A 136,413-nucleotide genomic window follows, 5' to 3' on the forward strand; every position below is an offset into this window, starting at 1 on the left:
AAAAGCAAAAACGGATAGTCTTATCACAATGAATTAGTTACAATGTATTAACTGTACAAATATCTGTGATTTTAACATTCATACTACAATAAAGTAATTTTAATAATAATTATTAAAACTAAGTGCAGTACATAATTCAGTTCAGCTTTATTTAAGCTGTAAGTCACAAAATACCACTTTAGCATACTTTTTATAAAAAAAATTAAAGCAACGGTTAAAACTTAACAAAAATATATTTAGTTCAAAGTCTTTTTTAATTTTGGTACTGAATACACTCTTTATTGAAATGTTACTTTTTCTACTTTTGATAGACTGTTTACTCTTTGGTAGATTCTTTTCTGTTTTATTTTAATAATTTTGGGCACACAGCTGATCTGATAGCTGATGTCAGTTACCGAATCGACTGTTGTGTGTGTAGATTTGCAGAAGGAAATAGACAGAAAAGAAAATAGAGAGAAAGTGTGATTGTACAGTTTTGATTTATGTTGACGTAATTTATGATTTTAAGTCGTTATCTAAGTAGATGTACAGGAACAGCAAGCTAAGTGACACTATGAGTCCAATTTTAAAGTCATTTTGAAAGTGTAGCATATTCTAACAGTTTAAAAAAAGATGCTTTAAATATCAATTATTGAAATGGACTTGCTACAAATTAAGACTTCCAGAAGTAAATATGTCAAGATGTTTTGACACAACTGAACTTCTGTGTATTTGGAAATTTGCTTTCGAAGTTGTATAGGCTCACATTTAACGGACTTCCACAATGAGGTAAAGTTGTGACTTATGTACAGAGTTAATATTAATTTTTCAATGTTATTTGGTACAGTTGAGATTCATGTTATAAAAAATGGTTAAGAGCAATTTATTTTTAGTTTTTAATTTAAATTAAGTTTAGAATATCTCTTAAAATGTTACGAGTTGATGAAATAAAAAAAAATGCATAATTCTCTCAATGATTCAGGTGACCTTAAATTATAAACTAGATTACAACAAATTCAGTAACATATAATTGAACTCTTATTCATCAATGATTCAAGAGCCTATGATCTGTTGTTTTTATAAAATGTGAAACAGGCTTAGGCTTTATTATTCTGTGATAATTATATACAGTAAGTGTTAAGTCAAAGGTCAAATATGGAATTCATGATGAAACACCAGTTATTCTATCAATATAAAAGCAATAAAAAATAAGTAGGCCTATGTACAGTATGAATTAATAGTGGGTATTACTAAGATTGGCTTTTTCTTATGGTGATAAATACCATAAAATAATTACATTTTTATGGTTGATAGCAGGTGTGGAAACATCACTTTACGGCCAATCAGTTAATAAATGCATTCTTTTACAACATAGCTCCTGGACTATTTTTACATCTTTATTTAGGGCAAACCCCCCTATGCTTTTGTTTACCTATTGACTTGACCTAGTTCTGGAACAACAAAGTTAATAATAATTATTTTTAATTTTTCATACAATTTATAATGAGTTTTAATTACTTAAGGGGAGATGTCACCGAAACGTCGCTCCATAAGAAACACATGTAAACTTAAGGAACTTAAGATTGTCCTAGAAGCTTGAAATTTTTACCACACAACAATCATGTTGTTTTGCATGCTCCGTAGCAAAATTATTACTCTATTATAAAAATAATCAGTTTAAAAAAATTTTTTAAATGTTGTATTTTTTTAGTCTACTTTTTTTCTAAATATAAATTTATAAATGCAAAATTTATGAGGGAAAAATTGTTATTTTGCTACCCAGCCTAGGCACTAAGTCAACATATAAGCACAAAAAATTTCAGAGATGTATCTATTATAGGTTCTGAGAAAAGTGTTCCTAAAGTTAAAAAATACAACTTTCGAGAAATCAAGAAAAACTAAAAATTTTTTAATCTTACTTTTAAAATGCACCAGGTTCATAAGATTGAGTGTCTGCTGATTCCTTATCTTCACATTTTCTCTTCTGGGATCTTCTTTTTTGCCTAGCTTCTTTTGTCAGTTGAAGAACAGCAATTTCAGCTTTTTTTAGTCGATCAGTGTCCGCTTTTGCGAATCCGTCAATCGCGTTGACACCTGGAGTAATTCCAATTTCTTTAAGAACTTTTGCACGAGCCATTGCTCCGTCATTAAATGTAATTACTGCATCTAAGACTCCTATTCTTAATGTGTTTAGACCAACAAATGTTGACTTTGGAATCCTAGACCATATGATGTTGTTTAAACTTTCGTTTGGATTTTGCGTTTTCCCATGCTTACATTTAGATAGTAAATCTTTATGGGACAAATCTCTAAATATAGGTTTTATAGTTTTTAAAACTTCTGGTGCAAGAGCATTTTTGTGGTCATAACTTTCATTTGCATTTGTTGCTGCCAATCTATTGTATTTGCACCAACTTTCTTTTCCCGTTGGGCAAAGGCCATGTTCTGATTTGTCGTTTGTTGAGTTCTTGTGAAAATATATCGCCCACACTTCTCTTTGCATTTTTTCAACATCTCCAGCATTTCTCCTAATTGCCAGTCCATAATAGTTTTGTAATCTATCAATTTCTGCGTCAGTTAATCTCCCCTTACCCTTCCCACCTAATACTTTATTATCTGCTAATTTTACACCTTGCATTTTAGTTTTAAGTCGCCTCAACCTTGAGCCTAGCCACTTCTGCACGTGTCCGATACATTCTAATTTGTCAACAGTAACTAAGTTTCCATAAGGTTTTTTTTTCACAAACTAAATTATAACTGTTCGAGTCACCGTCTCCCAAGTATTTTAAATATCGAACACCTCGAGTTTGTTCTGACCGTGAAAAAATTGTAAGCACACCTTTACCTTCCATGCCGCCACTTGAGCCACTATAATTTTTTATGCAGTCCTCTTCTTTACACACAGTTTTATTTAAAGTACACTTTTGGCAATATTTGGTCAAACACTCAACATCTATTACTTTTCCACTATCAAATGATGTTGTAGTCACTACACCATTTAGCGAAGTATGCCCCCTACGCTGCCAGGTGCCGTCAAAGCATGCTGCAATATCCGTTAGCCCTTCATTTTCTTTTACTGCATCTAATGCAGCTTCACGCATTGAATTCTCACTAACAACAGTAATAGCATTGGCTATGTGCTTATTGTGGATTTTGAAGGTGATTGATTGTTTGGAGGTGGCAGATTCATAATAGCGCAAAGAGTCCTACCAGCTGCTTCACCTTTTCCGATAGCCCGTAATCCATAAACATACCTGGTATTAATTTCATAAAGTCTATGTTTGGTAAGTTTAGAAGACATAGCTGTCTTGTTTTCCATGCACTGTATGCATTTCAGAACAAGGTTAGTGGCTAAACATTTTCTAAGTATTTTATTTTCTTACAGAACAACAGAATTCTCCGCACCACAATATTTACATTTTACAAATCCCCTTATAAGCTCAGAAACAATGTCTAGGTTTATAATTATATTTTGGCCTACCTGAAGGTTCTCAGTTTGAGAATTGTCAATAAATTCTGGGATATAAGCCAATTTCTTTTTAGAACTTGAAATAGGTTTTGTAGTAGTTGGCAAATCAGTAGTCAGCCTAGGTGAAGCTTCATTAGAATCAGTATTTTGTTCACAGGTTATATCACTACACTGTCTGCCACTAAAATTAGTATCTGTAACATATTGATTGCCTCTAAATTTCCTTTTCCAAGATGATTTAGCTCGTGGCATTGTAATGTATCACTTAGAAACACTCAACAATCAAAACTAAACACTTGAATTGAAATTAATCATCAAAACACAAGCAGAATGTAAACAAAACAGCAGGGAAAGTACAATCCAGTCAGTTAGAAGAATACAGTACAGTCACGACAACTACAGCTGACTGCTTTATTAGTAAAACAGTACTATATAACATACATAAGAGGCATGCAAGCAGTTCTCTGTCATGGAGCGCGCAAACTTGGTGTGCATACAATCTTTATAATTTATTTTTCAATAATAAATAATATTTTACTATGCATGTATTATATATATTTTTACTCAGGAAAACTCAGAGAAAAATATAAAAAAATAAAAAAAATTTGAAAAAAATTACATTTTCAGTGACATCTCCCCTTAAATACATTTTAATATAATTAATAAATTCCTTAGGTATCAGGAGACTGTTATTCTTGGACGTCAGAGAATAATCTGAACAAACCTTCTTTTATGTAATTCATGTATTATGTATTCACAAAGAATATGATGTCTTTAGTTAGTCGGTGCAAGCATTTCGGATGCCTCAGACGTACATTTGCAACCATTTTAGTATACATTTTTGTTTTACTAAAATATAATTCATACCTGGGTACTGGCATTAACCACAGTGTAAAAATAGTTTAGGCAATGAATATTAAGACTTAAGGTTCTTTATAACGACTATCCTTTATGCCACAACTTACCAGTATCCCTTACTATGACTCTAAAGTTATTCTGTTTTACTAATGACATTTAAAATAGGCTATATAGCCAACAGAAAATACAAAACAGCAAACTTAGTGAAGCAACTGTTGGAGCATTGACTGATGATCATTTCTATTACTATAATTGACAAGACCTAGCAGATCACTGGTGAGATCTGTGGATAGGTCCTAGTTCTACTAACCCTGTGCTCAATACATCTTTGTTTCATTGAGTCTTACATAACCTATTGGATGACAAATAATAATTGTTATCTTTGAGAATTATATGGCCATACATAAGTCTCCTCTAGATATTTAACATTCACAGTTATAGTTGTACTGTTCAATATTGCAGACAAAACAATGACAATTTTGATTGGTTTCTGAAAACATCTCTAGGCTGCTAATAAAGTACTGTAGAATAATTTTTGTTATTACTATTTTAAAAGATAGTTGTTAATCCAGTACATGTAGATTATGAAAATTTTAAAAATTATTTTTAGTATAGGGAGTAATATTATAGGCTACTCTTACTACATTACTGTAAAGTCAAGCTTTTTTAAATAATTATGTTCTGTTTAGATATTCACCTAATTGAATTTCATTTCTAATCACATATAAATATAAACAACTGTACATAACTAAGCCTATCTAGTCATAAAAATAGGTGTAGGCTACCACAACGTACAAGAAACTAATTTTCCCCAATTTATTAAAAGATTACTATTGCCTTAACCCCTTCACGGTTTTCGACATAATATTATGTTCATATTGGGTAAACATATGCGATGTAGTATTATGCATTGTTATATTGTTCCTGTTGTCTGCCGTAATATTACACAAACAACATTTCTATGACAACCGGTGGTTGTGGAAGTAGTTCTGGCATTTTCTACTACATCTCAGTACTTCCTTGGTCCTCAGTCATGAGTGTGTACTTTGGCGAGTTCGCTATAGTCACGCAGTGCAGACAGCTGTTCCGTGTTATTTGTGCATGTCAACTGTCCTGGAATATTTTATTGTCTTATTTTTATTGTTTTTTGTTCCATGGATATTTACAGAAAACAACAAAACAAAACACAACATTACATTAAATTTCATTTTATTTCTTTTTTGTGGTTCATTGTACAAATAGACGAATGTTTTCGTTTGCGTGATGATGAGAAACAAGGATAGTGAAAATGACAGTAGACAATATATAACAAATTTGTGTGCTATAAAAAAATAAGGAGAATTTTATAGCAGTTTGCATGAAGTCAGTTAAAGTTAACTTGGCTGCTCACATTTCTGTATGTTCACTGGAACTGCAACACAGGAATACTGTTCAAGTTTTGCATTATTGTAACCTGTTGAAAACAGACCAGGCTTCGCCGGTGTTGGATGTAAAATTTTAAGTCCTTGCTCATTTCATTCCTGAGAATTCCTGGGGCCATACAGACAGAGAAATATACACATAGAAAAATAATTTTTACATTTTCCCAGCAGACAAAAGAGAAATTGTGTCTGCTTACTGTGTAATAGGCTTCAATGATGCTTGGCCAAATCCCATGGATGCATATGCACCATCATAGAATTCATTTTTGCCTAAGTAGAATGTTTGATGCAAATTTAAAGCCTACAGATGTTATCTTTCTCTTGATGTCTTGAGTATAGTAAGTTAGGTTACATGGTTATGTTTACAAATTTATATATTCCACAATTTCTCATTGCTATCATAGTTTGATTTGATGGAAAATATGGGTAGCTCACAAGTTAAGTGACATGTTTGGTCACTGCCAGGTCAGCTGTCTCATTGCCTGTAAGCCCAAGATGTCCCGACACCCCCAGTACAACTGAACATTGTTCAGAGAGCCGAGCACCGACAAGGTTTGGAAACATTCCAAGACTAATTTCGAGGTGATTGGAGTGGAATCAAGAGCCAGTAAAGCTGCTTGGCTATCAGAGAATATCAATGTGTGCTTGTTGTGGTATTCTCTCCTTAATCGTAGTGAAGCACAAGCAGAGAAAGCACAGATCTCCACCTGAAATATAGTGCAGTGGTGGCCAAGACATTGCAAAATGCCTGTCCCCGGATCGACTACACTAAAACCTGAATTGCTGTTCATAACAGAGCCATCTAATAATCTAAACTATTTGATCCTTTGTGTTTTGAGGTGTTTGGTTGCATTCCTAATTGGATTGTGTCACAAGATGCACAAAATTCAGTTTTATGAAATCAAATTCAGTCTGCAAAGCATCTGGTGTTGTGACCAAGATTGAATTTGGAAGAACTTTGTTGACTACGGTGGAGTGACCCATATCCTTTACAGGTCCTCTACAAAAGTCATCAATCTTTAAGATGCCCTCCTAACCTCCGCTCTGAAATTGATATCAACGGAAAATAGGTCCAGAAGGACCTCTAGTACGTCAGTTGGCATACTAGTAAATGCCCCTGAAATGCTGACATATGTTAACCTCTGAAGAGTGGTTATTCTGTTGCGTGTGTCTATTTGGCATGATTTTGGCTACCACACTAAAGCTCCATAAGTGATTTGTGGCCTGATGATTCCATTGTAGATCCATTTTATCCATACCTGGCTTCAGACCCCAAGAATAGTCTATTAGGTGCTTTGTTTGTCATCATGGTTATCCATTTGACAAAAGATTAAAATATTTGCTAAATCTCACTTAAATCCCAAGTAGTGACACATGTAAAATCATTGATCTTATTATTGCCTGCATTGAAATAAAGCTTTATTTCAAGTCTGAAAATCAATTCGTTCTCTAGACAGACAGGCAGAAATGAAATTTTTCCATCTACTTGAGTGATAGGCGTCACTCAGCTCAGCCAATTTTATTGCAAAAAAAGATGCACACTGTAAACCTTGTTATTAAATATAATCACAGCGTGGTCTGTGGTCCATCTGTTGAGTTGGCTACTCTTAACTTCAAATTCTACAAATATTAATATCTTACTGCTAAATAAAAATTGTATACAAAATTTATTTACTGAGTATTTACAAATAATAAGCTTCTAAAAAACTACCAAACAATTTAACTGAGTAAATATTACAATTAAAAGTAATTTTTTTAACGTTTAATGTAAGGTATCATAAATTAAAAGATTAAGTTGTGACAGCATTAGTTGTTATTTTGTTTACAACAGTGTAGTAAAAAGATCAGACTAGAAAACCATTTTTACCTGTGGTACCATAAGCTGTTGTGTAATGAGAGCACAATAGAAAATACAATTTTTGTATAAGTGACCATTCATTGTTTTTTAACTGCATTCAGAAATCCTGCAATGGCCTGCCAATTAATTCCTCTGATTCTACCTTATTCAAGAAAGTTTTTATTTTTTCATAAAAGTTTCCTTATTTAGCTACTATAGGACATATTGAAGTATAGGATGCAAATGGAAAAAATGTTTCATCTTCCCATTAATAGGGACAAAGTAAAATTGTCTTCTTCATTCAAGGTTTATAAATTGAAAAATTCAAAATTCAAATTATTTATTTATATATTATTTATAAAAGCAATTTAATAAAGTATACAACCATATCATTGTATAAAATATCCACAATTATTGAAGCCTACATTCCAATAAGCTTACAATGCCTCATCTACTTACTTACATAACATACTTATTATAAATAACTAATCCCTCCAAACCACGCTTTTAGGGAGAGGTAAATGTTTTTTTAGGTGCCTAAACACATCTTAACACCTAATTTTATTGGGTTTCATAAAAATAGAGATTAGTGCAAATGTAAGACCTATAAGTTGACTATCCAGTAAAAAGCAAAAGGTGAAATTAGAATTTTACCTTTGTTCAACCATTCCCCATTTTAAGCAAATGGTCTCATGAGAATTTGTTGTATTGTCTCTTTAAGACAATGAATTTTAATTATAATCCTATAAATCGTCACTTCTAAGACTTTTGATTTGTTCTTCAACTCATTTTGGAGAAGTGGAAGGGCAATTTAAAAATATCCCACTCAAAAACATTCTTTGGTGATGGTATGTAAAATATCATCACCAAAGAATGTTTTTGAGTGGAGTATTTTTAAATTTCAATTAATTTATATAATCAAAAGGGGATTGAAATTGGTCAACTATTCAAAAGTTTTGATAGGGATGGATCTATTGGGACAGCTGGTAATACTTCCTGAAATAGCCAAAGGTGTATTTATTATTTGTAAACTGCAATTCACTGAATCAGAAGAATATCAATAGTATAGTATTATTTTGTAGGCCGTCTCGTTTAAAGTTGTAGAATTGTCTCCCACACCCCACTACGGTAAGTAGGGTAGTAATTTAAAAATCTATCTAAAATGCCCTCAGGTAATGCCATTACATATTCCCATAGAAAGAGATGTGGTAGTTAATTGTGGACCATTCATAAGTTGGAGAGGTGGGACTTTTTGTACACCCAGGATAATTTAGATGGGCTTGCCAGCCTAAATCATTCTGTAGCAAAAGCGAAAAAACAATATTGAGGCCCTAAATTTTCTCTTTAAACAGAAATATAAAACTTTCAAATGATTATACTTGGAAGTCCTGATCATGATTAATTGTGTAACATACTGAGTAAATATTTTTTTTTAATTCATGGTTTTTGTGTATTCTGTTTCTTTATTATATTTCTGTATTCTGTTTCCGCATTCTGTTCAATGATAAAATGAGTTCTTTTTTAATCATTTTAGTTCCATGGTTTTATTTATCAGACAGCTCCCTATTTTTCAGGCGACATATAAGCCTTTGTAGTCCAAGCATAATACCTAATGCATATATTTCAGGGAAGGCCATAAAATTTTGTATGCATGTTAGAAAACCGCCTAATAACCAAATAGGGACATTTGAGTGGTTTTTATATTTTTGTTCTTAAGCATTTGGGAAACAAATTAAAAACGTTAAAAGTTTTAAGAATGTTTTAATAACAAAATTTTAAATATTAGATGAATTTGAAATGTCTAATTTATTGTCATTTTTAGAAAGTCTACTTAGTTACTTATAAAAAAAATTATAAATTTTATAAACTACTACTTCACATGATAATTTATGCATTTTGGGTTAAATATGTTTTGGATACTTTTAGCTAACTAACAAAAAAGTAGCTACTTAAGAGTTACTTGAGCTATTATCAATACAATAATAATAATAATAATAATAAGTCCCATATGACTTAAAAGCTAATTAATTTGTATGTCTTACACAGATTGAGAAAAAGTTTGTATTACACTGATCTCTCAAAAGACAGTAACCCTGTATAAAGAATAAACCCATATATGTCAGGTGTAGTAGATACATAAACAGATATAATCAGCATATTATGAATAATAATCTACACAATCAATTGAAATGTAACTAGTCAATGTCCGTTTATTATACATTAATTTCTAATCTTTTTGTGATATTTCAAATGATGAATCATACTGTTTGCATATGTTGTGATAAAAATATATTGAAAACCATAGAAATGAAAAATGTTGGTTCTGTTAAAAAGGAACATCCTGTCTGATAATATTGAAATAAGAAACAAAGTTGAACACCTACAAAGTGTTTTATTATAATACTAAAACATATTTTACAATTATTTATACGTGGACAAAATATTTTGGAGTGGCTTTGCATTACATGAACTTTACATACTCAAACATTAATTATATAAAAATAAATTTGTGACTTGTAAAATAATTTTGTATTTGGTAGTTCTTTAAATATCTTAAACTTAACAGTAAGATAACCGATACACCATTGAGTAGCTTTCAAAACATATATACAGAGGACAGAGAAACTTTGAAAATATGCTCACTGTTTATATCCTATACAGGGTGTCCCAAAATTACAGGACCAAACTTCATCAAATTGTTCAGGAGGTCAAACTGAACCAAAATGTTATATAATGTATATTCTAAACATTTTTTGATAAAACGGTTGGTTTTCAAGTTATTTAAGTTTTAATATTTTAATGGTCGCCATTTTGAAAATACACATAAGATTTTTTTTTAAATATTTTTTTACAACTTATGTTCATGTTTATAATATTTATGCCAAGTTTCAACAAAATTGGTAAACCCGTATTAAAAATAAAATTGTATGTAAAAAACAAAATGGTCGATCTAAGGTAAACGAAGCAAGATAGGACTACATTATATAACATTTTTTGTTCAGTTTGACCTCCTGAACAATTTGGTGAAGTTTGGTCCTGTAATTTTGGGGCACCCTGTATAAAGAGAATAATAACAAACTTAAATACTGTCTGGTGAGTGTGATTTATATTTTTTGTTTGTGTGTATGTTACTGTTTTTTTGTGTTTGTTTTATTTTTGTCAAGGGTTAACTTAGTGGCATAAAATCCCTTTCTAATTGAATCAAACAAAGTAAACAATGATTTTATCTAATATACAGGTGCATTGTTTTTCCTTTGAATGAATTGAATTTTTATGAAGGATTTTAAAGTAAGTTAACTTAAATTTAAAATATTTATTTAATTCAGTCTGCGTTTAACAAATAAAACAAATTTAATTAAACTTTTTGTAACAATGGGGTTATTCCCTTTTTTGCATTATTCTATCCGTCCTCAAATGGGTCACTGGTCTGTGCGAATATCTTATCAAACAGAATAAGAGAGAGAGTGTTGGTGTAGTATAAGGTGGATGGTACTGATCTAAAGTGCAACGGTTCAAGACAGGATTCGAACCTGCACCACCTTCAACTCAGATCCAAAGTTTGACGCCTTACATTATGTAGTCGTAGGCTCTCTAGTAAAAATGTGTTTGTTTCTGTGATGAATGTGAATGAAACATTTCATTTTCATTTATCTTACTAAAAGTGTTAATACCAAAAGAAAAAGAAATATTTAAGAGGATTGGTGTTGTAGGCTATATCTAATTAAAACAGGTTTTATTACATGAATTCTGGATAACTAATTAATGTATTAATGAACTTGGCCTTATTTATAATATTTTTAAACATATTTTAGGTGGAGGTGGACTTTAAACCAAAAATATTTACTAGTTAAATGTTAAAACCTGTATTGCTAAAGTTCAGCTTGGTTTAGGAAGTATAAAATAACATTGGAAAACTTTGAACAAATTCCATTTTTGTTTGTGGTAGACACACTGGAACAAAAAGTATCTCATTTACTGTATTGTGGAATAATTGCCTGGATTCTCCAGAGAGATAATTTAACCATCTGACTAGTTTAAGTAGGGAATGTTAACCCTCTCGTCCTCACGCAATAACCTGGTGTTTATTCTCTTTATGCTAGTTCCTCTGTGGCAAGTAAAGGATGTCCAGTATAATGAAAGGATGTCGTTCGTAAATTAGATAAAATGCTTTTATCTCAACCTTCTACTAGTTAACTTTAATTAATTAATTACTCTAATTAACATTAACTCCTTGTTTATTTTTTAGGACACATTCTGTACTTTTACATATGCTCAAACATATTAGTTACTGTTATATTTAGTTTAAAATCCACTTTTTATTTTAGACGTGTGAAATAAAATTAATAAATAAAATTAAAAAAATAAAATAACTTGTTAATTTTTAAATTGTGAAAAAGAGAAAATTTATTATTGAGTAATCAGCAGGAGAGTTTTCCTTGTGCACGCAAGTGATTGTTCTGCTCTAGTTCCCTTGGTTTGCAACACAATACAACCTGCCTGAAAATCAAGGTGAAAGTTGGGAAGAAGTAGTATTTATCACACTTGTCTGTTACGTAATGTGTAGACAAAAGTACGAAACACAGTTTGTTAACATATTGTGTTAAATGTTTATTTATGGTGTCAATGTTTAATCTTTATTGTCTGTGACGAGCATTTGTTTCTTTGTGTATTTTGAAAATCCCTTGATTTTTACAAATATAATATAAAAACAATGTGTTAGAAAATTTTGGGTCAGAAATCTTGGAATCAAAATCCATAAAAGAGCTTTTAATGATTTGGTTCTTTTTAACATATCATCTGAAGTTCGCACTATTTCAATATCTATTTAATAAAATTGTATCAATAAATGTTATTGTTATATTGATTTAGTCAGTCTTAATATTTTCATTATTTTATTTTTTATAAACAGTAACTAATTTTGAACTGTGTACAACAAAATCTTGATAACAAGTATTCATAAAAAATTGGTGCTATTAAGAAATTTGGGTTTGTTAGGTTTTCATTATCGAGGTGAAAATAGCAAAACTTATTGGTATTGAAATTAAAGACTTTTATGACAATAAAATGGGAGATAAATGAGTGATGCAATAGCCTTGCCTAATGCCCATTAGCTTTCCTTCATTCTTGAAACTAACAACAGTACATTGTACCACAGTATTCATAATATAAATCTAATAAATTCAATAGTTGTGTGCTTCCTGTATTATTGAGGAAATAATATTCTCTAAAAATTGTAAGATTTTATACCATGCCTGTGTAGAATTAGTTCTTAGATACAGCATTATTGTTGTATGGGCATAAAAAAAAAAATTTGGACACAGACAAGTTTCCTTAGGTAGTAGTGCTACTAACCGCAGGAAGAGAAATATTTCCTTCAGCAAACCTCTGCTTATATAGATGTATATAGATATGAACTCTGAAGAATTGTTGTATCTATCTCTTCTTATTTATTTCACATTACATTTCATTCTCAACAAAACTAAATAGTGTTTGTTTGTGAAGGAAACAGGATTTTTCCGAACATTTGCCATCATTTAGTGAAATAAAAAATCAGTAACACTACGTTTTGAGATCTGCAATCTGATCTCTTCTTCAGGTAATAACAGTAATAATAGTATTAGGTTAGTTATTTACCTGAAGAAGAGATCAGATTGCAGATCTCGAAACGTAGCGTTACAGATTATTTATTTCACTGAATTACGGCAAATGTCCGGAAAAATCATTTTTCCTTCACAATCCTTCCATCGTCAAAAATAAACTTCAAACAAAGAAGTGTTTGTTTATTCTTATATAAAATATGTAATGTTTTCTTAATCTATTATAATTGTCTCAGATGTTATCTTCCTTTTTATTTACCACACAGTTTTAACACTACATTGATAAATTTGTACTTATATTTTTTAAAACTAATTGTTAAATTCAGTTGATAAGTTGTCAGTTAGCCCTGAATCAATCTAAACCATCAATGTTTTGTAAGAGAAATAAGAGAAACCTCTTCTTAGTTAATCAGAACAACTAATTCATAAATATTTATTTTTGCAGATAAATTTGCAGATTACTGAATATCAGAAGTATATAATCATGGCTTCCGGCAATAATTCAATGGATGGAAGTATCAACAATGGTAAGCTTGAAAAATATGAATGTCAATGAATGTTAATATTAATCCCTTCAGTGAACTTCCATGCTCCTTGACACTACCTTAGACGTTCCTCACAGTCTACATGAGGCTCAGACAATTCAGTGGTTAATTTTACTTGTTTGCTACGGACTGGTCAACATTTGAGACACTTAAGATCATAAATAAAGCGTATGTAAAGATATAATGAAAATTTTACCGTGTACAAGTTGCGTAATCATTTTTATAAAAGTTGCACTAACATCGAAGATGACCTTCAGACATCAGATTAAACAATTAGTAACTTTCACTGCAGATGACAACGTGATGTTAAAGATAATTTTGATGTCTTTTGGGTCCTCACATTTTTCTAATTATTTTATATCTGCTCTACTTACTAGATGTATCTAAATTGTCGTCATGATCCATATTAAATAGCCTGTCTATTTTAACAGGTGATATTTAATATAATACACAGAAAAATTATCTGTGTAACCATGTAGCTGCATTCAATGTATTTTAATGTATCGATTAATGACTGATTTTATTTTGTTTTTTCCTCGTAGGTCTTTGGAATGATAATTAACTATGGTCTGCGTTTGGCTATTATCACTGTTTACTTCGTTCCATAGTTGTGTTTTGATGTAAAAACAATTCATAAAGCAGTGCACAATTTACAAATTAAATAGCAGCAAGCTTTTGTTTACTTTATTGTTTCCAGTATTGCTGCCAAGTGCATAAAAGTTTAACAATTTATTGTTGACATTAGTTTATTTTGTAAGTAGTGTTATTTTGTGCTATCTGATCTCTTATTATAACAATAAATGAGGAAAACTTTGCAGACAATAAAGACGTCTGTTACAGGCTTTAGACAAGGGTATTAACTGAACATTTTTCAGCAGTAGGCCGGGTGGTGCTGGTGATCAAGCGAATGTTTTTATAAATTGTTTTTCATTTTGTTTTTATTCTAAAAAATATAATATTAAACATGAATTTTTTTTGTAATTTCATGGACTGTTCAAAAAATCTAAAAAAATAATATACTGTATATGAACAATTTTGAACAAAGTTCAAAACTTTATAAAAAGTAAAAACAAATGTACTTACAACACATATTAGAGATGTGTGTAAAACACAAATGTTTTTTTTTTTTACTAGGAAAAATGTATTGTATTCCTAATTTTATTGCAAAAAAGTAAAAATCTCTCAAGTGCTTTTTGAACAACAATTCTTTTCTGAAAAGTTTGGAAATATACAAGTCAGTCCAGTAATTCAAGGCGGTAACACAGCAAAATAGCTACGGCACTCAAAACACAAATCAAATAATATGTCTGACAATAACATTGTCCAGGTTGTCTTTTGTTGGAGAAAAGTCAATCAGTAAACTTAAAGAGATTTATAACTAATTATAAGATTATAAAAATTGCTTTCTACTTATTTATCAGTATTATAAACAAACAGCGGCATAACGTTGACTGTAAACAAATTTCCAAGAATGAACAAATTTCAACAATTAACAGGGAGTGGAGCACAGGAAGTGCTCGGTAATAAAGATTTAGATAACAATTAATTCTACCTTATTTCATACTGTTAAAATAGGCAAAGCTACTATAAATGGGTTATGGACAATAATTCATATGTGACGTAAGTATGTAGACAGTACTGGAGAAAGTTTATAATAGTAAGAAAAATATGGGGAAATAATGCAAAAATCCTACATTTTCTGCCCAAACAGTCAAACAACTATCAATACTGCTAGTTCTAAATTGGTGTTCATAGTAGTTTTCATGATGGTTTGAATAAGCACCATGAATATATAAATAAGCATTGTGTTTATTTGTGCATGGTTCTGGAATTATTTCCTAAATAAAAAGAAGTAAGAGAAAACTTGTTCAGAGGCTTAATTGACGTGACTGAGAAGATGGCAGCTTCTCAAAGAAACTTTTGACTTGTGATTGGACGTTGTGGCTTTTTGACCTTGACAAAACATCAATCATCTGAATGGAAGCGAAAAGCGGAATAAAAAATCCAACAAATAAACACAACCCTTTGTCAGAAACTTCCTTCACGTTTCAACAGCAGTAAAGGAAAGAATGTCAAACTGCTCTATGCTTTCACCATAAATGCTGATAATTTCAAGAAATGTACCTTTCAGCAAACACCTGTTGAAAACTTGTAATTATTCTTAAAACTCTAGGAATCTAACCCATATTCAGCCTTTGCTAAAATGCAAGTAAAACATAAAAATAAAATAACAACTCTGAACAATGTTTTAATTCCACTACGTTCTTATTAACAATTCATCAGTAATTTTCATAAATTATTTAATATTTTGATCTGAAAGTCTCTGGCTTGTCAGTCTGTTTCTTTTGGATGGTGGTAATATTTGAAAATTATCTGTATATTTTTAAAACACACATAAGTACTTGTTTATATCCAGTCAGTATTAATCCCCTATTAAATAAATGTGAAACTTTAATGAGTGATGACATTTTTAACATACAAAAAATCAGAATTCTCACAATACTCAAAATTCAAGCTATTAAATTCCGTTGACAGCTGTAAATAGAATTGTATTGGATGTTTCATTAAGTAACCTGGATCTAAAAGAATGTCATCTTTTAACAAACATAGTTATCTAAGACTGGTATTGATGGTATTAAGAACCAATATTATTTTGTTACGGACACTTTTGTATTATGATTTAAGCTTAAATTGGCTGTGATTTATTTGCTAAATTCCTTTTTTTAAACTTACCTTACATTTACAATGCTTTTGTTTGGTTTTATGGTCAAACTTACTTTACTCGTATTTATTTATCAAGTGAAATTGTTTTCATATTCTAAAATATGACTGTCAGTTCCAAAAATGTAATTTCAAACTTCAATGGCTGGCTTCTGTATAGTGACGAGATGAAGGATTTTAGTGAAATAACAATGTATTTCATTCTTTTTTTCTTATGTTTTATGATATAACGTGATATTTCATTGAATAATTTTGCTTCCTACCACCGTTTTAGATAGAATTAGTAGAAAAACAAAAAATACTTGGATCCATTCTTTAAGTAACTTATTGAATATACCATAAAGCTTCTGATGTAATTGTTGTTTTTAAAATGTTAAAAAGTTACTTTATTTTCATATTTTTAACCTGCAGAATTAAATTAATGAAAGACCATTTTATGAAAGACATGAACCCAGCCTTTATCAATTCCAGTTTGGTTGGATGCGGTATGAATTTTATGAACCAGCCTGACTTTGTTCCTTATTGTTATTGTACTTAAAATTTGGGAACCTTGGAATATCAAAACAACTCATTATTAATTTATAATGTAGTATTAAACCCGTAATTTAAGAGTGAATGTATAAATATTGCATTTCATTTGAAGAAAATTGAGCTTTCAGAAATGATCAGTTTTTACAAAATAATTACAAATGTTTATATTTTGAAGTTTAGGTTTTGCTTTTAAGTATTTGGGTTCAACAAATGCACTGGGTTACACAAGCTGACTATTGTATCTGTCATTGCCTCAATACGTTGTTTGGTAGCCAGAGTGTTAAATAATTAATCATTGTGAATATCACGTATTCATGGGAAGAAAGTTTTATATACTCTTACTCTTCTAAACTGATGGGTATTGATTTAAAATTTAAAATTGTATAGTATAATTCTTGTAAGAATGGCATACACATAACTCTGATGCCTACATGATGGTATGTAGTAGTTTTATTCATATTAATCCTTAAAACGTGGCATATCGATAGGTCAGTACAATTGAATTGATGTAAAACACGGTATACAGCAATATCTGTATAATCTTGTAAGTATGGCATACACATAACTATGATGCCTACATGATGGTATTAATCCTTAAAACGTGGCATATCGATAGGTCTGCATAATTGGATTGATGTAAAACATGGTATACAGCAATATCTGTATAATCTTGTACATTATAATCCACGAAAGTGCTGTGTATATGTCAAAATGCCTAAATATAATGATTTATAGCTTTTGGGAAGCAAAATTGGATTGTGTGTTGTGCCAAAAATAAATCAATAACCAATAATATTCTTTTATCATCGATATATGGCATGGCATGTGGGTATATCTGTATAACACACCTATGTATACGGCATGTTTACATGTATAACGCTGTCACCAGTCAGTACTGTAATAGTTTTTTCCAAAAAATATTTGCTTGTTATTTCTTCTTCCAATAAACAGAAAATAAACTTAAATTTGACAAAACAGAATGCACGCTAATTGAACCCAGACTCAATTTTCTTCAGTGCTTTAAGGGTTAAGTAGACATCAGAATTTGTGGTGTGGCATACAAATTTCAGCTTTGTGAAAAGTTTGTGGGTGCTGACTAATGGTTGTTTTGTGACAGACAACTTGCCTCGGAACTACGTCGGTGGGTCTGCAGAGCGAGAGCGAGGAAGGGACTACGATGCTCTCAAACAGCAATGTGAGAAAGCAAATAGTGAACTTCAGTTACTCAGAAGGTGAGCCTAATCATAGCTCAGATCTTGTGTGGTTGTAACACACAAGTGATTAATTTTTACTCGGGGCATTAAACATGCTCAGGTGAAATTAAAGCCATTGTGAAAAAGAAAATTAATTCATCTCGCAGCGCACAAGCACTGACATAAATGTGATGAATATCTATTACTTGCTATTATCCATGGCTTCTCATGCTTTTTCCCGCATTATAAAAAGCAGATGTCATAAATTCATTCCTGAGATAAGAAATCCTCATATCATATCCATAACCATTTCTAAATCGTTGAAACATTTACCTAAAATTTGTGAGTGTGTTCATAGTTTTTGTACCAACTCACACTTCACTAGATTAAGGATCAAAGGTTAGTAGATCTCTAAACACTTAAACTGAACATTTTAACACCAAAAATTAAGTAACCATTTTTGTAACTTGAGTCATGAATCCTGTAATAAGTACCGTGTTTTACCTGTGGCACTTGAAGATGTGGATATGAAAATACAGTATATAAAGTGAAAACATTTTATGAGAAGAAAAATATTTATTTGACACTGAAAGGATTAATATACGCTCATATTTATGACACACTTAATAACTGTATTTTAACTATTCAAGTATTTTTATATAACCCTCTGAACTAGAAATTTTACATAGGACATTGGTTGCGATTCATCTCGTCCACTTTTACATCGCTTGGGACTCATAGGATTAAATTTGTTGGATATGATGAATTGGTTATGTTGCTGATAATCATTTTGTAGTAAAATATAGCTTTTGCAGATACAAATTTATTATTTACTTTTGAAACAGTTTTGTCGGTTTATGTTAAATACGAGAACACTCTAGCCTATTGAAGTACCGTAGTGTTGCCATGTGTAGGCAACACAGCGAGGCAGTACGGCGTTGTGAGCACACGATGAAAGATCTTGATTATTACCGAGGACAGCACCACGCGGCCATGACACAGCTGGAGGCTGCGGCTCAGGAGACCTCTACACTGCGGTCCAAGTACGGAGACCTGGCCGCCGACAAGCAGAGGCTGGAACGGGAGTTGGCTGTCCACCAGGTACATATTCTGTCCCACGCAACAAATGTATTTCAAATACTAAGACTTAGCTGATCATTAGCAGAATCTTGGTGTACATTTATATTATATTGTGTCTGTAACATTGAATTATTTTCCCTTTATTCATATTCTACAGCACCTTAGTAAATATGAATATTCAATTTTTTGAGCTACTTCTTTAATTTTACTCTAATATTTTTAGCTTGACATTTGTCCAGACGTCTTAACACTTTGACTGATATGCAACGATATATCATTGTTACATGATAAATTCTTACTACAGCATTGTTTTCTTGCCAAATAAATCTTATCTTTATCTCAAATAATAGACAAATATATCTGCATACAAATAAAAATAACAATTATAACAAAATATTAACATTAATATAAAAAATTCAATGTGACTTCCCGGTTTTCCTAAAAACTGATCTCATTCATGTAAGTAAATGTTAAGTACTATAGCAGTAAGGGGGGCATTTTATCTTATATGCTTAAAATTATTTAGATTTAGTTGACAGTAATTTACCTTTATAATAAATTACTGACAATAGAAATATAACAAAATATTGCTAGTTTATTAGGGACAAAATAAGGAAAAATTAATATTTGTTAAAAATATAAAAATATAAACTATTTAAAAAAGTTTTTGTAAATGATTTTTTAGGCCAATTTATATCTTTACCTAGTAAGACATTTTAATTTAAGATGTAGAGAACAAGACTAATTTCAAGTGTCTATTTTATTATTTAATAAAGCTACAATTATTTTGGTAGTAGAATGCTACAAAAATGCTAATTTGAACCTATCGCTTTAGGAATCCCCATGTAAAAATTGTGTCAATTTTTAAGATAAAAAAATTGTTTTATTGATTAGTCAAAGGAAATTCAATGTTTCTTATAATTTTGGACCACGGAGCATTCCACATACTTGCTCAGTTTGTGTCAGACTGACTGGAGACATGGTAGACTAGACTCTACTTGAACTGAGAAAGTCGTACAAACTCAGTTATTATTTTTGTTATGTTTTGTTGTGTTGATTGTTATTTAATCTCTGCAACTGTAATGTACAGGATAGCAACTTAACAGAGGCTGGAAATACTGACACTCTGAACCAACATTACATGACAACTCGCAGCAAGTATGAGGCAATCAAGGAGGAGTACGATGCACTGAGGAAACGCTATGATGATCTGATAACTTCTCACTCATCAACAGTCGATAAACTAGAGTTAGCTCAGGTCAGTCTATCATAAGAAATATGGCAAACTTAATAAAAAGTTAACTTTATTTTCTTTTATTTCAATGAACAAGTTTTGTTTAGCCTCTTTACTCTCGAGATTACTACTATAATACTAATATGTCTCATTTTGTAGTAAACACACCTCCATAGATAAAAGCTAGGAAAGTATTAGGTAAAACTGGATCTGCAACTGATCAAACTTGACTTTATTTAAGGATACAATACAGATGTTATAGTAATAATTCAAGTATAGCTTGTTTGCAGCACCAATAAAAGAAAAATCATAGCTTGATGTTCTTAATTGAGGATTTTAATTGGTATTTCTATTGAGGATGATAGTCAGCAGGCAACCCATAGTTTCACAACTGTTTACTCAAAAATAGAGCAGATTGCGAGTTGCATACACTTACGCGTGGAGCAGTGAGGACTCAACCTGTAGAAACGGATGGAGCGGTGAAGATTCAACCAGTAGAAACGCATAACACTAGCAAAGTGATTAACTAGAGTGTAATTGTCCATTGTTCTGGGGTATCCAAAATACATTTATAACAAGTAATCTTTTTCTTGTAACCCGCATTATTGGTATAAACGTTATTTAACAATGTTTTTTGTCAACTGAAACTTTTTATGAGTTGTTTTATATATTACTACAGCATGAAAATTGTACTGTCTGACTACACGTGAGTCTCATCAAAATGAATGTGATGCTGCTTAAAGCCAGAGTGTCGAGCATAGTGATGTTTCCGTGCACACCAGTATATTGTTACATTCTAAGTTTAACAAGTAAATTTGTGTTGATTTATAACCTTTCCCACAACATAGTTAGACTTGGTGCTGTACATATTGTTAAACTACTAACTTGGAGTTGATTACATTCTAAGGCTATACATAGTAAACATTGACCTTCAATGAAGACATGTATGTGCATGATACCGCTACACACCGCTTTTCAATATAAACACCAGCCAGAAGTAAGTTTTTAATAAAGACCTGCCTTATCTGACATTTGGATTATTCATATTATTATTATATAATAGCCTGCACAGGGTTCGTTCACAAAGTCTTCATCAATAAAACAGTTTAATTTAGTTTTATCTCAGTTCGACATGTGCCAATGTTTGCCTGGCAAAAGTTCAAACAAAACCTATTACCTCTTCTGATACTTTAATAAGACGTCCTGGTGTAACTGATTTAAGTAAAACTTGGATCCATTGCTTCAATAGTTCTTTATATTGATTATTTACAGCACAAACTTAATTTTGACGCTGTCCTGAGGTAAGGGTAAACGTGTACACACACACATCGTCCTGTCCTACTTTCAGGAAATGCAGTTTCATAATATCACAAACTATTTTGACATAGTGGAGTGGTGCCCCGAGAAGGCAGAATTATCAGTTTCAATTTGTAGAAGAAACAGAGTTTCAGTTCCAACGTTTCAAGGTAGATTTACTCTGTTGATAGTATTTTCAGCCGATTAATATCGATAGTACATCTTTAGACAAAACACAAATGTTTATTTTTGGTGAGTCACACAAATATTCAACAAGGTTTTGTGATTTTCTATAAATATGAAAGACGTTCTCATAACTATACATAGGGCAATTGAGAAAATGTTTATTACTATAGGGCACTAGAAGACGTGATTGGAACCAAAATAATTTAAAAAATTGTAGTCATTTAATATTTTTCAAAGTTGTACTTTATTTTATGAAGATTTATCATACAAAATCAATATTTCACAGGAGGAGATAGGGAGAGTGAAGAAGAAATGTGAAGAGATGATGCAGGAAAGGAATGTGGCTATACGGGAACGCAATGGTCTGAAACAGCAATGCACCGCTGCGATCAGGCAGTGGGACATTGCCCTCCGGGAGAGGAACGAGTACCAGGAGGCACTGACCAAGGTATTTCACGTTTAAAACTCAAAATGATTTTTAACTGTTCTTTATTTGTAATCTACACTGAAATAGAATACACAAAATAATCCAAACCAACTTTTGTTGGGATTTTCATGACAAGTTGGTACCTTAGACTTTAGTAAACAATTTTATTCATACTTATTCTTTGTAAATTTTAATGAATTGCTAAAACCAAAGTATACATAAAAATAAAAAAATATATTTATCAACAAAATTGGAACTTAGCTGGGATAACATGGAGGCATGCTAGTTCAAAATAATAAACATAGCCATTTTCTGAATTTAGGCTTTTTAATTTGTGCTAAGGAAGATATTTTTTTATTTTAATGAGGTGAACTAACTGCAATAATTTCAATTTTGTATATCTTAACTTTGATAAACAAATGTTGTTTTTACAAATAAAGCACATGAAGCACCTGACTGAGGAGGCATTTATGTTGTGTTAAAGGTGCAGCAGCAACATGAGGAGGCAGTGAAGGAGATAAATCAAGTGATGGCAGTGCGGATGAAGGCTAACGAGCACATGAAGCACCTGACTGAGGAGGCATGTATGTTGTGTTAAAGGTGCAGCAGCAGCAGCATGAGGAGGCAGTGAAGAAGATAAATCAGGCGATGGCAGTGCGGATGAAGGCTAACAAGCACATGAAGCACCTGACTGAGGAGGCATGTATGTTGTGTTAAAGGTGCAGCAGCAACATGAGGAGGCAGTGAAGGAGATAAATCAGGCGATGGCAGTGCGGATGAAGGCTAACAAGGACATGAAGCGCCTGACTGAGGAGCGCAATGCAGCTATGCAGGAATATTCACTGGTCATGAGTGAGCGTGACTCTGTACACAAGGAAATGGAGAAACTGTCCGAGGATCTCACGCAGGCATACAAGAAAAACAAATCTCTTGAAATTGAAACCAAAGAAATTTTAGAGGAGGTAAACATTTTATTTTGTTAAAGAGTAATTTAGGTTCTTCTTAACACTGTACATATTTATGTGTGTGAAATAACTGCAGTATTGTGTACTATTCATAGAAAGTCAATATACAGATTCCCTCTTCATTCTATTCCAACGTAGACCTAAATCACTATTAACATAATAAATAATTATGTTAATAGCTTTATTACACATGTCCTCATATGTGGATCTGTATTTAGCTCTTAACATTTAAGTGTACTTGGATACTTTTCCAGTCTGGCTGAAGATTATTAGAATACCTTGTACTGAACTGTCTTATCTCTTTAATGGATACAAAATTAATACTTGTATTTTTTTTTAACGATTATGATATGATTTACACATTAGTTCAGTTGATTAGCAGCCAAGCATTGTTTCAGGCAATTTGCCACTATTATTGTTACCATTTTGTAATATATCAAGGTGGTACATTAAAATAATCTCATATTAGTCCCCTTAAGAATGATGTTAATTGATTTTTTATTATGTTTGAAATTACTCACACAACGGTTTTGAAACATGTCAAAACATGTAATTAAAAACAAAATTTAATAGGTTGTAACTCCTAGAGTAAGTTAAAAAGAAAATTTCCGAGAATACACATGTTTTAGATCCACAATTGCAAGAAAATATAATGGGTTTCATAAGAAATTGTTTAGTTGGCTGCTTTATTGGAAAATAGTGGCCAAATTTTCAAACTCTAAAATCAAATTTTTATCAATTATTAAAAAGTAAATAGAATCCTCCAATTAAACTTTCTTATAAATTTAGCCATTTTTGAGATACCAATGATGGTACAGTTAAAACAGACATCCTGAAAACACAAATGAATTACACCTCTTCTTTGTTTTATTTTTTTATGTTTGTACAATTTGTTATTATGACTGTTGTTATCATTTTGATATAATGTAAGTGAAAATTTACTTGCTTTGAATATTGTATAATAAGAATGTAGTGAATGTACTAATAAGCAGATGATTCAATTCTATGCAGACATTTTGAAATCCATATAAAAGGATGTAGGAATCAAAAAGCTTGCTACATCTTTACACAAATGTGGCTGTATGTAATACTGTGATATTTCAGAAAACCGCTCTCACGTATCATATTGAAACACTAAAAAGAGAAATACAGTCAGCTCTTCACGATAGAGACAAAGCGCTAAAGGAGTGCTACGATCTTCAAGAGAGGTTTGGAGAGTTTACGGCCAAAGAAGAGTCTCAACGTGAAGGATACAAGTCTCGTTTTGAATACGCCTACAACAGAGAAAGGTAAGGAAAGTATATATCATATATTATGTTCCTTGATTTAGAAAATGATTAAATAACTTTGTAACTGCAATAAAACTACATTACTCATTTGGAACATAAAAGCAAAGTTGGTTATGTGCAGAATTTAGCACTACATTTTGAGGATTGAGATCTACCCTATTCTTCAGGTGTCAAAAACCTTAATACATCAAATTTAGGAACTCAAAAGTGTGGAAATCAACTGCCACTCGAAGGTTTAAGTGATACCTGACTGGTACACCAACAACATGAAGACCAGACTGGAGAGAATGAACCCAAGCAATGTTACTGCACTTTAGCAAAGAGCACAAACAGCACATTACACACACTAGCAAAGGTGGAAAACTGATGAGATTGTCAATATTTAAATTTGGCAAAAGTGAATAGAAAGGCAATGGTTGGAAGAGGAAGGGGTAAAGGGCAGCTGCCTCTGGCCTTAGATTTTGGTTCTTGGCCTTAATATCATGGTGTGTGTATAAATTTTATTTGTTGAGGGGTTTGTTTGATTGTTGACATTTTTTAGATCTACTTAATTCTTTTTTAATATTGGTAGCCAAAGTGGGTGGGCCGACCCAAATAAACAGTTTACTTAGTGGTTGGTTAGCTAATTTTATATATGAAGCCTCAATGAGTTTGCATTTGAAAAAATTCTCTCTGTCGATTGTTTTGGCTTCATCTCATTTTATGTGGCGATTTTCAAACCAGCAGTGTTGAGCAATTTTATACTTTTCCACTTGCCCTTTTTCCGTATTTTTTTATATTCTTTGATTCTGACATTTAGTGGTCTTTTGTCTTGCCTATATATTCCCCATACTGTAAACAGTAAACACAGTTTTTTGAGTCCAGTGTGCAATTTTTTGGTTTGGTATATACAAGAATTTACCTAAGAGTGTTTTGTGTTTATAACACGGTTCTATTATTATATTTCTTATATTGGTGATATGTATATACCATTGGTAGATTTTTGTGGAGTTTTGGGTGTGAGCCAACCCCAAAATGTGAGATTAACTGGATTACATAGGTCAGTTGAAAACTCAAATTCTCAAGTTCTCAGACTTAGTCAGATAAGCACTAAAATCACATTTTCAATTATGTGAAGTAATGATAGTACCCTATGATAGTATTTACGAGATCATGATGCACAACGTATATGTTAAGATCACCTCAGTGAGGATTAGCTAAAGATTTTACCAATATTATTTACCATGTTGCCTGGGTGTGTTGTAATTGAGTTGATTGCCTTTGTCTAAACACCGATAGACGTCTGCCACAATAGAGAGAACCAAAAAATTGCTGAAACAGTTTTTGTTATTGATTGCCACATATTTTGATCTAAAAACTTCAACAAGATCTTTAATAATTTATCATATTTGACATTAATGCAACTATATGTATAAGTAGATATGTATACGATTATGATAAATATAAACTAAAGTGGTGTAACTCATAATCATGGTAATAACAATGTGGTGGTGTTACCAAAAGGAAGGATTACATTTTATGGCTGTTGTTGACAATGAAAGGTTTTATTAATTAGTGTTTCTGAGATTGTCTCATTGTCACTAAGAAAGTATGGTAGTACTTGATTAAGTTGTATGCATTTCTTACAAAGTATGTATGTATAAGTATTTACAAGTTGTTACTTGATTTTTATATTCTCAAATGTAAAATATTGTTTGTATTTTCAGGGAGGTAGGGATAAAAGACCCACATGAATTACAGCCGACAACTATGGATCTCTTTGGGAAATGTCAAAAGGAAAGGATGGATAATCTTGACCAAGCAAATCAAGAGTTAGACAAGCTCAGAAAACATGCTGACAAATTGCAGTCTGAGTTACAAGGTATCATTATCAGTTATTTATTATTAGATGATTGATAAAGGGGAGAGGGAATAAGTAGCCTGGGATTTGTGTTCTTCCTGTCAGTAAATACGAGGGCTGTTTTTTTTTCAAGTTCCGATAGGCCATAAATAATAAACACATTGAGATAAAAAGATGATTTTATTACCAAAAGATTCGTAATTTCTTACTTATTTTTCTACGTAGTCACCAAAAATGTTGAGGCACTTGTCGTAGCGAGAGACAAGCTTTCCTATACCCTCCTCGAAGAAGTCTGCCGCCAGTGAGCTCAGGTAGACCCTTACAGTTGCTTGAAGCTCTTCGTTGTCAGCGAAGCGTCGTCCACCTAACCACGCCTTCATTTCTCGAAAGAGGTGATAGTCACTGGGCGCCAAGTCAGGACTATACGGCGGATGGTCGAAAACTTCCCATTTGAACTTTTGCAGAAGTTTTTTTGTGACATTGGCACTATGCGGTCGTGCATTATCGTGGATCAGGACCACGCCGGATGACAGCATTCCTCTCCGTTTGTTTTGTATTGCTCTCCGGAGGCGATGTAGAGTCTCACAGTATGATTCCTTTGTTATCGTTGTTCCCTGTTGCATGAACTCAACCAGAAGCACACCTTTTTGGTCCCAAAACACTGTAGCCATTGTTTTCCTTTTGGTCAAAGTCTGCTTGAATTTTTTGGGCTTGCTAGGGGAGTGAGTGTGCATCCATTGCTTTGATTGTTCCTTGGTTTCTGGATTTTCATACAGGACCCAAGTTTCATCCCCAGTAACAATAGACTTTAAAAAACTGTCTTTCTCGTTGTCATATCGCGTCAGAAAAGTTAGGGCTGACGCCATTCGCTTCGTTTTGTGATCCTCACTCAACATTTTGGGTACCCAACGGGCACACAATTTTCGGTACCCTAGCTCGGTGGTCACAATCTTGTACAAGGAAGACCTTGAAATGGCTGGAAATTCGGTAGAAAGTTCATCAATTGTAAACCTCCGTTTCTCCCGGATCGCTTGGTCAACTCGTTCAACCAAACTTGCAGTAGCGACCGACTTGCGTCCTTGACCGCCTTCGTCATGGACGTCTGTTCGACCTTCAGCAAATAGCCTACACCATTTTCTTATCGCGCTATCACTCATACAGTGTTCACCATACACAACACTCATTCTGCGATGGATTTCAGCAGCACTACATCCTTCAGCTTGAAGGAAACGAATCACACTTCGCAACTCACAACTGGCGGGAGAATTGATCGTAGCGGCCATCTTTACTCGCCCGTAGCTCGGCTACGACTGATGGATTGGAGCCGGCAACGGCGTTGGTTGTAGTGGGGGAGCGGCGCAATTGCACAACACGCAGCCCCGCCTCCCGCCACTACGCTGGTTATTTGGAGAAACAAACGGAACTTGAAAAAAAAACAGCCCTCGTATTTATAATTGTTTGTCCTCATGCTTCCTGGGTAACACTAAATGAACAGTGACAGAGGTAACAGCACTATCACAAACTGTGATATTTGATCTATGCAAACTGTGAGTTCAATTCCAAATGACTTTTCAGGGCCACCATAGTTGTTATATGCCAATAAATGGAGCAGACTTATGTTTGCCTGAGGAACATAAACATGTAAAATACTAACTAAAGTATTATTTAATAAAGTACAATAATTATTTAATTGCGTTGTATATTGGAAAATGTTTAGATAATTTTATATTTATTAACTAAGGTGTCCAAAAGTATAATAGTAAATGTTTCCAAGCCTCCCAACATTCAGTGGCAAAACACTACCAACATTTGAACGTTGGACTTAACAGCCATTCCAACTGGTGGGATTTCTTGTTCATTGCTAATAATAGTATGTCATTGCTAATAAACTGGACAGAAAATGACAACTGTCTCTTAGTACTTAATGTCTAATATACATCTATTTTCTACTCAACTTTTTTTGGGTTTTGGATTTTCTCCTGGCTTGCGCTTAAGTTCATGCGAAACAGCTAATGAAACCAATACCAGTTGGAAGGAAGTGTTTTGTGGATTCTTGCATTCTCTAGCAAAGGCCTATACTGAAATCAGCAGGGTTGATCTATCCCTTTTAAGATGTTTTCCTGTGTCAAGTTGGAATTTTACCACAGCAGATTGGGATCACTTTTCTGAAAAGCTTGAAAAATATCATCAGGTTTATTCCTTTCCACCTAAGAAATGGTGGTTGTCCTAGAAAGGTGATCCTGTATTCCACCAGGATATTATGTATTAATATAATGGTAATCCTTATTTTTTACATAGGCCAATTATCTGTATTTAAATAACTTTAATATCTAAGGCAATAACTTTTAACTGTATGATTAAAATCACCATTTTCTTAACAATTTTAGTAACAATTACTGTAATATTTATTGTTACTTTATTGAAATGTTTCAAGATTGCGCTAATTAAAAAAAAATAAACTATCAGACAAAATGTTATAAATCAACATCTTTATTTAAAATATACCTTGAGAAAAATAGATTGATACTTCAGAATATGGAAAAACTCTTAATATATTATTACTTGACTTAAAAACAGATTTATTATTTGAAAAAAATAATGACATTTCACTATTGAGTTAGTAAAGCAGATTTGGCCAAACTGTAATAGAGCACTTAACAAAAGTTATTTGTTTTATAATGCAGAGGCACTGCAAGAAGCGGAGGTGAGCAAGAGAAGGCGGGACTGGGCTTTCAGTGAGAGAGACAAAATCGTGTTAGAGAGAGAGAGTATTCGGTCTCTGTGTGACCGGCTGCGGAGGGAGCGAGACCGTGCAGTGTCGGATCTGGCTGAGGCACTGCGAGACTCGGATGACATCAAGAAACAGAGGAATGAAACTACCAAAGAACTTAATGTCCTCAAGTGAGTATATACTTATTTTATAATTATTAATAATTGTACATATTTGCTGATAACTCACTGGCTTTAACCAAAGTGCTCAAAAGCCGAACTGAGTCCAACATCGGTACTGTTTTAGTTCCACTCCAATGTCAGTCTCAGTCTGTCATTATGAGTTTCATTGATGTAAAAATCATCGGATTTATGTCTATAGCATCATGTTAATACATTTTATTCATCTTTGGATGTTCTTCTTACTCTGTACACTGTCACCAGAGTACGAACGTCGTCTGAAATGTAATAAAGTGTCTATAACGAAGTGAGATTTCCTGGTTACAAACCAGCTGTAGTCTGCCGTACATTTATTATTGTTTAGGGTTTGTCTTGTTCTTTGTTTATTATTGCGTTGTAAAAAGCGTTTTTTGTGTATTTTTGTATTGTGTTTATTATTCAACTAGTATTTTAGCTTGGCTATTTAGCAGTTGTTTGGATAATGATAAAAAATGAACAGTTATTTTTATTGTGGTTCTTTTAATTAAAGACAGTTTTTGGCTTATTGTACACAAAAACAAGAGTTATATAAGTAATTTTTGTCATATGTATAAAATAATTGTTATTCTAATAACATTTACTTCACATATTTTATGGTTTCATAAATCAAATTTAAGAAATATAATAAATTAATAAAAATGTTTTGCAAAAAGTATTTTTATAATTACTTTTAAATATTGAAATACAAATGTAGGCCTAGTTTATTATGTAAAGAATAATCAAACGGACATATACAAGTATTTTTATTTGCATTACTTACAGAGAAAACACAAGTTGCCACAGCTAAATTGGCCATATTTAATGTGGATTAGTAGCAGCTGCTAATTTAGAAAATAGTTGGAGCCCAAAAGGTAAAGGTATAAAATACAGAGTGAATGAATTTTTAATATAAACTCTGGATAAACACAAACAGTACACATAAAAAATATTTAAATTCAAGATAACTGAGAATTTTTTATGTGTACTATTTTATTTAGCTGTAATTTATTATTGAGTTTTTAATTTGTAATATAAATACAGACTATGTGAATATTGAGTTCATCTCGTTTTCACCTTCCGCTTAGTGTAGCGTATGAAATCAATGCTGTTGCAGACTGGACTCAAGTAATCTGGAATCTGCGACATTGTAAAGAGATTCCAAACAAGTCAGCAACTAAGAAGCTCAAAATGAACTTTATACATTGTTTCAACATCAGAGACACATAGACTATACAATATTAAGTGTAATCTAGATGAAGATGTGTTCTAATTGCCTCATCAGGTGCACTATGATGATCTACTCACAATCCCAAAACATGGCAGAGGGATTTACACACACCATATCTATGGTGTAAAAGGGTTGATACAATGTGAATGTTGAATTCAGCTCCATTTCACATTCCGGTTAGTGCAGCATCAGACTTCAGACATCACACTAAGCAGAAGGTCAAAAAGGAGCTGACTCAACATTCGCATTGAATGTTACCCACAATTCCCTCTGTACTTTCTGATGATGCAGTTGAAAATATGAACTTTGTTGATCAGTTGTTCTGTGACTGTCTCAGGGAAAAGATGGAAGCACAGCTGGAGAAGGAGAGCAGGATGTTACAACTGCACGCGACCAGTCACAACTATAGCCATGACTCTGCCATCGACAATGACCTGCAGGAGTGGGACACTGAAGTCGTCGAAATTGATCTGGTAACTGCACACACATCTTATGTCTTGTTCAGTAAAAGCTTGTTCAAAGTTTCAAAGTATTTTAATTCAGAGAGGTTTTTTAAAAAAATTTGGAATTTTACTGTACAGTAGTATACACATATACATAGGATTCATTCCAAATAAAATGAGATTATAATTATGTATATTGAATAAATTTTAAGGCAGGTATATATATGATCATGTTCAATATTAAATTTTCTGTAATATGTTGTAATTTTTCTAAAGATTCCAATTACAGGTTGGCAGGGTCAAGGTTTATGGTTGTAAATATTTATTAATGTGTAATCAATAATTGTTTCAAATGTTATAATACAATTTTAAATCAGGCATAACTTATATCCTGGTGAAGAACTGTTCCTGTAGCAAGTATAATTTAACTTAATAAGTCGATCTTTTCAATGCTGATTGTGATTGTAGGATGGGAAAGTATGAATTTAATCTGCCATTTGGTAAAAAGTTCTGGCCGGCCAATAAAAATGTTTATTTCCCTCAGGTTGGTCTGGCATCAGATGAGGACCTTGGGCTGGATCTTATTGGTGGGCGAGATGATCCTCAGTACCCTAATGACAGTGGGATTTATGTATCGTGTGTGGCCAAGGGTAGCATCCTGGAGGGCAAGCTCAGGTGAGAGTGTGTCACACTGTTCTTAGCTTATCATATACTTTGAAAATTTACTTTGTGATACATTTTACAGTTATCGTTATTGTCTGATCAACAATAATCGTGTTAACAGGCCGAATGATTGCATCATTAGAGTGAACAACCTAGATTGCACCAATGTGAGCAAGCGAGTGGTGCTGGAAACAATGCGCTCGAGTGGTGGAGCTGCGATCATCGTAGTGCGACGGAGGAAGGTGGGAGCTCGCAGCCTCTACACCACACAGGTACACTCTGTTCACTTGAAATAGTGAGTGACTGAATAAACTGGTTTTTGTAATCAGTTCAGTAGTTTAATTTCAGGTTCCAAAAATAATTAACTTGGAAAAATTTTGAAGATTCATATTTTATAAAAATTTAAACTATTAAAAACTATAAATTTAATTATTATTAATATTTTTACAAGTTTTTAATTTGTGATTTTAGAAAATATTTCTTTGTTTGTATTTGCATGAAAATAAAAATGAAATATAGTAGGTTGAAAAACATGATCTGGACCAGAACAATAACTTGTGTTATTTCAGTTTATTTAAAAAAGATTTAAAAATATTTGTAGCTATTGAGATGAAACTGTAGTAAAGCTATATTTTTCCATAAAATGTGTGGTATATTCAAATTAAATGCTAAAAATATGCAATTTAAAACTTATTGAGACAATAATTTATATTGTTTGTCTTTGATAGCTGCAACTGAGTAATTACGAGCATGGCCTCACCTTGGAGACAGGAATTTACATATCCAAAATCAGTCCTGGGTCATTGGCAGCTAAAGAAGGAAATTTAGCTGTAGGAGACAGAGTGCTCAGTGTAAGTACACATTGTATTGCCATTTTTCTAGGTACCAACTCAGTTAACCCTTGGATGTATTGATGCTTATAGAAGTGAAACTGACCATGTGGTGACACAGTAAAGTATTAGTTATTAAAATAAATTATAAGACTATAGGTCAATGTTTATTAGCCGCCATTTCCCATATAGACTAGAATACATCTATAATAATGTGCCTTTAGTCGACTGTCGAGTCGTCTTTTGTATAGATAAAGTGGTCGTTTGCCAATGGCGTAGTGTAGCGGGTACAACAGTTATCGTAAGATAACCGGATCATGCAACGTCGAGCATGGGTGCTGCTTGGATGGGTGACCACTGAGTGATCCTGTCCTTGCAAGCAGCCCGCATGCCCGGCCATTGGTGGTGGTTCGGAGGTTGCCTTTAAGCCGTTGGTCGCCAGGTTAAGTGTTAGAGAGGGCTTCTTAGCCCTAACTTCGCCTGGTAAAATAAGACTACTTTGCTTTACTTTTTTTTACTTCGTGTGTCAAGCATAAATTTGTCTTAATTTTTTTATATATAGTTACAATTAGTTTATTCTAAAAACAAAGTTACAAGTACTTTACATTGTCTATATTTATTTCTTTGTAGGTTTTGTGATCCAATTTGTGTGTCAAATTTCAGATTTTTTCACAAGCAAATTATTGTGTACATTTTTTATTTGTATTTGTTTTACAAATTGTATTACTCTTCTGAAAGCTGTAGTCTCTGATGCAGTTTTTGAAGTTTTCAAATATTTTAATGTTCATACGAGTGCAAAAATATACTTCAGTTCATTGTTTCCCTTTCACCAATTCAGAGAATACAAAATTAAAATAGATGGTGGAAAATCTGTAAAAACAGTTTCTGAAATATCTTAGCATTTGACCTTGGTTTTAGCTAGTGCTTTAAGAGTTAAAACTGTATGCCTCATCTACATTGTATATCTAAATTTATAATACTAATTAAAATTTGACTGTTTAACAATATTTTTAAAATACAATTTTGTTCTATTTTTAAACTGTAAATAAGCATGTGTAATGTAGGTTGAATGTTTCTTTGAAAGTTCCATATAACAAGAAAACATCAAATGGCTGATTAAATTTGATTGTTAATACTTATATCAGTGGCCCTTTAATTTGTTCTTTGTATTTTAGATAAATAACAAAACTATGGATGGACTGAAAAACAGCAGAGATGCCATGGCCATCTTGAACGAGCCCAGTGACCTTTTGACAATCACAACTCTGAAGTGGGGAAGCGGGTTGATGGACTACAAGAAGACCACACATGCCACAACTCAGACGGAGAGCTTGTTACGAGAGGGGATAATGCGCTATTCCCCGAAACATGATGCCCCACCTGTGTTCAAGTGGAGCAGACGCACCAACAACAAGTGTAACCGTAACTCATCACCCGTCACATTCGAACAGGAGCGTGATGATGCTATAGCGGAACTGGACTCTGTCATTGAGAGTCAGAGTCACCATCCCAGGATCCATCGCCGCACTAAAAACATCGAGAAGAATGGGGGAACGTGGCCTAAAGCAAGGTGAGATTTAGATGTACTAATTACAGTAAATTGTATTACCATTGAAACTGGTGGCCATTTTATGATGTGACAATACTTTTTTTAACATTTACCATTCAATCTGTGGGGGAACCCTGATGTAACTTGCACACACAAGCTCCAATGTTGGGTTCAGTGATGCTTCAAAGCCGAATCTCGAATTCACTGAATCCTCAACAAAGATACAGATTTGAGAAGCAATTGACGGGATTTGGCAATCGAATTTGAGAATTACAGAAATTATTGGTCGCTAAAGCTTTTGCCTTTAATACTTTTGTAAATAATATTTTGCTTGTAGTTCTGTATTTATATGCATGCATCGCCTCAAGTTTGATGTCCAAACTTTATACAGATTAAAGTTATATATTCTGTAAGCCCGAATTATCGAATTACAATATTGAAGTTGAATGTAGAAAATATGACTTAGTTCTTAAAATAAATTCTTTTAAAAGTTGATACTGTAAATATTTATTTTACATAATTATGCAATTGGATACTAATAAAACCAAATATATACCAAATACACCTATATGTTTACCAGATTTCAGTGTTGTTGCTTAAACAATTTTTATAATAAAATTATTTTAAACCACAGTCTTGGAAAATTGATAACAGGTACTGATAATCGGTATGGACACATAAAATGTATTGAATTATTGTAAATATATTTATATTAATTAATAAAATTTGTTTAATACAAAATCTAGTTATTTAACCCTTTTAGAACCAGACCAAAATTTGTTGTGTAAACATTTTTTTAAATAATTTATTCCATCTTTAAAAAACTGTGTGTATGGAAAATATGTGATTTTATATGGTGTTGGAAAAATAATCATATTTTATAATTATTTAGTCAAAAGCTTGGTTTTAGGTCCGTGTAATATATTCTACTGAAAAATATATACTTAGGCCTATAAAAAGTATTTTATATATATATATATATATATATATATATATATATATATATATATATGTATGTCTGAAAATTTACATATACTGTGTGTGTGTGATATATATATATTCTCACTCACACACCAGATTTTAAAGCCATAATCTAATTAGGTATATTTGCTAAAATGAAGTTTTTATTATGATTACAGACAAAACATTATATGGCCTACTTAGAATACTAAGCTGAAAACATACCTGCATGGATATGAGACTGCCTTTCAAATGAAAGAAACAAGTAAACAATTTTTAGGATACATATTGAATACTAAAATTATATTGTTGTGACTGGTGAATCATGAATATATATTACGAAAAACAATAAAATTCTGCTGGCCATAGATCGCATGGCTGGTCCTTAAAGGGTTCATAAAACATATTCTACAAAGTTGTTATACCTAATATTTTAATCCTAGATAGAAAAAGGTGTGAAAATCATAAATAGCTTATTATTAGTAAGGACTCAACAATAATACACCTTCTTAGAATAGTGTAGCTGGCTTTATTTTATAGATTATCTTCTCTTTGGAACTGTTATTTTAATCTATATTAGATGGCAAATAATTACATCCATTGCAGTAGAATTGTTCTGAAATGTGAGAAACAGACATGCATTGTGCCAATAGTTAAAGTGTAACTGACAAGAGTCTGATAAAGTTCAAGAGGATTTTCTATGGATACTATTCAGTATTATCATTTCATTTTCAGTCATTTATTCATTTCAGTCATATGTCATGAAAGGGGGACATAACATAACATAACATAAGTTGGTGCGTTGAGCGTATCCAGTTAGCTGCCACTCTATGTGGCTAAAAAAAAAAATCATTTATCGCAGTATCTGCACTGAACTGACATAGTTTGTGTGCTATAAGTTTCAATATCAACCTACCCTTAACTGAAATATTTTATTCGGATATCTGACAAGTTACATGTAATGGCAGGGGAGGTCCAGTGATCGAACACGGCACAGGGACCATAGTCCACCCCCGGAAGAACAAGGAGCGACTGCCATTGTCCGTGCTGCTCAACAATAGTCCGTCGTACACTCTTCCACCGCCTTGCTGGAACGAGCAGAACCGACGCAGCGTAATGACTCCATCAGATGCTAGCATTGACCTGTCAGTCAAGTCTGGAAACATTGGTAAGGAGGGGTTGGAATACTACGTGAAGAAGCGGCCTAAGTATCTGACCACGGAAGCAGAGAGCACAGCCGAACACAGCCGCATCCACTCACAACTGTATGGCTCGCCCCACTACCCCTTCACACCCTTCCTCCATTCCCACCCCCACCCACACACCAGGTACCCTATCCCCTCCTCCCAAAGTGGGGACTCCGTCAACTCTCGTTCCTTCAGCTTTGAGCCGACTTTCACCCAGGTACTTGTGTGTTTCAAATTTAAATCCTTTTCACTGTATTTTTAATATTCATAGTAACTATTTATGCTTTACTTTATCCAATTCGCTGTGCAGATGGTGTTCATAGTGGGGTTTAACTTATACTAATGGTAATATCGGCCTTGATTTATGCTTCTGAAATTGAATACGGCTTCTTTCTATTAATTATCACATAAACCTTTTTATTTGAGAGTACCAACAACAACTCCTTACAAACCTTTCCCCAGTAAAAATCTTGGTATTCATGAATGGTTTGTCTAAAACAAATTGAATATAAAAATTTGTGGTTAGTTATGTATATGTTAGTTATACATTATTATTATTATTGTCAATTAGTTTTAGTTGTAAGTTAATTCAATATGAAACCGTATAGACATGTTTCTTAAAATTTTAAGAAGAATAAGAATACCAGCTAGTTGTTTAGTTTGGATGGAAAAATTGACTAGGATTGGTGGTATGGTCCTGTCATATTTTAAGAATGTTTTGACAGTAGGGTATAGTCGATATCTCTCTTGATAGTCTTGTCATATCACTTTTGTGTGCCAAAGGGTGGGATTTAAAATTGCATGCTGGAGTTCACAAGTGTACCACCAATATTACAGTTATATGTGTAATTCAAGCTCTACATAAGATATTGGGTTGTCTTTGACTATTAGATGGCTCTTGCTTAGAAACAGAGAATACTACCTATTGTAACAAGGCTATCCCAGACTCATCCACTTCATTCTTGTTTGTGTTAAAATGAACACTTGTTAATATTAGCATCTCAGTAATTCAATTAATATAACATTCCTAAGTACAACTAATTAGTATAAATTACTCTTCGGCTTAGTGTTCTGTCAAAGCTGAATCCTGAATCTCAAATCTTCAACAAAGATTTGGATTCGAAAATCAGTCGTTGGGTCTCAACAATTAAATCTGTGTGGAGATTTGCCATGTCATTGATTACTTGTCTGTTGATCGGCAGTACACATATTACCAATTGCTAAAACTTGATTTGGTTGTAAAATTTGTGTTTAAAAAACCTTTACATAATCTAATTTTGTAAATACAATTTTGCTCACAGTTAGTATTTTCCTGTATTTATGTTCATGCATTGCTGTGTCTGCTATGTATTTTCTCGGATGATAGCTAATTAGCTGTATACAAATTGTTAATTACTAAAATGTGTTTCTTTGTACATTGTATACGAAAAAGTGTAGTAAGATAACCTAATGAACAAGTTATCGTACTTTTATAAATAATATTTTGCTTGCAATTGTATTTGCTATATTAATGTACATTAATCACTGCGATTTTAACTCTTGTGGCGGCAATTGATTGATAATAATTTGTTTTAATCTCACTTAGGCTAAAAATGCTATTATAATTCAAAATTAGAATCGCAAACCAACTTCTCAAGATTTGGAATCGGAATCAAGATTCAAAAATTCCAGATTCGCCCATCACTATTTGGGCACATTCAAACACCCCAATCCTCTTTATTTCCTGCCTTTATATTTCGTAGAAGTACTTCCAAGTAAAGAAGGAGAATAATACAGTCTGTACTGAAATATGTGTAGGAAGGACAGAATTGATTTGGCTATGAAATTATTGTTCTGATACAAGCACTCTAAATTGTGATTCATATACTGTATAATACTTTCTTAAAACTTTTCATAAATACATCCTTTGTCCAAGCATTATAATATTTTTTTATAGTGGTATTAATTGAAAATAAGAACTTACATTTAGCATTGTATTTCTGGTATACATTTTGAAGTAGTAATGTATTATAGCAACAAAATACATTGTCAAATACAATTTTCATCAAAACATCAGTGTTATTGATGATAAGGTCTAAAATACAAAAGTTCTAAAGAATTTCATAGTGAACCCATACAAGATTGATTAAATATATTGCTTAATGTGAATATCGAAGATTTAATGAGATTACCTGTTTAGTAAGACTATTTGTTTTATGGTAGTAATTGTTTAGGAGAAACAACGTTGTTGAAATAAGTTCAATTTAAATGTTAAAACTAATAAATAAAGTCAACTTGAGATTTGTAAATAACCCATTAATAACTTATTTCAGCCAGAGAGGAAAGATTAGCTAAAGTAAGTAATAAATCATGAAGACAAGTTTACTTATAGCATGAAAATTTTTAAACTAGCAATATTCTAGAAAATTTAAAACTAAACAATTACTGTAACATCATTTTGAAAATGAGGTATATGCTTATTAAATTGTTTTAGATAGTGTGTAATCTGTAATTTTAGTCAATTTAGAATGAAGGTAAATTAGAATTTTTATTTTAGTACACTTTTAGGATGAAATATGTTACAGCACTAGCAATGCTTATTGAAAATTTTCAAAATTAATTCCGGATAGAGTACAGCCTGGTAGTAATTGATGTTTATTTAAGCAGTTTATCAGTTATGATAATATTTATGGCTTAAGACTCATTTACGTCTCTGAAAAGTAAAATATTACAAAGTTACAGGTTAATAACTACCTATAACTTATTTAACTTATAACTTATTTTATAGTTTTAAAGTGAACATTTATGACTGATCTTGAAGAACTTTGATGTGGGAAAACTCAGTCAGCTTTTTAAAGTGAAATTATTATAGTTTAGTGCACCAAACCTCATCCAGATTGGGTGTGATGTAATTCAGATATAGAAAAGTACATCTATAAAAAGATTAAGATTTTTTTTATCTAATGATGAACTTTAGACATATATATTAATGACCATCACATGGTGTTGGTAAAGTAACCCTACATGGGAATTCCATGCATACATGCGGTTGACATTTTGTTCCCGAAGTGCAAATGACAGCTATCTGGGACTATAATGGAGGCAATAACGTGGAGTTCCTCAAGGAAGCTGCCTGGGGCTTGTGTTGTTCACTATATGCACTTCTGACCTCCCTAGTTGAGTGCAGAATTGCACTGTGCACCAATATGCAGATGTGTGTCAGCTTCATTTTTTGTATGATCTGAAACTCACTGAAGGGACCGTTATTCAGTTCAATGCTGACTTTGAACGTATATTCACATGGTCAGTCAAAAATGGTCTGGAGCTGAACATGGAGAAGTGTAATGTGCTTCATATAGGTCTGAAAAACTTGGATACAGATGCTCAGTGAGAGTGGTATGAGGATTGAGCTTGATGACAAGTATCTACCTCCTATTATCGTAACAAAACCGTAGGTGCTTGACAGCGACCTTTCATTTTCTAGTCACTTCACTCAAAATGTTATTCAGCGAGCTGTTAGCAGGCGTAAAGGACTATATAGATTTAGGAAATTATTGCCTGAATATATTAAACTACAGCTAATGCAGTCTCTGGTAGTGATGGTTCAAAACCAAATGTCGAATCCACTGATATTTCAACAAAGATTTGAATTCAAGAATCGATCAATTGATTGACGACAGCTGACCACCTTTACTCAAATTACCGATCGCAAAAACGTGTTTTGATTGTACTCTATGTTAGAAAATCTGTAAATAGCTAACCTAATCAACAAATTATCATTTTGTAATTAATATTTTGATTGCAGTTAGTATTTTCTATATTTATATTTGTGCATTGCCCCGAGTTTGCTGCTTCTATTTATGAATGATCAATGATCGGAAGTACACAAATTACCGATTGCTAAAAATAGTTTTGATTGTATGTTGTTCATGAAAATCCATAAATAGATAACTTGTTATAAAAATGTTTGTTCACTTCAAAATAATTGTAGTTGTATAAATGACTGGGTTTGAATATTTTGAAACATTTTACTTTAAAAATACATTTAATAAGTGATATGAATCTATACCCATATTATTGCAGATTAAAATCATACATTCTGGAAGCACATAGTATAATATATCAAATTAAAGTAGGGGTAGGGATTATGACTTTGCTCTTAAAATATAGCTATTTCTCTGAACCTCTGCAAATCCCTTTATAATAGAATTACTTTTAAATTACTTTTTATATTATCAGACAGTCTCTAAAGGTTAGAGAACAACAGAAATTGATAATGATTTTTTTAATTATACTTAGGTAAAAAGCTATTAGAATTCCAAATTCAAGAATCGGATTCAAGATTCAGGAATTCTGGATTTACCCATCACTAGTCCCTAATTTTTTAATTGTTCTTTTCTTGTTACTCCGCATATGGCAACACCTTATCAAGGGAGGACACTTAAAAGGATTAATTAAAAACAGAAATACGCTATGTGTTCAATTTGAGACATTTTGATCAAATGTGTTCTTATCATCAAGACACAATAAAATGCTTGAAATGGAAACACTATACGAGGTACTAACCAGCTGCATGATACATGATGTTCTATAAACCAGAGAACCATAGTACTTGGGCAAGATGCTGTGGTTATGGAATGAGGTCTCCCAGCGTAGCACCCGCCACGATAAACAGTTTTAATTTCGTAAAGTGAGGCTGGAGGTGGGCAGGAGAAGCTTCTCCTATTTTAGACCCATTATGTATAACAACCTCCCTGAATGCTTAAAGAACCTCTCTAGCTGTAAATAAAAAATAAACTATAGTCACTGATATTTCTAGATTATAATGATTACTAATATATATATATATATTATTTTAACTACAATATTAATCATAAGAATAATTTTAGACATTGAGTTCTTCTGTAAACCAGAAATAAATGCATGCAATAAAAGGCATTTTAAAATTTAAAATTATAGAAGTATACTTCAATGTTTGTAAAAATCAATTATAGTTACTTTTTTTATATTTTTGTACCGGTAAAAAAATGCATAGGAATTATTTTTAATGACAAGTTAAAACTAAATAACCATTTCAATTAACTTGCATATCAGTTTGTTTTGAAGGAACTTGTAATAATGAATTGCTTTGTTAGTGTTAAGCTTTTCATTGAACAAATATTACATCTTTAAAAAACCAGAAGATTAGTTACATTAGCCATGTTGTATTATTTCACAAGCCTGGTATGCTTCACATTGAGCCATGTAAGTTTATGGTCTAAGGCTAACAAATCTAAAATAATCTAATCTACAAAACACACACATATATATATATATATATATATATATATATATATAAAATATTTTCCTTATATTATAATTTCCTTATATATTTATAATTTCCTTAAAATTTAAGATATAGTTTTTTAGATTCGTATCTTAAATTTTAGTTTACTTATGCAGCCTATCTGGAACTTCAAAAATGTATGCACAAATGATTGAATTTTAAGGAAATTAGCAAAATATAAACATTTACGATTCCCAGCATGCCATTTCCTCTGATTTTGTCTTTTGTAAAACATATCAAAAGATGGTGGTTGTCTACAAAAATAGACCAGGTTACTAATAAAATTAAGAAAATCAAAACCTGCATACAACCTAAAGAAAGAACTTCTGGCCGTGGTCCATACACAAATATTATAAATCTTAAGTGTTGGGATGTTTTGCAAAACAATTGCATGCATTGTAATTGCATTGCATGCAATTGGCTTTGAAACAAAATATTAAAATTATTATTCCCGCAGTAAATATGTCACATTGGCTGTTTCAGTTCCACCACACCCACTCTCCCTCAGTAGACTCCCATTACCACAAGGGGGCCAGGTCCATCCCCGCCGCCCACTCCCACCCACCCCGGCTACGAGCACGAAGCCTACCACACGTATGAAGGTGGCACATTCCCACGCAAGAAAGAAAACCAACGATTTAGGTCAGTTTGAACATCAATAAGGGAATTTTTTATTTACAAAGTTAAATGTAATCTTTCTATTTAATAATTTTAAGCTGTACTTTAGCTGTAATTTTGAAAAATTGTATGAATTGTATCGATAAAGAATGAATAGTTAATAACACCGTAAGATAACATAATTGGAGCATTTAATTCTAATCTAATTACACTGTGCAATTTCAGGATACCATCAAACCCAAGTGTTACCAGTAAGAGTAGTGGTGGAAAGGTATCTACCGGTAGTATAGAGAAAGCTTCTGATCGAGGGAGCCCCATGCCGACATTTCATGTAGAAGTTCTCAGCCCTGGACTGCGCCAGAACAAGAGGAACTCCCTGCCTGACTACACTTGGTCTCATCAGAAGTAAGTCAGTGACATGAAAACTGTATCATATCTTTGCACAAGTCTAAACTTATCACATGGTTTTATTATTAATTGCTTGAATTATTTGCTCTAAAACAATAAATATACCTTTATCTAAATAGTTGTGATGTTTGTAGACCCTCGCCAGGAGAGCTGCGTCGTGTTCACATCGACAAGTCCGTAGAACCGCTCGGTATCCAGATCTCGTGTCTGGAGAAGAGCGGTGGAGTGTTTGTGTCGACTGTCAGCGAACATAGCCTTGCATCTCAAGTTGGGCTGCAGGTAATCTTACAACTGTATTAAGCTTACTAGATTTTGTAATGACTCATTTCATACACCCATCTCACATTCATTTCAATATTTAATTTAATTTAGAAATTTATTAGTAATAATAATTAAATAATTAAGGAATAATTAATTATAAATTGTCTCAAATTTTAATACAAACAATAATAAATACTAAATTAAATATATCAAAATTAATCAAAATTCACCTTATTACATATAAAACTCAAAAGTTATAAAGTAAACTAAAGTCAGTGATACAGTGCGCAGGGATGATTGTTGAGTGAAGAGAGCAGAGGTTTAAAAGTTTAGAGGAGAAAGGGATATAGAAGAAGTGAAGCAAGATTATTATTTTAAATAAAGAAACTGGTTATATTTTATTCAGCAGTATTTGGTTCAAAAGAAAGGTTAATTTATTAAATTCATATTATCACTGAAGTACAGAGAAGCAGAAGACAGACATTGGGTGAGAAAATTCCTTTTAAATTTAACAGTGATCCATTGGAAGAACATAAAACCCAGGAACATTCGATTTGGCTAACAATTCAAAAGTAATATAATTAAAATTTAACAAAATTATTTTTCAAATTACAATATCTTTTATTAAAAACAATACCTAATATTTCTATTTCATTAAGCCAGCACGACCACCCTGCCCTAAAATTTAAGAACTGTATTTTTTTTTAATTTACCATTATTATATCCTCCATCTTGTTTCAAAATTCAAACCTGTATGTCAATTAATTTGTCATCATTAAAGTTCACATTTGTATCATACTGAGTTATTTATTATTTCTAGCTATTATCATCAGAATACAAATTAAGTTTAACCATTTATTTAAAGTGTATAGTAGTAGTATATTACAATTTTTAACTGTTACTTTACGGAAAATAAAGTGTGGCAAAACCTTAAGAGCCTATAGGTTGGTGATTATTACAGAGACAATGAGTCAAAAACTATTCTGTTAGTTTTCAGGATGAATTAAAAATGTAATCTTGAAATGATATATAAACCAGAATGATGATATGTTTTGATAGCCAAAAAATCAATCAAAACAATACATAGCTACTTAATATTTTATATATAAGACATGATTTGCATTTGCATTGACATGATCTTGCATTTTTTAAATAAAAATAACCAAGAAGTAACAAATTTAAGTTGATAATTGATACAGTTTTTTTTAAACTTATGAAAAGTTAGTATTTTGCATATACATGGTACTGTACCTGTTATAATTTACTCAACATATATATATATATATATATATATATATATATATAATATATATATATAAGTATGTATATGTATATATATATATAAAAGTACATATATAAGTATGACATATATAAAATATATAACATATATATTAGGTTATATAAAAGTCATCATCATCTGGTGGTTCAGGTTTCTGCCAATCCCTCATGTCTCTTTATTAAATAGTTTTTTTTCAAGATTTCTTTCCTGCCAGTTCTTTAAACAAGATTTAAAAATAATAAATGTAATATTTGTTGCTATTTCTCATGGTATTTAATTTGTTTATATGTATTTTTATTTGTACTTAGTCAAATCATGTGTCATTAAAAGCGCTTTTTGTTGCATTGTAACACTTTCTGTTCTTGGTTTATCCTGCTGTCTTGTTGTTGCTGGTTTAGTTTCTTTTAAAAATTTATTGTGCTAGAAAACAAATTCTAATGATTTTTTCAGATGTCACAATTTTCTTGTACAATTGTTAAGATTACAAATAATGTCATCTATTATATTAAATTATCTCTAATATATAGAGATCAAGTTTACATATTGTGACGGTATCTTCAGGAGTGAAATTCATCTATTTTGTATATTGTCCTCTGCATGAACCAGTTTTTCAGCGTTTTCTTCATTTTCATATAACATAAATGATGATGCATTAAACATTGTCATTCCGGCATATGATGGTTTCTTTTCAAAGGCAGCTGTTCTATGAAGTGATAGTGGAAAGTTTGTATGTGTCTACTTTGGTGGTTATGAAGGTCATAGTTTCTTGGAATATTCATTGTCAACCAGTATATAAAATGAGGTAACAATAACAATTTTCAGGTCTCTAAACACATCTAAGCAACTATATCTAGGTCCCAGCTCAGCCATTACACTTACTGCCTTTTTTTGCAATTTCAGGGCATTTAGTACGTTGCCTTCTGAAGAACCTCCCCATGCAGCTATTTCATAGTGAAAATGGCTTTCAAAGAAAGCATAGTTCCCGCTATCTTTGTTGATTCATGGGTGCTGGGAGAGTCCTTAGTTTTGAGTATTACTTTTGCAAAATCTATGTATTTAACTAGCCTTAAAATAATAAAAGTGTTTGTAAAAGCTTATCCTAAGTTATCAGAACAGAGCTATTTCTATGAGAAGGAAAAGAGCTACTAATTGGATCAAAGTTACAGTTTTTTATCTAATATTAAAATCATATTGATTGTGTAAGTATGCTACTGACATAATATTACACATTGTGATATTGTTCCTGTTTTATTCCGTTGTCTGCCATAATATTGTGCAAGAAGCATTTCTATGACAATCACGTGTCGCACAAGTAGTTCTAGTGTTTTCTACTAGATGTCAGCACTTCCTTGTTGTCTGTCATGAGTGTTTGCACCTTGGTGAGTTAACTGTAGTTGCACAGTGCAGTTAGCTACCACGTGCTGTTGCATGTCATCTCTTCTGAAGTATTTTATGGTTTTATTTCTAGTGTTCATTGTACCGTGGAAATGTATAATGCACTCTTAGATGATTGGATTGTTTGTGTGATGATGACATGGGCACGGAGAGTGAAAATGACTTGGTGGGAAATATAAAAATTTGAAAAAATAACATTAATAATAATTATTTTTGTATAAAAAAGTATGTATATCTAAACTCCAAAAACCTGTTTAAGTAAAAAAGCAAGAAGAAAATTTCTGCAAAACAACATAATTTTAGTTACATAAAACTATTAAGGGGTTAATGGTGTGATCATTTAATTCGTGTTTTTGTATTTTTCTCATTACGTACACTTGTGTACCAGGTAGGAGACCAGCTGCTGGAAGTGTGTGGTATCAATATGCGCAGTGCCACGTACCAGCTGGCAGCCAGTGTGTTGCGGCAGTGTGGCAACTCAATCACCATGCTGGTCCAGTACAGTCCAGAGAGTAAGTGATAACAGGACAGTGATTTATTATAATATTCTCTCTAACTATCATTTAAAATTAACATCATCTGGCTTGTAAAAGCTTTTGTGCCAGAGCAATGAAAAATAAATAAACAGTTTTTGTTTTATTTCTGATAATTTCTAAACATTATAAAAATGTATTGTTTTTGCTCTTCTATGTAAATTCTGTTTTATTAAATAAAGTCAATTTTGTAATGTAGAAAGCGAGCTAAAATTAAAGCAGGTAAATTTTGTATGGTTATGTTTGCAGAGTACCACGAACTGGAAGGCACAGCCAGCTCTAGTAGTGGGGGTCATACACGCTCAGGTTCGCCAACTCCTCGCAACTCCCCTCGTACCACTCACAAGTCAGGTGTACCACAGCTCACACAACATCAAATATCGCAGGCCATTTCTACCATTACCAGGCAAAAATGTGACAGGTATTCTTGGCCTTATATCTTATACTAGAAGGCTATTGCTAGGTCTGTTTAATTATCTAACATTCTTCATCACTTGGCATGTCTGCACTGATAGATTGAACTCAAGAATCAAACATTCAACTAAATTTTGTACATTTTAGCCACATGCCACTTTTACTATGAGAGAACTTAGTATACTTATACTACTATCAAAATATCCGGAGACAAGTAATGTAATCAAATTATAATTATTTATTTGTTGATTTACATTACATTTGTACAGATTGTTCCAAAAATAACCACAAACTGGTGGATTGTTATAGTATTTTGTTTTGCAATATAATATGTTATTAATTAAACATGATAAAAGATTGGAAGACAAAATAATTATTACATTAATTATACAAAACATAAAAAACATGATGAAATATTAAAAAATACAAATTGTACTTGGGCACTTATTAAATTATTAACTAATAACTCTTTGACTAGTAATTCGGCTACGGATTCGGGAGCGTCCCACGTGCCTTCTGCAGTAATCCCGATAGCCGTGCAGGAAGCGCTATGCCGCTAAACAGTTTTTACAATAATGTTTTGTGATGAATAATCTCTTGCATGAACATGCATGATCAAGTTATCACTTTACCACAATATCTCGACATTTTTTTCGTGATGATGTGTCGCTTTTGAACGTCATTTAGTTATCCAGAAAATGTAAGAGAAACATTCGTCTTTTCTGTACCCGTCGTGGGATCCGGTGACATTGAAATGGTTTTAATTAAAGACATTCTTTATTTTATGTATAGCCCAGAGCTAACACTATTTGTGCACCAGTCTGTCTCGAATATGTATTGGTAAATGGGTTCGGACTTGGTAATATTATAATGTTGTAATTTATTTTTAAACGACTATGGTTGAAAGTGATGAACGCTTAGTTCTTGGTTCAAGCTATTACATATTCATACAGAGTATATCAAGTTTTATTTGTGACTCTACAGTGCCTCACTTAGGTGGTAACCTTCTCCAAGTTACTTGTTGAATCACTGATATTTTAGGGATCTACATTTTTTTTACATATCCAGTTAATTTGAAGTCATGATGTTTCATCTAAATATTCTAATGAGGTGGTCACTGTTGCAGGCAAACTGATGAGCCAGTGAAATCTCCTGTGTATGATCCCCGTTACTTGATGATAGAGACCCACAAGTGCAGTAACCTTGGCATCAGTCTGGTTGGCGGGAACGCTGTCGGTATATTTGTCCACAGTGTTCAAGTCAACTCTCTTGCGTACAATTCAGGATTGAGGTAATGTTTAGCGATTCAAGTGTGATTAAATATTTAACAGATAAGTGGAAATTGCTTTTACTACCCGTGCATAACATTAATTTATACTAGGTATTTCATCTAATAGTATAATATCAAGGATCAAGATATAGTACTTTTCATTAGAAGCACTAAACAATGTGTGTTATTTAATATTAAATAACACACAAATTTTGTATATTATAGTTTAGTTGAGTTAGAAATTCAATGGTTTAATAGGTGTTTTAATCATTTCAATGTGATCCAATATGAATTAATCCACCTAAACTCCATTCAATTTATGCTCAAATATGACTTTGTTCATATTTTTCCCAATGAATTTTTTCTTTCTGATTTTGAAGCAAATTTATTAGAATTTTGTACAAAATTATTGCTTTATTATTGAATTTTTGTCAATTATAAATGAAGATTTTTAAATAAAGATATTATAATTCTCAATATACAGTACCTGTAATTGAAAAAAATTAGATTGTTCTATTACAGTAAGATTATATCCGGCCTAATATTGCACAGGGATAGACAGGATATCTTTATAGCAAGATATGGAATTGCAATATAAAGTTATTTATAGTAGATGAATTACCAATGTTAAGGTTCTTTTTTAAGGCACTACCTTACTATGAAAATGTTGAATACTGTACTGGAACTGTTTCTCCCTGAAACTTTTATAAATGTATTATTTATCATATTTTAAACTTTAAAATTAAACTGAAGGACATTTTTAGTTACATTTTTGTGGCTTATGTACAATAAAACCCAATTCATTATGGTATGAATACAGTATTATTTTTTACCAAAAACTAAAACATTCAGTAATGTACAGCATTGAAAATTCACATGTCAGATTTCAGACGCTGCACTAAAAAGAAGATGAACTGGAACTAAACTCCACAATCACATTTGAACTAAGATATTGACTGATTGGAAGATAAAAAAACTACAGCAACTCTAATTTTATGGTTTCACCAAGGTCATTGTTTTTTTAAATAATGTAGACGAGATTGTTGGAGAGAGAAACAAAACTCCTCCCATCCCTCTCTTAACCCTCTCCAGCCTCATTTTAGCCTACATGTGGAGAAAGTGATCTTGCCCATGTGGCAATCTTTACTCATAAAGGTTACAGTTACAAAATGTTTCATCAGACCAAATATCAGAGCTGCCGGATATAGCAGAACTAAATATGATAGTTTTTACTGTATGTTCATTTTGTTATCTTGTATTCTCTTAAAAATGTACATTACCTCTCCAATCAACAGAACTGGAGACCAAATCTTGGAGTACAACGGGACAGATTTGCGCCAAGCCACCGCAGAGGAAGCAGCTTACGAGTTGGCAAAGCCTGCTGACAAAGTTACCGTTCTTGCTCAATACAATATTGACAGTAAGTTCTTTTCACATTTTAATCATCTGTATATATATAAATAAAATTGCAAGAATAATTATTTATAGAGAGAGAGAGAGAGACTTAAATACCTATTATCACGTTCCATTTCAAAATAGTGGTATTTACAATTTTTCAAACTTGATATCCCAAAAACTGTTAATGTCACATCAAAATTGCAAGAATAATTATTTATTGCAAATTTAATGATGAAACTAACAATACCAAATTGTTTTAAATCGGTTGGGAAATAAAATGAATTTTAGTTGGTGAGTGTTTATATGCTTTCTTACATGTAGAAAGTATATTTGAAGGTCCTAATTAATTGTTTGTTATTTATTGGTCTTTGCATTGTTAGCTGCTGTTTTCTAGCTAGCAATAAAAAACAATTAATTATTTCTTTATTTATAGTATTAAAGATGTTTTCATTTCAAGGCTACGATGTGTTGTAAGTATTCTTTTAAATTTGGTTTTGATTGGCGTTCACTGGCACCATTTATTACATTACTGTAGTAATGATTTAAAAGGTGGCTATGTACAGCAACAAGGATTATGCTTTTTATGAGGTCACCTGAAGTCTATAATAGTAATAATAATAATAATTCTTCATTGCTGTAAACAATTTAAAAAATTGTATTGCAAAAGTCATTTATAAAGTATTGTTAAAAGAGGACATCACATCGAGCAGCAATTTAACTTTAAATTTTAATGTAAATTCTATGTAAAAGTAAAACTTCTTATCCTTATACAAATGTTTCAATTGATATAAAAACAACTGTTGTCATGCAAAGGCCGATAAATAACAAAAAATTAGGAGTTGTACTTAAGAATATACATTACACATGTAAGAAAGTATAAACAAATTTAGGTGTGTGTGTGTGTGTGCGCATGTGCGTGCGCATGTGTGTGCTTGTGCAATTAGTTGTTTTAGACAATAAATTCTTGATTTAAACCAGTATGTTTTAATTATCACATTAGAAATTATAGATCTTATTGACGTTTTATCTGTTTCAGGATACAATGATATCAAAGACAAGCCTGGAGACAGCTTCTACATACGAGCACTGTTTGACCGCCTGGAGGAGGTGGGGGACGCTCTGCAGCTCAGGTTCCACAAGGACGATGTGCTGTACGTGGACAACACGATGTTCAATGGTGTGCCCGGACACTGGCGAGCCTGGCTGGTCGATGAGGACGGCAACCGCCAACAGTGTGGCATCATCCCCAGCAAATACAAGTAAACCATACATAAGAGATTATACATCACTATTGTATACATACATTGGCATTTTCATTAACTAAATTGATAAAGTATAATCATACAACAATCGTGTAAGAAGTTTGCATTAAAATATGTTAATATAGAGTCAAGTCAGAACAGTGGATTGACTTCACTGTTGAGAAATCCAGCCACTGTATAAAATTGATTATAAACTTATTTATCAATGAATGTTTAACAAAGTAAGATATTGTTTGTGCAGATTTATTTGACTTTGTACAGTTTACCCAGTTTATCTATGGGATGAACCAAATTTAGCTCATCTATATATATAAAAATGAATGTTTGTATGTTTGTCCTTTATGGAATCGTGAACTATTGGACCGATCATGATGAAAATTTGTACGTATATGTATTTTTCCACGGAGAAGGTTTATAAGCTATGCCCATCCCTTTCCCGATTCAGGATTCCGCCCCACTGGTTACAGAAATACCCATAAGAAATGCATTGCAGCAAACATATGTTAACGTCTTTTCAAATTTTTAATCAGCTGTTCTTTGTAAACATATATTACACTTATAGTTTTAAAGCATAGAGTAAGCTTAAGAGAAACGACAAATTTTGTTTAAACTGTTTTTGCAATCACTGTTAAACATAGACTTTACTATCCAGATAATACAATTCAAATTTGACGTAAAAATTCACCTTTAACTGCAATATTTATTTAATATAAACCATGCTCATGCTTGATCAGAAGAGTAATGCAGATATCATAATTACTATCTTACGTTGGCTACAAATATAAAGAATGTTATAAAATCAACCTTAGTTGTTTTTTTGACAGAAGTATGGTTCTCAAAACTCCGTGTGTACATATTCTCTCGATCGAGACAACAAAGCAAGCTCAATCGTGGCATCGGAGATATAACTAATTTAATCTAAAATTTATTATAGTAAAAAAAAAAATTTACTAAGTAATATAAGGACTTCGGTTCTTAAGATTTGCGTGCGAAGCCGTGGGTAACAGCTAGATAGAGGCAGGAATATGGTACATACCTTCATAATACGCCCAAGAGGCTCACGATGGAACGACTATCAATTATCTCAGCAATGTTTAGAATGTGATAGAAAAAGAATAAGTGAATATAGTGTACTGTTTTCAACGGGAAATTGCGTGCGAAGCCGCGGGCAACTTTTGCAAAAAATTATTGAAATGCGCAGCAAAGCGCGCCGGGCCCGCTAGTCTATACTAAAGGAATTGAGCTTATCTTATTTCTTGTGTTATATACATTTATTTCTTGTTTAGTGGTGAATAAGTGTTGATTACATTTTGTGAATATTGATGAATTATGAATACAGAAAATGTAAAGATTGATAACTGTCAATATCTTTTAACCCCTTAAGTGCTGGCTTATTTCGGACCTGTACTCTGCCATGGTTAAGTTTTTTTTGGGCTCCAAATATCCTCTTATACAATCTAGTTTTAAAAATCATATATATTTTTTAAATTATGATAGAGGCATTATCATATAGTTAAAAAATTTTCCTTAAATTATAAATATGCGAGATTCGGGGGGGGGGGTAGAGTTTATGGAGGGGGAAGTTTTTTAATACTAACTGGTCAATAATATAATATATTTTTGTAATATTATAATGAAAATGAAAATACAGAGAAACGCCTTTATTATGAAGCAAGGGCCGATTTTACAACCCAGTAGCAGAACGAGTGACTCATGACACAGAGGGTGGCTGCAGACTCCACATGGCAGGAGTGGTGGACTAGTCTCTTCCCCTCCTCACCCTTACTCTGACCCAATAACAAAGAGCTAGTTGGCACGAAGCTTTTAGACAAAGACGTCAGAATCACCTCATACATCAAGCACAATACGATCTTCGTTTTGAACAGGAAAACACAACAAAAATATATACGCTGTCAATACTTACGGGATTCTTGACTACAGACATAGATATAAGCATTCAGTATTTAGTGGTTAAGGGAACTAATAGTGCAGTAGCAATGATGAAAAGGGTTTGCTTTAATAATAGTTTTTATTAGCTTCTTTTGAACCAACAAAATTTCTCTTTCAAATGTTGCTTGATGCCAGAGAATCAGAGTGTAAGAAATATAAGATTGATACAAACCAAAATATGCTTTTCTTAAATATTTTACAGTAAAAATTGCTCTCAATTTCCAAATTATGTAACTAACTCTAGAAATCATGCAGCTCAGGTTCTTAATGTGAGAAAATTGTTAGTTAGTTTTGAATAAAAATACAAACTAAGCAAGTTCACTGATTGAAACTTTTGAGTTTGACTTGATAAGTTTAGTGTAATATTTTGGGTTTTACCTTGATTACAAAGAAGTTTGTTTGAGGAAAACCAATTGAAGATTTCATTTCAGCTGTCTTTATAGTCGTTTGGAGATTGAAGAGATATTTGTAACATAAGAGATAAGTGTCGTATACATAAATAACAGCAGCCCTCAGTTATCTTTTTTGGCAAATCATAGATTACAGTATTGAATAAAAGTGGGCCAAATACTGAGCATTGTGATATTCCAATATACTTAATTCCACATTCACATAACGTCCTTAAGTCATTTAAATTCAAATGGGAATCTCAATGACACAGTCGTCCTGATTTTTTAGGCTACATTAAATTATTCCTTGTTATCTTGCTATCAACATGTATTGTTGTGATAATAAGGAAGAATCATGATTTCTATTATAGGTTGTTAAAAACATCTGTGAGATGCCATCAAAGGTAATGTTTACTAATCTGAAGCAAGTTCAGATCATAACAACCCACTGTGGAAGAAGTAAATGGCTGATTTTTGGCGGAACCTTTGGTTAGCTGTTAACCCTTCAACGCGTTATTTTTTTTTCATGGTCATACTCCCTCCTGCGTTGATTTTTCTGGCGGTTTTTTAGAGATTTTGTGTTTTATAAATAATATAAGCAAATTACCCAAGTTTATAATTATTTTATTATACTTCTATGTTGTTAGTGTTTAAAATTAGCCAAATTAAACAAAATTAACCTACTTTAAGTTAATTTCCCTAAAAGCTAGCTAACCTACAAACCATCCCCAAATCATGTTTATAAAACACAACAAATTGTTCCTGTCAAAACGGGATTTCCTTCTTCAAAACAATATAGTTAGCTTGTAAAACTAATAATAATAACTAAACAAAGGAACGTAAAACACACAAAAATATGTCAGTTGAACATAACCATCACACTAACAATGACTGTAAACAACAACAAACGTAAGCTGACAAACGATCGGCTGCACGGCAATGACGTCGTCTTGAATGCAGCTGATTTCTCAGATATTTTTTCTAAAGATCGATTTTTCGAGATATCGACTCAATTAATCGAAAGTTTGAATCTTCTCCTTTCGATTGGTATACATTTTTCATTGAAAACATTCGATAGTCGTCTGTTACAGCTACAAAAATAACCGACTACTCCATGACGTACTCAGTACGGCAAAACGCGATCTCAAGTAAAAGTGTCATGACGTACCTAGTACGGCAAAACGCGTTGAAGGGTTAATTAGTAAGTTTATTATAGGCTTTTTCTCTTTAGTCAAGAAGCTGAGAAATTGCACTTAGTCGTCTTTTATGGATCTTTGCACTGCTCTCGGAGTGACATGATATTCTGGATGAGTAAGGTAGGGGGAGGGATCTCCTGTCGAGATACATGACGAAGGATTGTGAGCATTAATCTCAGTCATGTCTTCTGGGAAGAAGGGGAAGTCAGCTCTGCACCAGCTTCCCTAGTCAAAGCAGACAGGTGGTGGCACACCCTTGTGTCTAGGCTAGCCACAGCTCTTAACACTTAAGGAACTCCACCAACTCTAACAGTCATCTCCCGTAGTAGACTTGACCTATTGATAAACACTTGCGCCCCAATATCTCAATATTTGCCGGTAGTAATATGCCGCTCCTGGACATCCATTAGGTTGCCCAGTTTTAAGTGACACATCGGTGTTTGCTGTATCCAGTTTAGGTTCAACTGGAAGGTATAAGCCAGTCAGAAGTGAACCCTACTGGGAACTTATTGGTATTTAGTTAAAATTCTATAAAACAAAAACTGTAATAGAAATAATTCTATCACCACAAAGTTTGTCATAAAATTAACTATTCAAAACGCAAGTTATTTATGTAAATAATTACCCCTATAGAAATTCGTTTGTAAAATTTAAAAAATACCTTTTTCTAATAATAAACAAGGATGATATTTTAATGACAACATACAGAGTTGCCAGCCTAATCAAACAAAATATTTTATCTCCTGACAACCATTTTCATAATAGAATTCACCAAAAACCACTATAGTCTTTTATATACTATAGCTAAATACAACGGATTTTTAACACTCACGTGGGTTGTACCTGTAAAGCTAAAGTAAAAGTGAGTCTCATAAGTAGGATTTCAGTTGTGCCATGGCCCCACTAGTAAAGCTCATAATCAATGATAAAGGATAAACCTCATTCTATGAAAGCAGGGAACATTAAAAAACAAATACCATAGTATATATATATATATATATATATATATATATATATATATATATATATATATATAATATTTAAATTATTATTTGATACGTTACATTCAACTAAAGTACATTAATATTGTATTAGGGTGGAAGAAGAGCTACTCCTTAGACGTAGCTTGGGAGATCTGGAAGGTGACGCAAGGAGAGCGACAAGACGCAGTTTCTTTCGTCGCAAGAAGCACCAACGAAGTGACTCCAAAGAGTTGGCTAGTTTCTCCAACATCAACCTGGGATGGTACAGTGATTCCGGAACTCTGAACGAGGACACAGCCCTGTGCTCTTACCAGCGGGTCACTCGGCTTAATGGTGAGTCAGAGTACACAAGAAATAATTATTTCAAACTCTTAAGAAATGTTAGAGGAAGGGATTGCACCCATAAGATCAGCTTACAGATTAGTCCTTATTGGACTATACAGTAACTTTAGAGTCAGTTAAAAACGCATATCTCAAAATCTAAATAAATTGTAAAGAGCTATTTATACCCTCTTGAATAGCATAAACCACTATTTTATCTGAGTATTACCCATAAACTTTATAAAAGCTTTGTGTATAATAGAGATTACATCTGAAGCAGAATGGTTGTTTCTGTAACTCATAGCTGAAGACTTAAGTCACAGTGAAATGCGATGCAAACATACAAATTATAAACTCTGTGAGTTACTGAGTGAGCATAATGCAGCAAATTTGTGGTGACTGTCTCTGAAGGATCCCCCTCATTCTCAAATTTGGACCAAGAAGGTCGGTTGTGTAATAATTGGCAAGGAAATGCACTCTTATCAGTTTCTTATGGACATAAATGAGATATCTTCAGTAGTTAAAAAGTGTTATCAGAGATTGACTGTCTAAACTGGAGAACTACAATTCTCTGAACTAACACACCTACATAAAATGATTCCAGCTCAATGGGTATTGCTCTGAAATTAAATTAGCAGTAAATTACAAAACCCACACCATGAAGTAATCTGTCAGCATTGCCTCATTGTGCTGAGACACATCGATGGTCTGTTGTAGCGGAGCCTGTGTACCGGCCCGTGCTGGTAGTGGGACCGCTCAGTGACTGTGTAACAGAGAAGCTGATTCAAGACTTCCCGGACGTGTTCACCCGATGCCTACCGGAGGTGATGCACTGTTCCCAGACCACCATGGAGAAGGGAATCTCAGATAATCTATTCGTTGACTACAGGAAGAAAGGGAGCTTCTTTGAATGTACTTCCATTTCAGCGATCAAAGACATCATGTGTGATAAGGTAAGTGTTACGTTTACAATGTTCCAATTAAGTGTAAATGTATCTCTGTTTGTGTCTTTTGTTCCTATAACATTATGTTTGTGTTGTGTTTTATTATTTAGTAAAACAGTCAGAAGTTAGTAGAATGTTAATGTTTTTTTAATAAAGAGATTATGGTGGTTATGACTTTAAATTGGAACATACCTTATGTCAACAGTAAAGTTTGAAAAAGTTTTAATACATGTGACTTGTTTTAATACACCTCACTAGTTGTATTATTGCAGAATAATGTTATTCTTTTCTATTGCAAATATTTCACTGTCTGATAAGTAATGATTGGTATTATGTAAAGAAACCGCACTGTTCTGAAGTTTATCCAATTATCCAACTCACCTGTTATATGATTGTAGCAAAACATAATTTGTTGCAGCGTTGTCACTGTGTGATAGACATCGCCCTGTCTTCTGTAGAGAGATTGCACAGACATCAAGTTTATCCGATTGTACTACTCATCAAGTTTAAATCAACCAAACAAATAAAAGAAGTAAAAGACACTCGGTACCCTCTGGACAAAGTTACTGCCAAGGCAGCAAAGGAGATGTATGAACATGCTCTGAAGCTAGAGTCTGAATACAAACATCACATCTCAGGTGAGTTTATTCTTTAGTTAAAACTGCATCTGTAATGCGCTTTCAGGTAATATCTGATATAATTTACTATAAAGAAGAACAATGTTCTCTTAAGCATTAGGCTTGAAGCAGCCGGTGTCATAACCCACATATAAGTTTTCTGGTTCGGCACAAATGAATTAAGTGTGGAAACAATGTTTCGAGACAATGTGAATTGGAAAACTTAGATGTTACTTAAAATTCTCTTAGTTTATCTAGATCTTATTATTGTGATTTACAATATTAATTAAAATTTATTACACTTGTAAAAATAAGCGTACAACATATTTATCAAATCCCAAACAAATAAAACATGGAGTTCCACAGGAATCCATCTTGGTGTCATCGATGTTCACCTGTTATATTCATTGCATGCCTAAAATTGTAAATTGAATTAAGAATCAGCTATCTATGCATATGACTCAAATATTATAATGTGAAAAGACCTGAATTCAACATGACCTAAACAGTTGCTTATACAGTTTTCAAGTATCGGACAGTTTTTTTTATCAATGATTGATCATAAATATCAAGAAAATTAATGCTTTTTGATTTTGACAAAACAAAACAGCAAAACACTTAACCCTCCTTATTTTTATACATTACAATAGTATAAAACAACTGGAGAGCACTAAATTTGCAACATACCAGTTTTATGATTACATTAAATCTTATATTCCATTTTGTGTCTATGGAGCTTCTTCTCAGGATCGTAAATTAGTTCTTATTTTTACAAAAAGCAATAAGAATAATGTTAAATTTGTACAATATTTACAAACCTAAACAATGTAACAATCTACTGCTTATATATTGTAGAATGTAATGTCTATGTAAACAACAACTTAACCTTTCCAGCGTTATTGACGCGGATCCGCGGAGGGCCACTACAAGCTCAAAACGTTATTGCTGTCAATCCGCGTTTTTGCATTTTTTATTTTCTTACTGCTATGTTAGTTGAATATTTTGCCACTAGATGGTTCTAATAGTCATGCGACATACAGACGGGTTGCCCTACCTCGAATTCTATTACAATGGGAGTGGCAGTGGCTTCTAATTGGCCAAACACTGTCTAGCGGGCGTGGCCCCGCGCCTTTCACAAAGTCATTGACGGGAGCTCCCGTCAAAGCATCTAGGCCTGTATTTCGGTTATCGCTAATTTTCTGTTGTGTCCTATTCTTTTTAAAGTGAATTATTAATATTATATACAGCAGTTTTCAGTGTTTATTTAGTGTTTTTTTTTACCATTATTCGTGTGAATGGTGAATCCAGACGATTCGGAATTTGAAGATTTGGTAATTCTGAGCAATTACTTGGTCAACCCCAAAATTTTTCATATTTTACTACGGTCATAAGGATGTTCTCAGAAAGTAAGAAACCTAATTTAAGCCCCGCAAGGCCGTCCTACAGTTTGCCGAGCGATAACAAGGTTCAGAGTCCATGCGATAACAGTGGCTTGCGGGAGACGCGCGGAATGCCAGTTGTGACAGCCCGCCACCAAATAAACACTCTGTCTACTTTTGTTTTTTCTAATTTTATTAGTTTGTAATACAGTATATATCTGTAAAACTGTGTTTCATTCCCCTACTTACTGAATAAATGATAAAAAAATTAGTGACAACTACATATACTGCTATTCTGCGATATTCTCAAAAGTTAAAAATTAGCCTAGGAAATCCAAAAAGGGCTAAACAAATTTTATTTACCGTTAAATAACTCTATTTTGACATACAGAAACAAAAATAAATTTAACTTTACACATTGGAAATAAAAAAAAAATTGTACCTTAATCAAAGATAATACAAGGAGAAAAATTTGTGCATCACTTCCTTAAGATAACATGGAAATTCTTTTAAGAAAAAGGCCATATACTCTGGAATGATTTGTTTTAACACATCTCTTAGAGCATTACTGTCTCATGGAAGGTTTACTCCTGGATAGTTTATCCTGCCAGTAAAACCTACACTGGATATTGCCACTTACATCCTAGCAGCCCATTAGATGTCCACAAGTGGCATATCACTAATCAAAAGCGAGTAACTGCTCAGGCATATTAGAGATAAGCAACAACTTGTTCGATAGGTCTAATTTACTGTAGGGGATGATTGTTGGAGCTTCGTTAGTGTTAAAAGCTATAACAAGCTTAAACTTGAGAGAGAACATCTTCTGGCTCTTTTGACCGTTATAAGCTGGAACAAAGAAAGGCTCTACTTCTTCCAAAGTGGTATGACTATTACAATGGCTGCAACCCTCCTCATGGTGGCTGGACTATAAGACCTTGTAGGTCCCAATCCCCCACCCTTAACCCATCCTGAATAATGTGTCACTCTAGTAGCCGCCAGAAAGATGTATGGATTTAAGTCCAGTAGAGGTTTTCTCACCTTCTTGTCCAAGTGAACAAAAGAAGCATTGCTGAAATAAATAAAAGTAAAGTTAGAAAATTCGTGAAAGATTATGTTGTTGGTAAGTCTTTAACCCTTTTCTTTTGTAAGGCTATTAAATGTGGTTCTTACTGACCTCTTGCTCAGTTCAACTAAAATCTCAGGTAGTTGTGCTCTCAGCTCACAAGGCCACCCACACATAGTTTCTGGCTGGATTCAGCATTTCCACTCAGTGATTGTGTAACCATTTAGAGCACTTTCACCAGTATTAACACACCAGTATTTAATCTTCAACCCTTTAAATTATTGGGTTTTATGTACAACATTTTACACTTAAAATGTTTACTAGCTTTATGCTTCAAATTTTGTTATTGGTTCTTTCCTTGTAAACGTACCAAGTAGGTTCAACTGTGGATTTATCTGATTTAAAAGTATTTTTATTTGCAATATAAAAATACAATTAATTGGAACTAATTCTCTAGTATCAACAGAATATAAAATCATTTCCATATTTTGATATATCTCTCCCCCACCAAATGCAATAGTATTTTTAAAATTTGATAGAATACAATACAGCAACTATTGTGACACTGACGTTCAGATAAAATAGAAATCTAAATGATGTTTGCTATTGTATGTACTGCAAATAATGAAATATAAATTCAGTACCTTATTTGGCCAAGAGTTTACTATACTATCCAGCGATACCTGGAAAGTATTGAATTTTATGACTACACAATACGTAGTGGCTTAACGAGCTGAACAAAAAAGTAGTGAGTGAGGGCAATTAAGACTGGCATGGTGAGTTGAGGTACAACCATAAGTTGACAGTTGTTTGGATAATATTCCTTATAGAAACTGTGTTTTAATTTTTTTAACTTTAGAATAGAATAGTTTGGATTTTATTTAATGAATCAATACAATATTAATGTACAAACATGAATACAAACAGAAGTAGTATTATGTTGGATGATGTTATTTTGCAGCTGTGATCCCGGCCGGAGTGAATGTGGCGTATATGTGCACTCAGATCAAGGCGGCTGTGGATATTGAGCAGAGCAAGACGCTGTGGGTGCCCTGCCCGAACATGTGACCTAGTGTCTCTACCCTGACCATATAGATACGCACCTGCACTACAGAACTTTATAGCAAATACTACTTTAGGTTTAGGTAATGGAACAGTTAACCAACTCACATATTATGTGTTATTTATTGTAAGATTGATGACCCTGTACATAATGTTTTATATAATAATAATTGTAGAGAAATTATGCAAAGGATTTTGGCATCGGATGCATACTAGCAAACTATGTAAATATTGTTCATTTTATATCAAAGTTTTATTTACAAAAAGTATGATTGATACAATCAAATTGAATGTTGCATATAGGAGAATATTTAGTACTCAACTTTAATGTCATGATAAAAATATCAAATTCTGTATATATAAAATCGGTTTAACCTGTAGAAATGTAAAAATATTTGCTAATTTCTAACAATTTAACACCGGAAATTGTTGAATAAATTGTCTTAAATTTAATTTTTGTAGTTTATATTTATTGGCACTTACATTACAAGATAACTTAAACCAGATTGTTTGTATTGGGCTTTATTGTTAAGTAGTTTTTAGAAAAAGGGTGTTATCTTAGTGCTGGAATGTACCAATGTTTATTGTAGATTTAATTATGTATAGCTTTAATCTAGGATAAAATCACTATATCACCAAATAGTAAGTGGTTACATGTTTTGTATGTATATGTTAGTAGATTTCTATGTATCATTCAAACAATGATATAAACGTGTTTGTATTAAAATATGCAAACATTACATTGTACAATTTTATGTTGGGCAGCTTTCATTTGACTGAATGATAAAATATTTAATATATAATTTTATTTTTTATATTTTTTTATATTTTTATTAGAATTATTACTTATGTTTCAATGACAACCAATGTTAAATGTTAATAATTGCTGTTAAAAATTTCCATTAAAATTTGAAATAGTATTTAGTAATTATGTAATGGATTTAAAATACAATTTATTTCTTTTGTTAATACAACGATAATTTTACATGCAAAATTACTTTTTTGAATAAAATGTTTGAGATCTTTATACCATATTTGTACAACACCTGTACTGTAACTTATAATATTGATAACTTTGGTAAAATATTTCAAGAATACTATGTCACTTAAATACTTTGTTATTACAATTTTAATAATGCTGATTTACATTATTTGTTAGCAAAATTTGTGGTTGCTGAAACAGTGGTGCTTATAAAATGTTCAATAAAAGTAATAATTATTTGTTAAATTAATGGAAGTAACACATTTTGTCATGAAGTAATAATTATAAACATAATATTGTTGTTTATACTACTCTTTTGATAATATTCTGACTGTCAGTACGGCATCATCCGTGAATCAAATTGCATTAGGCGAACAATTAAATTCCTTACAGTAATATTGTACATTCATTATCACACCAGAGGTTTTTTTACAGATTCTCTGTTCAGAATATTGTTCACTGGTTGAGAGCAGTGATTACTTACCTCGTGGTGGACAGTCCTGACAGTCCTTGCACCCGTCTTGTTAGACTGCCACAGTGTTGGTAGATTGATCACTAACTGAAATCAATATTTATTTCAAACATATAATACATCAAGAGAAAAGTTCTTTTAGTCATAAATTAATAGTGGTTTAGTTATTGGTTCATCGATAACATTGATTATTGAATCACTCTGTTTTATAAACTCTAAAATGTTCTATAAGTTCATATAGCTTTGCCATAGTGCATAAATTTGCATAAAATTTGCTTTAATTCTTTTATTTGAAAGACATTGTGATTATTTGGTCAAAGCCTCTGTTAGACATATTTAAAATAATCGTGTAGTTTTTAGTGAGTGAGCACCATATAATATTGATAATATTTTCCCCAAACCAGCTTGTGTACATGTGTAGAAGATTAAATACATATATAACCAGTGAATAAAATATAGCTCAGAGGTTGATAATTTATAAGAACCACTTTGTAATTTTATAACAAATATGTCATATTGTAGTAGATGTTCAACAATGCTGGATTAGAAATAGTGTGAGTGTAATTTTAAAAGAAGTCCTGTTGTATTATAATATATTGATCGTATTATAATACATAGTATCAGATCCTTTTTTAGTTAATCTTAAGAATTACTTGATTGACTATTATAGTATTTGTTACTTTAAGCTTTTGTATTTAAATTGTTGATTATTCAGATTTTACCACAGTTTATAATTTTATGGAAGTGAAATTCGCACATTACGGTTGTAATTGATTCCTTGCAATTTTATGAATGAAACATCAGCTTAACATAAACAGTAGCTTGGTTAAAACAGTTTTTTCCATCTACAATACTGGACTGCTTGAAATTAATATTTAATACATTTAATACTAAAATGAGGTAACAAACATTATTTAGTTATATAATGTTTGTATTGTACAAAAATCTTGAACACAAATTGTAAAAATTAAACGAGCTCCTTTTTTAACTTTTAAGATTCAACACTTTGTAAGAACCACATAATAACTACCACAGTTAAGCAAGCTTAACTTGTGGGTGTGCTGTGTGCAATAATTAATTACACTTTTGTACTGGCATTCTTGTTTTATATAAGTCACCTCTTTTTTCTTCCCTTTTTTTGTTCTGTTAGAACAAGAAGCTGAGGAATTGGACTTAGTACTAAAGGGACCTTTGCGTTCTGACAGGATATTCCGAATGGGTAAGGTTGGAGATAGGGACCGCCTCCTGTCGAGATCCATGTGGACATTTTTGGCATTAATCTCAGTCATGTATCCTTGGAAGAAAGGGAAGCCAGCTTCGTACCAGCCTCTCCAGTTAAATCAGGCAGGGATTGGTATGCCCATATGTCTAGGCTAGCAACAGCCCTTAACACTTAGGAAGCAACACCAACTCCAACAGTCATCTCCCCCAGAAGTGAACCCTCCTGAGGAGTTTTGTTCCCTTAGGACAAGAAGCAGAGAAAGCCTTACATTGCACTTGTCCTAAAAGGACTTTTGTTTTACTTCCGGAAATTTTTTGAATATGGAAAATTTAATCATGGAGTGGGTGGAATATATAACACTTGAAAATTTGAGTATAATTGTATTTGATCATAGTCTCCATGGTGCCATCTTGTATATGCGCCTGTGTTAAATATCAACTTAGATATCATGGAAGGAAACCGTTGATTATCATAAATAATGTTTTTTATCTGTGCCTACTTTACCTTCTCTCCCATTAGTTGACAGTTAATGAAATTTGAGTTGTGGTTTTGTTATTTATATTCCATTCTGTCTAATAAACGATTTTAAAATGTTATTTTTTGTTTGGTAGTTAAAAGCTATTGAACATTAACACTTTGCAGTCGGATGCAGATATATCTGCTAAAGTTTGTATTCTCTATTTGCAGCAGACGGTTTCTGGTTACATCCATTTAAAGTTAAACTCTTCATAGGTGGTTTGCGGGTATATGCACAAAATCAGAGTAAAACTATATCAATGGATATAGTTTATGTTTAAACCACATAATATATCAGAGTTAATTACGAAAATATGAATGAAAACTCTATAGACAGTCAAATTGATTGAGTGATTATTATTAAGGGAAATTGATTTGGGAATTGGCAACACTGGAGTTGAATGTAATGTATCAGCATACCTTTTTTGCAACAAAACCGTGAAACGTTTGTGATAATTTACTATTACACACTAAGTTTTATATCAAAATGTGTCAGAAAAACAAGTTTCTATGAACAGTTATTTTTTGTCCTGATGCTAAAAACTTATAACGTTTATTGCAGATTTTGGGGTGCCTGCAAAGTGTTAAAATTGTTTGTTTTTTTACACTTTAAGAATAAAACACCTGCAGTATTTCCACATGTAATTATATCACAGCTTCAGCCTTATTCTACAGGATAATACTATCTTATACCTTATATAGTTATAGATTGACACTGTAAATAGCAGTATTTCATTGTCTTTGGAAAAAAATAAAAAAGAAAGTGGTAGGTTTTTTATACAAAATGATTCTTGAATTATGGAAAATAACCCTGAAATTTTGAAAATAAGTTGCAGAATATCTGTAGCCAAAATATATTTAACATCCTGAAATACCAATAATTAAATTAAATGTTTTTCACCTATATGAAATACTTTCATTATACAGTTCAGGGCTGACCTAAACTTCTGCAAAGCCTCCAAAAAATTTGGATTTATCCTCAGTGTAATATTTAATAACCTCTCATTAATTAAATATTGTTATTATAGCAATATACCTGTTTTTAAGGCATAGATATAACACTACATCTAGTTAGCTACAACATCAAAGAAAAAGTGATTTGACAAATTGTACCTTTGTACCAAACATACAGGGCATATCCAGAAATTAAGTGTACTGAGAATCTCGCGGCCAGAAAGAATTTTTTTGACATGTTGGCAACATTGCAGTGTAGATTCCTTCACTCTGAAACAAGACCAGTTTGAGGTCAGTATTTTGAGAACTCTCAATGCGATAATACATTTTTTTTTTAAATTTCAATCCAATCTCCCACCCAGTGTGAAATAGCGGTTTCATCCGTTATCTTGTTTTGAAGTGAAAAACTCTGGTTAAGGTTTATTATATGAGGTTAGAATTGCATTATTCTAAATGATGGAGTGGAGAAATTGATCTCTATGGAATTTGTAGCATCTCAAAAACTCATGCCCAGCCTCCACTTGATTCAAATTGTGTTGGTTTGTCAACTGTTTTATGACCCACCCCGTGAACATTTTCCTATTTTTGAAGGTCTACCGTTCCTCTGATCATCATGCACAGACATACTACCGATTTTAAACTTGCAACACCACTTAAACACATCTTTACGACTCATATCTTTATCACCATTTATGCAGTTTTTATCTCATAAATTTCAATCAGAGTCTTTACCTTCCAAACGAGATAACAGGTGACAATGTGTATTTTGCACTTGGCAGGAGATTGGATTGACTTTTGCACGAAACATTTAGTCATGTCAATAGTTTTCAACTTACTGACCTTGAACCGGTCTCATTGTGGAGTGGAGGAATCCAGGCTACACAGCAGAGTAGCTAACATTTGGAAAAAAAATTCCTTCCAGTTGTGAGAGCCTAAGTACACTTACTTTCGGGATTCGCCTCATATTTAACTATTATTGCCCAATGTATATAATTAGCCTTTATTCATAATGAATTGTACCTTTTATATATAATTTGTATGGCATGGAGATATGATTAAAATATTTCATTATAAAATAAACAAAAGTATGAAGCAGACTATTGGACATGTAGAAGTTTTGTCTTCTTTATTGAAAATAGCCAACTATAAATATAATATGTGGTCATATAATTAAATATGCGCATGAGAGTTTTATTTCTCAAATTTTAAACATTTCTTCTGATCTGAAATACCGTTAAATTGATACATATTTGATTATAAATAATTTATTTCTATCAAATATTCTGTATATTACAGCACTATTTTGGACCTGTCAACTACAAATGTGAATGTTGCTAAAACTTAAAAGTGCTTTTAAGATCCAAGAAGAAATTAATTTTAATTGTACACCCCATTCAAATAAAAACAATTTTAATTCTGCCTAAAAGATGTGTTTACTTATGTTTTATATCTTGATGCATATCACTTATTTTACAAATATTGGGCTTATTATGCATACTTGGGCACAATATTGTCTTTATCAAAGGACGTTACAGAGCTTGGAAGAAAATTGTTATAATTTTATATCCATATAAAATCTTATCGAAGTTGTACAACGACATGGCTTAGTTCCTGCAATGTAAAGCTTTATCAATATTTGTAAGCCTTTATAATCATGTTGTTTTAGAAAAATTATTTGTATTATAAAAAGGTCAAGTTTTTGTTTTATTTTTTTTGCTCCCTGATAATTAAATTCTCTTTGTTAGAGATTCCAAAATTAGTATTTGCACTATCTTGTATGTATTACAAGTTTAGTAAAGTTTATTTTAATATTTTTCAAGATGGGTTGAAACAATTTTACTTTTTCCATTGAATTGTCCTCATAAGAAATTATACACATAAATTACTGCCTACAAATAAACATACTTTGTCAACTATTTTGCTGATTTTAAAATTGTCAAACTATTGCAAAAATACCAATTCATATAAAAACATTTTAATGTTAATTTGATTAGTAATGATTGAGAGGATATTACGATTTCGGACATTTGCCATTGTTATGTTACAAAATGTTTACAACTGTAACATGCCAATGTATACATTTTGTAACATAGCGATAGCAAATGTCCGAAATCGTAATATCCTCTCAATCATTATTAATGAAAGTAACATTTAAATGTTTTTATTATCCTTTTCATTCATATTATACTTACAAACCTTCCGTCGTTAACAAACTTTAAACAAACTCATAGTAGATTGTAGACTCTTGGAGCAATTGGAAAATTCTTTAAATGTTAATAAAAACACTACTTTTTTCCAAATTGTTTAATTTTTGGACGAGGCCTTTCGAAACCAAAGGTTTCATCTTCAGGCAACTCCACAAATAAATATTTACACATCGTTTGTTACAATTAATATTAAAATAACATATGGTGTAAAAATGTAAATACAAAAATTTTGGAAATATTTCAGCCAGTATGAAAAATTGGATTTGACTAGATTTTAATTTACAAACTCATAATGATTCTGTAAAACATTCTTCATAACAAAAATTGAAATAAGCTTATCTGTAGCAAACCAAAATTATTGTTGAATATTAATTAATGAAAAAGACATTTTAAATAGTACTGTGATTGATGATGGTTTTGTAAGGTATTAATTCAGGTGAAATTAAAATGAAATCTTTTGTGAAATCCAATTATTTTTGGATCTTTTAATAATATTGTTTCACAGAACAAAACAAAACTTTGTACCTGTACTTTTTAACTTTTTTCATTTTCCTCCACTTATTATTATTTGCAGCTCTATACTTTAGCTAGGTGTGTCTTGGACTTGTTGAAATCTTTGTGAAACACATTAGTGTGTTTTCCTTTGTAAAATCTAGCATATGAAGAAGTTGAATACCTATTCAATACTGGTTACTGTGTCTGACTTCTTCTATATTTTGACTAATAATTTAAAACAACATATTAATACAATTGCTAAGTGTTCACATTGTAGCATAATAGTTATAGTTATCTACCTGTATTTGCCTGTAACGGCCAATACTCTCTCTGAAACACATTATGAAGAAATTGAAGTTTTTTCAGTATTTTTTCTTAGAATTAATTTAATTTCCGAACCCTTCTGTGATTTAAGTACAAAATTAACTTTCTTAACCTTGATGAGTATAAGCTGTGCTCAGTTCAAACGGCAATAAGTTGAGTTGGTTTTGTTCAATAATATAGTTCAAATACAATTGAGTGTACAACACCGTAGTATTGGTTAACTTACTGTAAATTTTATACTATTTATTTTTATAGTAAGATTTTATTGTGACAATTTCTTGGAATATTTTGTTAACTATTTTGTATATCTAGTCTTCTTTGTTTTCTATAATTTCATGTGTACATTATTTATTGTTTTATCTTTTGGACTTTTTAGCATTAATAAAAGTAATAAATATTATTTGTTATGGTGAGATTATCAATGTATTCATTTCAAATCCTTGCATTTAAAGACTATATCCTAATAATGTAATAAATGCGAAAGTGCCTTTGTTTGTTTGTTTTGATTTCACACGTAAACTACTCAACCGATTGTACTTAAATTTTCTTACAGTTCCTGGGATGAATATAGGCCTATTCTTATTTCAAAATTCCCTCTGGACTACACCCCACTGGTCTTTAAAGTAGCGAAAAATCCCATCTTGGTCTCTAAATTGTGTAATATTAATTGAATGGGCCTGTCAAATGTAATCAACTATTCTCTGCAAACATTGTTTATTATTTTCAATTTGTTTACATTGTATTATTGAGAATAACAAAGGCTCGGGAAAATGGCTTTATCTTAAGAACTAAAAGACAAATCCCTCACCTTTAATTTATAGAATTTATATGTTCTAATATGAGCTTTAAAAATACATATTATTACTCTTTTACATATTATATATTACATATATTTTACTTGAAAAATGGGTGTTTATTTGTATTATTTAAATATGTATTTGACATTTTAACTTTTTTAGTATCAAACCATGTCATGCCTAACAAAAACATTGGGATATAAATTGACATGTGTTTTTATAGATGATATATTTATTACGTATACAACTACACAAATTTCCAGACATGAAATTATTAATTGTCTGCTTTTTACCACGGCTGACCGGTTGACATCCACTACATGCCTTGTGCATAGACGCAGCAAACACTCGGCAATGAACAAATATCGACATAGAAAATATGAACTTCAAGTTTAATATAATTTACAAAGCAAGATATTTCGTTACTTTGGCTGCGAAATTTTGGATTTTTATGCACAAAGTGTTAGAGAAACACATTACAGCGATCGGTTAGTTACTATCGTTATAATTAATGAACTTACAAGAATATAAATCGACAAAAGACAAATATGTTTTGTTTTTTGGCAATTTTAATGTCATTATACTAGTGACAACAAGGACTTTATAGTCTTATTAGACATTCTTTTTGGATTACAGTTTCAGACAAACTATTACAGACATCAACCTGATATCTAACAGGGGAGGCACGGTATAGACAACATTTTGTTAATCTTTCACATAACAAATGTGGCTTTCATTTAGCAGTTTCTTAGAAGCAATTACGTTGAACCTGAAAAATCAAATAATTTATCAATTGATAATTTTTAGTATGAAGAGTATAAAAAACATAGCAACATGAAAATTGGAATAAAGTATTCAATGAAAGAGATGTTGAGAGACAAATCATTAGTTTTTTTATAGCCAAAGTTTCTTAATCAGCAAATTTTAAATTAACAGACGAGAACTTCAATGATGCTATTAAATTTTACATATCAATGGCTCATCAGTTATTATAAATTAGAGAAGTTTGAACATAAAACTTATTGCTAGAGTACAATTTGACCATGCCAGGGGCTTAATGGTTGCTATTTGGCAACCTAGAAAATTATCACCAATTCTACTTTATTATTATTAGTTATTTATATTTTATTCCTGAAATTTTATTTTACAAATATATTACATATATTTTACTTGAAAAATGGGTATTTATGTGTATTATTTTAAATATGTATTTGACATTTTAACTTTTTTAATATCAAACCATGTCATCCCTAACAAAAACATTGGGATATAAATTGAAATGTGTTTTTATAGATGATATATTTACTACGTATACAACTACACAAATTTCCAGTCATGAAATTATTAATTGTCTGCTTTTTACCACGGCTGACCGGTTGACATCCACTACATTCCTTGTGCATAGACGCAGCAAACGCTCGGCAATGAACAAATATCGACATATAAAATATGAACTTCAAGTTTAATATAATTTACAAAGCAAGATATTTCGTTACTTTGGCTGCGAAATTTTGGTTTTTTATGCACAAAGTGTGAAAGAATCACGTTACAGTGATCAGTTAGTAACTATCGTAATAATTAATAAACTTACAAAAAACTAAAAAAAATGATGAAAAATTAAAAGGCTAAAGAAGGTTTGGTGTAAGTTTTACACAAACTCGTTCCCATCAATTACGCTCGGGCCTTGTGTTCTGTGCAGTGAAATGCCTCGATTGGACTCCAAGCAGCTTTTGGGTATGTTTGAACACTTCTTTCTATTCTTTATTTTATATCTATTAATACCTGACGAAGAGGATAAATTCCAATCCTCAAAACGTTGTGTTATACCTTTTGAAACATATAACAATGGCAAATGTCCGAAATCTTGTTATCCTTTCAAACCTTCCATCCTCAATAACAAACTAACAAAGAATATCCCAATAGTATTAATTATTATAGTTGGCCAAACTTTCAGCTGAAATATTTTTAAAACACATTCATAAAAGTGAAATTCAAATCGAAGTTTCTTTAAGTTTTATATTTAGCTCAATGGAACCGACCTTTATATTGTAACCTTTGCTCCCAACTTATGTCGGCTTTTTATTTTATCGTGTCGAACCAAAAACGAAATTTTCGGGGCACAGCAGACGTTATTTCAACACTTATAACAAAAACAAATGCTGTTTGCGCTTAGCAGGCAGTGATGTGTCGATATTTGTTTTGTTTTTTTTAAATTTTTTTCTGGCTTGTATATTTCTCGAATATAACATGATATTAAAAGAAGAGACATACATAACACTACCTTGAATCACTGGAGGAAGTAGCAGAGACGTAAATTATAAGAAATTTAAAATAGAATGTGGCAGTGAATCGTTACAGAGGCATTTCTCGTATGATGAAATTTGGCATTGATGAAAAAGGCATTCTTATCACGTACACAATTGAGTGTCCGAGGCAGAGAAGGGGCTAAGCCACACAGCCTTCAATTTTGATTTTTTGATTCGGGTTATAGTGCTGCCACCTGTTAGTTATACAACAAACTATTTGGACATTTTGCGAATCCCCTTGTTTGTTCAAAACCGCTATTTAAATCCAGTACTGTAGTTCGTGCGCCAGCTGTTTTATGAGAGAGAGAAGGTTTTATTCCACATTGGCAGTGGTGTAAGAGCCATTGCAGCTGACTATTTTCTGTTGCTTTTTAACAACATTTTATTTATTTACAATCTGTTCAATTTTAGAAGAACAATAAGTAAATATTATATACAGAAACAACATTAACGGTTAAAATTGAGTTAGATTTTAACCATTATTAACACTAACATAATTACTTCAAGAACCTAAAAGGTAGATCCAGGATAGCAGTTCGGTAAAGTCTATGCACATTTTTAGAATTATCAAGTAGATTTACAGCAAGGTGGTTTGGATGATCTTCTAATCTTGAAAGATAAATGCGACTCAATTTAGTTATTTCTTCTTTGACTGTTGGGATGTTCAAATCTTGATGTAACGTTTTATTGCATACATACCAAGGCGCTTTTGCTATTTTTCTTAACAATTTGGATTGATAACGTTGAAGTATCTTTTTTTCTGTTGTGACTTTGTAAATGTTACTCGTTTCTAACCTAAAAGTGGTGAATTATTATGTGAATGAATGTGATGGTGTAGTTTAAGTATAAGGAACTGTAATAACTGGAAGAGAAATGTTGTGACAAGACTGGAAAAAAGGTGAAACGAAGCTATCAAACAAACTGACGTTAAGAGCGAGAGTAGAAGAAAGGTATAACACTGTTATTTTTTAAATGAAGACGATGAGGACTAGAGTGTGTGTTGAAAACCGTTCTTGGACATATTTTCTATTTCTAAGAAGCGAATATCAATCGCAAGGACTGGAGATAAGTCCGCAGGAGCTATGAGTACTGTAAGCCTAACTAAGTGATGAAGAATGTGCAGATGAACTAAATCAGTGACTCCAATCAAGTGGCCTATGTTACTACCACAATCAGATAAACGTGACAAACATGGTAATAATAATCTTAGTGACTCCCAAAATAAACTAGTAATAAATCATATGAAAATATTTCTTCGGTGTAGCAGAAGCTACTACAGCAGGAAAAAATCCCGACAAAAGTTTCATTCGAGGTCTATCGTCTGTAAAAGAAATGTACAGACTCTACATTAAAGAAATTGAAATGAAATCTGATAATGAAGCAGGCTGCCTGTGAAATATGAAATATACCTGTCTATTTTCTACCGCAAGTTAATATTGGGTTTAAATTACCTTCAACGGACACTTGATCAATTTGTGATGAGTGGAAGTTCAAATTTGAAGCAATTTTTCATACTATTTTTGTATCCTGCCACACATTCATGCCAGGCTACAATGACTTTAGTGTCATTGAAGAAAGCTTGAAAACAAGACTACGTTTTTACTGTATCTGATTGGAGAAAAATGTTGTTAGGGTGAACTAACCTAACCTGAAAAAACTGTTGGATACCATACAAAAAAAAAATAATAATAATAATATGCGTACTGATAAAAAGAAAGTTGGTATTATAGATGCTACTTCAGTAAAAGTGACTAAGGGCATCCAGGATATATATTTTTTTAAATTCGCATACTCAGACATTGAATCATGGACCAAAATTAAAAACAAACTTACCGTCGTAAAAAAATATAATAAAGGAATTTCAAACCATCATAGTGTTGAAAGAGGCTTTGGCTAATGTAGCAACACCTTGCCCTGCAAAAAGAGAAATGAACTCTCTGGAGCACCGTGACTGAAACCAGCAAATATAAAGAGACATGGAGAGGAGCAGCATTGACTCACTTATAGAAATTGATAAATTCAGACTTTTATTACATTGTATAAGTGGCAATAGCCTAATTTTAATTTCTATGTTTATTGAAATTATATCTGCTGCAGTTAATTTTGCCTGATATTGAGTGTTCAAAACTTGAGTTTTACAGGTTTACTTTCAGTGTACGAGTATTATATATATGACCAATACATTGAGACTGATTATAGCCTATTTTCCGTTGAAATAGGAAAAAGTCGTGTTAGGGATAAATTCGCTTTCATAAAAACACAATAGAGGATCTTCATTGTTAGCTATTTCCGTGGAAACCAAGTGTCTTTCTTTAAAAAGGCTTGAGCTAGTTTCACGTGTTTTGGATATTTGAAGCTTTCTCTGAATTCTACATAAAAACGCCAGCATAAATGTAACTTTCAGAAGAACTAGCTTTCAAGAAGAGCTGCAAGGAAGTTCAGGAGGGCAATCTTAAGAGGTGATCGTATTCAGTTAGGAAAAAACAGTCCACTTCAGGAAGTTCCACTGGTGCGAGAGAGGGATACAAAATCAAGGCACTCTATTGCTTTTCGGAAGCTCCAGTAGCAGCCGCGAAGAATTCAGCTAACAATCACCTGTTAGTACCTCTTATGTTAGAAAGAGGTAGATAACCCAAAAAGAAAAGCCGCGAGGTCAAGAAGCCAACAGTAGATGGAGATGAGTGAACTCGAAAACTTCTGCACTGGAATTGTAAGGGAAGACTTTCCGGATCTTTTTCAGACCAACTCCGACACTAAAGAGATCCGGAAAGTCTTCCCTTACAAGTCCAGTACAGAAGTCTTCGAGTTCTCTCATCTTCGTCTTCTCAAGTCAAGGCCTTCAGGACAGGCGTCTAAGTCTACACCTTTTTCTGTTTGTGAGAAGTCAACACTTCGAGGTGCGCTGCATACTTCACCCTCGTTCCTCGACTTCAAAAAGAAAAGCGCCTGAAAATCTTTAAGGAGGACCTGTAAAACTTCTGCATCCGGACGGCCAATCGAAATTTGAGTATAATTCTGCATCGTGGTGCGTCATGTTCATCTATAAATCCTGGGAGCGGTGTAAAATGTACAAGACAGGGGATGATCATTACACTACGTCGCGATGGTCGAAGCGGCATAGACACAGGGGTAGGATACCCCCAAACACTACCCCGTCATTTTTCTACCTCAAAATTAGTATGTTGTCAAAATTTTTATAAAAATACCAGTGCAAACTTATAACATAATTACAAATTTCTACAGCTTTAAGATAATCAGAAAAACTTCATAAAAACTGTCAGATAAATTTCAACGCATTTGCCTTGAATTTTAGTATTTTTAGCAAATAATGAGTGAGGGCATGAAAGAATAGATTGTCGAGCGTGGATTATTGCAAAAAAGTTGAAAAAGAGTGACGAAGAGAAGAATATAATGTAAATGTAAACTAAAGAAAGTAGTTCAAATTTTTTACCATTTTTATATAAATTGCCTTATGTTTTGTTAACACCAGCGTAATAAAAATTAACCATATGTACCTTTCAACTTTTGTAGCATGTTTATGTAAATTTCCTTATGTTTTGTAACGCCAGCGTAATAAGACTAACCATATGCACCTCAATGATAAATTTACCGTCAGATAAATGCGATTCTTAACCACCACCATATTATCATCACATCGCCATGGATTAATGGTTAAAACAGTTTAATAGTTGTAGTTGGAATACACTTTAAAACTTAATGCTAGTTGCTTATTAATTAGATACCAATACTAGTTAGCTGTGTTAATTATAAGTAACGATTTAATTTAATATCTATGATTTTCGAAAGTCTTCACTTTAATCTAGAAATGTATCTGCAGTAATCGCAGATACTAATCACTTCTCAAGTCAAAGACACAAATGTATGACTTCTGGTTTAGTTTAAATTGTTTCTGTCTTGTGACACACAATGGATGGCAGGCAGGGGTTCAGTTATCAGTTTGATGAGTAATCCTCATAAGAAGCAATGAGGTGTGCTAGGTGAGGTAGATGAATGAATGGAGATTTATTCTGTTGTCTTCCGTAGTGAAATTTTTTGTTTTCTCACATTTCAGCAAGCTGTTCCTAGTACATATTGAAAGCAACGCAAGAGAAGTATATGTCAGAATAATTAATTATGGATAGGTGGTTGATTACTGAATGTGTGTTGTAATTTAGTTTCTCTCACAAACCAATAACAGCACGAATTGTCAACTAAAGAGGCCCATGTATTTTAAATATACAATCAGAATAAAATTTGTTCATTGGGTGACTTGGTATTTTAGAAACCAACAAACAAATAAAGCTGCAAAAGAAATACATTTTTTGTATTTGAAAGAACTAGATCCTAATTGAAACGCCGGATTTGGATTTAGCGGATGAATACACTCAGGAGGCTCTAAAGGACTAGGCAAATTGTTAATATTTCGCAATAAAATAATATATAAAAAGTTGTGACAAGAAATAGCCGAAGCCGTTCCTTGTAGTTGAAAGGTTACCTCAACCTATCACTAGAGGGGCCCGGCTTAGATACGGGATTTTTGCACGCAACTCTAAGCCTAACCTAAGTAGTACACGGTCTCTGGTTCTAACCTAAAACCAAAAAGGATTAGCTTTAAATCATAAAAAAGTATTCTGGACGGTAGGAAACATATATCTTAAGTTGTTATTTCATGTATTAGAACAGAATAAAATATACTGTAATTTCAAAATGATTTTTGTACTTGAATCCCTATGAGTTTTATTTCATTTTACGCGGAATTCTGTTTCAAAACAGACACATCTCTAAGCGGAATGTATAATCAATTCTTTTGAATTGTTTCAAATCTCGCTCTAAGTTTGTTTATTTGATTTAACTGGCAGAATTATGTCTTATCTTCTAGAGCCATTTTCAGTCTTAACTGCGCATTTACATACAGTATAATATTTGCATAATGCTGTCGAAGTGAATCCAGCAAAGAGTATTTTAGTTTTTGCCATCACGCTAGTTTTTATAATATAATATTACAACTTTATATTTAAAACATGAACACAAACAAATACATATACATTGAGCCCGAAACAGACATAGGGAACTTTCTTCATTACATTTGTATAAGTGGCTATAGCCTAATTTAATTCCAATAAAGATTGAATTACAAAAAGGAACTTGCTCCACCGGGACGAGCAGAACAAATGCTTTTTGTAATGTTTACTCGTATATACAACAAGTAAGAGTTGTAGGCCAATTTGAAGAAAAATTCTCAAAAGACCTATTTGTAAAACTGTGGTACCTATGTATAGATTTGATTTTCAACAATATTTCCAAACTACCCTAACTGCTTTTGACAGGACATAAGGTGTTATTTTACAGAAACATGGAGCTTTTATGTATTTTGTACTTAGTTTAAGTATAACTTCATTTATCTCAAAACTTTCTTTTTATGGCTTAGCCCCTTCTCTGTCTCGGGCACTCAATTATTGAAAATGAAATTTCGTCACTGTGGCACACAAAGGTTTTAAATTGGCTTATATTTGTTTTAGAATTAGACTATGGCATAAGAAACTTTTGACCAAGAAAACAAGGAATTTAAAATAAGAGAATGGCCATCCTTTAATACTAACAAGGTAGATATATTTCACACCACGTGTCACGTAACAGGCTTCGCTCAGGTTGCTAGTAAAATTCAAATGTATAGCTTGCAGATATTTAATTCTTGAGATGTCCTATGGACAATATACAAAAAATTATACAGAAAATATATTTTTAGATTCTTCGTCGGACAGAAGAGAAATGTGTCAGTTTTCTGACTGTTAGGCTTTCAATGACGCTCAGTCTACTTCTTTGGTTGCACCATTATAGAACTCATTCGTGTCTACGTAAAAATGAAGTTTCATGCCAAATTTAAAGTCTACAGATGAACCGTTTCTCGAAATATCTTGCCATATGATACATCTACATTTTTTTCATTAAGCTATGTGAGCTTTATAATAGTAGTATACAATTTTTTTTACAAACAGCTATGACAGTAATCACTGATTCAATGCGAACATTGAGTTTAGATTCATTTCACCATCCGCATAGTGCAGTGTCTGAGATGTGATACTGTCACAGACTTGACTCCTAGAATATAGAGTCCACAAGAGATTCAACTAGACCGAAATAGTATAGCACTTAAACAACACTACTTAGCACTTGCAATGATTTGCCATTACGTACATTCGGTAACACGATGAGTAGTTAGTGTTTTCGTGTTGCGTCGTGTTCAATTGAGTGCACTACTATGTTTTAGGCACGATCCCAGAACACGACTGAACAATCTACGCATAATATCAAGGTTTCTACGCATAATAAGGCTATGGTTGGAAGGGTTGATTCAGTGCCAATGTTAGGAACCCCATTACACTTTCCGCTTAGTGCTGTGTCTGAGATCTGACACTGTCGCAGACTTGACTTCCGTTTTTTTTGTTCTTTTTAGAATTTAATTCATGATACACCAATCTAGTTTTAATAGGACAACACCTGTTAAATATGTACATTTGGGGGGAAGGGAGAGAGACATCAAGCTTTGAAACATTAGATTCAGATTTCTATAACAGCAGATTAGACCATTCAAACATATAAATAAGCCAATCCACTTCTCAAAATGCTTTGTATTCATATCCCTGTAGTTATTAACAAGTTGAATATTGTAACAAATACCTAAAACAGTTTACAACAAATGTCGTTCTGGGTTTTTATCTCCCAAGTAACATCCAGATGAAGAGAATAAAGATGTTCATATACATGAAGGCTAAAGAGAATGCAGATTCTGATGGCGAGGAAAGAGTTAATAGCAGCACAGAATGCTTATTGGAATCAAACCTGTCCATTATCTTTATGCAATTAGGAATTTTCGAAATACGGCTTGCTATAGAGTTCTTCTGAAAGCGGCATGAGATATTTCTTCTCCCTCGCCGACGATGCTTTCACAGCTTCTCACGTTCTGTGATATTTGAGATTGATGGAGAAACAGTAGATTATTTTATTATTGTTTAGCAAGTTATTTGAATTTTACCGGCGAACATAATGCATCGAAATAAAGCCAACTCTGGCAGACAACTTGATCAGAGAACTCTGGACAAGGAAAAAACACAAACGGAGGTGGACTAGGTGCCTCCTGTGTGGCTTTCACCGTGGCTGGTTTTATACTTGACAAGTTGCAAAGCTTGTATAATTCATCATCCTCGATCGTAACAGCAATTTCACGTTTAGAATGAGTTGTGAGCAAATCGCTTGGGCTCGTAATGTCTGTATTCAGAATGGTGGAGGACAGTTATTTAGTATGTCCCTACGGGAGAAAGCAAATCACAGGTTGATGAACGGCTTTGAATTCAGAGAGAGAGAGAGCCCTAATGCTACAGCATAATCTGTTTCCCTTAGAATCGCGTGTAGTAATTCTTGAAATACTACACATTAAGTGTCGTAATGCTGTATGCTACTCAGGGGTGGCGGCTGTATCAATGACTGACTGTATAGTGACATAAGAGTAGTTCGCAAAGGATGAGAGACGCCGTCAGCCTGATATATCTGCAAAACAGGTGCGATCTTTGTATTAACTGGCAATCAGGTCGTGAATGAGAATCCTGCGCTGAGTGGTTTGTACGCCAGGAAAGTGGCTAAGTATCGGGATAACATGTATTTGAGGGTGGGTCTATAGTAACGTTATCATCGTCTTTTCGATGTACGATTATTTAGCGCGCAATTGTTGTGTCAAAGCACTGAATTCTTTGTAAGTGTGAACTTAACATCTCGAATACTTAAGGGAACCACCACTAGGATTCTCTGTACCGATATTTTTTAGGTGGAACAAGATACCTCTATAACTCTAAATTCACTCCCTTGAACCATTAAAACAAGGCATTTATGTTAGTGAAAGTAATACTAAAAATAATATAATACAGTATGGTAACTCAAGGTGACAAAAGGTATGTCAGATGTAGACCTATTCTATAATCTCTCGAAAAATGGTAACAGACACAATTTGAAAATTGTTCAGTGAGTTGACGTGATAATTTGCATAAAAAAAATTGGCGACTGTTCCTTAAATTACCAGGATTATTGACAGCTTTAATGAAATAACATTGCTAGTTTACGAAGTTAATAATTCTCTAGTTTAAAAACAGCCGAGAAGTGACTAGAAATTTGGAAGATGACATTGTGGTGAACCTGTTCCTACTATTATTCTTAGTTTTAAGTTTACGTTGGAGATTCATGACTATAATGAAATAATGTTAGGTTTACATCGCGTTGAAACACTTAAAATCTAGAGATATAGCTTCGTTGTTAAGCCGAAACTTTCAATTAAACATATACAAGCGTGTTAAAGGGCGGAGCTGTAACGTGATTGGTCGTAGCCAATCAATTATAAATATATATATAACAATGTTTAATGTGGTTTCTTCTTTCACGCGCTGCCCACTTTTTGGTGTGTTCACGCTGTCCACAGGAAGGGCGAAATATTTGTTACAAGAATTTAATTAAGGACAATTTTTTGACGCGGTGTGAACCAAAAAACTCAGATGATCAAATCAAATCAGTCTTTTATTGAAAGTTCATCTTCCAGTTCTTAGAAAAAGTCATCATATTATAAGTGTGAATAAAATTTTGGCATATATACCACAAGAAATCTCACTGAAACATACAATTTTCACACATACTTCTATCCATTTGCCACCTCCAGCAAAGGTGTCAGTCTTATTGGGCGGTCTCCCAGTCGTATGCCAGAAACCCATTGGCGTTATAAAATGTTAAACTAAAATGAACGAGTTTATAGATCGCATTAATAGTATTTCTCCTTCCATTCGCTTCATATTGGAAGTGGAAGTCTAAAACAAGATTACTTTTTTGGATCTTTGTGTATTAAGAAAGATGAAAGAATTTCTTTATTTAAACAGCTACTAATGCCACACAATAGGGTCATATCTTTGTAGATTTTGTTGATGCAAAAACATTTGCATCAGTTTTGAAACAGCAATCATTATTCTTTTACATACAGATTTACTTAGAAGTCTACTTAAAGTTAGTAATACAAAATTGAAAACCTTTTACAGATATACACCGACATTATTGGGACAAACATTCTTAACACCGTAGTGCCAACCCTTACACCCGCAGACTACCTTTACATTGACATCTTGACATCTTTGGATAAACCAGTAGAGACTCACTAACTTTACATTGCACACTAACTTTATTGTGTGATATTGTTATTTGTATGGAGATTGTACGTATGATTAGTCTGGAGACTCCGTAATAGGTGTGTGTTATTTTCCAACAAAAGAGAACTGATCTCTGTAAATAGATTTAAGGAAATCACATTAAGCTGTTCTTTGAAATATGACTCTCCAGAGTGAGAGTAAATAAGTAAATAAGAGCACTTGAGTGTAAGATAAAACATACCACGAACAGCCTTTTTTAAATTATAGGTATGTCCTTAAGACTACGATTTTCGAAATGACACAAACAGGAAAATATTTAAACTATATAAAAATCTGTAAAAGAAGAAGGAGCATACTCGTTATTTGATAGAGCAATAAGCGTTTACTCACATTAACATGGATCAAAAAGATGAAATTAATTAAGGAAGTTGAACCGTATCTCAAACAGAATGGACACTCTCAGTCAGTACAAACGAAACAGAATAATCATTGTACGATCTGTAAATAAGAAAAAAAGATAAATTTGCGCTTATTTCAATCCCTGCCGGGATTATCGAAGAGGGGAGAGTGAGTAGAAAGTATAACATTAGAACGTTATAGCGTTCAAACAAACAATTAAAAAATAGCACACAGGGTTCCAAAAACTGCGTTTTCGGTATAAAATAATGTAGTAGTAAGAGGAAATAATAGGCAAGACAAAAAGACTTTTAAACTTTAGGTAAAAGAACACAAATAAATCACGAGAAAAAATGATAACCATGGGAGGGTTGTGCATGGGGTTTGCGCAAAGCTTATTTGTTATGGTACCTGACTTATGCGTGTCACAAAGCTCTAGTATGAATGGGTTTTTTACTCAGATTCTAGTTATTTAAATGTTTTCCCAGTAATGGTAAGAAGTTAAGGACTATGTAAAATATTATGATTAAGAATTTTAATAAAGAAATATAAAATGTAAGTATTTGAAATGTTAAAATGTGAATGTAAAGGATGAGTTAGTTAGATTATTCAGTAGACGGGGTATACAGATATCGAGATGTTTATTGTAGCCTACTTGACAGCATAACATGTTTGCATGGACAGGAAAGCAGGAAATGTTTGTCTATGCAGGATAGATTCTGACTAATTTCAATTTTACGACTAAACACTGATTCACTATAGCGTATGAATGGGGAGCCAAAATGTACGGATTTTGTTTAACAATTGGGAAATGACATTCCCCAAGAATTTAATAGAATAAATTAAATATTGGATATGTCAAAAGGTATGGATATTTTGAATTATCCTACATATTAATATATAGTTAGTTCGTCTCATTTTTTGTTATAAGACACGCCAAGTTATTTTTATATAAGAAGAAGTTTTTTTTAACTTAAGCCATTGTAAGTCAGAGTGTTGTAATAAGTAATTAAATAATTTAGCCCTATAAATAATGTTATTTTAACTTCTTGTTTTCTTGCTGTCCTGACACTGTTACGAAAGCTTTACAGCGGCGTACTGAGCGTTGTACTTTTATTTTCATTTATTCTGAAATAATTTTTCAACAGCTTTGCGCTGGCCTACCCATGCTAGCCTGAGAGAGTTTATTGTAATAATTTTATCATGTTTCATTATCGTTATTCTTTTGTACTACTTATTATTGGTAGGTTGTATTTGTTATATTGTAACAGCATATGTCGTGTCTAGTTCAAACAATCGCCAAAAGTATACTGGGGAAACAGTTTGTAAATTAATATATTCTCGTTAATATTTACGTTTTTAACAGTTAACATATTGATCTACTCTTAAAATTTTAAAATACTAATTTTGTAATAAGATGAGTAATACAGTGTTGTTGTTGTATTTGTATAAGAGAATGACAAAATCCAAGTACAGAATTAACTAACAGAAGTACATTTATACTTTTTATGAAATATTGTATGATATCAAATTTCTGACATTACGGCTTTTAGAATCAAATTTAAATGCACAAGAATTGTTTAACTGATTTTTATGTTATTTTTATATAGTTAATTTAAGTTTCTAGTACAATCCTACTATTATAAATACAGATTTAGAGTTTGAATAAAAATAAATCCTATGAAAATGCACCTTCTGTAAAAACAAAAGATGAGTAAAAATGTATTATCTGTTACCTTTAATCCAATTTTCACAAGTAAGGCATAACACATTCGGTTGTTTCTGGTTGCTTCTTCGGGTCTTGTTCAATTTCATGTAAAAGATTTGTTAACTTACATAGTTTTGAAACCAGTCAAACCATCTTTTTAATTTGGTTCTACGATGTCACATTTTAATAAGACAAACCAATGTACAGAGTAACAGTGACGTAACACGTTTATTGATAAACATTATAATATATTCCCCTAAAATTTATTTCTGACTACATAGTGTATTTAAAAATATAATTAAGTCTAGTGGAGCGAAGTTCATTCAGGTTTCGCAACACTCCTGTTTTATACCTTTCGGGTGTTTTGACTAACCTGATAATAAAAACCCGGCTCGCTTCTTTAAATAAATTATTACTCATTTCTTGCAAAAGAACAATTTTTAATAACATAAATGTAATAAAAAATGTGTGTACTGTATTGTAAACCTAATTGGAAAGGATATGAAAATAACAAAATTAATAATGCTCAGTGTATGTAAAATACACTAAGTAAATTCGTTGTTTTATATAGTTGCTAAAATTTAAAAACTTAATTTGAAAGGGTGATAGGATTTCGGATATTTTCCATCATTATATGTAACAAAAACCTCTGTATATGCTTTTTGTAACATATAACTAGGTTTTTGTAAAATGTTTGACATCCTAAAACAAAGAACTTCTACTGCTTTACTCTTTAAAGGACATAACGCACTTTAATATAAAGCTAATACTTTTACACTCGACAGTTAACTAGGCCTTGCCACTCTATGTAAATGTATTAGATATCTATTTATAAAAAATTATAAAATGTCATTCCTTCTTCCTTTAAATACATAAATGTAAATTTTTCACATCAGTTACTTGTAAGAGATCGAAGCGCTCAGCCTATCGTATCTTAGAAAGACCAATGACCCATTTCTAGCCCCTATTCCATTAGACCAATCTGTGGACAAACGACAGTGAGGACGAAAAGTTGGGGTGAATTTTGAACCGGCCAAACGTCGCGAAAGGGACGGCGCGGCGGGTAAAATGTGGGTCGTATTATTGGAAACTGGGCAGTGGGCAAATAGGAGAAAGTGATGACACGGCTAGAGTAACGGTACGGGCGTCATGTGGTGACCCAGTTGTGCGCGAGCTGCCCGCCTGGCCCCAGACCAGTCCGGCTCCGATACTGTGCGCGAGGCGAGGGAGCTGGAGCATGTAGCCTACAATGCGCGCCCTACCCCTAACCTTCTCGTTGGTAAGTCTTTATTTTTATTATAATCTAGAAATATTGTAATCCTACCTACATAGCATTCGACCTTAATCAAGAATTTATCTTAAATATATTTTAAGGTTGGGCGGCCTCTCATAACTTTACGTACTTTAATAAAATATTTTAAAACAATTCGTATATTTATAGTTTTTATAAAATACACAATTTAGGATAAAATTATGGAATGAAAGGAAATAACTTGTTATTTTTCACGTTAACTAATATAGAAGTAAACTATAATCCTAGGCAATTAAATCAGATATTTTATCCACATATTCGCAATAGAGTCGTGTTGTTTCTTAATTAATTCATTGTCTTGCCCTTTATATAATCATAGTTATAACCTAAAATTTATGTTTTATAACCAAACCATCTAAGCGTTTTCACGCACTCACAAAATAATAACAAATATATAAAATGAAACCAATGACGTGTCTGGTGTGTTTTGAGTATATAGAACATTCCAACAACCTAGTTTTAAACGTAATAAAACAATTATTAATTATATTCAGAGGTACTCGTGGCACTTGGCGATGTGTTTATTTTGTTAGTTAGAATGCTATTTTGAAAATAATAAATTGCCAATGCGGCATACATAATTTTATGTTGATTTTCATAGACTCTAGTACGAATAGACGTCGGTATTGTACAAAATGAGCATATTTTAATCGGATGCGTTTAGTTGCAATATTATACTCTAAGAACTTTATTTTACGAAAATGAGTTCCCAGGTTAAAACTGATATTATTTGTTCATTAGATAGTTTTGATTGAATCAAAATTCTAACTTTCTGAAGCTTTCATAACATAGCTGTGAGAAAGTGGACGCGCGGATTTTCTAATGGCTTAGGCTCGAAGTTTCTCAGAAGCGGCACGTAGTGTGAGTGTCGAATAAAGAGGCATTGTGTAATGGTAATGTGGGTATAACGGAGGCGCTGGACTGGATGGCAGTGAAAGTGTTACTTATAAAAACTGTCACTTGGGCGAGCGACGTCGCCGACGCTACTCTCACTGGCGCTTTTCTCCAACGTCCCGGGGTCAAAGACCGACACCCACAGCCTCTGCCACTGCCACGGCAGACGGCTCTCCTCATCTGTTTACAGTACCTTCCAGTCTGGAGATGGCGCACTGCATCCTTCACTGGCATTGACACAGACCGCTCTTCTGTATCAGTACATTCTGTTACTCTTGACGTTTTGAAACAATCCTTCAATTATTTGATAAACTACGTAATAGTTTAAATTGGATGTTAAATTATACTACAGTAAAATGCATGTTTAACTGATATGAAAGTGGGCATGAAAATCACTCGTATTTGCTCAGCATATTCGTCTTAAAACTGACTAATATTGTAACTTAGTATAACAAAATATATTTTGCAAAGAATTTCATGAATCCTGGGTTCTTTGCTTCCTCTCAGAAGACAATGCTGGTATGGTATTCAATGTTTTAAAATTGTGATCCAATCTTTTATGAGCCGGACTATATAAGGAAAAATGGTGAACTATTTTTAGTGATGCGTTGGTATACCATTCAATTTTTTAAAATTGTGATTAAATCTTGTATTATAATATACAGTCTTCAGCCAGACTATAAATTAAAAAAATTGATGATCTGATTTTTATGATTTAGTTCGGTTTCTTCTCCTCAACTCATGTTTTATTTATGCATAATTATCAACAATTCAAATTTTAAAAAATTGGTATGTAACATCATGGACTTTATAAGAAATGTCCAAAATAAAAGTTAATGTTTAGATTGTAATTCTCTCTCTACATTAACTGTTCTACATTACATTACAAAGAATTCTACATTACCTGTGATGTAGAGGGTTAAATCATATTGATTATTCCTTTATAAGTATTTAAAAAAAATAAGCTCCTCTATAAATTTACAGGAACCGAACATGGTTGCACATAACACTGCTAATGATTAAAAAACTTTAATCACTTCTTAACTTTATAAAAAAATGTCAATACTTTTTATCATATACATTTATTTTAGCCCGTTATAGATAGCCTGTGAATATGTTTTGACTATCTTCGTCTTCTTTTGTTTTAGATAAAATAAATTAACATATTTTTTATTTATGGTTTAATATTAGATCAAACATAAAATGCTTTTTACATGTGCTATTGTGATCTCAACAATTATGAGATATAGGCAACTTTAAATGGGAAACTGTACCTTATATTTGATAAAAGTTCAAACATGGATTTAATTTTATGCACCTGAAAAACTAAAATATTTTACTCTTAGACTTTTTTGAACGAATTTATTTCATGCCATTACATACAAAAACTTTAAAAGCATGGTTTTTGTGTCAAATAGACAACAATAAATGAACAACTATTGAACAATTATACATTTGATTTAATATGTTTTTAAGACTTAGTTAGTTAATATTTTATAAGTTGATGTTAGATAATTTTTTATTTACTATAATGTTCTTGATGTGACTCTATTCATTGTACATTCTGTGCATTTTTTTTATAAATAAAGAATTTTTTAATCTGAATCTGGTTTACAAAAGCGGTTCATTTCATTAATTTGATACCTTTTTTAAAAATTGTATTTTTAATTTACAAGGTAATATTGCATTTTTTAGATTTGTTTATCACAAGTTAAGTGTACGAAAGGTCCATCTGGCTCTAACTTTTCCTGTACAAATAAAGAATTTTTAATTTCACTTCATTTTTTGAAAAGTAAAAAATATTACATTAATAAAACTGTTTTGGCTGATTATATTGAAAACAAGGTTAAATCTCAAGGGAAACAGAACTCAAAACCTCATTAAATGAGTGAAATTATATAAGAAGATTCCAAATATTGAAATATTTGTTTTTTGATAGTTTCAAATTTGTTGATAGAAATAGCAATGGACTTAGACAGTTGTACAGGAAAGAACATCTGTTTTATATGACAATGAATCTAATATTACATTATTTAAATTTTAATGGCAAAGAATTGACAGTTTTGGCTTCTTTAAAAATAAAAATTTGACAAATTTAATTTAAAATTTTAAGCAGAGCTCCAACAACAGCTTGTAGCTACAGTCCTGCCAGCAAGAAAATCTTGCAGTATCATGTGTAATATCACTAAACTTGAGCTGTTTGTCAATTCTTGATTGAGTTTCTGCTACCAAATTTAGTTTTGCACGTCAGGACTCTTACTACTGAGATGACACAAACATGTTACTTGTAGTAGTAAAACATTTTCACTGTAATGTTAATTCAAACTACATCTTTTGGAAATGTTAAAAAAAGAAAAAAAATTGTTAAAAAGTAAAATTAGAACAAATACATCAAGTGAACCAGAGTTAAATATTTAAATAGAGAAAGATCCTAAATTCTAAAACAATTAGCCATTCAATGTAATACAAGCCATAACAACTAATAGTATAATAATACATTTTTTTAGCTGTTCCAAAAATCCTTCATTCAAACATCAGCAGTTATTACAATTAGACAAATGAATGAAAATAACATGTATTATAGTAAGCAATAACTATTGATATTCATTGATTAAAACAGCAGAGAAAAGAGAAATTCAATTATGACAACCGCAAACAAATTTGTTATGAAAAAAAAATCTAATGTATGGTTTGATCACCCGAACAGATACAAATTTACTTTTAAATACCTAAATAAATTATCCGAATTTGGTTATTATTCTACCAACATGCAATTATTTTGAATCCAAATTATGTATCCTTGTATGTGAAAAAATTTATTTCCACAACTAGAATTGATGCATGACTTTGTTCCCTTATTTGGCATAGTCTTCATTCCGATCACAATCTTAAAAAAAGATGGATGCATTTTGAGTTTGTTAAATTTTGTTGGCCTGATCTATTAAGAAAGGACATTAAATTTGAATTAATATCTAAATTGATGTTAGCCTAGGATCAGACAAGTAAAATTACCACAGGCTTTACTTGAACTTAATTAATTCTTTTGAAATATGTTATCAGTGAACTACTGATCTTATATTAACTAATCATTTACAAGTGTGCCTGTTAAAAGTAAGATCTTTGATGACGTCTTATTAAAAAAAAGGAATTATTATGAAAGAAGAAATTAACAATACCTTTTTTCAAGTAAAATAGCTTGGAAACTAAACAAAGCCACAACAGCGACATTTAATATTGTTTCCTTTATTCTGTTGCAAATTTATTATTTAGACTACATAAAATTATCATCTCAACAAAGTAACTGTTTCGATATGCATCAAAATGTATTAATCTTCTTAAAATGGTAGCACTAGCATAGGGGGATGTGGGTAATAAAGTAAATTTATATTTGATCTACAAATAGTGTGCTACAATTAAGTCCTTGTTAAACAAAAAAAGGAGAAATCAGAACTTGTCTGCATAGTAAAAATATTATATATATATTTTTTTTAGTTTATTGATGTCATTTAAAAAATATGTATTAATAAAGAACATTTATTTTATATGTTTTAAGTTAGTTTTTGGCTTGAGTGGAGTGCCAAGTAGAGGGTACGATGCTGGATATACAACATGTTCCAAGCCGTTCCGATCTTCCAAGAGTAGAAGTGAGATTCCGTGTGACTTCCGTACCCAAACCTGGTGCACTATTCCCGGGACAGCATACCCATGGTGAGACACATCCCTTACATCTTACAGAGTACATTACTGAATTTAAGTTTATATTTAAAGAACAAAAACTGTATTATCATATTTTTTAGAATGATAACTGAGGTTTGTCATGAAATTAAATATTACACTCAATTCATTTAATAAAATATATAATTAATTTAATTTAAAATTAATATTTAAATGATTTTTATTTTAATTTGATTGCAGTGTGATTTTGATGACACAAAAAATTAAATTTATATCAAGGCAAGTGTTTTAAAATCAATAGTTGTCGTTTGAATTGTTTTTTAGTACTCACTACAAAATACAGTAATAATTACTTAACAATTATTATTTTTTATTTTGATAATCTGTCCATGTAGGAGAGCAGTACGAAGATTTGTGTATGAAAACCACGGACTGATGCGACGCATGTATGGCGATGAGAGGCATATATCCGTGCTTAGATCAGAAATAGAATCCAACGATGTTGAGTATCAAAGTGATAGTGGATGGTCGTTCCACGATTCGATCCTGAAAAACTACAAGCCTAGACCGGAGTCCGTGCCGAGCTCTACGTCCACCACCACAACTACTGCAGAACCGAGCACCAGGCCATCGACTCAAGAGCCTGCCACAGAGAGCGCTAGTGGGGAAACCAACACCAACGCCACCGAGGACCCGTACACTCTCTCGTCCAGTGAACTGTTCACAACAGACATCAATCTGGACACGACGGCAGAGTACGAGTCTACCACCGTCAGCGAGGTCCAAGAGAAGTCTCAACCTGTCCACCAACCAGAGCTGTTCGAGAAGGATCACGCCACCACTGAGGAGACCCAAATGTACAAGCTTCGAGGAGTGTGAGTCATAATCACCTATTTTGTTTATTTTATAATTTATAGAAGTATTCATGTTTAGAGGGGAAAAAATATCGACCTCTAAAGTAGAGAGGCATTCAGCTTTATATCATCTTACAAGAATCACCAATTACTTACTGATGATGGAGTTGTAAAAAGCTTTACATGGTTATTGACGCATATTGATGAAAGGCTGAAAAGAAAATGACAGCCCTCTTGAAGCAAAAATTAAAAATATTGTGTATTAATAAATTTGCATTTCTAATCATAGGATATCACACATATTGCCTGGCCCAGAGGGTTGTCTAAACTGCAGGGTACATATTAAATCTAAAATAATATTAAAAACAAGCTCTTTACTTAAATAAATTGCTTATAAAATGTTTGCTCCTAGATCTTACACAATATGCTAACAATTGCTGTTAATGTACAAAATTAAACAATATGCCAATTTGAAGCCATACTTAATAATGGATGTGATAGAAAATTATTAATTCTTTGCCATTAATATATTGCGTTAATTATACTGAATCATTTATTTAAAATCACCCATTTATACTTTATACATACACAAACTATTTATATAACACTCAAAAAAATTAAAAGGTCATAACATACTTTTGGAATGTTGAACTAAAACCTTACAAAAATCATATCAAGTTTGGGACATGAAATGTTTTTGATTAAATTAGTTTTATTATTGAGAGGAAATCTCTTTTAAACAGTTTTAAATAAAATCTAAATAATAATTTTCTAGTATATAGTAAAATGTTACAAAAAACAAAAATACGCAGGTACTTTTGAAGAGTTAATAGGATTACAGAAATTTGTTATGCTTAGTGTTACAACAACAGAAACGTTAAAACAACAGTTACGTTTCTGTTGTAATAATTAACAATGACAAATTTTTGTAATACCATAAGATTTTACTAAATAAACGCCTACTAATTCTGAAAACATAGTATTGAAGTATATTTACTGCATGTTTTATTAAACTATATTAAGTTTATTACCAAATTGTTCAGCTTGAAATCATAAAGAATCAATATTTTAATTTTCAGAAATGCCTGTCCAGTTAAGGAAGAAGTTGTGGCTCCATTTTGGGCAAACAACACAAGAGGAGAGGTACTGGCACTTCTGAACTTGTATCCATTTGAGCAGTATGTGCACTGGGAGCGTTGTACGTAAGTATAACATTTATAACAAGTCAAAATATAAAAATACGTGAGAAAGTGTTGGCACAGTAAAATTTGGAACCTTTAACCAATATGAAGACTCAAAGTGTTGTAAATGCAGTATACTGAAGAAATCACCACTGAATATCATTTTGTAGTTACTCGGTCATCACTCAATACACAAACACAAGAGAAGATGATGTACGTAACTGAATTTCAGAGAATATAACGGACTCAGTCATTAGTCAATACACCACTGTAAGTGAAGAGATGCTGATAATTCAGATTTAAGTTACATAAGTTAAACAAGAGACTAGAGTCAGTCAGAGTTAGCTTGTTGTGATAGAGAGGGTGATTCTCTGTAGTGTATATTTTATATTTATATAAACACATAGTTTTATATATATATATATATATATATATATATATATATATAAAACATGTACCGATCAATGTGTATACATATTGTCTTTATTATATATACAGGATGAAATTCCTACCTTGTTATTATTTATATCTAAATACACCCAAATATGATTTATCCATTATAGTATTTTTGAACTAAACATATAAAATGTTTTAAATTATATAGCTATATGACAACATTGACCGTAGCAAAATCTAGCATTTTACACCAAAAATACAAATATAATGTAAATATAACTGATTCAGTAAAACAAATCTAGATCATTGTGACAATTATTTATTGAGTTTTTTAAAATTTTTGTTCTAAATATAAAAATAACTAGAATGTCTATTCGGAAATAAAATAATGAAACATTTTATAATTACTTTAAAAAATTAAGATATTTGCTTTCATGTTACGCCTTTTGTATCTCATTTTGTTTTGGAGTTGCTAAAATAGCAATAAGATATCTAGTTACATTTCAATGTACGCAGTATTTAAAGAGTACTTCTAAAAAATTAGTATTAATTCAATGTTTTTATTACTCTGCGAGATTGTAATAGTTTATTGATATCAACAGATGGGCATGAGAATGACACTTATGTGTAAATAATATGATGCACAGGTTCGAGAACAAGCAGATGTTCTGCCGACAGGGCTGTCGTTGCGAACAGCAATACAGACTCCACCGCCTCCTTGCCTACGACCCCAGCAATGACTGCAGAGGTATATTCTCCGATTGGTTCAAATTCCCGTCATGCTGTGTCTGCCGATGTTACGACCTTCCGAGTGAACTGAGACTTACCTCTCGAAGTCCTCGCTTTTCAAAGACTTCTAAACAAGATTGGGACAGTATGAACTCAACAACATAGCGATACTGCTTTGTATAGATAATTTGTTAAAGTGTTAAACTTTGTGATACTAAACCATTGTGTTGTGGTGTAAAATACAAGTGAGAGGTTTAATAGGTTAGGATCTTTATTGGTTAATGGTTCATTTTAATGGCTAATAATCCGTAAACTTGAACTTGTACAAACAACCAATAATTTGAAGACTGATAATTTTCTAGAATTTAAGAAGCTTTTGAACATGATACTCAAGAGGATTCAACAACTCAAGCCCTGAACATATTTTGGTTCCTGTTTTTACTACACTAGATTTTACTAAACTTTCAGAAATTGATACTATTCGACTTGGGCTTGAGAATAGCCACTGCTTAAAATGTATTTGAATACTCAAAACTGTTTTGAAAATTGTACACCAAACACTATTCACAAAAAAAATTTTATTATGAGTGGTTTATGAAGATATAGCTCTTTTCAACACATCCAAATAAATAATTCAAAGTTTATTTCCAAAAGATGTTGAAGACTCTTAAATTGAAATAGTTCTATTAGTATAATACTGTCAAAAACAGTGTATATAATAAAATTTTTAAACTTTTGTACAGAATATTTTAACACAATAGTTTGTTATAAAAAAAACTCTACTCCAGGACATCGTTAAGGTTCTTCTTATATTGAATTTTAAATTTATCATGGATTTGTCACCTATAGTAGCAATTTTTAGTGCCATTTTCTTTATTAATGATCTTGAACACTCTGAACAAGGTTTTGTAATGAATATGATTTTGGATTTTAAACATGTCGATTTTGATAATTGTATTATTTTTTCTACAAGTACAGACATGTCGAAAATTAACAGTGGATGATAGGAGGATTAAAATATAAGCGAGAGTTTTGTTCCCAAGACTGTTGTTTATTACTAGAGTAGCAAGTGAAGCAAGTATACAAATGTATAACAGGGTGGATAGAGATAAAGGGAGGGGATGACACAATCTTATCTCGGTATTGTTCAGTATGACAACTACATCCACGACAGAGATTACGCAAGCTGTAACACTGATTATTAGCCAAATTATTTTTGTGTTTTTAAAAACAAAGGCGACAACTCATCTAAGTTTTCCGGTTTAAACCACGTCTAAACATTGCTTACCCAAATACATTTTCGAAATGTTTCAGCCATCTCCAGTCTACATGTGTTAAAACGAACTGCTAATATTAAGCATTCTTTTGTACAGGATAGTTGAAAGGTGCAGAGCTTTATCGTGATAAGCTGAAGCTTAACCAACCAACGATCAACTATAATCAACACAGTCTTTTATGTTAAAGTTATTTGTTTAAGTAACAACTTGAGTCTTACTTCATCTTCTCATGTTGAGGACTATATTGAAGTCTATAGTTGAGCAAAAACATTAAGGAATGGGAGTAAAACCATATATAAGGATAAAGAGTGAAATAAGTAAAAAAAAACTTGGAAAGTAATCTGTTGTGAAATGACCAATGTAATCTTACTGGCAGGGAGGAGGAGGGGATTGGTACTTATCTTGCAATTGATGATTGTGAGTATTCCAGAATTAAGGCTTCTACAATGATTGTTTTCACAGTTTTTAATAAATGAATTGAGAAGTGTCACCAAAACTTTCTAAAATGCCCTGAATAGAATCTGGTAATAAGCCTTCGCTGTGTAAGGATGCGGCTCTTATCAAGAGGTCACAGGTTCGATTCCTGGGGAGTCAACAAATATTTGCAAGTGGGTTTGGACCCTTTTCCTGTTTAGTGCACTCAATTAAAATTCCACCAGCATAGACAGAACTACCTTAAAAAAAGTATCCTGACCAATTCTCATCTAAAAAAATGCAGTAAGTTTAGCAAGAATTCAATTTGAGTTGATAAATTCTATCACCCAAAACCCGACAGTTACTTGTGCAATCATGTGTATGTCTACCACAGGTGTGAATGTACTACTGGTGACAACATAATACGTAAGTGATGGGACTATATTATTCTCCTCTCCACACCTACCAATATCATCTGCTCACTCCCCCCGGAGAACTAGTTGTGGAAATAAAACTCTCGTTTATATTCAACTGTCATTTATGTCAGTGAGTTCTGGACGTCACACTATTTAGCAGTTTTAAAATAAGTCTCAATTCATTTTAAAATATTACATTATTAGCTATGGAGAAAACAGGATATTTTAGGGTACTTGCCATTGTTCAGTGATATAAGAAATCAGTACAAACGTGTTTCGAGATCTGCAGTTTGATCTCTTTTTCAGGTTGCAGAAGAGCGAGTGCATATACTACAAATAACCTAGATTGTAGTTACTGTGTTAGGTTAATTAACCACATAAGTGATCTGATTGCAGATCTTGAAATGTCATGTTAATACTAATTTCTTCTATCACTAGACGATGGCAAATGTTAAAAAACCTCATTTCCTTCACAATTCTTCCATCTTAAAATCAAACTTCAAACAAAGAATTAGCTATGGTATCACGTAGTATTTTCTTACAACATTAAATAACACAGGACATTTCTATGATTGATTCTAGTTGGCTTAGGGTCTAACTCTCTTCTATTTTAACATTATTAGTCAATGTCAGCAGTGTGTTACTATATCTACAAGTATATGAGTACAAAATATTAACAGAACATGCATGCAATGCAACTCTAAGACACAAAAAAATGTATTTTAATTAATGTATTTTTAGTTGAAAATAATTCCAAATGTAAGTACTCAATTATTGTGCTGTAATGTACAGTAAGTACCCAACATTTCTCACTATCCTACTTGAAATGTAACATATCTATGTTCTCTGGAATGTACTAAAAATATAAAAATTCTATTATCTAAACATTTAGTTATAATCTAAGTTTGCTTAAATTGTGTTGAAATTTTTATTGTTAATTTTATTAACTTCTTCTATTCTATAGGTTTACTTGTTAATTAATAGCTTACAAAATAATAATTGTGAAGAAAATACATTAACAATACATATGTTTTATAATTTGTAGTGAAGGTTTGCAGTAATTCTGTGGGAAATAAACTTTAAAATAAATAGGTTATTTATAAACATTGTTCAAATGTACTATAACTTTATTGTATATAATGATTTTAATATCTTTGTAATATGGATTGTATTATATTTGTTCTGTAAATATGTATGAATTTTTTATTCTTTGTATAATAAATATTATTATATTTTTGTTACATAAAAGAATCATTGTTTTTCCAATGTAGTTTCCCCACATGAAGGGATGGTTCTCTACAACGAAGGGAAGTAGGATAAATCCAAAGGTAGCCTACAATTTTAAAATGTTGTATGGAGAGTTCTATAGATTATACAAGCACAGAGTCGAGCCCAATAGCTGAACAACTGGTTATTGCTTAAATGTTATTCTCTGTAGCTCTTAGGAAATTAAACAAACTACAAAAACATCCTGTTGATGTTTTCTGTATCTTTAACTGTTAACTCATAAAACGCTCTCTAAATCAAAATTAGTAGATAGGGACTTAGAGATTGTAGAATACCAAACATTACAAAGGTATAGAAGTGATAATTTAATACTCCCATTGGTCAAAATTGCTTTGTGCAATATTAGAACATACAGACAATGAGACTTAACTCCACTATAGGCGTAGTAGATAGGGACGTAGAACGTTTTAGTTTGGCTAACAAAAACATTCTTGTCATTCAAATCACTTCATGAACTGAATCCATTAGTCCAAATATGATGGATACAACAAACCTAATATCTGATTTCAACCAATCACAAATTGTTAATAATCCCAGAATTCGGCCAACATCCCCCTATTTGTAGCTCAAACATAAAACCTTACCATTATTTCTTTATGCAATAAAAAATTGCAAACACTAAAATAATATATAAGTATTCATGTAATGCCAAATTATAGAAATTGTTATCGCTGTAAAAAAAAAAAAGTCTCTGCCTCATCCTTTACAACCTGGGAAGGAGGGGCTGACACGGTTTCACCCTCTACTGGACAGTGTCAAACAGGGTTTCCATCCCTCTCTTTGCATTGAGGAAATATAATGTACATATGTTCATGTTTATCACCTTGAATTATTGATTTAACACTAGATCTCTCTATGCATACATTATTTGCGATTTAATGCAATAAGTTCTAAGAATTAGATCTAATTGAACATTATTGTAAGTTTTGTCTTACCAAAATCGATTCCAACAGTACAAGAAAAACACATAAATTATTGATACAGCTATTTACATAAAGTTTACAATATTAAATTTAACCTTGACTAAAAATCTTGAGATCCCTGTAAAAAGCAAGGATTGAACATTGATAAACCATTAATATGAAAATTTGAGAGATAGAAACGTAAAGAGTAAAGTGGGACCAAGTGCTCCTTACTGTCATGAGCATCTGCGATTTGTTGCCCAATATTTCAGAAAAAAAATTTATGGAGTCAATTTGAAGAGCATTTTAGCTTTTATAACAGACAAAGCAGAGTTAAGTAAACCACAGATTTTTGTTACAAAAATATTCTAATGGAGTTAATATAATCCAGTATAAAGCTGCCTAATGGTAGGTTATTGGTAGGTCTACCAAGCTACTATTTTCATTATATGACATTCTTCATCTTACTAATATTAAATGCAATTTAGAATTTAATTTCTAGTATAACACTATGTTGCCCTAAACTAGGAGACACCACACTGCAACATATGTAACATTGACCTGTCACAAAAAGGGTTAATGATATCAATTTAGGTAGATAAACACTAATCTATTATCTCAGAGTGCCAAGACCAACAATTATAAACAAGAAGTAAATAGAGACACATTTCAATCATCTATGGCACTGTAATAGGTATTAGAAGTAAAACCTATCTTTAGAATTATAATTAGTAGTTTTCTTCTCATATTAATGCATTAAACACATTTGTCAACATAGAAACATGTTTAAGCTATTTGATCACTATATGACATCTCCATTTAGATGAATAGACATTATTTTAACTCAAGAACAATTCATCTCCACAGGATAAGAATATTCATACTACACTTTGGTTTTTATACACATAATCATCTACAATTATCAGGACACAATGTGAAACGATAAACATTTCAGCATCTTTTTTTCTTCAATAGAGTGATCCAACACTATACCAAGAGCCTCTCGGCACATCATATGTTCGTTGATACTCACTGAAAAGGTTTAGTTAACACTATTTAGCACTGAGGCACTGACCATTTTGGAAAACATAGAGGTATAAAATAAATCATTAGATTTGCCCTGAATGAAATGGAATGGTTAACCTGATTATACCCATCCTATGTATATTTACAGATACTGCTCCACATGAATTGGTGTTCAAATAATAAATCTCATTAGTTCATTTCAGTTCAAACATGATCTTCCAAGTAACTCTTAAACTCATTTGCAACAACCAGTTTTATCCTATGGTATACAAAGTTTAATTAATTAAAGCAAATCCAAGGTACAACCATAAGATTTCCAGATGAATGGAAATGGAAGAGAGCAATCTTACATGCCATGCAAGTAAATTCATTGCTTTCCCATTAGCATTCAAGCAAGGCAAACTACAATGCTCCGTATAAGACTTTCATTACCTTGAACTAGCAGCCTTTGACTTCAGTGTCCCAGTTAATTTCAACCAAGATTATGTCAAAAAATAATCCCGGGAAAGTTACCAGGACTTTCCTTGCCTTCATATTTTATAATGTTGAAATAATAGGTATTAGGTCTTAGGAAAGGAAGGAACGCATTGACAACATAGGTAGAAAAATATATTTAATGAGTTGTATAAAACTACAATATTATATATACCAGTCTTACAAATCAGACTTAAGACATGTACAAATGGCAATGATGAAAAATAGATACATGGATATTCAATACTGAAATAAAATCTTAATATATAATCACTATATATATCATTGTCACTTTACCCATTCCTTGTATACATAAAATTATTAAAAAATATGTAAATAAATATCACTACACATAAATCTAATGAGAAAAATCATTATCATAAGGTAGTATATTACAAAACTACAATTCCCGTATCACAGAAAAACACCAGAACTTGCTAATTTCACTAACACAATTCATCCATACAAATATTAGGAACTCTCTATACAATGATAACATTAGTAAGTTGAACACTTTCTTTATGTGTAAGGCAAAGAATACAAGATGTTTTTCATGATGAATAGGACAGATGATTGAGAAAAGTCAAATGAGTTATACTGGGATTAGATTTCAGCAAAGCAAAGGCCATAAGCTCTTGGCAGTTATAGTGAGTTTGATAACCAACATTTAATATAATAATAATAATTATATATATATATATATATATATATATATATATATATATATATATATATATATATATATAGATCTACTATTCAATAGTTTATAATCAATGAGATACATGTTGTATATATTACTATCACAAGTTCCCCTATTCATTATTACAGTAAAAAAAATTAATGACTACTAAAAATAATTTAGTAATGTTTAGAAGTGCTTTTATTTATTTCTGTTTCAAAAACTTTAAAAGTTGAGACTTGGGAACAATAAATTTGACTAAATCTAAAATACCAGTACACAAGTTGTACACACATACAAAACCAAATGATATCAAATAAAATTAAAAAAGTAATATTATTTAACATAAAAAATAAAAATAAAGTGGTTTTACTAAACTTAAAATATAAAAATCTATAGTAACAAGCTAAAACGTATTTATAAACCAAGGAAATTATACATAAAGAGGAAAATGTACCAAGTAATCACAGATTGCATTATACATAACACAAGAAGGGTTAATTCAATTTCATTTAAAATTAAATTTTATTATGTAATTGTTCCAAGATATTATGTAAAAGTTTTTTGTTGAAAACAAAAATTAGATTGTGCTATATTTTGAATGAAGGAATGCTACTTCATTACATAAATTGTATAATAACTCAGATATTTCAATGTACCGCTAGGTTGGACAGAATAGGCTCATAAAAAGTGTTAAATCTATATTACTTAACAAGAGAATCCTATTTTACAAATAGAAATATTACGTTAGAGCAATTGATTTTGTACACCAAAACACAATTTATATTACCTGTATATTTTCAGGTTTTGCAATAGATGATTGACACCGCAATGTAAAATGTAAATATATACGAGGTGCAACAATAAAGTAATGAGACTGATGTGAAAAATGTTGCTTACAGTTTTAGTCAAATTTAATGTAGTTCTCTTATGATTACACACATTTTTTCCAGCACTTCTGCCATTGATGGAACTCATCTTCGGTAATATCCTCCAGAACCCTCATCGCAACTTTTTGAACATCTTGTGTGGTTTGAAAATGGTATGCCTTGACCGCTGTTTTGACTCTTGGAAAAAGAAAGTTGCACGGAGCGATATCTGGTGAATATGATGGCTATGGTAGTACTGAAATTTGAAATTTGAGGTTAAAAATTGATGTAATGACAGAGCAATATGAGATGGCGCATTGTCGTGATGCAGAATCCAATTATCAACAATGTTGGCACTGACACGAAGAACTCTTTTACAAAGTCTTTCTAAAATTGCTTTGTAGTAATATTGGTTAATTGTTTGTTCAGGAGGCACCCACTCATTATGAAAAATTTCCTTGGAATCAAAGAAGCACACAAGCGTGCATTTCACTTTTGACTTTGACATGCGAGTTTTATTCTCATATCAAGATCTTCAGTTAATATTAGACACACAGTTTCTCGATTGATGTTTAGTTCTTCTGCAATCATTTCCACGGATAATCTTTGATCATATCGTACGACTTCACGCACCCTGGCCAAGTTCATATCCGTCCGTGAGGTTGATGGTCGTCCACTGCGGTATTCATCTTCACCATTCGTTCTGCCTTCACTGAACATCTTATGTCAATGAAAAACTTCAGCTCTTGACATAACCTACTCTCCAAAAGCCTTCTGAAGCATACTGTAAGTTGTTGCGTTTTCACCCAATTTAACGCAAAAAGAAATGGCAAACCGTTGTGTATTATTATGCTGTTCCATTTCCGTAACGAGAGACACAAACACGTGTTAACTTATTACAGCACAACTCACGATTGAGTAGTTGCATCTATGTGCCGCTTCGACTAGAAGCAGCTTATAGATCAAGGTCAAATATATTGTGCAAACGCAATGCTACATCTTGCAAAGAAATTCAGTTTCATTACTTTATTGTCGCACCTCATATTGATTAATATAATTTTACACTTCACAGATGCCACGTTATAACACAGTGACAGACGGAGAGTGAGATAAAATAAACAATTTGTAATAGTTGGTATACAATGACAGGCTGTTGTGTAGACTTGTAACAGCTGTCAACAAAGGTCTGATGTCCTAGTTTCTTTGACTCACAATATCATTTATAAAAATTATGTTGTATTTCGCTTATAAAACAATATGTGAAATTATATATCCAATTAATAATTTCTTTTGTATTTTAACAAATGGCAAAATCACCATTTTTAATCCTGTCCGTGATACTTGCACTGTTTATCAGTACCATCGACTTTGTAATATTAGACTCTCCTCCTTATTCTGTTTGATGAGATCCTTGCACAGGCCAGTGGCCCATGAGGAATAAGGGACAGACTAAAGCTTAAAAGTGGGCTGGCCTCTCTCCTTTTTTAAAAAAAATAATAGTCACTGTTGGTAAAACTGTTATTGTGAAACTATAATTTGAATGTAAAAACACCAAATGTTACAGAAAGGATAACAGGATTTCAGACATTTGTCATCATTATATGTTACAAAAGTAGTGCACTATGTTTCAAGGATTGTAATTTGATCTCCTTCAAATGTCAAAAAACTTATAGATAAGTTTAAGCAAACACAAATATATATAACAATCAATTCATAAAAGTAAAAAATTGACTACTAACTGTCTACTGTCCAGACAAGTTCTGTTGACTACTTACGTATAAGAACGTTTTATCCCTAATATGATTTTATAGCATAATGAACCAAAATAGCACCAACTGAACAAAATTGTGAGATTGAATTTTGGTGCATATCAGGTACATAATGCTGGGAAGTTTTATCACAGCAAACATCTGAATTATTATTTATATGTCTGATGGTCAGTTTTGTGTGCTAAGTTAAAGATATTAACCTGTGAAAAATATAAAAAAAATCCAGAGTTCAGCACACACTGTAATCTTTGAAAATTGCTACTAAGAGGTTTATAGCATTCCTATGAGAATTCACAAATAAACACTGATAGGGCAAAAAAAACTGTTACATGAACTTATAACGGTTCTAAACAAATAAATTAAATATTTAAATACAGAGCAGTTACACAATCTTAAAAATAAAAAAAAAAATATATTATATAAATACTGTGCAAAATTGTAACACAATACAAAACTAAAAATAAAAAATAGATCTAAAACATTAGATGTTTACATATTGATTTAGCCTATTACATCTACCAGATACATTTAATCTTCACAACTCTAGAGATGTTTCGGCTATTCAAACCAAACTAATCTCAAAATCTGCTAAGTCCATAAATTCCGTTAACCAAATACATTCACTGACAAACTTAAATCACAAAACTATTAAGAATTTAATAAAAATTATAATTTTAGTTTGAGTTTGGCCCAAATTTAATAACAAACAAAAGTAATAAAATTACACAATTTTTTCTATTTGAAATACTGTTTTAAACTTTGATAAACAGTTTGACTAACATGACTTCATACAATAGCAAACACAAATGTTTTATTGTCTGAGAAGATATAACTTCAAATGTTTTGATACAACATTTAGAATTAAATCAACTGACCAAAACATGCAGTAATCCAAGATTTTACTTCCTAGCAGATCAGATTAGTAGATTCTACAGTAAATGTTACTCACCATTGTGAATATTATGACTAAACGTTATCTAGACTTAGCTGCTCCTAATGCAATATACGTGTTGGCGGATGACCGTTGCACTTCTCTTCTGTAGAACTTGAGCACTTCTGCGTCCGCCCAAACTTGTTTCGGATCAAAATCGACAATGCGAAGTGACTCCAGACTTTTTGCCCGAGATAGTGCAACGTACGCTTGACCAGCCTCAAATACTTTCGACAGAGAAATTTCAACACAATCCAAAGTAAGACCCTGCAAAAAATAAACAAATAGAAATTAATTTCATAGTTTATATCAATCACAGCGGTAGAGGAATTATTGGAAAGATAATATACAACATTCTTGAAGGACAGCCTTAGAATCAGATCCAATGCCAAGAGAAGGAGAAAGAATAGAGAAAGGATGCCTCGTCTGAGCTCAGTCATGGCCAAACTGCGGGCTCAGTGACTTGTAACAAATGTGCGTGTATACTGAAATAACTAATACAGGATCGTAACAAAGTATAGATTGAACTGTGTCATCCTCCATGAATGTCATTCATTGGTTGTTGCCTGATTACTGTTTAAACTCAATGAATCAGCAGATTGTGGTGAATTGGTTTTGTCAATTTAAGGCGAACAAATGCTCAAGATGATGAGAGAGATCAAGTGCCAGTCTGCCATTAGTGTGAAAAGTAGAAGGGAAAGTTTGTTCAAACAAGTGTTTAACTGTTGATGAGACGTGTCGGAAGTATCACTTACACTGTTATTTATAAAACAATGTCTGAATAAACAAAATTTGTTCTTAATAGATGCTGAACGTTGGAAGGAGCTAGTTATATTGAATAACAGCTGTGGCAACATAATAGAATTGTTCAAACAGCAGTAACTCTCCCACATACAAACATTTACTGCATAGCGCATTAGTTTAGATTTTTATATATAATTTTTCCATACAGTACATATTTTGAAACTTTTACATATTGTTTCAAAAACCATTTGAAGAAAATTAACAATATCATTTTTTAAAGTTTGTAGTTTTAATTCAGTGACCTTGGAGAAGTAAAGTGAAATGTAACATTTAACATTTTTCATATTTTATCTAGTAACAATTTTTAAAACTGCATGGTTAGCAGTTTTTTGATAATATTTGAAAAGTTTTAAATCTGAAAAAATGCATTTTCAATTTTAAACAAACCTTTGCATTGTGGTAAGTTTGACGAGATCCATGCAAGGAAGTTAGGTCCAGAAATATTTAGGGGCCAGTAGGTTAAATGACTCTTCTATTGATTTTTTATATAAACAAATTATGGCAACTTACATTTGAGTGAAAGGTCTTTAACGCATAACAAAATTCAAACTTGACCCTGTTAGATTTCTCCACAACTCATTAAGAGAGGTTGAAAGCAGTTTGATATTTAAGCATCAAATAAAACTTTAAAAATGTAAAAAAAATCAAAAACAGTTTCATGAGTGCATGTTTATTGGTAGTAAATGTGTGGCAAAATGTTAACTGTCTTCACTAGTAGTTACAATTCTTATAAGTGCCAAAGAGGGTTTGAAATATTTGGTCACTGCTTTGGAGTAGGCCACGTACTTGTTAAGTTTTTTTATAAAAATGTATTGAGAATATTTTTACAGATTATACACATACATACCTGAGATTTATGTATAGAAAATGCCCAAGCAAGCTTTAAAGGTAACTGTTTTCTATTGAATAGACTGCCACTTGCGGACTTGGCAATCCAGGTTTCTCTGCGAACTGTTAAATCTACACCAGAGATGAAACGTACCACTGGGAAACCTGAAATAAACAAATGTAGTAACAAATAGCACTCCAATGTTATAGATATTATTTTTTTTAACTCCTTTTAATATCTTATTCCACTGTCAGTTTTGAAGTGTGAAGAAAAGGACTAACAGTAATTTTGTAGTTTGGAAGTCTAGAGCACATATACCATTTACATACAAGAATATACATTTGGTACAATTTATATTAATTTAGAGCTTGTTATGCAATGTACAAGGCAATTTGTTTTAATTTGTACAGTTTTGGTATATACAAAAAAACCAGTGCATTTTTAGCAACAATTTTATTTTTATACGAAAGCCCATACTTTCTACATGACTGCCACCAATAATATGGCTTTTATCATATTGAACAATCTCTAGAGATCTAGAGTTCGTTCTGCCGCATGTGGACAGGCAATGTCATGCAGCAAAACTATACCCTCTTTGATGAGTTAAAAAAATAGCAGAGAGCTCTTTTTTAAATTTGAAGAAACTCCTTTTCAATTTCACTTTTTCATTCACTTTTTGCACCAAATCGTCAGTGATTACTGAGAGTCGTCCACTCTGTTTCTTATCATCAACATTCTTTCAGTCACTTTTTAAAGCTGTCACCCATTTACGTACCATTCCATAACTCATAATTTTTTTTCTGTGCACTTCACAGTTCTGACAGTGAATTTCACCTGCTTTCACACATTTCGCAGTAAGAAAACAAGAAATAACAGCATTTTTCGTAATTGACGGTTTCTAGATTGATGGAGGCATTTTAATTAATATGCATTAACAGGTGTAAGAAAAAACAATTGATTTTTGCTGTAATGGCATCTGTGGCTTGTCATTATTTATACTCACCAAAATTAGGACACTGGCTGAAGCAGTACCGCAACAACATTTTAAAACAGTACTTACTTAAAAAAAAAATAGTAATCTATGTTCTTTTTCGTGACAAACTTTACAAACCATCTTTTGAAAATGTAGTAATAACGCCTCGAGCTCCGTTGACCAGTCCCTTGGCGATGTTGATGTTCTTGAGCAGCATGACCTGTGCTCCTGTTTTGAGAACTAAGATGCTGTCTACTGGTGTCTGATCATCCAACATCTTGCTGGCCGCAGTGTTACTGTCCTCGGCCACGAAGCGTCTCTCAGCTCCTGTACATTACACAACTCAATTGCCTACTCTGGATGAGAAGTACTGAATAATATTAACAGAAGGAAAAGTATGCGATTTGAGGCTGAGGCTGGTGAAGGTAAGCTTTCATTGGATGATGTCTTAAAAGCAATAAATGAGTTAAAAACTGTACAAAAGAACTATGAATCAGGTGTAAACAAGGCTTTCGAGGATTTAAATGAAAAGTTGGTCGAAAACCATAAAGATTTCTTAGTTGAGTGTAAGAAGACCGAGCAATATTTTAAGGTTATTGAGGACTTATTGACAGAAAATAGGCAGCTGAAAAATAAAGTGCAGAAGCTGGAGGAAAGACTTGAAGACATGGAACAGTATTCGAGAGGTAATTGCTTGGAAATACACGGGATTCCACAGGAGCCAAATGAGGACGTGCTCACCGTTGTCAAGGACGTGGGTAAGGCGTTAGATATTGATGTTTCTGACAGTATGATTGACACCTGCCACAGACTGGGTAAGAGGGAGAACAAGGGGAAAAACTATCACGCAGGTATCATTGTCAAGTTCGTGCGTCGTATGGATAAAGAAGAGTTTCTGAGAAAACGTCGAGTGAAGCGTAACTTGAACTTGAGCCACATCAACAAGCCCGGAGGTGAGGTCATCTACGTGAATGAGCCGTTATCTCCCGAGGGTCGCAGACTCCTAGCCCTGGCGAAGGCGGCGAAACGGGAGAAGGGCTACACGTTCTCTAAATTAAGAAATGAACCTGTATTTACTGTGCCCAAGCCTAATTTAACTTTTTTTCAAAAAGGTTACATCTTTTTAGGACCCAAAATTTACAACGTTTTGCCAAGTGTAATAATAAATTGTAATAATTCTAAATCATTTTCAAAAAAATTAAAAACGTGGTTATTGTCTTTTGAAAGTGTTGATTTTCTAGTAAATATAAATAGTTGATAATTAATTTTAGGTTTATTGTTGGTTAAGTCTGTACAAACGTTAAGTCTATATGGAAGATATAATAACTGGATATGGTTATAATTTATATTTATGGCATTTTATGTACTGAATTAGCTTTAGACTTTGAAAATTATAAAATGTGTTTTTTATTCAAATTTGTTTTGTTAAAGCTTAGTTTAAATGGGAAGATTGATCGTATTTGAATTTATTTGTTAATTTCATTTGCTTGAGTGTTGTTTTCTTTTTTTTCTAAGAAAGTTGGAGCCTCTACACAGGCAGTTCCTTGCCTTTTGAGGTCCTATTTTGTTTTCTTGAATTTTGTTTATTGATGTACCTTAGCTGTATTAATATAAAAAAAAAGACATGTTCATATTTCTTTAACAAAAAGTTACATTGTTTTATTTTTATTTTCATGTCAATTGTGTCTACAATTAAGGAGCAATGTTTGTGTTTGTGCTTAAGGTATAAATGATGTTTATATAATTTTACTATTGTACATATTTTCAAGAAAATAAATATTTTTTCTATCTTCTATCTATCTTAATATAATCATAAAACTTAATCAAACTTTGGTAACAAATTAATGAGTTATTAGAAAAATAAACTATACCTGATTAAAAATTTGATAAAACTCAAACTTGAATACTAATTATATTTTACTCCTTTTTTATTACTTTTTTTCCTGAGGGAAAGAGACGATTGTCCCCGCACTTAGTCCTAAAAGGTCCTTTGCGCCTCCTCCCTTACTTATATTTGTAGCCTCAGAATCTGCAACTTTTATAGAAGCCGATCAGATTTGAGGGCTCCTGTTCTCTGATGTCCTTGGGGGCTGAGGAGATATGCCCCTAGGAATCTTTTCTGAATTTTAGATTTGGCAGGACAGTTTAAACATATATGCTCCACTGATTCCTCCTCTTCTCCGCAGAGTCTGCATTCTTCAGTCTGGCTAAGGCCCACCTTCATGAGGTGTTTTCTGAGACATGTCCTGTCAGTTCTTATTACTTAAGAATGCAATGTAAATAAAATACCTAAATAGACAAACCATAAGTTACAAAAGAGTATTAAAAATTAAAGGATATGAACCTTCTAATTTGTCCAACTCGAAGGTGTTTATTCTGGAGGCCTCTTGGTTGTGACTGCACAGTTTGGTGGCAACAATGTCCTGCGAGGACAAGGGTCGGGATGCCGTGCTCATCAGGGAGTCTGTGACCTCCTTCGTTACGCTGAAACATTCAGTTAATGTCATTTAAAATTGAGTTTTTACATCCTTAAACTATTCAAGAATCAAGAATCTTTATTAGTCATAATAACATTATTAAAATGCATTGACATCGTCACCAGAGCTTCAATAAAATATTAAATCTAGATACATTACATTAAATGTTAATTCCAGTGAAAACCTGACTGGCCAGATGAAATAACAGTATACTATGTATAACTAAGCATGGACAAACAACAATAAATCCATGTATTAATAGATTTTAGAGAAAATAAATTAATAACATTGTAATAAAATGGTAAACATTCAATAATAAATAAATAAATAGTACAATAACAGACAATTTAAAACAGTAACATTTAAAACATTTATGTGGGCTACAATACAGATAGGTTTAAAAATTCAAAAGAAACATCTATCACAGACAGTGTCAGGTATTCATCTATACTATAAAAAGGTCTAGTTAACAGCCATCTATACATCACTGATTTGAATTTACTAAGACTAATGTTATGACTGGTAAGAGGTAGTTTATTAAACAAACGGATACCAATAAAAGAATACATATTATATTGTGTTTTACTTAATCTGCAGTAGGGCTGATCTAAATATAAGCTGCCTCTAGTAGGATAGTGATGAATGTCATTTCTAAGAGAAAAGTCACCAAGATTCTGTTTTAATTTAATCAGACATGAATAAATATAAAGGTTGATAACAGTTAGAATACCTTCCTCTGCAAAAATAGGTTTACATGTAGTTAAGGAGGAGACTCCTGCTAAAATTCTAACAGCCTTTTTCTGTAACAGTAATACTTTATGAATATCATGACTGTTACCCCATATGGTGATTCCATACGATATGGTGCTATGAAAAAATGCATAATATGCGGATTTAAGATAATCTTTGGGAACAAGTTTCTTTAGGTGGCGCAGCAAAAAAATTACTCTTGACAGCCTACAACAGACACTCTGAACATGGGGTTGCCAAGTCAACTTAGAATCTAAAGTTATACCCAACAGTCTTACACAGGACTTTAAATTTAAATTATACTTCGTTAGCGTAAGATTTTTACAAAGAGAAAATAAAATATTTTGTGATTTATTATCATTTAGTAACAGACCATTAGATGAAAACCAGTGGTTAGCTTGGTGGAGGACATGAGTTCTCTCTACAAACAAGGTATCTATATCGTTATTAATACAATAAAACGTGGAGTCATCTGCAAAAATTACTGAGCCGCAATCCACATTGGTAGGCAAATCATTTATAAGAACTAAGAATAAGAATGGGCCAAGGACCGATCCCTGTGGTACACCACCCTTAACTGAAGCTAACTCAGAGAGTGTGTTGTTGAAGTACACCCTCTGAGTGCGATCAGACAGGTAAGTTCGAAAGAAGTTTAGCTCAACACCATTTAGGCCATAATGTTGTAATTTGTTAAGGAAGATGTCATGTGGAGCACAGTCAAAAGCCTTTGTCAAATCACACAAGCTGGCAAGTGTGCTAGAGCAGTGTTCAAAACCACCTATTACTCCTGAGACTGCGCCCACAGTGGACAAACCCTTGCGAAAGCCAAATTGATTTTTAGAAAATAGAGAATTAGATTCAAAAAATTCACTAACCTGGTATATCACAGCTTTTTCAATGATTTTGGAAAAGGTGGGCACCACAGATATAGGTCGATAGTTCTCAGCCAGGGAGGGGTCACCCTTTTTAAAAATAGGTACAACTTTTGACAACTTAAGCAAGTCAGGAAACAGGCCTGTAGAAAGACAATGATTGATGCTAGCCGTAAGGAGCTCTAGTATCACAGGCAAAACAAATTTCACCAGATCAACACTGATATCGAAGATGTCTTTACTGGAACTGCTTTTGATGCTTTGGACACACTTCAATACTTCCTCACTTGAAACTAGTTTCCACACAAAACGTAGGGGTGGAACCTGGTAGCCGCTCACAAGTTGACCGGAAACCGCCAAAGAAGGCGGAGCCTGACTACATGCTTCTTTCACTGTTGCAATGAAGGTGTAATTGAAGTCATCAGGGGTTAGGTTGTGGCTGATCTTACAGGCATTTGAGCTACCTTTATATCTGTTAATAATTTCCCATGCTGCCTTACAGCTACTAGATGCAGAGGATATATATTCAGCATTGAAATTTAGTCTGGCATGGATAATAGCTTTCTTGTAGGTTTTCCGAGCTTCAACATAGTTTGACTTGGTTTGTTCGACAAACAGATTGTACCTTACTGCCCACAGATGAATATGATGCAGACTACTAACTTTCTCTTTTAGACGGAGAAGTTCTTCAGAAAACCATTTGGGCCTACTATTAGAACACAGATTTATTTTATGTATAATTTTCACAATTTTCTTTGGAAAGCACAAGTTCATGCCTTCATGAAAATAGTTTAAAAAGTTTTCAAAAAGTGTGAGATTTGGATTACTGTTTAAAACATGATTCCAGTCCGTTTGACCAAAATACGAATAAAATTTAACTTTGTTAGACATACTAAAAGATCTTATTACCTTTTCCTCTTCTACGGGAATGCCACTCAGGTTATGTTCAATACTGGACTGAGATGTCAAGATAGTTATCAAAGCACTGTGATCTGACAAAGGAGGCTGTAGTACATCGACAGAGAGAGAATCCCTCGGTAGGCCACTTACAACATTGTCCAAACAGGATTTTCCCCTCGTAGGCTTGTAGTTGAAACAACAGCAGTCGAGCGATCTTAGAAGGTTGAGAAACTCATTTGGAAATTCTTCATTTACTTTATTAATATCTATATTGATGTCCCCAGAGGCAATGATAGGGAGGTTGAAATTACACAAAAACAACCACAGTTTTTCCATGTTGTTTAAAAATATATCTTTGTTGCTATTAGGGACTCTGTATATAGATACAAAGATTACTTTAAAATTATTAAATTCCACGACTGCAGCAACAACTTCAAAAACATTTTCTTCACAGAAATCATTTACATTAATTTCAGAGAACTTTAATGTTTCATGTACATAGATAACGACTCCACCTCGCAATCTTAAAGATCTACAGAATATGGCAGCACAGTAAAAACCACTTATAAGAGCTAGGTCCTTAGAGTCATAGGTACACCAGTGCTCACTTAAGCATATAACAGAAAAGTTATTGTTGGCGATTATAATATCAAGTTCAGGGAGCTTATCTAAGAGAGACTGAACGTTGGCAGTCAAAAATTTATAGGTAGTCCTATTCGACGTTTGGTCATCACTCTTGATTGGAGGTTTTGTGAGTTACATTAGAAGTAAGCTATTAGAAGTAAGAATTACATTTCAGCTCTGTTATTGTTAATATGTTATTTAGGTGTAGTTTTCTGATGCTATTCTTTGTATGCTAATTGTAAATTTTTATGAATAAAGAATTATTGAATCCTTAATATTGAAAGTTGCCTAGGTACTCAACTTATTTCTAATCATTTTAGTAAAGATTTATCACTTCTAGTTCATAATTTTATTACCAGAACTCATTATAACTTTAAAATAGTATTTTAATGACAAATATAAGGTAATTTTTTAATATTTAGAATGTTTTTAATTCTTGATTAAGAAATTGAAAAGCTGAAATTAAAGAAAATCCAGTTTGATTTTTATTCTTTTACTTTAGGAAGAAATATTCTTAGCCAATCTCCCAATCTTATAAAAGTCCTCCGCCCATCTCTCGCTTTATCTGAGTTAAAAAAAGTGATTATTTTAACTAACAATAGTTTTATAAAAAGATAACCTCATTTTGAAAAATATCTATGGACCAGAAAGGAAGGGTTTGCCTTTGATATAGACTCGTCGTATAACATGGTAGCAATGGGTATCACAATATTCAACAGTAAATCCCAAATTATTTGATTATAATAAAATGAAAAGTGGTCCCATAATATATCCTTGATGAACTACAGGTTTCACAAGTTTAAAACAGGCAAACCACAAAAAAGATACATATTTCATCTATTGCTTAACTACAATTAAATTAAAAAACAAAACAAAAAATTCTTATTACAACTTGAAACGCTTGATGTATTCCTTAGCTGAAAGAATGTTATTAAAATCATAATAATCATTTTAAACAGACTTGCTTATCTTTCAAATAATTTTGAAAGTGCAGGAAATTCACACACTAGTCTATAGTTACTATAATCAATAAAACTACTCTTACTGTAAATAGGAAGAAATTTAGTAATCTTTAATAAGAAATATCTACTACATTTGTTTATTACAAGGATTCATTACACTAAGTTCACTTTATATATATATATATATATATATATATATATATATATATATATATATATATATATATAATAGATATAAAAATGAAATAAAATATGTCTTTATGAAATAGCTATTTAAATTTACAATTTTTACATTCAAACAAAAATCCTGATAAATAGAAACTTGTCAAAGAATTACAGCATTATTGCCTTCTTCAATATAGGTATGATATACTGCCAGCTATTACTGTCTTCTGCTTGTCTACAAAAAAAGTTGCAATGGAAAGTAAATATACCGGATCCAGTTGTTTTTTTTTTTTAACTTTTTACTAACTTTATGCTATTTAAATGAAAATCAATAAATCAGTACTTACTTGCCAATGCGGATATTGTTGAGGATATTAATAAAGTGGTTATCCGACTGACGGTGAACTTTCACCAACTGATGAACTTGAAAATTACAAATTCTCCAAACATGAAATTGAAAGCAAAACTTCTGGGTTTGTGGCGTATTCCGAGGAACCACAGGTGGTAACTGCAAGAAATCTCCACAGACAATAAGCTGAATTCCTCCGAAAGGCTTATCAACCCCTTTTACTATTCGAGCTACTTTCTCCAACTTCTGCAATGAGACATCAAATTATGAAAGTTACATAAAGATAATGAAAGTAATCAACTTAAAATGATAGCCAAAAACACCTGTTGTGTAAATTAAGCTGTACAATATACCCCAATATTGCTATTCCTAAAAATATAACACAGTTCAATGTCATAGACACAGTTTTAAATTCCCATCAACCATTTTCAAACAATAGGGTAGCTAAGAAAGGTTTTGTATGGAGGCAGGTTAGGCTAGCCATAAGAGTGTGGATGAACCTGAGGTCCTGCAAAAATCATCAGTGAACAGAAAACTGTATCACTAAATGAATGGCTAATTTATTTAATTATTACTATTATCTAACACGTATGTAAAGTAAAGTAAAGTAAATGTCTTATTTTACAGGCGAAGTTAGGGCTAAGAAGCCCTCTCTAACACTTAACCTGGGGACCAACGGCTAAAAGGTGACTTCGGAACTACCACCAATGGCCGGGCAGGCGGGCTGCTTGCAAGGACAGGATCGCTCAATGGTCACCCATCCAAGCAGCAGCCACGCTCGACGTTGCTTCATCTGGTTATCTTGCAATAACCGTTGTACCCGCTACACTTCGCCATTGGCATTGGCCATTGGTATGTGTACAATAACCTTGACAATGAGGAAGAATTCAATTTATTGTTTTTCAAAACTGTAATTTATTGATAGAAAACGGTTTTACTAAAATTATTAATAAGTTCCTTAACTTCAAATAGACTAATTTGATGTTTCAGTTTTCTGTAAGGGATGTCCTAATAAAAATCTTTTTGAGACTTACATTTTTTTATTTAGTACTTGTAAAAATACACACGATACATCAAAAATTATATTTAGAATACTGGTTTACATTGAAGAAAGTAATAACCCTAAAAACTGTACTGCTACTGTGAATTTACATATTAGCTTTATGCAACATGTAATACTCTAGAATTGTGTTTATAATGTCAATTGAAAGATTTAAAATGTATCATAAATTAAGTGAAACTTTAGGCCAACCAACAATTAAGATAAGTACTTCATACAATTTAATTAAAAAGTAGTAGGGTTAAGAGTAAAAAGATAATGTTTGAACCTTTTGTTAATACTTAGGTCAATTAATTTTACTCTATTCAAAATAACCATGGTTTGGAAATCTCAAGTCATAGAATTTTTTAATAACTTTACTTACCTCAAAGTATTTCCCATCAACCATAGAGATTTCGTCAATGATCAAATGTTTACATCTCTTCCAATTCGATATGACCTGAGGTCTCCTGGCTAGTTCAATGCACCGTTGCAAAGTTCCTTCACCTGATCCCATTCCTAGAATGGCAACAAAATTATTTGTTATGATAACACTTAAACACATTAAATCTTAATATGTGCTACTAGACACATACGATTATAACACACATCTTTTTATAACAATGTAAATGTATTTTTCATCCTGCTATATCCTTTAAATCGTTAAGGAGCAACAATATGGCAGGATGAAAAATACATTTATACTGTTATAAAAAGATGGATCCTATACAAATTATCTCAAAACTGGCTACACCGAGCAGTAAAACTCCATTTTCTTATTTTGTTTTCATTCTCACTTTTGAATCGTTGAATTCTTGTATTTTGGTAACGTAAACAAAATAAGTCAAATCTAGGATACTATGCTCTCGGAAACTCTTTATAATGTTGAAATATAAAATAACTTTGTTTTACTTATTTGTTAAATTTCATGTCGTAAAGCAACTTTTAGGTAGATTTTGTGTACAAATCAGCCTATTGCAATCGCCTTCATGGTAGCACTTAAAGAAAATCTTTGCATAACCTCCGAACCCACAACCACCCCTGTTCAAAAGTTTACGTGTGTATGTATATATATGTATATATGTATATATATATATATTGATATATATATATATAAATGTATATATATAAATAAGATAAATGATATATATATATAAAAATATATATATATATACATACAACATGGCCTGTAGTAACAATAAATATCCCAAAAATAGCCCAAACAAATTAAAATTTGGAACAAAAATAGATCTTATAAATATCTTGACAACAGTAAGTTCATCGGCCAGCTTGGTATGCCATTTCATTTCAATATCGGACCCATTTAAACTTTTACATCTACCTTATTTTATGCATACAGAGAAAAACAAAAGAGTTTCAGAATGTTTTAAGATTTATTAAACATTTTATAATTAACAATTATTTTGTAGCTCCAACAGTTTTTGAGACATTGATTAAATACAAATATAATAATTTTTCCATCTTTTCTTTATAACTTTTCTGGTGATAGGAATGCTGAAACAAATTTAAAAATTTCTTAATAGTTTTAAAACAAATTTTTGGCATCTCAAACTTTTATAGAGATATTGAGTACTCATGTAAATTCCATGAAAATAAATTAATAATATTTCAGTTGTCAACGAATTTAAGTACTTCTTCTGACTGTGCCAGAAGGATTATTTAAAGTTCTCCTTCACATTTTTGTATAATTTGAATCCAAACCTGCAAAAGCATGCAGTGTAGTGCCTGAGATGAGACAGGCTGCCGCCCCTGTACTAGCTGTCGCTACAGTTCTGTCTGGAGGCAGAGAAGCGATGATATGGCGTAGGAGAAATGACTTCCCAGTGCCTGCACTACCTATACACAGCAAGCAGAATATTTTGTTTACTATTTTGAAGAAATAATAAATGATAATAGAGACAAAACTGAAATGTAGGTATTAATAATAAACAGGGGGGTGAATAAAATAGAGCTAATTTATTGATAACTAGCTGTTACTGGTTCTAATTAATTATATACATAACGTCACAGCTGAATCTGCCTTTTCATCCCGATCAAGAAAACACAAATCTCGGAAACTTACTTCGGTCAAAAAGCATATATTTCCAGTCCTTCTCATATATTTCAGGTCTAAGATATTATCAGTACCATAGTAGAGTTTGCCTTGTTGTTCTGACGAAGAAAAAATATATATACTTACGTAGGACCGAGATGCCTACTTCGGTTAAAAAGCGCCTACTTAAGACCGTTTAAATTCACTTACCTACTATGTCACAGTTTAGCTTGCCATATTGCCTCGATCAAAATACTATATACATTTGATTATCTAGGTCTCGGAAATCTATTTTGGTCAAAATCGTTTTGACATAGTTGAGTTTGCCTTATCCTGATGAAGAAAATACACACATAAGTAGGACTGAAAAGCCTATTACGACCTAGGGGGAAGTCCTACATACTGCTTATGTACTTTCGGTATAAGAGGAAAATCCTTATTAAGGTTATGCAACATTCCAAAATAATCGTTAATACAGTTTTGCATTATACTTGTTTTTTGGACTGTAGCCAGGGAAAGAATGAATGGTTGAGGCATGTTCGTATTCATTTCTCTGTTTTTCCATAAGCCATTGTTAAAATTTAATATCATAATGTCAAGGAAGCCCACCAGTTTAAAGTAACTTATGTGAAAACATTCATAACTTTGTTTATTAAGGTTAGTTTTATAACAGTATTTAATGCGTGTATTTAAGATGATTTTACTTTGTCACTGGCGCAATCTGGAGTAAAATTTATATATTAACGTTTTATTTACTATCTGCATTACACTACCGATCAAGCAATGTTTACTTATTTAAATGTAAACAGATGTTTTAGAAAGTTTGTCGAACTATAACTGCCAACAGCTGTTTAGTGCCAGGTTAATTTGAATTATGAAACTTAAAAACTAAATTTTTATAAATTCCAAAATATTCTAGGTAAATTTTCTTAACTTTTTCTTCATAAAAACCTTTCTCGGATTTCAATGGACATATTACAAAAAGAATTAACCGAATTGGTACAGCCGTTCTCGGAACTTGCGCTTACCAACACATTTTGCGATTCATTTTTATTTATAAGATGTACCCTAAGACAACTCTTTTTACAGTTTGAATCCAGAGGGATATCTTGCCCAGACTTGTAAATTTCAAAATAGTTAGTTTCGTATATTAAGCTGAAATTAAAAAGAAAAGATTCAATATTTGGTGTAATGCTTTTTCCAATACACCATTTCTTCTATAAGTACTATAAACAAGTACTGTATTGGGTAGGGTACAAGGGTGAAGAGTTTTGTTTTCTGTGTAAAATTAGAACTATAAAATAGTATTTTTTCCTTAGCTTTAATGTTGAGCACACAATTGTTTGTCTATATTTACTTTATCAAATTATTTCAATTGAATGTACAACATCTATTCACACAAAAGCATTATGATATAGGTGTAAAAACTAATATATGGTTACTATATAAATTCATTTCACAAGCATAGATCCTTATGGAACTGACATGTAAATTTTCCGGTGACAAGGCACTAACATTGCTATCACGTGAATATTGAATATAGCTCCAAATTGCTAACACAATACAATTCTTTGTATATTTTTGTATCTGTATGGAGAGCCAACTTCTTTTATGAATGTTTGACGAAAACTGTACGACTGATGATTGATTATTTTCTAAAAGGACATTTCTTTATTGATTTGATAACAAAAATTAATTGAGTGCTTACACAATGCAAATTGGCTCTCAGCTCCTGGACTATTCACTATAACTCTATAACACATTCACTATAACTTTATAACACATTCACTATAACTCTATAACACATTCACTATAACTCTATAACACATTCACTATAACTCTATAACACATTCACTATAACTCTATAACACATTCACTATAACTTTATAACAAATTCACTATAACTTTATAACAAATTCACTATAACTTTATAACACATTCACTATAACTTTATAACACATTCACTATAACTTTATAACACATTCACTATAACTTTATAACACATTCACTATAACTCTATGCTTTGTTAAGCACATTTAAGAGAGTGTAATGTAGGATAGAGCATTGTAAGGCATCTGCCCATCACTGTAGTAAAACCTTGGACAGCAAATGTCACTTGTATTTGGTGGTGTGTTTACATATCTACTAAAGGCAGGAAATTCCATTTGATAATATGTAGATATGCTGTGTATAACACGAACTTACACTCCCCGTGGCAATGTTTGCTTACATCTTGTATAAACGGCTACACAAACAATAAATTTAAATAAATCTTCCAAAATCTTCTGTTGCATTTTGTCGTGGAGTTGTGTAAAAATGTGATAACACAATAGGCCAATGTTTGGAAAAGAATAGAATGTTTACAGAAACAAGCCTCACAGAGCTAAATAATACCAAATTGGAATACAAAAATTAAGTAAAACCAAATAAAATACAGATCATATTATTAACCACTTTCATATCTTGAGAAAGTGACTAAATAGGTTAAAAACACTCTTTCTTAAATATACTGTTTACATATGTACATACCAGTAAAGAAAATGTTAACTCCTTGTTTTACAGCATCCATTACTTCTCTTTGTTCAGCTGTTAATTTTTCTTTTAAAAGTAATTCAGTACATAGTTTCTTGTTTCCCTGAAAAGTACAAGCATTTTACAATTACGTTCCTGCACTTAAAAATAATGGTAACAATCTTTGTATAATCTTGCATATGTTTAAAAAATACGTACATATACTCTATTTTATAGATTATATTTTTATACCTTAACTAGCTAACTAACCATGCTTCAATACGTTTAACTTACTTCTATCTTGTTATCTACACATAGGCACTCGAAATCATGCTCTACAACATGGGAGTTGTCAGGAATGTTCAACTAATGTTGAGTAGCCACATGAAAATAAATGTGTCAAAATGAGTATTCTTTTCTGTCAAAAATCAATAGCATATTACACTTAATGGTATTTTTAGGTCAGTCTTAAAGAATGCTGCCTGGCAAATTCAATGGTGTATAATCATGTACATTAAAACCTTTGTTACCCTTACATTCTTTGTCATTTGGCCTTAGAGACTGGTATAATGGAAAATGGTTTTGAATTAAAGTTGGAAAAAAACACTATTTCCTTCACACAAACTTATTTTTACGCTTTTTGAGGGCATAATGCAATGCTCTGGATCTAAATTTTAATCTATACATCTTAACATTTCAAAAAAAAAATAACATTATACAATTACTAAACATAACAAAGAGGTGATTTTCTAAACAATTCCTTGATGACATAATCTACAGTGCCAAGAAGCAGATACTTCTTTAATTGTGAAAACAAGCACTCTATCAACTTACCCCAGCTTAAATGATTGTGTTCTTTCCAAATAATTGCAATTGTCCTCATGGTAGGAAAATGTCTATGTAACTTCACTGAACATGACCCACAAACCAAAATTATACCATTTCCAAAGTTTACATATATATATCTATGATGGAAATTGATGCTATGCTCAAAGTGCACCACTGTTTTTAATGAGAAATAATTTACTTATCAATCCCTACTATACTTCTTTTTTCCAAACTACATGAGTGCTTTTTTAAGTAAAAGAGGGGAGAAATAGACACTAGCAGTTGTATTTTATAGAAAAAGTATAATTTTCAATTTTTCCTTAAAGACACCTGATTTCTAGTAACTTTGTAGCATGCCTGATTGTAACATACCTGAACGTTTTGTTTCTCGGAAACACTTTTTCTCTTCAAAGCACCAGCCTGTATGGTGGCACTAGTCTCCTTAGCAATCGATACTCTCTTAATATCTTTGGTGTTAATTGGGCTGATTTCTTGTACAACTCTATTTTTATTCGAAAGCAACTGTTCTCGAAGTGGTACCTTAGGTGAGCTCTTTGAACTGCTCATTTTTATAAAAATAGTTTTTAGAAATAATAAAAGCTGTGATGCTGGTGCATTTGAAATGTACAAAACTGCAGGATGCGCGTGAAACGTTATTGTTGCTTTTCCTTCTGAAATGAATTTCTTGTGGACATTAACATTTTCTAAGCGGAATTTAAGTATTGCAGCTGATACTTTTGCTTGCAAATAGATCTCTCTGAACTCATTTCGTATGAGACTCAATGTCGAGGACTTCCACTTCCCAGTTTTTGTAACCGACTGTTGTTTGTTGAGCCACTCAATCATGAGAGCGCAATCGATAGTCGAAGCATCGGCCATGGTCCAAAATTGAAAGACTGTGTAGCCGTATGACAGATTTCTGAAAAAAAAAAAGGATTACTGATTAACTTACAGCCATGAAAAAATTATCTTTGTACGAAGGAGGTCTATGGTAAAACAACTTGTGTTAGGAACTTATATATGACAGAAGATGACATCGAGTCATGAAATATGTAAGTGATAAAATCTCAGCTCTTTATCTTACAAGTTTAACATGTAATAATGGAATAACAAGAAATGGTTTTTGTATTACATCCTCTTTATCTTACTCAAATACGTTATTATCAACTTAATGGATACTTATAAAAATTAATCAGAAACTAAACAAACTTAAATGTTTATTAACACCTTCACTGTGATAATTTCATGTAGCAACTTTAAGACAGCCGTAATAGTAATAAGCTGCATCCACCGCAGTCAATGAGTTAAGAATTCAAAAATCAAACAAGGTCATTAAAAATATAATATTTAAAATTCAACAGTTTAAAAAAAATTATAAAATAGAAAATTTATTTTTAAAAAGAAATTTTTCCGCAAGGCATTGATATTTATAACAAGAATTAATTCATGTCAAACTAAACTGATATTTCTTAAAATACAAAAAAAGCCAACATTAATAACACAATTTAAAACTAAACAAGAGATTTATCGACAAAATTTAATAAATGCAAGTCACAGAACTCTATATAGAATATATTGACAGTAGAAATAGAACTGAACTCAACATTTGTACGGATTAAATGCTAAATACTCCAAATTGATTTTCAAGGCTCCACAAATTAATAACAAGTAGTTCCAATTTATTAAACAAGTTACAACGCAAGTTTGCTCTAATCTAAACAAGATATAATACTTGTTACATTTTTTGTCAAAATTTAGATAAATAGGTCAAAAGACTACTGAAGACTAATTTAAGAAGAATTTTAAAGCAAATTGTAAATTATTCTAAACTACTTTAAATTTTCTCGATCGAAATTTAATTTTACTATCAATCATCAAAATCTTCATCACAAATATTTACTGAATTTTTATATATGTAAAATGTTTTTAAACTTACATAAGTAAATATTTCATATTAAAATATAGTATTATGTACTACAGTCACTTTAATTACGTCGGACCACGTTGAGGCAATTTGGCCTTTTAGATAATACCTATAAATTCAAACACTGATCACATGATCACTCTTTAACTTTTTATATTTATAATAGTACATATGCATTTACCTACTTATATAGCATAAAAACAAAACCATGAATTGTCTATTAGATTTAAACAAAGTTTTTTCACTCAGTCCATAACAATTTTTAGTCTGAAAGTTCACAAGATATTTCAAGAAATTCTTCAAAACTTCATTATGAATATCTCTCATATTATCTGCATTTTGTATGACACCAGTGATAAAATACAAACCTATATTAAAATAAAAAATGTATTAATATTTCATTAAAATTGCTGTTTAAAGCACTGCTTCAAAGAATTTATATATAAATCTATATATTTATCTGATCGCTTAGTAATTTTAAAGTGCACACTAGGCCTACCTGATTGATGCTACAATGACACCCTTATTTGTTAGAGGACAGTCCTTTAACCAGCTATTAATAATCAAACCAATTGCAATAACTTCGGGTAGGGTCCAATAAGCGGACCCGGTTTTTTATATCGAAATTGGCAAACGATATTACTTAATCATAACCATCGATATAGTCAATCGATACTGATTAATTATGTTTAACAATTAACTTAAATAATCTATATGAACAGCTGTAAACACTTTCAAATAATACAATTAAGGTAATATTTTAAATTTCACATAAGTAACATTGTGTATTTTTTAATGGCTGTCAATCTTAGGAAGCTTCACGAAATTGCTTTAAAAGATGATAAAACATGTTTTTAATGGCTTCAGAATGTTGGGTTAGTACCTAAGAATCCATTATGTGATATTTGTGGAAAGGTAACAAATGTAACTGTCAGAGGAGCTAACATGGTCAGCAGTGTGAAACTGGCCATAGATTCCATCCATAAAAAGAACTAATCCGCTGACTTGAATCCTAACATGGTTCATGAAACTACTCCTGACCTAGTTCCTGAACTACAACTAACCTAGTTCCTGAACCAGTTCAATCACTTCAGGATTAAATTATATTATTAAAATTAAATTTTATAATTTTAAAAAAAGAACAAATACAAAAATATCTATAGATTATACTTAATACATTACTTTTGAATACATGGTCTACTGTATTATATTACTACCCTCATTTTAGACCTCTTCTATTTTTGGACAAATACCAATCTATGGACGGGCCATATCTCAAAAAACGTACGAGCCAATTTTGATAAAACTTTCTGTACACATTCACTACATGGTCTAGTATACTAAAAATATAAGCCTCATACTTAGGCCCACGCCTATTTCCGGAGCTACATCGATTTTACAGGCAAAGTGCTGACAAAAACCAATCTATGGACAGCCATATCTCAAAAACGTACGAGCCAATTTTGATAAAACTTTCTGTATACATTCACTACATGGTCTAGTATACTAAAATACAAGCCTCATTCTTAGGCCACGCCTATTTCCGGAGCCACAATAACTTTATAGGCCAAGTGCTGACAAAAACCAATCTATGGACAGCCCATATCTCAAAAACGTACGAGCCAATTTTGATAAAACTTTCTGTACACATTCACTACATGGTCTAGTATACTAAAATACAAGCCTCATTCTTAGGCCACGCCTATTTCCGGAGCTACATCGATTTTACGGGCCAAGTGCTGACAAAAACCAATCTATGGACGGCCATATCTCAAAAACGTACGAGCCAATTTTGATAAAACTTTCTGTACACATTCACTACATGGTCTAGTATACTAAAATACAAGTCTCATTCTTAGGCCACGCCTATTTCCGGAGCCACAATAACTTTATAGGCCAAGTGCTGACAAAAACCAATCTATGGACGGCCATATCTCAAAAATGTACGAGCCAATTTTGATAAAACTTTCTGTACACATTCACTACATGGTCTAGTATACTAAAATACAAGCCTCATTCTTAGGCCACGCCTATTTCCGGAGCCACAATAACTTTATAGGCCAAGTGCTGACAAAAACCAATCTATGGACGGCCATATCTCAAAAATGTACGAGCCAATTTTGATATAAAACTTTCTGTACACATTCACTACATGGTCTAGTATACTAAAATATAAGCCTCATTCTTAGGCCACGCCTATTTCCGGAGCTACATCGATTTTACAGGCCCAAGTGCTGACAAAAAACCAATCTATGGACGGCCATATCTCCAAAAAACGTACGAGCCAATTTTGATAAAACTTTCTGTACACATTCACTACATGGTCTAGTATACTAAAATATAAGCCTCATTCTCTTAGGCCACGCCTATTTCCGGAGCCACATCGATTTTACAGGCCAAGTGCTGACAAAAACCAATCTATGGACGGCCATATCTCAAAAACGTACGAGCCAATTTTGATAAAACTTTCTGTACACATTCACTACATGGTCTAGTATACTAAAATATAAGGCCTCATTCTTAGGCCACGCCTATTTCCGGAGCCTCAATAACTTTATAGGCCAAGTGCTGACAAAAACCAATCTATGGACGGCCATATCTCAAAAATGTACGAGCCAATTTTGATAAAACTTTCTGTACACATTCACTACATGGTCTAGTATACTAAAATACAAGCCTCATTCTTAGGCCACGCCTATTTCCGGAGCCACATCGATTTTACAGGCCAAGTGCTGACAAAAACCAATCTATGGACGGCCATATCTCAAAAAACGTACGAGCCAATTTTGATAAAACTTTCTGTACACATTCACTACATGGTCTAGTATACTAAAATATAAGCCTCATTCTTAGGCCACGCCTATTTCCGGAGCTACATCGATTTTACAGGCCAAGTGCTGACAAAAACCAATCTATGGACGGCCATATCTCAAAAACGTACGAGCCAATTTTGATAAAACTTTCTGTACACATTCACTACATGGTCTAGTATACTAAAATATAAGCCTCATTCTTAGGCCACGCCTATTTCCGGAGCCACATCGATTTTACAGGCAAAGTGCTGACAAAAAACCAATCTATGGACGGCCATTATCTCAAAAAACGTACGAGCCAATTTTGATAAAACTTTCTGTACACATTCACTACATGGTCTAGTATACTAAAATATAAGCCTCATTCTTAGGCCACGCCTATTTCCGGAGCTACATCGATTTTACAGGCCAAGTGCTGACAAAAAAACCAATCTATGGACGGCCATATCAAATTTAAAACACATTATTGTTATAGAGGATTATAGATACTTTTATTTTGATTGTTTGATTGATAGTCCCCAGGATGTTAGATGCAAATATTAGGTATTGATGGTTACATTCTTCGATTTAAAAAACTGGGTCTGCTTATCGGACCCTACCCCTAAAATAATAACAGAAATTACAATGGAAATGCACCTAGCCATCAATGTTTGAACTTGTAGGTTAAGAATTTTTTTTAAACTAAAATAACAAGTATAACTAAAGAAAGAAAAAAAACTCGTATAGGTAAAAAGAATAAAGAAGTAAAAAATGTGTTCACTTTACACTATTTCCAAACCAAACCCAAACTTCATTCTTATCTACTTGCAGTGTTTCTGTTGTAACCTTCCTACCGTTTATATCTATGTTACTAATATCCTACATTATGAAATGGTCAGTTAACACTTACCTCAAGATAAAACAAACAGAAATAGTAATACGTTTAAAAGATAAAAAATGTCACCCAATGTCACATGAAAATATGTCTCATTGTGATGTTTGATCCTGGCCTTTGTGATACATTTAATTAATAATAACCTTTTTGAACCGAAATAGATTGCTATTAAGTATACTTACATTCATTTAAAGTAACTGTAAGATAAACTTACTTGTAGGTAAAACACTTTTTAACACAACAACTTTTACTTTTACTTTAACACACTACTTTTACACTTTTTAAACACTACACAATAAATTGAATTAAACCTACGCCAGGAACGGTTCACTGCTAAATGCCGGAGCTACCACTGTCCACTCGCGGTGAGTACGGTATTTCAGTAATCATTGTAACGGTTACTTTTCTACAGTATCTGTAACGGTTACTGAGAACTAAAAATACAGATAAACAGGTTACTTTGTATCTAGTACTCTGTTACAAGGTACAAATATTTTATCGTACGGATTACTTTACTAGTCCGGAAGTACTCATAAAACTGTGTTTAATTAAATAAACAGTGTTTATTAGGGAAATATACTCAGTATTTTCAGCGTTAAAAATACTGATTTAAAGTCTTCTAGTATTTAAAACGTTACAAATATGAAATACTGATTTAGAGTTCTAGTATTTAAAAACGTGAACAGTAAGGAAATAATGCTGGTTTCAAGTATCCCAGTGTTTGTACTCAGTATCGCCGAGTAACTTGATTTGTTATGTAATACATTAAATGATAAATTCAAGAATATTATCATAGCAGGAGATTTATAACATCAATGTTTTGAACAAAGACAGTACATATAGGAATTTTTTTAGTATTTTAAATTCTTATAACTTAGTTTATAAAGTAAATCTTCCTACTAGAGTTACCTCCGAGTCAGAAGAAACCAGCATGGATAACTTCCTCACTAATATTACAACTAAGAGATTAAAAACATCTGGCCTTATAACATGTATATCAGACCATGATGGGCAATTATTTGAAATTCTTGGTGTACAAAATACTCTTCATTATGTGAATAAAAGGTAACGATTTAAAACAATTAATTAAGCAACTGAAAATTGAAAATTAAAATTCAAATAAACAACGACAAAAAAAGGTTTTTTTACAGTAAAATTAAGAAATCTACAAATAAGTTAAAAATCAACTTGGGAAAGTTATAAAATATGAAATCAACAATGGCACCCACCAAGATCACTGATACCATACAATTAGTCCGGGATGGCACATCCATATCAGACCAAATTCTTGTTGGTAATATATTTAATGATTTTTTTTATAAGTGTTGTTGATAGATTTGTGCTTCCAAAATATTCAGAAAGATTTTGTTAATCAATCGGGTCATGAAAAACCGCCTCAAGCCTAATTTTTTTCAAATTTAAAGAGGTTGATGAAAGAATTTTTAAAACGATTGTAATGGCTTTTGAAAACAAATTCTCAACAGGAATTGATGATATATACCAATCACCTCATTAAAACAGTCTTTTCCGCTAATCTCCAAACCATTATTACCGCTTACCAACAGCATTTTTCTAAATTAAGAATCCTTACCGTATATGGTCTATATATTTTTCAAACTATCATGCTTGTGAAATCAAATGAAGATAGTATACATAACTTAAAAACCTTTTAATAAAAAACCCACAGCTATAGGATCCAAATTCTTGTTATTTCTTAAATTTCACAAATTTGCATATTTAACAAAGTTAAAATCATTTTTAATTGAATAATCAGTATACCCATTTAAAGAATATTTTGAGGTAACTTAGCTCATCCAAAAATATATTAATTAATATGACATATTATAAATAGTGACAAAATTGTAAAATCAGTGTTGTCATTTACATAACATTTTGAGGCAAACTTCTTTATTTAATGATTTATGTAGTCACTAAATGGATATTGTAATGTAATGGTTGACGCTATTCTGTATTTATACTATATGTGTACATTGCATGAGTCTTGAATAAAGTTAATTTGAATTGAATTGAATTAAATGAGATTGGGACCAATGCAGTACGAGTATTTCAAATCAGTATTCTATGATTTTAACATGTCTACCACCAAATGCATCCCCAGTGGATTCTAGGTATATTTACAAAAAAGTTAAAGGCTGTTTATATTGCTTGAATCTTTTAATAAAAACATTATAAATATTACATTATATAAAATTGAGTATTTTTACATTAAAGAATTAATATAAATAGATTAAGATAATATAATAAATAATATAATTAAAATAAATATATAGATTAAGATTAACATTAACATTGAGATACAAATAAATATAAATATAATAAACAAAATGTACAAAAACTGTAGTAAAATTCTGAACAGGATATCTAACAGGATCTAACATTTGGTATAAAATGAGGTTCTGAGTATTATACCGAGTATTATACCGCCGTTCCATTTAGCCCACAACGTTGTCAATAACCTATTACCAAAATAACATGATTACTTTTGTGTTAGGTCCAGTAAACTATTGCCGTAGTGATAAGTTTAGCAGCTGACCCACTCTCAGTATTGTTTTAATATATGTAGAATCGTGGAGCATTGGAAAAAACTGTTAATTGGTAGTATCACTAGTTGTATTCCTTTATCTAGTGATACTACAATTGTTTTCATAAACAACCCCATCGGGTTTGTTTTTATAGCCTAAAACATGATTTAAAGATAAAAAAGAAATTCCTTAAATTATTCTATTTAACATGTTTTAACTAAGAACCATTTTGAAGCACAATTATTAAAAAACAATTGTAAAAGTAAGGATAAAAATTTACAATTTTACATTTCAATATACATCTACAAGAATCTAAATTGAGTTTTAAAAACAACAATTACATTTTAAAAAAGCAATTATATTATATATGCTTAAACTGAACCAAGCATCGTCTTGTTACTTTTTACTTAATCTGCAAAGTTAATTTCTTTGCTGGCGTTGCATTTAACAACTGAAAAAAAAGTAAGTTGTTTGAATTTTACTTTTGTACATACTAATAAAGCCAAAATAATAAAGAATTACAACTTTTCATTCAATATGATATCAAAAACTACAATATTTGTATATTTCTTCCGATATCACGGTAATATCGGATAACTTATATCGATATCAAATAGGACATATCGAAACGATAATAATCGATATATATTGATATCTATAATATCGCAACATCCCTAGCCTCCTACCGTTCTTGCAAATAAAAAGCTCAAACCGGTTTAGTCTTCATTACTATAAATATGACGATTATTGCACGCAATTTTCTGTTAAAGTGGCTACAATATGTATACGAAGATTAACCTAAATATGCTCTACGATTTTCCAGGTGAGTTGATTTAATACATTAGATTTTTTCAGCACATAACCTAGATAGATTGGTTTTTGTCAGCATTTGGCCTGTAAAATCGATGTAGCTCCGGAAATAGGCGTGGCCTAAGAATGAGGCTTGTATATTAGTATACTAGACCAATGTAGTGAATGTGTACAGAAAGTTTTATCAAAATTGGCTCGTACGTTTTTGAGTAATGGCCCGTCCATAGATTGGTTTTTGTCAGCACTTGGCCTATTAAAGTTATTGAGGCTCCGGAAATAGGCGTGGCCTAAGAATGAGGCTTGTATTTTAGTATACTAGACCATGTAGTGAATGTGTACAGAAAGTTTTATCAAAATTGGCTCGTACGTTTTTTGAGATATGGCCGTCCATAGATTGGTTTTTGTCAGCACTTGGCCTGTAAAATCGATGTAGCTCCGGAAATAGGGCGTGGCCTAAGAATGAGGCTTATATTTTAGTATACTAGACCTATGTAGTGAATGTGTACAGAAAGTTTTATCAAAAATTGGCTCGTACGTTTTTGAGATATGGCCGTCCATAGGATTGGTTTTTGTCAGCACTTGGCCTGTTAAAATCGATGTGGCTCCGGAAATAGGCGTGGCCTAAGAATGAGGCTTATATTTTTGTTATACTAGACCATGTAGTGAATGTGTACAGAAAGTTTTATCAAAATTGGCTCGTACGTTTTTGAGATATGGCCGTCCATAGATTGGTTTTTGTCAGCACTTGGCCTATAAAGTTATTGAGGCTCCGGAAATAGCGTGTGGCCTAAGAATGAGGCTTGTATTTTAGTATACTAGGACCATGTAGTGAATGTGTACAGAAAGTTTTATCAAAATTGGCTCGTACGTTTTTGAGATATGGCCGTCCATAGATTGGTTTTTGTCAGCACTTGGCCTGTAAAATCGATGTAGCTCCGGAAATAGGCGTGGCCTAAGAATGAGGCTTATATTTTAGTATACTAGACCATGTAGTGAATGTGTACAGAATGTTTTATCAAAATTGGCTCGTACGTTTTTGAGATATGGCCGTCCATAGATTGGTTTTTGTCAGCACTTGGCCTGTAAAATCGATGTGGCTCCGGAAATAGGCGTGGCCTAAGAATGAGGCTTATATTTTAGTATACTAGGACCATGTAGTGAATGTGTACAGAAAGTTTTATCAAAATTGGCTCGTACGTTTTTGAGATATGGCCGTCCATAGATTGGTTTTTGTCAGCACTTGGCCTGTAAAATCGATGTAGCTCCGGAAATAGGCGTGGCCTAATAATGAGGCTTATATTTTAGTATACTAGACCATGTAGTGAATGTGTACAGAAAGTTTTATCAAAATTGGCTCGTACGTTTTTGAGATATGGCCGTCCATAGATTGGTTTTTGTCAGTACTTGGCCTGTAAAATCGATGTAGCTCCTGAAATAGGCGTGGCCTAAGAATGAGGCTTATATTTTAGTATACTAGACCATGTAGTGAATGTGTACAGAAAGTTTTTATCAAAATTGGCTCGTACGTTTTTGAGATATGGCCGCGTCCATAGATTGGTTTTTGTCAGCACTTGGCCTGTAAAATCGATGTAGCTCCGGAAATAGGCGTGGCCTAAGAATGAGGCTTATATTTTAGTATACTAGACCATGTAGTGAATGTGTACAGAAAGTTTTATCAAAATTGGCTCGTACGTTTTTGAGATATGGCCGTCCATAGATTGGTTTTTGTCAGCACTTGGCCTGTAAAATCGATGTAGCTCCGGAAATAGGCGTTGGCCTAAGAATGAGGCTTATATTTTAGTATACTAGACCATTGTAGTGAATGTGTACAGAGAAAGTTTTATCAAAATTGGCTCGTACGTTTTTGAGATATGGCCGTCCATAGATTGGTTTTTGTCAGCACTTGGCCTGTAAAATCGATGTAGCTCCGGAAAATAGGCGTGGCCTAAGAATGAGGCTTGTATTTAGTATACTAGACCATGTAGTGAATGTGTACAGAAAGTTTTATCAAAATTGGCTCGTACATTTTTTGAGATATGGCCGTCCATAGATTGGTTTTTTGTCAGCACTTGGCCTGTAAAATCGATGTAGCTCCGGAAATAGGCGTGGCCTAAGAATGAGGCTTATATTTTAAGTATACTAGACCATGTAGTGAATGTGTACTGAAAGTTTTATCAAATTGGCTCGTACATTTTTGAGATATGGCCGTCCATAGATTGGTTTTTGTCAGCACTTGGCCTGTAAAATCGATGTGGCTCCGGAAATAGGCGTGGCCTAAGAATGAGGCTTATATTTTAGTATAACTAGACCATGTAGTGAATGTGTACAGAAAGTTTTATTCAAAAAATTGGCTCGTACGTTTTTGAGATATGGCCGTCCATAGATTGGTTTTTGTCAGCACTTGGCCTATAAAGTTATTGAGCTCCGGAAATAGGCGTGGGCCTAAGAATGAGGCTTGTATTTTAGTATTACTAGACCATGTAGTGAATGTGTACTGAAAGTTTTATCAAATTGGCTCGTACATTTTTGAGATATGGCCGTCCATAGATTGGTTTTTGTCAGCACTTGGCCTGTAAAATCGATGTAGCTCCAGGAAATAGGCGTGGCCTAAGAATGAGGCTTATATTTTTAGTATACTAGACCATGTAGTGAATGTGTACAGAAAGTTTTATCAAAATTGGCTCGTACGTTTTTGAGATATGGCCGTCCATAGATTGGTTTTTGTCAGCACTTGGCCTGTAAAATCGATGTGGCTCCGGAAATAGGCGTGGCCTAAGAATGAGGCTTATATGTTAGTATACTAGACCATGTAGTGAATGTGTACAGAAAGTTTTATCAAAATTGGCTCGTACATTTTTGAGATATGGCCGTCCATAGATTGGTTTTGTCAGCACTTGGCTATAAAGTTTATTGTGGCTCCGGAAATAGGCGTGGCCTAAGAATGAGGCTTATATTTTAGTATACTAGACCATGTAGTGAATGTGTACAGAAAGTTTTATCAAAATTGGCTCGTACATTTTTGAGATATGGCCGTCCATAGATTGGTTTTTTGTCAGCACTTGGCCCGTAAAATCGATGTAGCTCCGGAAATAGGCGTGGCCTAAGAATGAGGCTTATATTTTAGTATACTAGACCATGTAGTGAATGTGTACAGAAAGTTTTATCAAAATTGGCTCGTACGTTTTTGAGATATGGCCGTCCATAGATTGGTTTTTGTCAGCACTTGGCCTGTAAAATCGATGTAAGCTCCGGAAATAGGCGTGGCCTAAGAATGAGGCTTATATTTTAGTATACTAGACCATGTAGTGAATGGGTACAGAAAGTTTTATCAAAATTGGCTCGTACGTTTTTGAGATATGGCCGTCCATAGATTGGTTTTTGTCAGCACTTGGCCTATAAAGTTATTGAGGCTCCGGAAATAGGCGTGGCCTAAGAATGAGGCTTGTATTTTAGTATACTAGACCATGTTGTAGTGAATGTGTACTGAAAGTTTTATCAAAAATTGGCTCGTACATTTTTGAGATATGGCCGTCCATAGATTGGTTTTTGTCAGCACTTGGCCTGTAAAATCGATGTAGCTCCGGAAATAGGCGTGTGGCCTAAGAATGAGGCTTATATTTTAGTATACTAGACCAATGTAGTGAATGTGTACAGAAAGTTTTTATCAAAATTGGCTCGTACGTTTTTGAGTTATGGCCGTCCATAGATTGGTTTTTGTCAGCACTTGGCCTGTAAAATCGATGTGGCTCCGGAAATAGGCGTGGCCTAAGAATGAGGCTTATATTTTAGTATACTAGACCATGTAGTGAGAATGTGTACAGAAAAGTTTTTATCAAAATTGGCTCGTACATTTTTGAGATATGGCCGTCCATAGATTGGTTTTTTGTCAGCACTTGGCCTGTAAAATCGATGTAGCTCCGGAAATAGGCGTGGCCTAAGAATGAGGCTTGTTTTTTAGTATAGTAGACCATGTAGTGAGTGTGTGTAGAAAGTTTTTATCAAAATTGGTTCGTACGTTTTTAAGGTATGGGCCCTTTTATAGGGTTTCTCAAAACTTGCCTTTTAATTGAGTATAGTCTTGAAAATTGCGGCTATAAAAAGGGGATTATTATCATAAAAGTACTGTTTGTTCATTTAAAATCTTTATTTGTAGTACTTATCATCACGTTATTAATTAAATATATATTTTGTATGGTTTGAGTTGATGAACTAGGTTAGGATTCATTTAGGAACTAGTTCCCGTACTCGTTCTTTTTATGGATGGAATCTATGGCCAGTTTCACGTCGGTACATGGTCGTCTTCAGATGCAAAAAAGAAGGTAATGGTAAAGGTTATTTGTTACATCATTAAATTCACATTTTCATTTAAAACATATGATTGTTATTACTTTTATATCGATTGATAGTCTATGATTCGATATGCGAATATTAGGTATCGATGATTATATTCTTCGATATAAAAAACCGGGTCCGCTTATTGGACCCTACCCATAACTTCATCTTTTGACCTCTTTATTATTAATAGCATTGATAACGATAAATCAGCATATGTGTGGAAATAATAACTCTCTCCTCTTTAACGTTATTTCCGATTATAACAGGACAAAAAATTCTGTGGGGTTTGTTTCAATACTACTAAAAATTTACTTTAAAGTATTTTTTTTATAAGCTTCTTTTCACAAAATGAGTTTGAGCAGTAAAACTCCCATATTGTTATCCATAAAACAAAAATCAAACCCAATTGTAGTCTATTGGAAGCATGGCAGTTAATTGGATTCTTCATCATGATAATGCCCTCTAATAAGCTAGTATGGTTATTTGCATCAACCAGTTTTTGACATCACAGGATTCCTTCGGGCTGCAGTATAATAAGAGGCCACCACCACTAGGCTATCATGCAGCCTTCCTTTGATACTTTATTTGGATTCAATGTAATATCAAACTTATTTGGGCAATAAATGTAGTGTATTTTGAGAGTGAGGTTTATAAACATCTTACATTTCTGCTTGATTCGGGCAATTGATTTTTCAGACAAAGGCGTGAATGGTTTAATACTTTAATTACTAACTTATTAGTAAACTATAACCTATTCACTATCCAAACTCACCTATTTTTTTTCTGATTTTGCTTGCACTTATCCTGAAATTATGATTGAGATTGTTTCACTTCCTACAGTTTGTAGTAATTTTCAATTACTTTAAATCTAAATCAAATAAGAAATTAATTAAATCAATATGAAAGTAAATTTATTTTAGGTTAAGTGACATCTTAATATGATAAATAATCCGGTCGCAAACAAAATGATCGGATCGATCTATTAGTGACAACTTAAACGTGAAGTAAGCAAAAGAACGAAAGAACAGACTATTATTTTTTTATTGAAAGTGAAACAAGACAAGACGAGTAGTTGTACGATATATAACATAAGAGCTAAATAAAGGAAACTCAGAAATCAGAAAATACATTTTCCCTCCCAAACTGGTAGGCTCCAGACGACAGTATAATCTGTGAGTTTAACAGGTGAGTCGTTTATACATTTTCTGCAAAACAATCGGATAACGTCTCGAACAGTTCACTATCGAGATTGTCGATGATTAAACAATGCGACTATTCAGTAACGTTCCAAGTTATTGTTATCATGTCATTTATTAATTTCTCGTTAAAATGTTATTATAAACAAGTAAAATTAGTGGTTTCAGTAATTAGTTTCTGTACAAATGGTGTTCAACGTTGGAAGAATGAATTGTCCTTAATCGACGATCGCGATAAAAAATGCGGTTGCGAACAGCAAATCAAATTCAATAAAAAGGCACTCTCTCAACCTTAAAAACAAAAATTTACAAACATTTTTCCAAATACTTCAATAGAATCATTCTGAAAGCTCTGAAGTGTATTATAAATAACAATTTGTCTTTGTTTGCCATGGAAAACTACTAAACAAATTTGTAAAATCTTAAGGTTATAAATATTACTTTTAAAATCAGATATGTTTTTAATTTTTGGATTCATAAAAGCAGGATACATTAATTTGATTTCATAAATGAAGTGTTTAAAATATTGAACATATGCTAGCATCAATAATTAAGTGAGTGCACATCCCCACAGTTTTCATTCTCATGAGAAAGTGCAGACTTAGGCTTGAATATTAAGCAATTAATTAGGCTAATTTACAGCAATGATTTTCTCAATGGAGAAGCTCAAACAAACTCTTTGCATGTTTCTACATCAGAGACATCTAGACTACAAAAATGTCATCTAGATAAAAAAAGGCGTTCTCATCTGGTGCACAATTGAGTGCACTACGATGATTCAAACACGATCCCAAATTATGATGGAGCAACCGAGTTTTCTACACATAACGTATGTATGGAGAGAAGGATTTAGTTAATAAAAATGTTGAGTTCAGCTCTAATTCTCCTTTTAATTAGTGCAGCGTCTAAAGTCTGACACTGTCACAGGTTGAGTTTATGCAACATCCCAAAATATTTATAAGGTACTGCATTAAAGAAATCTTGTTATTATTCGGACTATAGTCTATGAAAAAATGGATCATTGAGGCATGTTTTGGTTAACAGTGGCATGTTTCCATTAACCACTGTTAAAATGCCAAGGAATCCCCCCAGTTTTGAGTTCTTATGTGAAAACATTTACAGTTTTGTTCTTTAAGATTGGTTTTATAACAGTGTTTAATAGTATTTACAATGCATTAGGTGTTTAAAAAGGTCACTGGCGCAATCTGGAGTAAAATTTAGATATTAACTTTTTATTTGCTATCTGTATTGCACTACAGATCAAGCAATGTATACTTAATATTTTATAACATTTAAATGCAAACAGACAGAGATGTTAGCTAATTTGTCAAACTTCAGCTGAAAGTGTCAACAGCTGTTTAATGCCAGTTCAATTTTTATTATAAAGCAAGAATATTATAATTTATTCCGAATTATAAAATATTCCATGTGATTTTTCCTATCTTTTCTTCTTATAAATCTTTTTCGGATTTAAATGAATATTTCATAAAAAGATTTATCCAAATCCGTCCAGACGTTTTCATGATTAGCGCTTTGGAACACAGTTTGTAAGTAGCTTTTATTTATAAGAAGAGTATTGATATACACGTCACTCTTTTCATCCATTGATATGATTTTTAATGATATGAATATATAAGTTGTAATCTACTAATTTATAATTTATTTATAATGTCATTTTCAGTCCGTGGTGGCTAAAAACTGTCTGTTTACTAATAACCAGTATATAACTAGTAAATAAGTTACTTGTAAATAAAAATAAAGTTGACAATTAAATCTGTTTTTAGTTATTTCGTTAGCTAAGAGGCGAAATTTTAACATTGTTATTTGCATTTGTCTATCAAATGTATTTGTAGGAATAAACAGGTTTTAATCATGGTAATAGAAATATAAATTGCTAATATATAAAGCGTAATGTGGCCTACTTCTTAAATGCCGTTTGATACATGGCCATATTAGTAGAATATGACTTTTTGGAACACAAAGTGAATTTTTCACCTGGCCTTCAAATGTCAAATTAAGTTCACTTTAATTATTGACTGAAAATATATTTTTAGTGCGTTATGTAATAAATTACTTGTAATATAAACTTACTTGTAATAAATTATTAGTTCGCACAATTCTATTAAAAAGAAATTGTAATAATTTTTGCAATCCAAAGGATACATTTTCAACCCTTAATTAGACAGTTGAGAACATTATTATCAATTTGAAAATTGGCAGTCTTATGCAGTGGTATGTATATTTTATACATGGGCTGGCCGGCTCTCTCACTTTAAAACACCGTAAGCATTTAACACATAAATCTACTTGAAATGTTGAAATTTTATTGCATTTAAGAATAATTGGTTTACACCCTGCATGAATAACGAATTTATTTTACACACACATATATACATATATATATATATATAAACACATAATATCTGTACTAGTAGGCTTAAATCATGTTTCGTAACTGTAATGATTAAATTGCGTAAAAATGTTATTGTTTTGTTCCAAAATTGTACCGCTTGACTCTGTTATTAACATTTAAATTGTTTTATGACAAGTTTTTATATGCTCTTTAGTCGTTCAAAATCAGAAACCTATTCAGAAAAGTTTGCTACCTAGAAGGCACTGTTTAAAATAAAAGATAAGATACGATAAATAAAAGAAAGAGAGTTTTCTTTAAATAAATGAACACTTACTTTGTAGTAAAACAACAACCAAAGTACATTAATAGAGCTTCTGAAATACATTTTAATCAGCTCACCAATTATACAAAAATTGTATTGGTTTTATCTTAATATTTTAAATTACGCAAAATCATAATTATGCAATTCCTCTTGACTGATGCATAAGTACAGACATTGAGTCCGGTACCTGATATACATTATTATACCATGGTGCCACACTGGACTAGTGACGAATAAGTATTTTTATAGACAGCTTTTAATTAGCTCTAGCAGTGATTCTATTTTAAAGTTCTTCTTCATCCGCAATAAGTAACTAACTTTGTAAGTTTTGATGTGACCCCAAATCCTAAGAGATCCATCGAGGCTCATGGAAACAAATAGAAAACGGATGAAAAGAAGAGCAGCTTCTGGTTAAAATATCCCTTCCAGCTTAGTAGGAAGAAAGATAGACATGTGACTGTTATCTTGAAATGTCAAACTAAAAAAAGATACACATTTGTTTGTATGTAATTTGTACAAAAATTGAAAGTTGGCATGTTAATGTACTTATTACACTTTGATATATTATTTAGAGCTCTATCATTTTAAAGTCTTACATTATTAAACAATGAGAAAGAATAAAGTTGCTCCAAAGTTATTGACAAATTTATAAAACGTATCGATTCTGTGAAATATAAAAGACAAACGTTTAGCAGAAATGTATATAGAAACCTTTTATTGGTTGAAATTAGCCAACCATCTTATCTAACTAAGAGTACTGTCCTGGCACCAAATGTATTATAAATCTGCATTTAATTATGGCCATTTTAGTGTACATTATTATTTCCATAATGTTACCGTACTGAATAATGTCACCAATCTGTATGACCACTATAATCTGTAAATCTTACGAGGTATAAAACACACATAAGAACAAACGTGATTGCAAATGACTCGAGGATTCTAAAACATCTTTTTGTTTTGCCTTACGATGCATAATAACTGAACAGTAACGGTTTCTTGTTTAAATATAAATGGGAGACATTCCGGGACGTGTACTTGAAAAGTCCCGGAACGGGTTAACGACTTGTTTACCATTTCTTGTAAAGCAATAAGACTTTGAATGTCAATATTACCCATAAAAATGTATTTTTTATGCAGTTGTCAGGTTTTTATCTCATCAGGAGGACGCCCGCAAGGGGTCAGAAGAAAATCTTAAATTAGAGCATACGTCGAGATGTACATCAAATTAAAGGTATTGTATGGTATAACACAGTGCTGCAAACAGAACATCAAAAGGTTTACCCCATCCAAGATGGCGATGTTTAAAGTTTCTTAATATATCCGGAAGTATTTTTCCGAGTTTATCCATTGACGCGATGAATGAGTTTTTGTGTGTTGGCAACAATGATCACAACAATGTGATTTCCGAGATAGTTTATTCTTGAAAAGTCATTAGCCTTTACATCCTTGTTAGGAAGTGAATGTGGTTAATGACATTACTGCAGCCATTCCAACATTAAAGTGATTCATTATTTATCTCATCTAAGTTGATTGTAGAATACATTCAGACAGGAAATTTTATTTTCTTTAGATTTCCCCAGTGCTGATCTTGTGATACAGTGTACAAGATTTGTACAGTGTAAATTGGTTTTTAACGCACATTTGATCAACACTGATTAGTTGTGCATTTCGTTATTGTGGTGTCTCTGACTGAAACTGAAAGAATAACCCTGCTTATGATGAGGGGGTATGGTGACCGTTTACGAACATTGGATCAAGTTTTGCATTTATTTATTGACAGTTTCCCGTACAGACCATTGATATCAAAGTCTAGAGTAAGTAGTCCAACGTTTCGAAGAAACTGGCAGTGTAAAAGACCCTGAAAGAAGTGGTAGACCTAAATCTGCTACAAACTAAGAGACATGCATAGACGTATTACAAAGATTCGTCGAAGAGCCACACACATCAACAAGATCTGCAGTAACTTTTCACGGTATAAGCTGATTTTCAGTGTTAACAAATTTTAAAACAAAACCACTATCATCCTTATAAGTTTAAACTGCTTCAGGAGCTTTTGGAAGACGATTTTGTTGGAAGAGTCGAATTCTGTGAAACAATGATGTGTAGGTGTGGACAGGAACTAAATTTCTTATCTAAGGTTGTATTTTCAACGAAGTTATCTACACTTCACGGAGATGTAAGT

The 136,413-nt window shown here is 32.2% G+C and overlaps 3 protein-coding genes across 3 annotated transcripts; 2 read left to right on the top strand and 1 right to left on the bottom strand.

The window, feature by feature from the left end:
- The first annotated feature begins 385 nt into the window (after positions 1 to 385).
- Positions 386 to 62,833, top strand: LOC124362163 (disks large homolog 5). Its single transcript, XM_046816411.1, is given in 29 exon segments — positions 386 to 768; positions 13,607 to 13,688; positions 18,076 to 18,190; positions 19,066 to 19,252; positions 20,322 to 20,489; positions 22,234 to 22,395; positions 23,094 to 23,336; positions 24,444 to 24,628; positions 26,335 to 26,489; positions 29,153 to 29,369; positions 30,941 to 31,076; positions 31,591 to 31,721; positions 31,831 to 31,981; positions 32,438 to 32,560; positions 33,715 to 34,109; positions 36,017 to 36,452; positions 42,024 to 42,097; positions 42,099 to 42,182; positions 42,384 to 42,563; positions 42,701 to 42,845; positions 45,890 to 46,013; positions 46,284 to 46,455; positions 47,575 to 47,739; positions 49,014 to 49,138; positions 50,153 to 50,375; positions 55,009 to 55,229; positions 55,935 to 56,170; positions 56,580 to 56,799; positions 60,182 to 62,833. Coding segments are annotated over 28 exon segments (4,923 nt in total). The 5' UTR covers positions 386 to 768; positions 13,607 to 13,645; the 3' UTR covers positions 60,289 to 62,833.
- A 20,089-nt stretch (positions 62,834 to 82,922) lies between these two features.
- LOC124362165 (protein spaetzle 4) lies at positions 82,923 to 94,226 on the top strand. The gene is made up of 5 exons (XM_046816412.1): positions 82,923 to 83,116; positions 87,597 to 87,751; positions 88,114 to 88,593; positions 89,652 to 89,774; positions 90,797 to 94,226. The coding sequence occupies exons 1-5, from the start codon at positions 83,087 to 83,089 to the stop codon at positions 91,041 to 91,043; spliced, it is 1,035 nt and encodes a 344-aa protein (XP_046672368.1). The 5' UTR covers positions 82,923 to 83,086; the 3' UTR covers positions 91,044 to 94,226.
- A 5,604-nt stretch (positions 94,227 to 99,830) lies between these two features.
- Positions 99,831 to 131,409, bottom strand: LOC124362166 (ATP-dependent DNA helicase PIF1-like). The gene is made up of 10 exons (XM_046816413.1): positions 131,130 to 131,409; positions 117,431 to 117,977; positions 116,249 to 116,354; positions 113,389 to 113,523; positions 112,052 to 112,185; positions 110,626 to 110,873; positions 105,873 to 106,012; positions 103,667 to 103,855; positions 102,574 to 102,719; positions 99,831 to 101,189 (listed from the first exon to the last, which is right to left on the bottom strand). The coding sequence occupies exons 2-10, from the start codon at positions 117,935 to 117,937 to the stop codon at positions 100,965 to 100,967; spliced, it is 1,830 nt and encodes a 609-aa protein (XP_046672369.1). The 5' UTR covers positions 117,938 to 117,977; positions 131,130 to 131,409; the 3' UTR covers positions 99,831 to 100,964.
- Positions 131,410 to 136,413: the final 5,004 nt, after the last annotated feature.

The sequence above is a fragment of the Homalodisca vitripennis genome, chromosome 5, assembly GCF_021130785.1.
Source record: "Homalodisca vitripennis isolate AUS2020 chromosome 5, UT_GWSS_2.1, whole genome shotgun sequence".
Classification (NCBI taxonomy): domain Eukaryota; kingdom Metazoa; phylum Arthropoda; class Insecta; order Hemiptera; family Cicadellidae; genus Homalodisca; species Homalodisca vitripennis.

Excerpts from the sequence above, each read along its gene's own strand:
- LOC124362166 (XM_046816413.1), bottom strand. The coding sequence starts at position 117,937 with ATGGCCGATGCTTCGACTATCGATTGCGCTCTCATGATTGAGTGGCTC. Across the intron at positions 113,524-116,248 it reads AGTTAACATTTTCTTTACTG|GTAGTGCAGGCACTGGGAAG; the intron begins GTATGTACATAT and ends TGCTGTGTATAG. Across the intron at positions 112,186-113,388 it reads TACACTGCATGCTTTTGCAG|GAATGGGATCAGGTGAAGGA; the intron begins GTTTGGATTCAA and ends TTGCCATTCTAG.
- LOC124362165 (XM_046816412.1), top strand. The coding sequence starts at position 83,087 with ATGCGCGCCCTACCCCTAACCTTCTCGTTG. Across the intron at positions 87,752-88,113 it reads CCCGGGACAGCATACCCATG|GAGAGCAGTACGAAGATTTG; the intron begins GTGAGACACATC and ends CTGTCCATGTAG. Across the intron at positions 89,775-90,796 it reads GTGCACTGGGAGCGTTGTAC|GTTCGAGAACAAGCAGATGT; the intron begins GTAAGTATAACA and ends TATGATGCACAG.